The following is a 144179-nucleotide window of genomic DNA, read 5'->3' on the forward strand; positions in this document are numbered from 1 at the left end:
TTCAGTGAAGTAGTTAAAAAGATGTACGTAAGCATTAAGTCATTAAAATGACTTAAGCATCTTAATCTTCTCAAAGGCAGATTAGGCTAAATTTAAACAAAACATGACATGAAGTCCAGTTTTGGTTTTACACACTATGTATTCTTGGTACAGAGTTCAGTATGCACAGTTCTGAACACTGATTTTCATAGGATAGCATATGTTCCTACAGTATCAAAATACACTTGCTGTGGAGTTCTAACAGCTATCTGCAAAAACCACTAATACCCATCCTAATAACACAAGTATTACTTCTACACTTTCAGTAAAAAGGAAAACTCTTTGAAACCAGTTAAATGTTTGTGCTCATACCAACTGCCAGTGTGTGATTTCATTATTCCCTTTAAATTTTGAGCTTTTCTGAGGTAAGTTCCAATGGCAAATGGAAGTCCATGTAATATCAGTTTTCTTATACAATATGGGCATGCTATTACTTATTCCTTTGCAAAACTTGTGACTAAACAAAAAGCCTTTCAAAATAATTCCTTAGCTCTCTTGAATATGAAGGACAAAAAAAATAGTTGTCAATCATGCACCTTTAAAAAATATCTGTAACATTTTGCATGGTGTTTTCATAACAATGTAACATTTGCTTTTAAACCCTGCAGAACTAAAAACTCTTTAGAAATGTAAGAGTTAAAATATAATTTTTGGTACTCTTGATTACTGCACCACAAGTTGACAAAAAGCTGAGGTTGAAGTCCTCATGCTTGGCATCCTATTAAATGAGTTTTGAAGTAAATAGCCAAAAGAGCTATTACTAGGGGGAGGGGAAAAGGAATCTAATTCTATTAAGAAGTTTAGTTATAAAGATTCAGTCCCTTTTAAAATACTGTTGAAAAAGTTTAACATGGTACTTAGAACTGTAGAAGCTTATTCTAAAAATTAGGTTAGCACTGCACTCCAGCACATATTGTCCAAGATCTTTAATTACTTTTTGCTCAATGGATTTATTCTTTTTCCAATTACAGCAGATGGATCAGGTACAGTTCTAGTATTCATTTCCCTATGGTTGTAACTCCCTTCATTTGCAGTAGAAATGATGAACCACCAAATTCATATTCCAGGAACAGAGGAGATCTTTAATGATGGTCAGAGGACTCTGAAACAAAGACACAATTTAGGCTGTTCAAACAGTAAAGCAAATCAATTCAGGAATGTAGTGCAGGTCCTAGAACTGACAAGTGTACTTACATCTGAGCACAAGAATTGGCTATTCAAATAAAACACTACCCTCAGAATATGTACATAAGTAAATATAGCAAATACTAAAATTTCTCTTTTGCAAGTTTTAAAGCCCCATTACAGTCAACACCCATTCTTCTTTGGTTTTGTTATGGTTCTTCCAGAACTGAAGTTTATTTACACTATTATTCTAAGTCTAGTACTAGGCAGTATTTTCTTTTATTGCACATTTCAAAATGTAAATAATGTTTGCATGTACAGATTCAACTGTGAGCAAATGGGTTCTCTCTCATGGTGCAGAAAGTGAACTGAGATACAGCAGGTCATGAAAAAATAAACTCCAGTGTGATTTCAGAACAAACTGTCCATAAATATCTAAACACTACTTTATAAAGATACAAATCCAAATCACAAGTTCATACTTTCTAGTTTCTTGATAGCTAAATAGCAGGTACTCTTGATATCATGCTGATTTAAGTAATTCCATTAAATGGCTGTTACTATTATTTGAAAAAATTCCTTGCCCACACAGTCAAGGTATAGAATTTCCATTTTACTCCTAAAACCTACGCAAAAGATTATTTATGTGCAGATCCACAGTTGTTTCTAGGATATAAAATTATCAACACAACCAAAATTACTTATTTTGAAGTAGTCTTTAAACATTTGCTAAACCTGTAACTTAAGCCCCAAATTTATCTAATGTAGAATATTTGGAACTAATTTTTACTGTACTTATTTAGAAATTATATCAAGGTATTAGATAGCTAATACTTACTATTTCCTGATGATTTTTTGCCTGGGAAAAAAAAGAAAAAAAATAAGCTGAACAATGACAGTTAAAATTATATTTCCTATTTACTTTTCAAAGGTAAATTTTAATTAGCTTATTATTAGGTTAAACAAAAATTGAAAGTGCACAATATGTACTTTCCATGGTACATTTCTGCAAACTTTATACTGATTTTTACAAGTTGTTTGTTTTTAATTAACCAACACTCCGTGCATTTAGAAATTATAGTTATCAAGATTTCTATTATAATTCAAAATAAACTTTTATAGAATTTTACTATTTCACATAATATATGGGTATATACACACACAAGATATGGATGTAAACTGAAGTGAAATGTTGGCTTTAAAATTTTCCTTTGTATTTTACATTACCGTTGGAATTGTTCTCCTAAACTCCTAAAACACTGGGTCACAATGATGAAAAAAAATTCTTTATAAGGAAGACTGTTATAAAAGATTGTACAATCTCCATCCTTGGAAATACTTAAATTATGAGTAAGGTAATAAGCAACCTGATCTAACTGCTTCAAGCACTGGTTTGGACCAGGTGAGCTCAAGAGGTCCCTTCCAATCTGATTTATCCTACAACACACTCTCCTGCAATTCCATATATTATTTGCAAAATTATCCCCCAACGTGCAGAAAGGGCTACAGCTATCAAAAACTATTTTCCCTTTCAAATAAAGCTTAGCATACAGTTGCCATTTATACAGGTTTCTTGGCCCTCAAAAATCTACACTAGGTCATGAATTAACATAGCATGACATGAAGACAAGTTTGAAACAGTCTGTCCATTTTGAACTCTCCTTGAAATAAAAGGTTGAAGCTAAACTTTTTTTCCTTCCTGTCCACCTCAACTACTCATATTTACTTAATAGTCATTAAGTAGCCATTAAGATCAACCACTTATATTTACTTAAACTTTTAAGTGCAGTGTATCAGTTTTGGAATGCTACACATTATTTGGACAAAGCTAGAGAAATACTGAGGTAGTATCTCTGCTGCTCCCACAGCAAGGGGCTCCTTTATCCTATAACTTACAACACTTCATTGTTTACAACACCCAGTAAAGGGTTTGGGATTTATCAAGCATAGCCTAAATTGACAAACAGGCCCTTTAAGACACCATAATCTCTTGTACCCTTCTTGTTTAAGGGACCTGGCCCATTCACATTTATTATTTTTACATTAGATTTTCTGTTTCTTTCTCTGAGAAAGTCATCCAGTGTCACCAAGTAACACACATTCTCATGTTCAGTGATGTAGCTCTCATTTTGAGATGCCATCAGCCCAAAATACACTTTCACATTCGTGTGAGAGAACCATTTTAAAACAACTTTTTTTTCAAATCACAAATAAGTTAGATCTGCATTTTAAAAACCAATACCTACATTACCTAATCTTCATAATGTAAGCACAGTTACACTGACATTTGAGTATTTTTGTGCAACCATCTACAATCAGCATTTAAAACACCTAAATTATTATAGCAAAGACCTGACCCTAAGGAAGAATGTTAATTTCCTACTTGCTGGCTATTTTCAATGACTTGATTCCAGCTGTGGATATTCTCTTGTATAAAAAAAGATTATTATGTGTGACTTACCCCCATAGGAAATCTTGTAGTAGGCATAAGTTGTTAATGCTACACCAACCCATATTTCTTGATACACAGTAGAAAAGTAGAATGTCATGGGTTTCAATGCCTTTGGAATCATGGCCTGCACCATCTGAAATTTATAAAAAGTGTTGTCATTTTAACTTTTGCAATGTATTCTTACCTGCTGGATTTTTAACATACATACAGACATACATATATATATTCATCTATCTTTACATGTACACACACACTCCTGATGCATATCAGCAGCAGTTTACAGGTTAGAAAAATCCCCAAGCATGCCGAATTACTTATTCCAAAGCAAAGAAATGAAAATTCAAAGTTAAGGTTACAATTTACGGGCTAACACAAAAAAAAAAAAGATGAAAGGGTTAAAAGATGAGTCAACAGAAGATTTACAGAGCAGCAACAGATAGATTTGTCTCTGCCTATCAGTGACAGTTTTTTCCTAAAGTTTCCAGATTCCCTTAGGAGGAAATCTCATTCCAGACAAGCCAGAGAGGCTCCATCCTTGCACTACCAATTTACCTTCCCTCCCTCGCAGCTGTCTCTTCCAGCATGTTAATTTCTACTCAAAATAGCAACATAAATGATGTTAAGCTAATGAATTCATGCTTTATCATGACTATTTGACTTTCAAAATATGCCCCAAGAGCAAGAAGCCTGTCAGTGTTGGCAGTTTTTTCCTTTCCATGCAGCTTTGTTAGACAAAGAGAAAACTGTAGGAGGTTTTAAAAGAAAGCTTACCCTAACTCCCATAAATGTTATTTCACATCTGCACCACACTGCACTGAGATACCCCATGTTTTATGCACACTCAATAGTCACTATTGACGCTTATTACAACCCAATAAAGTCAGCTATACACAGCATATGGTAAACCAGAGAGCCAGGAAAGAAAAGCAGAGTTAACTTCTCTGAGGTAATGCTCACTTATCTGCCATTATTAAATGTAAAGCATTGTCTGGTAAAGCATTGCCTCTCTAAGAAGAGAGGGTGGAAGGGCAGCCCCTGTCAAGACAACTGGAAAAATCCACGTGTTTCTAAAGAATTAAAGCAACTTTGAGGCGATTCGTATATAATTACAGATAAACCCACATTTACATTTGTTTATGGACGATCATTTCAATAATTTATGATTGTGGCAAAAGTTCCTGAAACACCTTTGTGCTTTCACCAACACTATTAATGACACTGCGCTAAGGACACTGCTCACCTAAATTTCCAGCGTGTGTAGTTTCTGATGAACAGTGGAACACAGACAGTTATTCTGTTATAGCAGAATATCAAGATATACTAACAAACAAGGAGACTGAAGAGATCAGGCAGGAAAGATTTCCCCACCGCTACAGAACACAGGGAACAAGCAGCGCTGTTTCCACTTAACACCGCGCCAAGGCCCGGCAGAGACCTTTCCCTAGGGCCTGTGCGGCCGCGACATCGTTCTGAGTAATTTTTTTCCCTGCTATCTACCCGGAACAACGGTGTGTTTGCCGTCTCCTTGGCCTCCCCGCCACAACCCGCCGCAGCCCGGGGCACCTGCCCGAGCCCCGAGGGCTGCACGGAGGCGGGAGGGTAACGGCAAAGACCCAGCGCCACGGGCCGCGCTCCCTTTCTCCCTTCTTCCCTTCCCTTCCCAGGCTGAACCAGCGCTGCGCCTACCCGAGACACCCCCGAGCGGTGCCCGCCAGGACCCAGCCGGGGCTCGGCAGGCCCAGACCTACCGTGCCAGGGGAGCGGCGAAGGTCACACTCGGGAACGAGGATGGGTCCGCTGCCGCCGCAGGGTGCGCCGGGAAGGGACGCGCGGCGGGCGGCGACAGCAGCGCCCCCTATGGCCGCGGAGGACCGGAGCGCCCTCACACCGCGGCTGTGCCAGCCCCGCTGCCCTCGGAATCACGGAATAGGTCAGGCGGGAAGGGACCGCAGTGAGGCACCTGGAACAACCTCCCTGCCCGAGCGGGGTCATCACAGAGCACGTGGCACAGGATTGCATCCAGATAGTTCTCTAATATCTCCAGTGAGGGAGAGTCCACACCTTCTCCGGGCAACCTGTTCCAGTGCATGGTCATGCACAGTGAAGTTCTTCCTCATGTTCATGTGGAACTTCCTGTGCATCAGTTTCTGCCCTCTGCCTCTTGTTCTATCGCTCGGTTCCACCGAGAAGAGCCTGGCTCCATCCTCTTGCCACACTTCCTTTAGATATTTATATACACTGACGAAGTCTCCTCTCAGTCGTCTCTTCTCGAGGCTGGACAGGGCCAGTTCTTTCAGCCTTTTCTCATAAAGGAGATGCTCCAGGCTCCCAGTCATTGTCTGTTGTCCTCTACTGGACCTGCTCCAGGAGCTCCACGTCCCTTGTATTGAGGAGCACAGAACTGGACACAAAACTCCACATTCCCCTCCCCTAGGCTGAACAGAGGGGCTGGACCACCTCCATCGATCTGCTGGCAATGCTCTTCCAGTGCAGATCTTCACCTCAGTCCTGCTGCCCAAGAGCAAGCGCAGCAGGTGCCATGCCAGGACAATGCCGGGAAGAGCCTGTCACAGTCTATGCAGTTCCCTATGTCCCTCAGGGAACAGCTTGTTCTGGAGGAGTAGGAGGCACCCGCTGGGCCATAAGGATGAAGTCTGAAGCACTCATGTGCTTTGCACGTTTCCTCCAGGTGCGGGAAGGACGGGGCGACTGGAATTCCAGAGTTGTGCTCAGGCATTGTTCTGTGGGGTGAGGGGGGAATGATCGCCCAGGCTTCCTGAGGCTGTGAAAGGAAAGTAGAGCTCCGACCTTTATCGTGTGCGTTAAAATGCTTTAGTGGGATCACAGACTGTATTTACTTTCCCTATGAGTGATTTACATAATCTGCAGGTGTATAGATTTGCTACATATGAGCTTTGTCACACAGGGCAAACAAGACTGCTCGGATCTTACATGGTGTTTTTTGCGTTTAATATAGGAGCATAACTTATGTCAAAATACTGCGTATATTTTCATTTAAAACTTTAAAAACCTCTTGAAAATTTAGTGAGGAAAATCCCCTTTTTTCTTTAATTTAGGATTTTGAGGCTGATACATTAAGCAGCCAGAGGCTGTGGTATACATATGTCTCTACATATACCCTAGATTTGTGTTTACTTGAGAGGAACAGTTCTAAAGCAGCCAAATGCCTGCACTGGATCAGGTACTCAGTGTGGAGACGATAAATCCTATTAGAGAAAGTAAGGGTCTACCCTGTGTTCAGATTGGTTTTCATTATTTATCTGACTTAACAAATTACACGCAGATGTTTTAGTTATTTCAGAAGAGAGGATGACAGGACGAAAGGGAAGTTCAACAGACACGTTTATCTTAATTCCTATTCTTCTTTGAAATTTATCCAGTAGGGATGGCAGGCCTTAGTGTTCGACCCTGCTGTATACTTCTGGTCTGCGTCTGTATGTCCTGCCTTTCCAAGGAAGGCTTTAATAAATGTTGGGGGTCCGTTTAGGTGAATTCGGCGCGCAGCTCTAGGTGAATCACGTGCGAAGGGAAGGCAGCCCGCGGCCGGGAGCGCTCCCGCCGGGCCGGGGCGGTGCCGGTCCCAGCAGGGTGTGCCCGGGCTGGGCTGGGAAGGGCGGCGGCGGGGACCTCGTGCCTGGGCCGCCATCCTCGCCATGCTGCGGAACGTCTCCGAAGGCCGGAGCCGGGACTGGTTCACCGTCGGCGGGGCCGTCACCGCCGTCGAGCTCCTGGGCGAGGAGGCGCGGGTCGGCCGCCTTGGCGCTTCTCCCCGCCATCCCGCACAGGAACCACTGGCGGCTGCGGGGTGAGTGCGGGGCGCTCGGCCGCTGCTCCTGATGGCCTCCCTCGCTCCTCTGTGCTGGGTGTCCCGGGCATTCCCCAGAGCCAGGGCAGCTGCCTCTGGCTCCCCTGCTCTGGTGGGCCCAGGCTGTGAAGCTGTTGGATTCCAGCCTAACACCCCCGGTAGCGTTTGTGGCGGATGAGTTTTTGTGCGCTTAGTATTTAATGTTGTTTTCTGATTTGCTGCTTAGGTCTGTTGTCTCCGTTATCACTAGATGGGTTGCGTGTAGGGTTTGCTTTCTCTGAAGTGCATTAGCACTGGTGCACAGCTATACCTAGTCCTGTTGAAAAAAAACGTAGAACTGTACTAGAAGGGACTCTGTTTATTCTGATTCAGGTGCATTAGCTTAAAATTTTATCAGTGGGAAGTGATAAATGAGATTCACGAGTTCATTGCTGTCGTCACCTAAGGAAGCATTTAAGTTACTAGAGTAAAGCAAATCAGAGGTATATTGACATATTGTTCCTTATGGGTTATTCTCAGATGGCAGAGTTTACAGGCAACAAGAAGTCTATGTGTGTTTGCACAGCAGCCAGGTACATTTGCTTTTCACTGGAGTCTGGATATTGAAATCCTAAAACTACTTTGCCCTGGCTGTTACCTGGACTGTAGCAGCACATACTAACCTTGGCATTCAGAGCAGGTGTGGTAGTGTATCTGTGGTTGCTGTAGAGAAGTGTTTTGTATGCACTTCCATATAGTATTTCCAAGATGAGCTGTGCATATACTCCAGAGCGAGCGTTTCGGGTTTTATTTTTCTGTGTGCGTTGCACAGCAGTAGAGGTACATTGGCAGCTGAGAAAGAACAAACTTTTTGCATAACATCTTGCTATCAGGTAGTCTGATATTTCAGCAGAGGCTGTTCAGGCTAGCAGTGTTCCTGTCTTTGCTTCAAGTAAAGGACAAAATTGGCACCTCAAAATATCTATTATTCCTTTTTAACTCTCAGTGTAAAGGTGCTGCCATTACCAAGCTCTGAATCACTGAATAAGAGCTACTGGGCTTTGTGCAAGTAGTTAAAATTTTCCAGAAGTGGCCAGACAAAATTTTACAGTTATTTTATGTTACTTCTGTGAATGTGATGCTTCAAGTCAGTACAAACAAGATGTTTGTGACTTTTCGGTCTTTATTTAGGTGATAGTAACGTTTCTGTGGTATTTATTAAGTGTTTGACTCTTTAACCCAACTGAGTACTAAGCTACAAGATCTATTTTGTGTATTTTCTGTACACAGGAGGAATAAGCACGATTGATCAAGCCTTGTGTGACTAGGCAGAGGCATATCTTTATTTTTGGTTGAACAGAAAGCTCTTTCCACTCACAAGTCTTAGCAGATAACCTGATTGTGAGTTTGACAGCTGTGTTAGTATGGAAAAAATTATTTTTACAGGTTTGCTTGTGTAATTTTTTTTCCCCATATCTGAGTGGGACAGAAGCGATATGCATCTTAAATGACCATTTATGTAAGTGTGGACAGAATTTCTTAACAATAGCCATAAAACCTTTGAGCATAGATGATAGGTGTGTGTCTGTCCCGCCACAAAATGGAAGGAATCTCTATGAGAAGCTGTGTTTGCTTAGGTGTGTTTTGTTTTCATGCATACTTTGGTTTCACAGCTCTGGGAATGTGCTAACATTTGGAGTGTTTTTGCAAAACCTGAAGTCTCTATAGGAGGTTTAGATTTGAGTGGTTTAGATTCAAGCATTTCAAAGGAAATGCTTGTATTTTATTCACTGACTTCGTCAGAAAGAGTTTGAGGAGCTGAAAACAAAAGAACTTTTCTTCATTTGTTGAGGCTGCTTGTAGCATAATTGTCCATTTCCTTCAAAACTCTTTTTTTGTTTCTTGGGAAAGTCAAAACTAAAGTTATTCAGATTTTTGAAATGCTTATTTGTGTTTATTTGAAGCTGGATATACAATTACTGGTGGACACTTGTCTACCTACCACTTTTGTCCAAATTTATGTGTAAGAATGTGTGGGTTTGATACCAGATTGGTAATAACAGTTGTGTTATTGCACAAGAGTGTGTGTAATAATACTTTACAAAAACGTTATTAGGATTGTTTAATCGTGTCTCCCCGAAAAAGACTGTGGAATGTCTATACCGATGATGCCTCATTCTCCAAGGTTTTAAGATTGTTTTGCTTCCTGAACTACCTCTAGAATAGTAGTATTAGTAATTGAGGTTGTTGGGGAAAGGTAGCAGAAATAGAAACTGCATAAAATCTCACTGGAATTTCTGTACTTAAACAGATCATTGATTAACTTTTAAATTCGTTTTATTGTGTTTTACTGAAAGAAAAGAAATTCAGACCTTTAAATCCTTCCTTGGTATCAGCACAATTGTGTTCACATTAAGACTTAAGTTAAAGGCTTAGGTGTGTGAAAGGTGCTTATTATCTCTTTTATTTCTTACATCTCATAGGTGTCGATTTCACCAAGTTAGCATCTTTTTGAAGCTGAATTACTGGCTGGAAATACTACATGCTGTTTGCTTTGCTTGATGTTTGTGCAGGTGGGAGACACTGCTGTCCTTTGGAATTGCTGCCACTCACCTTCCTGTCACCAGGGTGGTTTGTGTTGGCTGCCTGCCTATTGCAGAAATACCTGCTGGCTCCGTGTAAGGGGCAGTGTAGTTTTAGAACACCTTATGCAAACTGTGTAGGGCATAAATATAAAATACTTAAAGAAGCAGTTGCTTGGACAGTGATCTCCCACAGGGTAGTGGTGACTGGTCTTCCAGCAATGTTACTCCTCTCTGAGGTAGCTGAATTCTAAGGGTAAGCATAATTCTAGCAAATGCCTTGTGTCAGCTGGTGAGCTGAAGAACAGATTTTCTTGGCAGCATGTTGTGGTAAATCTAACAAATTTCTTTAAAATATATTTAACATTTTTAGTTTGGCTTCTTGCCCTTACCCCATTGCTTTTTCTATGCTTTTCTTTGCTTTTTAACTAGAGAGAGTATATAACAATTTGGTCAGGAGGAAGTGCTTGTACTCCACAAAGTTCCCCACATTTCAATATTTGAAAAAATAGCCAAAGTGAGTCCTTAGATGATGGCAATTTCTCAGCCTTTGGATATTTTTTTCCTGTACCTTCTACAGTTCTCCTTTACTTTCTCCTTCTCCCTTTCCCCCCAAATATGGACACTAGAACTGGATGCAGTAATCTGATTAAAACATGCATATAAAAGTAGGTGAGCCTTTCTGTGCATTTCCCTGGCACCATATAGGGATTTAACACTGAATTGGCTATGATGCCTACCTATATTTTTAAGCTTTTGTGCAGCAACTGCCTTTTAGAATATGGCATAGTTGATGGTCCCTCTTTCTGAACTTGGAAAAATGCATTTGCTCATGTTAAAATGAAATTGAAATTTGCAGGGCGTGGGTAATGGGTAAGTTGTATCTGGGGTTATCTTCTTGTGTTTATTTATTTTCCCTGCTCATTTTCGGTGATTGTTAAGGTAAGTGGATCTTCCATATTACTGGCCTTCCAATTTCCATAAGTGAAAACTTGGAAACTACATTTTGAGAGTTTTTTTACCTATTTTTCAGATAGACAGCTGTGAGGATACCATTTTAAGAAATAAACTTACATGAATTGCCATTGCAGGAATTTTGCACATTTGACCACTTCAAAGCTATCTGAAACCAGCATTATGAATGTTAATTCTCAAAGTAATCCTGCCAATACCTTTTAAATACTCAGTACCTCTTACCCCCCTTCCTTGACATTTAATACTTGTGAGAATTTTATCACTGTGGAAAAATCTTTTTTTGAATCTCTTGCTGCCCTCATGCAGGGATTAGATTAGAACTGCAGGAGAAGCATCTCCAACTCCTTGTGCTGCATCAGTAGGGCAGAGTAAGTTTAGCACAGTGTTTGTTATTAATCCTCAAACTGACAAGAAGAGGGCAAAGAGTTTATAGCAGCTCTGAGTGCAGATATAAGAAGTTTGCATGTCCTTGTGAAGCTTTGTGTATTTAGTTCATGCAAGGTGGAGGGGCTAGTTACTTTTGGAATTGAGCTGCAGCTTTTATTGTTTTAGACCTGTTGGAAATTTTTTGCTCTAGTCCTCTGGTGCTTTTTCCTTTATGTGGATTAGGAGTTCTGATTGTTTTATCTTCTATGAATATTATGTTTTATTTTTCTACATGAAATGTTCTCTATATCATAAGCTTTTCAAAGACTTTTTAAAACCATTTCAAAAAGATTTAAAAGTGTTTAGTAAATGATTATGCCATTTGTTCATCCAATTTATGTTGCATTATTAGTACATTTTTTTCTGGAATGAGGAATACAGCTGTGGAGCTTAAGATGCCTTAAAGTTGTGTTACCAACTTGATGAAATCTGATTGGCTTCTTCAGTATGTTTGAAGATAATACCAGAGAAAGCAGTTTTGTTTATGGAATAGTGTATTCTGTGAATTGGGCCATGTGAGTCTTGCCCATTTTTTCTGATCCAGCAGACAGATCAAGAGCAAATACAGATAAAAAGACATTATATGAAACGTGTAAAAACTTGTTACAGTGATGGGAGCGCAATTGGAAATGTAGCCAACTGAGTTCTGGCATATGTTTTCATTGATTTTCTGCTCTAATTGCCTGCTGTGACCGTGACTGTTGTATATGTGATTAATCTTGTAAAACTTGGTGAACCCACAGTGATAGATTATGGTGGCTGAGAAACATTAGATTTTGTTATGTGTAAATTTAGAAGGAACACCTTGTGTGTTGGAAATGATCTGTTGACTCCTTGGCTATTCTAGAGGTACCATCTGATTTGATCAAAATATTAAGGGTTTAACGCAGAATTTGGGTTTCAGAACAAGTAAGTCAAATGGAAAATGGCTATTAGAAATTAAATAATTCATTAATTTTTTTAAAGAATAGAGAGCTAGTTGTTAAATGCTGTTAAATATCTAGTGGTTTTGTTTGGCTGTCCTCCACATACTTCAGCACGTGCAGAGTATAGCTTAGAAAAAAACCATAGAAATAGTACATGTAGTTGAGTTCTGTCAGTCTTTACATGCAATTATGCTTGAAGTTAAGAAATAATTATTCAGCTCCAAAAAGTATTTGCCAGTTTATTTAACTGATGTTATATTAAACCATTTCTTTTACACGGTATAAAGTTCCCATACAGCCTAAAAGCTATGTGACAAACACAGAAGTTTTTGTCTAGCACTTTGTGCATTGATGCTGTTTCAAAATATGCAAAGCAATCTTTTTTCGTTGTTGTTTAAGTACTTCTAGCTCTATATGGCTGATAATTAAACTGCCTCAGATTTTTTTTCAGAAACCTCTACATTTATTTTAAAAGGTGGCTTCAAACACAACAGCTCTAAGAAACTATAAAGGTAAAAGGTGAGTTGATACCTAAGTCACTGCATACCAGCTATTACAAAGGATTTTAATTTCTAAACTTGGAATAAAAAGGGGAGGATGTCACATTTCTTACTCCTGTGTGTCTTGATGGCAATTACAACAAAGGAATGTGGATGGCTACATAACTTTTTGAAAGTAACACTAACTAACTTAACTTGATGGGTAGTAATAGGGTAGATTCCAGATTCTGTGAGAGAAGGTGGGAAACATGCTTTGTGTGTTTTTGTCGACATAACTTGAAACCGTGGGGATTTCATCCTTGTCCGACTTGTTGGAGCTGTCACCACGCAGACTAAAATGTTCAGGGCAATTTGTATTCCATGCATCTACCAGCTGCTCTGCTTGGTTTTCTCTCTCAATAGTAGTAAGAAAATCTTTTAAAACTTGCTTGAATATGTAGACTATTTCCCACGGCAAAACATCATTTTCTGCCAAAACTTCCCGAAATCTAGAAAAAAACAAAAATTGAAATCTAATCATCGGCACTGAAAACTTTTCTCTTTCCTCTCTGGTCATTTGGGGGTGGGGAAGGAGGAAATTATTTGAGCTCTAGTGTCATTTTTTCCTTGCTGCCACATTTCCCCACTTACCTCCCCCAGAAGATTGTAAGAGGAAAAGAGCTCTAACAATGCACTGGATGTGTTCCAGCTATTGTGGATTGAAAGCAGTTGTAATTGGTTAGGCTTTTTTTTTAATTTTTTTTTTTCTTCTTTGGCCCATCTGAGTAACTTGATTTAAACTGACTTTGCCCTTAGGTGTATTCTGGGCTTTAAAAGGCAAATGGACTTGTTCTGTCGTTTCTGAGTCCCTAGAAAATGTACTTAAAATGCAGGCGTAGGAGAATTTTTCTTCATAAAATGCATGGAGGGATTTTTTAATTTTTTTTTTTAATTTACATTGATTTTCAAGTTTTTAGAAGCTTTCTGGTATTGTAGACAGTAAGGCTGGATTTCTGCATAATGGTGCATTTCATTAGTCCTTTTTTTTGATTTTTAGTTACTGGATTGCTATTTAATAAGTAGTAGGGATAAGTAACAGGAAAAATGGGAAGTATTGAAAGGTCATACGAGATTTCCTTTGTTTGCATTAGACCAGGAAAATCTAGATTTAAAACTTCCTTCAAGTGCAGCATATTAAAGTGAAGATGTAATTTCTAAAACAACTGTAAAAATTCTCTCCAGTTGCTGGTCATTGCTATTTAGGAAGAGCAGAGCCAAATACAAACTTTGATTAGGTAGAGAAACATCTTAACTTGTGATAGAGAACTTGGAGTCAGGGAAATACGAAACAATTACCTGCTGAGAACAGTTCCTGTTTGGCAGGGCTGGATTTGAGAGCACAGAACTTCAAGCTGCCGTTGCTCAGTAGCTGGAATTGTTGCTTGAGGGTTTTGGTAGTTCTTGAGCCAGTTGTAATCCATGCCAGGTTTCTGGACTTTTTGTTCATTTTCAATCTCTTGCACTAATCTTTCACGCTCTTTCAGGTGCCATTTCAACTCCCTCAGCAGGGTTTTTGTAACTACTTCTGATCCAGGACATCTTGTGGATTTGAAGGAATCAGTTTTTGACCATTTCATCCAGCCAAAAAGTGGCATTTTTAAGCTGGGGAGAGGAAAAAAAATAATTTTGCTTGTCTGTCTAACTGATTAGTTCTTTTTACCTGTAGACTTCTTTCTTAGGAACTGAATGGTTGAATGAAACTTAATTAATGATTAGAATAGGTTGCTGCACAAAATCACCAGGCCATAATGAAATACTACAAGTCTTGCACCTTACAATATTTTCTGACTCTTTTCTGGGTTAACATACTCTGTGGGATTTACAGCATTTGAAAGTACATATCTGTCACCTTGGAAATATTTCATATTTTATCTGTAGTGTACATGATTTAAAAAACAAGCAGGGAGGAAACCCCTAAACCCCATCACACAAGATAACAAAAAACCCCTCAAACCTCACAAAAAGCCAACTAAATAAGAGCACTCCATCTCAACAAAACACAAACCCCAAAAATTTGAACTTTTCAATACATGTGTATATGTTTAAAAATGAAATTAATTTTTAATTAACTACTAATTAATTATAATTAGTAGTTAAGTGCTAGAAGTCTGCTTGATCTGGTTTTACAACTTATGTATCAATTTTTATTTTAAATCTTTAAATTATTGTTCACATAATCTGGAGGCAGAGATCTGGTAGAATAGACTTCTGATTTGCACTTTGTCACAAATCATGCACACACAAGCATGCAAATTAGAATAAAATAACATAAATTACCTTTGCAGTTGTCTGTGAACAGTGTTGTTTCAGGTGAGTTTGCTTGAAGGTCTCTTATTCTAGCATATCCCGTTTGCAGGTTCTTAGTACTGCTGGAAGAAAACAAGGGTTTTTTTCTCTTTTTCTTATTTTCTCTTTTTTTTTTTCATTTACTCAAACTGTGCCCAGAAAAAATGACTTTCTGTACTGAATATGACAGTTTAAGTTTTTCTGCTTTTAAGGTTCTTTTTCATCCTCTGTACTGGAGAGAAGCAGTAATCCATTTAACCTAACATGGTCTCTCAAATACTTTCTCCCAAGTCCATTAAGATCTCCTACCTTTGAATTGAGTTCTGCCGATGGCAGCAATTTGAAAAAAGATGGTAACAATTTCAAATGCTTGTTGCTAAATCCATCCAAATGTATTGTTGGTAGTGAGATGAATAATGATAGTCTGAAGCAACTACAGACGTGCTTGTAGCTAAAGTTAAGGCTGTCGTATGATGTGATGCTTGGCTGTGCATAGCTGTAGGTCACAGTTTAGAGCTGTATTTTTATGCCCGTAGAGTGCTAAAAATAACTATGTTGCTTTTATCATCAAACTAAACTTTCAGGCCATTGAGATGCTGGAAGACTTATCTCCCATTAGAGGGGATCAGGCTGTTCTGCTGTCATTTTTAAACAGCTAAGAATAGTTTTTCTCTAGTAAAGATCATCTAAAGCTTTTGTTAAGTGAGTGTTGACAGAAAAGAGGTATTTGACAGTTGCTCAGGATTTTGTCGCTACATTAAATGTTTCTTCCAGCTGAATTTCATCAGTCTCATGGTTCTATACATTTTCATTACTGTGCATAGCTGTTAGCATTTTTAATTAACATTTCAAATGTGTTTAAAGAAGCCAGACTGTAACACCTACAGTTTGCCATGAAAGACACTGTAATCTAATTAAAGGAATAGAATGATAAGGAGATGCAAATTGAGGTCAAACTGATCTAAAAAGCCCAGAATTGTAAGTCTTACCATAGACATTGCTTCTCTCTCAAGTGGCTGTCAGCTGCCTGCTCTTTGTTTCCTTGATGAATGTTTTGATCATATCCATTTTTAAGGTTCATTCTCGGGGATGGCGCTGTGCACACTAAAGGTCGCTGAAGGAGCCATTTTCCGTTCCAGTTATCCGGTCTCTTCCTATTAATCTAAGCAGTAGCCATGGTATAAGAAACACTGCCTTTCTTCTTGCCCTTGTTCTAACCACTGTCTGTACCCCTCTTAAGTATTTTTCATCTCCTACTTTTCTCCCTCCATGGGTGTGTTGAGCAGTTGGGAGAACAAAGGTTCTCTAAATTTGTTCTAGATGTCATACAACATAAAGGATGACGTGTATGGCTGTTATTAAAGCTGATACTACCTATACATTGGAAAAATTCAAATGTCAGTATTAATCCTCTTCAGCTGGAAGGTTTTCACATTGCATTGAATGTGGTACTATGAAAAAGGAAGAGAGCTAGGTTTATGATGACAGAACTGTCCTGACAGATTTTCAGATAAAATTAAAATGCTCCTTGCCACCTCCTTTACAGCACAGTTAACATGTCACCACTTTTTTCCACTGTATCAATCTGCAAGTAAACTGCTGTACAGTGTAAAACCATTATCATGTCTTTGCAGATTAGAGATGCATACTGGAAGGTGTGCAAAGCAATTAAATGAGAAACCTACAACTTTTATTTTTCAATCTAATCTTTGGTTGCATCATTGAAGATTCAAGGCAGGGTCCTGAGGATCATGTGTCTCTTGCCATTGGTAGGAGAGCATTGAAGCTAAAAATTTCTGTTGCTTCTACTTTTGTATGCCCTTCAGGTGTGTGAAGAGATGACTGCTTATGTGGGGCCGGCTGTGGAAACTGGACCTCAAAGTCGAGCAATAGTTTATGCAGTTTCTAGCCCATGGTTAATCCAGGAAACTTTAAGAGTCAAAATTCTACCCTGTTGTCTCTAAATGTACTCCTGGACCTAAAGTGGTGTGTCAGGGTGAAAATTTTGGCTTGACTTTGGCTGATAGTGGGTCTGTTCCCTGAAGGCAAGGTGAAGTTTGTCTTTATTAGTAACTTAATTATGTCTCAGTGGTCAACTCTGTGCATCCCCAGTCAGAACAAGGAGTGTTCCCCCTGGTGTGTGTGGCAGAACAGCTCCTGTAGTAATGTGCTGGCTTTATTCTGTTGCTTTCTTTTACCCTGAATATAAATTAGACGCAGTTCTATTTGCTTCTTAATTTTCCAAGGTGTATTTAGGGAGTCTGGTATTCGTTCTTATTTGAGGTGAAAGGATTTTCAGTGTGAGGTTAGTACCTGTCATGTTAAAAGAATTCCTCCTAAGGTAACATTTGCACCCACAGTGATTGGTGTGTTCTGGGTATGGTTTGTATTGAAAAGCTGCAACCAAACCCAGCATTCCTGGAAGAGCCCTCATTTTTGGAGTGGTTTTGTTCTGCCATGTGGGTGGCTTGGTGTGAAGGAGTGGAAGTATGGTTCATGGCTCTAATTATTAATCTGAAAATATCTGATACTCTGATCTCATCTGTTTGGGGAATTCCTTGTTGCTTTCCTCCTGTTTGACATCACGAATGTGAGGGAGAAGTTGAAAATGAAGATGTACCTTAGAAGTATTGCTTTTAAATTTGGTGGGTTTTTTTTGACAAAGCCAGTTTGAGTAGATGTTGGTGCTGAAGAGCATTTTGTTCAAAACCAGCTCCATTTAACTGAATATTACACTGACGTGAACATCCAGGCATGATAAATGGTGAGAATGGTTGGAGGAGAAGCTTATTCTTTCTCTTGGAAAATTTTATGCCATCTGTACCATGTGGGATGCTGTTGACTATAGTAGTTAAAAGAAGCAAGAAGTACAGCTCTCTTTATGAATGAGACTCAATGTGACATTGAGAAATTCTTACTTGACTAAAAGTGCTAGTAGCAGATCATAAGCATTGCTACCTAGCTAACCTTTCAACATGTTGGAGTAATGTTGCATGTTCCATAATTCTTCCCGAGATCTGTTGATGATAATCATATACTGTGGTTTGCTGCCACAGATTTTTGTGAAGGGCTGGTGATTGCTGGAGGTTAAGCCCAGTAGACACCTAAGCACCACACAGGCCCTTGCTTACCTGCTGTTCCTCCTCAGGGAAATAGGGAGTGAGGAGTGGGACATAAAAGAAAAAAAACTTGGGTTCAAAATAAAAGCTTAAAAAGTGGAACAAGAGAGAAAGAAAACAAAAAAAAAAAAAGTGATGCAGAGGCAGCCCCACATCTCCTCTCATAGGCAGACCAATGCCCAACCAAGTTCTGAACAACAGATGGCAAGCTGAACTGAAACCCCACTCTTCTCCCTTTTTGTTGCTGAGCACGACACTAAATGGCATCTCTCTGGTCTGTGTTGCCTTCCTGGTTGTGCCCCCTCCCAAACCCTTGTGCACCCACCAGCCTATTTATGGGGAGCAGGGGAGGATGTAGTGTGAGAAACAGAAAGGTCCTGGATGCTGTGCAAATGCTGTTTAGGAGTAACTAAAACATTTATCTTCAAAAGTACTGATCTGGTCACAATTGTAAAACAGCATCATAGTGCTGCTATGAAGAAAAAAACCCTATCCCAGCCAGGTCCAGAACAGTCACAAAGAAAAGTTGCAAATGCTCCCATCATCTGGGCAGAGAGAGATTTTAAAAATAATTTATCCACAGTTAGCAGGTTGGACGGTTTCCTTTCATTTATAATGCAGTGCTACTCTATGGGTTTAATCAACTTGGTAGTGTATTTTTCTTTTGACTTGACAGAACAACTCACTCCGGCTGTTTTGGGCAGCAGACAGATGGTGAGTCTACCTCTTCTGACCACTTGACCCAGCATTTGACTGCTCCTTTTGTTTTTTTAACAGTTATGAGCAAAATTTGCCATGAGCCTACACAAGAGGCCTCTTGGTAAGACTCCTTGTTTGGTCTTTAGCTGTGACAGTGAACAGCAGAATAATTTTCTTTCAGCAGTGTTAGCTGACAGAAGTTTCTGTAAGCTATCATTGCATCCTGGTGCTGAGATGAATAAAAACAGGAAATATTTGAAGCTGATTTCTTTCACTTGGGCTATCTGTAGCATTAATGTCTCTGATGCTGATGACACATCACTAACAGGCAGGGGAGTTACAGGCATCAATTTGAAATTGAGGCAGTCCTGCTTTTAATACTAATCTTCAAGAGCATTCTTCTAAATTCAGAGCAGTCTCTTACTTGCATTTTATTTTTCTCAGAGATTCGTTTAATATGGATTTTACCAAGTTGGTAACCAAATGCAGGAAGAGAAGCTCATCAGCAGCTCATCTCCTAGAAGAGTCCAGTTCTTTGAAGCCCAGCAGTTCATCCCACTGACATAAGATCCCAGGGTAGAAGACAGTAAATTGGAGGATTTGGGCTGTTTTATCCGGGCATTTATGCTTTTTATGTTTCTTGGATTTTAACTGTGGATAAGGGGCAGAGCTATTAGTTTGACATATGTGAAATATTTCTGAGTTACTGAGTTTCCACAGTCTATCCAAATCCAAATATTAGCATTTGAGTTTTTTAGAATTTTACAAAGTTGTTTTAATGTTCTCCCTCCCTCTTTCCCCCACTCTCCAGCTAGTTAAGGTTTTAAAACAGGCAATCTGAATTACACCTGAGGAAGAGCTGTGCAAGCCTTTTAAAAGGCTTAAATATGAAGACTTTATCACTAATTCTAGCAAATTATATTTTAGAGAAGTTCTCTTACTGGGGGAAAAAAGCATGCACTTAACTGATTCTTAAATTCTTGAAATAATACGTAGTGACTTTGTGAAATCTGTATTTTAGTTTTTAATATGTTACATTTATTCTGAATTCTATTAATAGTCTCTTTTTGCAGCTGAAACATGGTTTTTGAATGACAGTACATGATTTCATTGAAGTTAGTGTATTTCTGCAGGTAGAACCAACCTTTTGTATAGAAAGCCAGCTTCCAGCTGAAAGGAAGGTAATTTTTAGTATGTCCTGCAGTAAACCCAGTGGAAGGTTATTTACTGTCATGGCAAATGTTCAGTTATGTAAAGTGTCACATTACTTTAGTTTCAGAAGAGGAGCTTTGAAACAGTCTACTGTATATATCTTACTAAAATTGTACAGCAAAATATTGCTCTGTACGTTATGAGGCTAAGTGTTTTTTCAACTGATTTCCTCCCCCCCCCCAAAGATCTGTAAATAGGTGAATAGTTTGTGTGCGTGACAGAAGCCATGACTTGGGGCAGTCCTTCTCTTGTGATCTGTGAAATGGGTGACACTAGCTTTATGTTCAACTTCTAGTCCCATGTGCGCAGGATTTTTTGTGTTAAATGAGGCAGAACATAAATAAGCGGAGAGTACATCTGTAAGAATTTTTTAAAACTCAGTCCCAAGATACTTTCATTTTTGTCTCTAAGATGGACATGTTCTAGAAATTACGTGGCCTTGAGAAGAACCTTCTACCTCAAAATTAATAGAATTTTTTTTGAAGTTAGATAAGCATCTTAACCCTTAGAGTTTCATTGCATGCTTGGGTGTTTCCTTTATGCAGTAAGGTGTGCTGCATAAGCAATTTTAATTTTTTTTTTAAATAAGACTGTATGTGTCTGTTTGTTTAATAAAACCTTTTTTAAGCATTTCTTCTAGAAGTGTTAACTATGTTCATTGTAGGCATTGGCATTGCAGTTCATGTGTGTCATTGGAAAGTGCCAAACAAATTACCTGTCAGAGTTAAGGTGAGATTGGGCAATTGATTCTATTTTTGGCAGCTAAGTGTATGCAAAAATGCTTTAGTTATTATTTCAAGTGCTCAAATACAAATATTTACTCAGTATACTCTGTTATGATGCCTTGCTGACTTACTAGAAGTCATTTTGTAGCTTGAAGAAAGACCTTTCTCTAACTCAATTTGTGTAAAGAAAGGCACCCTTGGTGTATTTGAAAGCATTTACAATTGAATGTGTCAACAATTTTTGGTGTTAAACTGTGGTTGTTTCCCTTCTATTCATTCCCATGAAGTGACAGCTGTATTTAATTTTGTGTTTAAAAATACCTTGTTTCAATCAATTGCTCAAAATTAGTTTGGCTGGGCTTGTGTACCAAGACCACTCACATTTCAGAAAAATGTTATAGTAGTTAGAATGAAGAAAGAATAAAGAATGAATCCTGCTACCTCATAAGGCAGTGTTAATTCTTTTCCAAGAAGAGGCATGTACCTTTTGTCTTGATGGAAGGGATGCTGCTGGCCACTGCTTGTCAGGCTTCAAGTCCTGTCTGCTGCTTCTAAGAGTGTTTCTGAAAATAGGTAGGTCTTGAAATGTACACACCTACATGGGTAAATCTGAGGATGTAGCAGGAGTTACTTGTTGAGTGAAGTCAGTGATTGATTGTGTTCTCAGTGCTTTATAATTCTGTCTGCCTTCTTCCACTTGGGGTGAACAGAATGTCACACATTTGCAGGTTCTGCCAGCAGAAATCTGGCTGCTTTTGAGGATGAAATACGCCCTTGGTATGAAAAAGATCAAAGATTCACCTACTTTTTAAAATGAGGGACAAGGAAGAAAACCCAGAATATTTAAAATCTCCTACATTTCCTTCAGACTTCAAATTTCTGTGATTGTGTTAGTCACAAAAATGCCTTTTACTGCTTCTTAATTTGGTGGAGTTTTGACTGGTTTGGATGTGCAGTTGAAAAGGCTGGACTCTGGAAATCCTGAGGAAAATGTATTATAACATGGCAGGTGTACTGAAGGTGGGTTTTGGCTGTCAGAAGGAATAGAAATGGGGAAGAAATAACTGGTGTATGGGACAGACAGGTGGTTCATAAATAGAATCCAGAAAATTCCCTTCGTTTCCATTGCTGTTTTCTAGCCTGGAATGGATTTGAATTTCTGGATCTTGTTGTTCTTCTGCTGTCAGCAAATTTTGCTGAAAATCATTAGAATTCCACCTAAGGGAAATTTCTTTCTGTTTATCCAGGTATATAGGATGATGCCTCCCACTAATGGTGTATTAATGATTACTTGGAAGGACTGTATCATTCTGGTGATTTAGGAGAGCTCCAGGGGGCTTTATAATAATTTTTTTTCCATTTTGCCTAAAACCCCCTATTATTCTGTAAGCTTTTAATTTTATTAATGCAGAAAAGTACATCATTAAAACATCAATAAATGGTATAGAGAAGCTTATTTGTTCATTTCATCTTCCCATATGTAATTTTCCAGTTGCATATGATTTTCCTCAAGACTGGAGCCTGATTTGGTACATGAAGTGCACAATGTTTATTCCTAATGACTGGCTATTAAATATCTTGTTTATTCATTGTGTAGCCTGAGGTTCATTTACTGCATGCTGTTTTCTGAAGACAGAAAACCCAGTTCTTGAAATAAAATATTCAGCTGTCCAAACAAAAAAAATTAATCTTTTCTTGCAAATTACTGAGGTCATGCTGTACTCATTTTCCTCAAGCTGTACAGGCAAAGGTTGAAGGCTCACACACATGTATATATACATAAACATTTCTGGGAGCCTGTCTTGAAATGCTTAAGACTCTTAAAATTCCAAGAGATATAATTAATAAGTTTTTTTGTTTATTTATGTAGTTATTACTGTTCCTTATCTGTTCCTTAACTGATTTCAGCTCCTGCTTAGATGCTGAATGCATCTGCAGGGTTTAACTGCAAGCAAGGAGCACAGTCCTGCCTTTCCCAGCCTTAGCTCCTCAGTGGGAGTTTGCTGTTGGTGATTTGCTTGTTGTTGCTCCAGGCTCTGACGGTCAAGCAGTACCTGCTCCTCTGTGACAGCACTGCCTGCTTGCTCTGGATGGCTTTTCTCCTCGTGGAGAACCTAAGGACAAGTTGCATTTACTGCATAACCAGGTTTTATTTTCAGAATTTGTGAGGCTGCAGGTTTATGGAAGTGAAAAAATAATTGGTTATATCAGTAAAAATCTGTGTAGTATGTGCATACAATGCTGCCCAAGTGAGATTGTGCAGCCAGGCTTCATTATGGTATTTTCAGCTACTGCATGCTCGACTTTGTTAACATCATTGAATTTTTTGGTTTTATTTGTGTTTAATATACACTCGGTGGAATAACCTACATCGCAAACAGTCAGACATCCTGTGTATGAATATTTCTGCATATTTTCACAGATTCATACCTTTTGAGGAGTGTTTTAGAAGGGTTTGAGTGATAAAGTTGGATATAGGCAGCTGTTGCTCATGTAGGCATTGTACAGATGGATACAGTTCTGCTGAACCTTGCATTAAGAAATACTTGAGGTCTGGGGGAAATTGCTGTAGCTCTATGCCTAAAATATTGTTAAAATTGGATCAGAAGCTATATCTCCTAGTTTGTTGGCAACAGTAGGTGATAAATACTTGGTGTTCTGTTCTGAACTGGGCTGAGTGAATTGTCTGTAGCAGAGCCAAGCTGACAGAGTTTGCCTTGGCAGGGAAGGTGAGTGCTCAGTGGCATCAAAATCTTGGGAGTTTGCCTCTGTTGAGGGCTGTGTGATGTAGTGCCATGTTAAAAATCTCATGTAGTTTTCAGTGTCACTGTTTCTGAGGACATTGCCTATTTTTTGGGTCAAGAAATAAACACTTCCACAACACTATTCTTTCATAAAACTTAGATCTGCTGTGCCTTCAGGAATCGCTGCATAGGTAAGACTTGCACAGGGCCCAGAGTTGAAGTTAATGTGCAAAACTGTAGTTTCTGCTTTATTTTGAAAAAATCACTTTTGATGTTTTCAAAGCTTTTCTATGTTTAAGTTCACCTGTGATTTAATAACAGTGCAATCATTGTTTACATGTTACTTTATTCACTAGTGAATTTCATGTGAATTTCTTCAAACTGTTTATGTAAAAGAGACTTCTAAAAATTTCATTTCATTACATTTATATAGTGATTAACGTTTCTTGTGTGTAACAGATTTCTATAAAATTCAGTGATTATTCAACGAATGTTAATTTTTTTCACTGACCACCATCATTTCTAGGCTTACTGTCAAAACTTTTTTCTTAAAAGCAGTGAGATGTTTGTGTTTCCTCCTGTCCACTTCCCCTATCTCAAGGGAATCATGCAAGAATTACATGCATTTTCCTAATTGTATGTGTCAATAATTGAAGAAACAGAGCTATTTCATCTTTGTTCAGAGGAAATTGTAGTGTTTCTTTAGAAGAGAAATTGGTAGGTATTGAAGCCTTACAGGATGATATTTTGGGAGCTCAGTCTTTTTGGGTCTAAACAAAAAGATGCAACGTGGCATTTTCCTCAGGCTAGTATCTAAATGCATAGACTGATTTTTTTCCTGAAGTTTGTTCATTGAGGTAGTTCCTGCATGGCATGGAGAACTTCCTGTATAATGCTGTTATTTCCAGAAATCCCAAAGACTTGTATTAGGAAGCACTTACTGATTTATCATTTCTTTCCTCTTCAGACTGCCTATCTCAGAGAACATTGGAAATGAATATGCTAAAAAATACAGACAAGCAGAGGAACAAGAGCTGAATGTAGATGGAAATTATCAACTTGTCTATAAACCAGGTAAAAAAAAGAAATAAAAGTATTTCATTCCTATTATAAACTCAGATATACCTGTCCTTTTTCTCCCTGTTGTCTTTATGCTATCTCCCTCTCTAAATTGAATGTACTTGTTTGTTTATTGATGTATGTGCATTAGTTTGTTACAGATAAAGCATGGTATTAAAAAGTCAACTTATTTTCTGTAAACTACAATGTGTAATGCTGTTGCATAGGTAAGTGTTCATACATCTGGCTTGTTGTATTGATAAATGCAGATATAGGATTAAAATGAATCTGCAAGGACAAGATACCATTCATTAGATTCAAGCCCTTGTTCTGTTTTCTCATTTTCTATTCGTATTTCTCTGTGTACTTGATTGTTGCTTTGAGCTGCCTTTACAGAGAATTTCAATTGCACTTCTTTCCTAGGAGCTCTGGTAAAAGCACTGTGAGGCTGACTCACTTGTCAGGGCAACTCAGCTTCAAACTCTTATGTGCCTCCTAATTTCCAGATTTGTTAATGTAGCTGATTTCCTGAGAAAAGGACATTTATGTTTTATTTGTTTTGTATGTCATTCTCTTAATACTTTCTGTATACCTTTGCTGGCATACCAAAATATGACAAATGGAGAAATTTTCTAGAAATTACTGTCTTTCAGTGCATCTGCAAATTCTCTGGCCTCTGGAACTCAGGCTGATGGAGCCACTTGTGGGATTTGTCATCAGCTCAGATGCAGCAGGGACACTTGGCTAGTTCACCATGTGCAGTGCACCTTGTTTTCCATCCTAACGACAAAATACTCTCTTGTTCCCTTGATGTTACTTAAAGTTTGTGAGAGAGGAAGTATTAAAAGGTGGAAATGGGGGAATAAAGAGACTGGAAGGAGCTTCCGGTGTTGTCATTCAGGAATGACATTTCCCTAGTTCTTCGTGTGCTTTACGAGCAAAAGAGACAGCAACAAGTTGAGTAAGATTAAGTTCTGTAGATGTTTCTTTAATAATACAGTGATATTGATTAATGCAGGGAAATACCATAGCTCATTCAGTGTCTTTTGCCTACTGAATCAGAATTGTGTGTAAAATAGACTAGCAGCTTTAGCAGCACTGGTGGCCTGCATGACTTTGAATGGGACTGATGCTAGCAGTGTTCCCTCTGTAAAAGAAACAGGATTATAACTTAGGCTTTTCAGGAAATTTTTCTGTGTAGTCATTCTGATACTTTATTTTATAAATACCTATTTTCTCTTGGTCTACCCTAAAATATTTGTCCTTGAAATTTTGCCTTCTAGTATTTACTCTTGCCTTTCAGTTGTAACTTACTGAAACAGCATCTAGTTAGCAAACAACCATAAACATTACTAAACTATTGACATATTACATAATCTCTAATTATTAATGCATTAGATATTTTCCTCAGTTTCTTGCCCCCCCCGCCCCTTCCTTCCCCCTGTTCTGTTCTTTGTCTGTCTCATTGTCTGGACTCTCAGTTGCTTCAGGAGCTGTTCTGTGCAGTGTTGATGGCTGCCTGCTCTCATCAGTGCTCTGCTGCCAGCAGTGTGTGATCCCATGGCAGACTCCAAGCAAACTGGATAGTGACAGGACTGGAACATTCCTAAGGCATTCTGAGGCTGAGCTGCCAAATCCCACCTAGATGTAGAATCACATAAAAGCTTCAGAAAATCCTGCTTTTTACTGCCCTTAACTTTGACTTACAAGCAGACTCAGAAATACTGTTAGTATAGTAGAATAAAAGAGCTCAGTAAGTGAGCATAAGAATTGTACTGTTAATTTTATAGCTTATAAATGTGTATGTTGTTCTACATTTGAGACTGCTTTAATGTAGTATGCTTGTCATTCAGATTTTGAGAGCTTTGAGATGTATTTGTAACTATCAGCTATATTGATCTGAGAGTTTGTTTTCCTCAAGAACAGGGGAACTGTCATAAATGATCAAGGACTTATCTAGACCAGGACCTGTGAGTTGAGCTGTGTTGAATACAAATTTAGTCAAGAAACAACCTTCACAACATGGAAATGAGAAACTGATTTTTTCTGAAGGTTCTGAATTGGTACCCCTTTTGTAGCTTCTTTCTCTGAGTTGCTGTTCTGACTGTAGGCAATATTTTCTGTGCAAATTGATAGCCTGTTTTAAATCTTGCAGTTATTGAAACTGCTTGTGTTTGTACTGCTTGTGCCTTGCTATTTGATGAAGTTCTATTGAGTTTAAATCCTGTGCTTTCCAATTTCTTTCAAAGAGCATATGCTTTCATACTGAGATGACAAACAGAAATGCCTGATCTGCTTCTGTGTTGGGGAAACAGATCATCAGGGAACTGCATTTAGAGTTCTGGCTTCTGCAGAGCATGGTAGAAATGATACTGCTGTGCAAAGGAAGTTAAGTGATTAAATAAAAGCAGAAGAAAATTATTTTTCCTAACTGTTAGCCAAAACAAGTAGAGCATTAGCAGTTCTTCCCTGTCCCACCAGGCTTTTTTCACATTTGGTACTGGCTCTTCCAGCCTTCACACACTTTTGATTCAGTGAGGTCATGGAGTGTTGTGCAGAGGGAAACCTGCCAGAGCTGGGTGTATAGGATGCTTACCACTTTACTCATCTTGTAGAAAATACCTTTTTCCAAATTTAGGAATTCTGAACTGTACAGACTAGAGCTTGGCACTTCAGAAAACTGCTAAAATCCTTATTTTCATGAAGCTTTGTGGATGGCAGCATTTTTTTTCTCCCTCTGTCTTCATGATTTTCATGCCTATAAATGGATATCTTTTGGAGGTCTTCCAGGTCCCACCTGAAGTAATTTCTTTCAGAGAAGAATAAATTTAAACACTCTTTCTGATATATAAGAAACTGAATTTTTAAGTACGTTATAGATTTTAAATTCAGAACAGATGCATGCTAGGAAAGTGAATCATAGCACAGATCCTCACCCCAAAACCTTTTTTATATAAGATATGTGCAAGTTGAAGAGGATTGCAGTAAAGAAATCTCACCAGACAAGTATTTTCTTAGGAATTCTCTGAATTAAGGTCAATCAGCAGCATCTTTGTGTACTTGGTATTTGACTGAGTTAGCACCATGTTCTGGGAAGTCCTTTTGCTTTTTGGCTCAGTGCAGGAGGCAGTTGTTACCTGTGGCTTTCCTTTCCTATGAGCTTCCTTGCAAACTGTAATAACTGTGTCTTTGTGGCTCAGCAGAAGAATGATCAGTGATTTAATAAGCATCTCATTTGATCCATCTAACCAGTACTTTCAGTTATATTTTATTTTAACCATCTCATTTTAATTGCTTAGTGGCAGAGATAGCAAGATACACCTGTACAAACTCTTCCCCCAGAACTGGTCAATATAAAAATCTAATCTTATGTTAAAGGATCTCTTCAAATTCAGTTCAGGAAACTGGTACCAGAGGGAGTACATCTGCTGTATGGGCTGTAATACTAAGATACTGAAAAATTGCTCTTTCCATGGGCACTGGACTGTTTTAGTCATTGTCATCTCTACAGGACTTTCATAATAATTGAAAGGGAAGTGAGCAGGCCAATTAATCTTTCCCATAACTGAGTTTTCTGTTTCTTTTTTGTACCAACTCTGAATAGAGAAATTAATTGTTCTGGACTGGCATTAATGCTTCTTATACACTGAAATATTTTGTTTGTCCTAAGCCAGCATGGGTGGCAGTTCCCTGCTTCCTCAATTTACTGTTTTCAGGTTGGAAGCATCTTGCATTCTATGTCAGAATCCAAGGTGCAGGTTAGAGCATGATGCCTGACACATAGGCACTGGTTGGGTCAGTTTTCCCAGTCCTAATAATGTTTTTAGAAAGTAAAAGCAAAAAAATTGAAAAAGCCTCCCTTGCTGATAGTTCTGTAGACCTGTGGCTGAATTTTTAGGTGTGTCTGTATTGGCAGGAATGACCAGCTTTTCTGAAGACTAGTTATCGTTGGGGGATTTATTACATATTGGATATGAAAAATAACAAAGAAAAAACCCCAAGCAAAGTCAAACATTTAAAGGTAATTACACTGTATGGTATGGAGTCTCCAGCTGAATGGTTATTTAAATCAGTAGAACAGCCTTTCATTGGAGTGTACATTGTAATGTTCTCTTCTGCAGCTGGTCTTCATGGTTCAGAACAACTTTCATGTTTAAAAAATAAAGATGAAATTGTTAAGGTCTTTTAGAATAGTTGTTCCCCATCTCAATTTTGTTTTGTTTTTTACTAAGGATCATAATAGATTTTAGATGGAGTTTATCCTCAGTTTGTTAGGGTGAGACATTTTCATTGCTGCTTGGGTCATGTCAGTGTTCATCTCAAGCTGCCATTTTGCTGAGGCCCAAAATTGTTCCGTCTCTGCAGACAGAAGTCTCACAGCTATTGTAGTTCCCCAAACAAACTAATGTTTCTTTCTCTTTGAGGGATGTCTTGAAGAGTAAAAAACCAAACCATAGAGTGTTCAGTACTTGCAGCATCTGCTAGATGCTTGTATGGCTGTCAGTTCATAAATTCTGTGTGGTGATTGTGGCCAATATTGGATCACCATTTACTTCTGTTATCTTTTTTTTTCAAGATGGTTGTTCTTAGGAGAGATTAAGATGTTGCTGTTCTAGAAATGTTATATAAAAAGCAATATTAAAAAAATGTATGTTTTATCAGTGAAAAAAAAATATACATACCAAATTAATTAAATTGTTTTTCAGCAGGTACGTGAATACTGGTAGCTGTTTCTTTGCTCCTGGTTTGTTTCTTTGTGTTTTTAAAATAAAATTATTAATTTAATGATTTCTTACTAATACACTGGAGTTTGTACTGCATTACAGAGGATTATTACATGAATTCTACCTTTTGAATTGTTTGTACCTCCCTCCTTACTTATAAGCACTATTAAAAATTGCTTTCATCTTTTAACGTTTTAACATTTCAAAATTGCAGTTGTTTCTTTGAAAACCTGATAGAGGTGGGAAGGTGATACTGCTTTAGCAGGAATCTGCTGCTGCTGGGATCTGTTCCCTGGCAGCTTGAGGTTTCTTCCAGCATTGGTCAAATCACACACAGCTGTGGATGTCTCAGTTGTGACATGTTTGTGCCAGAGGGAAGCCAGGCAGCCTTTGTGCAGTGCTGCTGTGGCAGAATGCTATATATATGCATTTTTCTGGGGAATATATTTAGAACCTTGACCAAAAGTATTTTAGAAAGGACAGTTAATATTTCAAAGGGGTGCTGCTATCAAGTTCTGGTTTTGTTTGTGTTTAGTGGTGCTAAGTAGATCCCTGAGCAGTGATCACCTTTCACTGTTGCATTACAGAGTCCAGGTAAAAGAATTTTTCCTGTTGCAGAATGTGGCTTTAGGAGAACTGTGTTATTTAGTGCCTTATGAAACTGTCATAGTGAGCTGTCCAGCTTTTGGGCTTTTTTTAGTGGTAGAATAACTTAATTTGTATTCCTTGACACTTGGATACAATTTGGGAACACATCGAGGTATGGCACAGAGCTAAGATGCTGTTCTGCCTGCTTCTGCTTCACTGCTGTGTGAGATTGTTACTTTTCCAGAGAAAGATAGCTGTAACTGCAGTCAAGTATTTAGGCTGTAGCCTTTATTTTAAAGTAATTACTGCCTTTGTAGAAAGAATAATAGAATTCTGTCTCACTACTCTATTTCTTAGAGAAAAAAATGACATAAAAAGAAGTATAGGGTTTTATTACCTGTATGTAAATATCCATTTCACTGTAATACCTGGTGAAACCCATTGGAAAAGGAAAGCATTCCTATTTTTGATTTCGTTATGCTATGAATATTTAAACTGTTTGTTTAATTGTAACTTGCAAAATTGCTGTTTACCACGGTCTTGTCTGGGTTTTCTCCTTCTGCACCTCCAGACCTGTTCTTTTGTTCTGCATGGTCAAACTGACTGTAGACCTCTGAGCAGAAACTCAGGCTGGCACTGTAAGATTTTTGTTCTGTATTACCCAGTGCTAATGGGGACTTCTGCCAAGAGACTGCAGAGCGTAGTATCACACTGACAGGTCATTATGGTGCTTAGCATATTTTAGTGGCCAAGTGGTAGAAATATAATGGTATTCATGTCAAATTATTACAGGTTATTTTGTACTGTGAATCCAGTAGACTTTAGGGAATCAACATGGGTACATGAATAAGGCATATTTTTTTCAGTATTGTAAAAAATTCTTGGGTATTCAGATAGAATTGGCAGTTGTAATGCAAACTGCAAAAATCCAGTTTTTTAAATTAAGAGACAAACTTATAGAGTTGTATACATCCTTTCCACTGGTGGTGGTTTCAACATAGAAGCCATGTTTTTCAGAGTTGCTTCCAGTAAAGCAGCAGTTGCATAAATACAGAAAATCTCTTCAGTCTACTAATACAAAAAAAATTATTTTATTAATACTTCAAGTATGTCGTTCACATTTTAGAGAAGTTAGGCTTCCAAATACTGTCATCATAATCTCCTGCTGGTCTTTTCCTTTCTCTATTGAAATGTTACTCTTGTTTATTTTTATGCCCAGGTACTTCATTGTCTCAATGTGAATCAAGTGATTCAATTTCTGTACCAATAAGTAAGTGTAAATATTTGGATATGCCTACAGCCAAACACAGGGAAAAGGTAATGTCAGTTTACTTTCTCTCATGGAATAAAGCTGAAAATAATGTTCTGTTGTTGCTTTGGGGTGGTTTTTTTTGTTAGTTTGTTTCTGTTGTTTTTTGAAAGGTAATTTCCGTTCCTGTTTTAAACACTGTACAAAACTTCCGGGTTTTTTACAAAACCATTGCATCCAGTTTCTTAGAGGAAGAAATGTTGCTGTTACACTTTATAGGTATTCATGTAAAATATGTACATGGGTGTGTGCCCATGTTCTTTTCTGTCATCTTCTCATGCACTGTAGGATTCCCGTTATCTCTGATAGAAAAGATGGCACAGTGTTCTAAAGAAACTTGCTTTGTGGCTTGGAAGCTGTTGATATTTCAAATCTGTTTGAGATCTGTTTTGAGTTCTTTTATATGTTTATATATTTGAGTTCTTTATGTCTTTCAAAACCATATACTTACGAGTTTTCTTGAAAAATTGTTTCAGATAGTGTCTCTCATACAAAACAATTCAGTTGTGGTTGTGGAAGGAGCAACTGGCAGTGGAAAGAGCACCCAGATTCCACAGTATGTTTTGGATTATTGCATGACCCGGTCTATGCCCTGCAACATTGCTGTTACCCAGCCTCGGAAAATCAGCGCCAGCAGCCTTGCCAGGTGGATTAGCAAGGAAAGATCATGGACACTTGGTGGATTTGTAGGATACCAGGTATGAAGAAATCCAAACTGTATTTAAAAATGCATTGAAAAGTACTGTATATTATTCCTTGATTACTTTTAAACATATCTAGCATACTGAAGAAATGTTAGTGAATCTGCTTTTAAAGTGGAATTGCTGTTTTTTATCTGTCTCCTGCTAAATGCTTGTAATTAAATCAACTTGTACATTTGAACAACTGTAAATTCTGATGGGACTTGAACAGAAAATATGTGTCTGCATCAGACATGTCTACATTATTAATCACTGAAGTTGTTGCAGGAGAACTATGTTATGTCATTTTTCCTTTTAGCTCCTTAAGTAATATACTGTCTCTGACTTTACCACATTTACTTGTCAGCTCTGTCAGCACTTTAATGCATTTATGACCAGGTTTTTTTGTAAACAATCTGTTGTTCTTTTTTAGCATGTGAAAAACTCAAACTAGTTTTTCCTCTTAAATCTGTCTCTTCCTTCTACTTTGTTCAACTCAGTTTCAAGCCTAGTTCTGTCCCTCTGTTTAAATTTCATGCCACATTCCTCTTTTGACACAGGTCCTGGTGCTTTGATCAGCTGCTTGTCAGTAGCCCCACTAAGCTGCTGTGATGGTGGTTTCATTGTTGGGTTGACCACAGCTGTCTCTGGATGAGCTGCTCTGGTTCCTCAGGCCAGTGGGTTCACACTGCTGTTGACAGTGGGAGAGTTCATGGAGAATTCTCTGCTTCTGGAGTCCTTTGTTCAGAGCAGTGTTTGCTGGGCTCTTCTTCCACTCTGCTTAATTCTATTTCTTGTTTCTTCCTTCCTTTCTTCTACTTAGGGTAATATGTATATGTTTGCTAGCATGCGTTTAGAGGTTTCTTCTGTTCTTCATAGATCTGCAGCTTTAGGTTACTTCCTAATATGCTGCAAATGGTGACTTTTAGGTTTGGTAGGTGTTCTTTGTTATCCCTAAATCTAATTTTGGATAGTTTTCAGCTCTGGAGGGGTTTTATTTTTAACTGAGTGACAGAGCTGTTCATAACATGAACTCTTACATGTCAGGCTTCTGCTTCATCTCTTATCCCATATCTGTTTTCTTCTGTGCCACATCATAAACATGACAGCAGTAACCAAAACACCACAGTGTTATCAACATTATTCTCATACTAAATCCCAAAACCACAGCACTGTACTAGCTACTAAGAAATGACCTCTATCCCAGCAAAAACCAAGACAGTTATGTATGTTGTTTGTTTCAAAGTAATTTATATGTAAAGCCTTTGTGATTTTTGATACCTTAAATTAATTTGTTATTAAATTGCTAAATTGATTCATTAGGCTATTAAGTCTCAAAGACTTAAAATGATACTGTGCTTCCAGACTGTCTTCAGGACAGAATGTGTGGATGTGCTGTGCTTGTCTCACCAGCACTTGTGTGAGCTGAGCAGAAACAGAGGGAAATGGTGGAGTGCCCTTGTGTCTGCTCTGGGCTGATCCAAAGCTGCACATGGTGCTCACAGCTCTGCCTGCCTTGGCAGGTTACACTTGAGATAGCTAAAGGTACACAAGTACATTAGAAATCAAAAATCTCTTCCATACTGGGTTGTAGAACCTTTCTCTCAGGAAAAGTTGCCTGATCTTGGTGATAATTTAAAACTCTTTCCTTTCCTGTCCTACATTTTGGCAAAATGTTTTTCTTGCTGTTTATATCAATGGAAAGGATGGTGTATGCATGTACCTTTAGAAGTTTTTGAAGAATTCTCAGTCTAAAGTTCCCAGCAAGGAATTTTGTTCATAAAACTTCAGAGTTTAAATTTTTTTTGAAATTTCTCCCAAAGAAAAAGCAGTTAATTGGTTCTGGTAAGAACACTTTTGTATGGAGACTTCTGCAAGTGGGAGTAAATAATTTTGATGGCTTACAGTGTGTTTGATTTTGGAGTTCTTTCATGTGCATGCTTCTGTAACTACAATAAATAAATTTCCAGCTAGTATGTATTTTTCTTACTGCTGTTAGTTAAGTTTAGAGAACGTTTCGACCAAGGAGACGAGGTTGCTGTATATGACAACTGGAGTTCTTCTTCAGAAAATCGTTTCTGCCAGGAGTCTAACTCAGTTCACACACATTTTCATTGATGAAGTAAGTTTCTGGAAGTAAGTTTAATTTTCATAATAATAAAACCTCTTTTTTCTCTTACCACGCAAGAAAAGAGAAATGCAGACATCTACTTTTAAAGATATTTTATATAAGTTGTCTAATGTAACACTTGCTGAAATAGGCTTGTCAATGTTCCTTTGAGCACCACGTTTGGAATTGAGGGTGTGGGGAGGATTTTTGGGAGTCCTTAATTTTTAATGTAGGCGCCTTGAAATGTTTTTTGAAATCAGTCTTGTGGAATTCAAGAACATGTCCAGCTAGGCCTGTCAGGAGGAGGCAGCTACTCTTTACTCACTTGGATATTAAAAAGTCTTTGTTCTTCAGGGGTGTCCTGAAAAATATCTCTCTGAAAGTTCTGTCTCCTGGTTGTGGGTACAGCTCACTCATGAGGATTCATTATTTTTGCTGTCACTTCACTAAGAAGCTAAAGAAAATACACTTGTAATTTGTCTATTTTTACATGTGTATATGCTTCTTTTATATGGAAAGCAGTATTGACTTTTAATCATAGTCAGATGGAAATTGTGCTGTCACAAATCATGAATGTAAATCTCATGTAGGATGTACAGCATCTTGGGATGTAGGGATGCAGAAGAAGATTTAGGGGTTTGGATTTTTTTTTTGCTGGAGGGTTTTTGGTTTGTTGGTTTTTGCGTGTGTTTTTTGGGTTGGTTTTTTTTTTTTTTTGGTTGGTTGGTTTTTGGTGTGTTTTGTTTTAGCTTGTATTTTTTATAAATGCCATTTTAAATTTTTATCCTGTGACTGGCAACATAGCTGAGAGCGACTTTAGTTCTCGAGTATTTGAGGATCAGGGAGGCAGCAGTTAGTGTACCATTAGACTGTTACAGTAACAAGGCTGTCGTGACTGCACTTGAGATGGTACACTGGAAACCTGGAAAAGATTGAGCAAGTAGTTACATTTTTGTATAAGGAAAATTTAATACTTCATTCAAACAGAAAAAGAACAAAAAACCCCCAAAGCCTGAGGAATTGTATCATGGAAAAGATTTGAGCCCTCCAGTGTATTAGCAGAGTGTTGGAAACCATAACATTTCCTTTAGTAAGGAAATTCAGGTTAAATGTAGATTCAAGAGCTGAACCATAGAAAGTGTACACATAAAGTGTTACTGTTCCTTCAGTTTTAAGATTTATTCATTACATATGAAAATGAATGAATAGAGTTTTCTGGCCCCTTACACAGGAGAATGGGTTTATGCAGAGGTTTTTCAGACTTTGCTTTCTTAGGTGCTGTAATTTGAACTGATGTTATTGACTTGTACCACTTCTTTCAGCACCATCCCTCTGTCAAGACTGTGTCTGGTTTCTTCTTCCCCAGCCAGGGTTCTGGTCCCTCCTGTTGCCCATATGTCACCTTTCCCCCCATACCTACTACAGAGAATGTGATCTTGAGTCCACAGTCACTGTTTATAACAACTGAATGTTCTCCACAATATTTTAAATTGCAGGCCTTGTCCCTCTCAGTGTACTGCAGACATTTAGGACCATACTTTAACTAGGACCAAAAGTCTTGACTTCTCACAGGAAGACCTTACTGTCAGCCTAAAAACTACCTTAGCTAAATTAGTTTTTGTAATGGGACAGCATTGAATATAAGTCTTATCTTTACATTATACTAGAATATGCTAATTAGCTTCCAGAACATGAGTGTTGACTTGTGAAGGCTGAACTCCTAAAAAAGCTCCTGCATTTAGAATATTTAAACTGTAATTCAAGAAAGGGATATGGTCATCATGGGTAATTTGGGAAGAAGCATTTGCTGAACTGTAAGGAGCAAGCAGAAGGCTTGGGTGCTAGGATATATAAAGAATTGTGTGTAAATGAATGTTTTAGAAAGCAGTTGTATATTGGATCATAGCTGGAAGCCATTGGGAATCAGGCACATCTATTTGATTTGCTTAGGTTTCAGACAAACCAAAACAACCCCTAGATCATTTGGGATCTTAAGAGTATAGTTTATTTACCCAGCATCAGTATCATAGATTTCATCTATTACTGTCAACTCTAGTACAACCAGTGGTTAGAGCTCAAGGTTGATTTTCTAGTCATTATTCCAGATTTTCTTAACTTCAGAGTGACATGATTTGCACAAAGTGATCTGTAGTCATCTGAAGACTCTTGTTGGGATTTTAAAGTGTTCTTAGCATGCCTTGCTCAAAAGGTGTGTGCTTTCTTCTATGAAAATGTATTGTTATTCCAAGTTACAAAAATAAAGCATAAAATTGAGTAGGAAAGTAAGAGATTGTCAAAAGGAAGAGGATGAATTAATGAAAATTAAATTGTGGATAATGTCTTCCAGGTGCATGAGCGTACAGAAGAAATTGATTTCTTGCTCTTGGTGACCCGTAAACTGTTGTATACAAATTCACAGTCTGTGAAGGTGGGTTCAAACTGAATTCTTCTTTTTCTTGCCGGAAAATTTTTGCATGTCTTTTATCTATGAAGGCCCTATTTTAAAGAATTTACTACAAATTGCTATGTTATTATTTTTTACCAAAATATTTTTTAGTTTGCCACTCCTCATAAGTAAGTGAGCTAAGAGGCATTCTTTTCCTGGCTGCTGTAATGTGTTCTGAGAGACTTCTCTTTTTTATCCCCCTCATGTTAAAATGCATTAGTTTCTAAAGCCTGCTTAAGGCTAAAAATGCACGAAGGATATTTGACTAGAATTACATATTGGGTATTGAGGGCAGTGCTTATTCTTGGTTAAAATGGTAGCATTAACTCCTGGAAATACTGAACCTTTTTGTTTAAGTGGGACAACATATCTGAAGAAATAGCAAAAGACCAGAAATGCTGTACTGTAATTTCAGGGCAGAGCTGATAGTAAAATTTGGCTGAGATTTTTCAACATGCATTGCATGTTGGGCAATTCTTCTTTGTGCTAAAGCAGAGTTCACAGATATTCAGCATGACACATTTAGTCTTTGGGGGTCTCAAAGCAATGAACTCTTGAAATGTTAGAAATTAAGAAATAAAGTGATGGGAGTTAAGATAACTCAGTGTCTTTCTGTGCAGCTGTTTGGGACTGCAGATACTTTGTGAGACTGCATGTCTCTTAAGTGCTTCAATGTGATTTTTTCCTGTTCAAAATAAAGTCTAGGTTGGCTGATTTTGTTGCCATTGGAAGGAATGATGTGTTCTTTTGTGCAGTCCATCACATTGATTCAAACTGGGTCTTTAGGTCTTCCAAACATGCTGTCACTGAAAGTGCTCTTTTATTTGGCATAGGACATGACTGTGCACTTTACATCTTTCACTTTTTATCCCTTTTCATGCTGATTTAGATTTTAGAGAAAATTCTTGTGTTTAGATGTAGAGACAGTTATGTGAAACTATTCAGCCTTTTTTAGCACTTGGCTCTGCCTACTGAGAAGAGCAATAATTTGATCAAACTGAGTTTGTGAGAAGTTTGCCCTTTATTCTGATTATTGGATTGGTTTCAATGGCAGTAATCCCTACAGGCCCTGTCATCTTTTCTGTTAGACAACATTTTTCTTTAAGAGGTTCCTGACAAATTTTTCATTTTTCTCTATAGTTCCATTTCAGTCTCTTGAAATTGTCACTGGAAAATTTTATCCCCTTTATATTGTTCTCTGCAGTTGTTTCTGCAGATGACATTTTTTTAATATTGTACAAATCTGAGAGAGACCTATATTTGAGAGAGTGGAGGGCTGTCCCTTTGAATTTTTTTATGTTGAAGAAGGGGGAACTCTTGATCTCACTTGCTGGCCTTGAGCCGAGTGGAATGGGCTATTCAGTTTGAATTTATATACTAAGCCCAGTGTCTCCTACTTCATTCCTTTTCATCCCCTTCTGAAAAAACTGTAAAGCAAGGGAGCTTTCATGTGAAAAATTCATTTGGAAAATGTGAGGTTCTCTTCCCGTTGTCCCTGGATTCACGAAACAAAAGGGTGCAAGGAGCCCTATTTAAGAGAGGACATGAAACATTTTTAACTCAGAGTGGTATGAAATGCATATGAGCTGTTTATTCCCTGGTTTGGAAGTTGCAGACCTCAGAAGCAGCAGATAATTCAACATTGCATCAACTAACAGGAGTTAGCTGAGTGATTCTGATGTACTGAGGACAAGATCTACGTGCTGAACTAACCGGTTTAAATTATGTGGATTTTCTGGCAGGTGGCTGCTGCAGATTATTATTTTGAGATCACAGAGCAGAAGCTGGATTGTTCTGAGGTTGATCTTGCTGGGATAGGCTTTTGAAAGAAAACCTGAGACTAAGAGTGGCTCTATTGGGTCAAACTAAACAGTGCAGTTTCCATAGTGACTAGTAACAGTTCTTGGTATCATCTAGTGGGTCTTTGGACATATCTGTGTTGTACAAGTGATTTTGGACTCCTTGATCTTGAGCTGTCTTCTTTGATTACCATCTATTCTGATGTGTTCATCTGCCACGTTGGTGATTCGTGCATGTTGAATTTTTGCTTCAGGAGCGCATCAGCTCTTGGTTTAGTTATGTGACCCTTCAGGCACTCTGTAAAGAATCTGTCACTTCTTTCCACTTTGGAAGAATTCCACACAGATTAGAGTCCAGATACAAAGATTGTCTAGAAGAAGGGGTAGTTTAATATTCCTTGCCTGTAACTGCACATTTAGATTGGATTTTATTTCTGTACCTTCAGAAAAGGTTACATTTAGCCTATTGCCCTGGCATAGGTGAGTCACTATCTGTTGAGCCATGAGGCAGTCCATGCTGTAGTGGGGCAGATTTCATATATTTGCAGAATTATGTCCTTTCAAATTTCTCCTTTGAGGATCATGTTGGAAAACTTCGTGGTTTAGCCTGCCCTTTCCCTGTGTTCCTTGTGCCTGAGCACAGTGGTACAATGCCCTCTTCATTAGTTTGTCTTCCTGTCATTTTGTAAGGGGGATGCTTTTGTGTTTTACAGCATTTCTGGTTTGGGTGGTGGTGAGATCTTTATCAAGAGTAACTGTGTGGTTTGGGTTGAATTTTCACCATGTTGTCTGCCCTAGGCATTTTAGTTTGAGCCATTCTCTTACAGGTGCTTGCCTCTCTCCACGTGCTGATTAGGGTATCTTAAGCATTTAATGTGATTGTCTTAAATGTACTTAGGTTACATATCTGTAGTAACCAGAATTAGATCATTTACATGAGGAGGAAATGGAGAGTCCCATGTAACAGGACAATTTGTGTTAAATTTACTGCTTTACATCTGCTGTACATTTTTTTTAACAGCTTATATTGATGTCTGCTTCCATCAACTCTAAAGAATTAGCTGATTACTTTGCACTTCCAGTTCATAATGGTTTGAATCCAGTCTGCATATTTAAGGTGGAAGGCAGACCTTTTGCAGTTGAAGAATATTATCTTGATGATTTGAAGGACATTTTTGATTTACAGGTATTGTAAATATAATTTCATTTCTTTCAACATAGTAAGAAATTGGAATAGTCAATTGAAAACTGTGTGATAAAATGACATATGGCCGCTTTTATACTGCAATTCTAGGTAAGAATTAATAGATGATGGTAAAACAGGAGTCTTCTTATGAGCAGACTAGTTTCTTCCATGAAACAGAAATGTTTCAGTAGGATGAGGCATTTTGTTCGATAGTTGCATTCAAAATGAACAGTGTAAAAGAGTGTGTGGAAAGTAACATAAATAGATTTACAGACCTGTTTGACTATAGCTGAAAAAATCAGGGAATATTTCCTGGGTTGGTTCATGTTGTTGTTATGTATCAAAGGCAGAAAGTGCTATGAAATGAAGAGAAAACAATTTTTGATTACAACTTTGATGTTATCAAATTGACTTCTCTATCAACTGAGACTTTCCTATTTTTCTGTCCTGGTTCTTTTCTTTTTTTTTTTAATAGTGCCAGAGATGTTATGCAGTAGTTTTGAACCTTTTTCTGTTGTAACCATGTAAGCCACCATGGCAGATGGGTAATTTTGAGTAATGAAAACATGTTAAAATAACTGATACCTCTCAGATTCCTGGAGGGCTGTGCTGGAGAACTGCTTCTTTGATGCCTGAGGAGAGTAGGTGCTGGTTGAAGATATGTTTGTTTTATCAATCTAGCTTATAAACTGCACAGAATGTATTTTGTATATTTTGTTTTTAGAGTTTCTGACATTATAGCAGGTATCTCTGTAGACATCAGATAATGAAGGAATGAATGTAAATGTGTGATCTGGTTTCTGTGGTTTTATAATAGGAGTTTGTTTTGCATTTGAAAAACAGCTGTGTAGGAATTCACTTGAGTGAGCTCTTTCAATATTATGGTTCAAGGCAAAATAAACAGGTTAAAGCAGAGTACAACAAATGCACTCAGGCTGTATTATGATACCCAGTCTAAAAATAACTGGGATGTGGGTGTAATTATTGGTCAGTTTTGATAATGCAGAACACTATTCCAGTGTTATTACAATGAAGGGGATGGGGCATGCACTTAAAAAGTACCAGTGGGGGGGAACACTCTGTTATTATTTAGCTTTCATCCATCAGTTCTACAGAAAATAAAATAGTGAAATAAAACAGGAAGCCCCGAAGAAAATAATTGCTTATGCTGTACACATAAGCAATATGTGTACATATTGGCATTGGTTATGCTTTAACACAGGCAAGGTAAAATAAAAGGCTGTCAACCATTGAAGTTCTAAGGCAAACAAAGAAACAAACTCAGCAGCTTATATGCAGTTGGCCCATCAGCATTTATGCATTAGTATCACAGTCAGACAGATAATAGGGAGGAGATTATGTAATACATGGGGCTTTGTAAAAGATTTTTGATGATGACAACAAAAAGATAGCCAGGAAATTGAGTAATAAGTTTCCTTCAGTCAAATTTGATTTGTCATATCTGCACTCGGAGCTGAATGTCAACTTGCACACCTTTCACCTCAGAGATCACGAACAAAGGAACTGCTTTCAGTGCTTAGTCCTTTTTATTTTTTCTGTGTTTTTATTTAAAGTTTTCATCTGATTCTTTATCTTGTGTTGTTCTGTCTGTAGCCATTCTGTTTTACAGCAAGAAGAGGAGAGTATGTTTGTCCAGGATGTTTCTTGTGACTTAGGGCAACAATAGAAGCACATAAGTGCTCTTGATTTTCTTTTTTTTTTTAATATCTATATTAAAAAAGGATGAAATTGAATTTTAAAGCACTGATTCTTGGTCTGGATCTTGTTCCTTATGGTGTTGTGTGTGAAGATTTTCTCCGAATACTAGTTACAATTAAAAAATTAAAATGTGGAAGGTCTAAGATGGTTTGTGGAACATCCTAATAAAATGAAAGTAAAATGTGAGTATTAAGACAGTTAACGAGTTAATGCTGCCATATGGAGGCTGAGGCACATCTTTCATAATGCTAAAATCTAAATCAATTACATCACTGCCTGAGGTACAGGCTTCAGGCTTTCATTCCTGATGTTTTATTTTCACCTATAAAAGCCTGTAAAATTTACATAAAGGAACACAGCAGTTAAAAACAAATGCAGTCATTGCTCTTTAGATAAACAGAATTTTTCTAAGTTTACTTTTGATTTTAAAATTACAACTGTAAAACTACATAAATCTTCAATAATTTCTTAAAGCATCTCAGTCAAAATCAGTTTAGTTGTTTGTAATTGTCTCTTGGCTGTGAGGTGTGAATCTTCATCCCTTCTCAAAAAATATTAAAATAATTGGATGTTACTGTAGAGATGTAGAATTCTTCCATGAATCCTGCAGACCTCTTGGCTTTAATACATAACTAATTTCTGCATGTGATAATGTTTTAAAACCGTGCTTGAAAATAAAGTTTTTTAGGGGTAGTTTTGACTTGAATAATTTGTCAGTTCATTGATGCTGTTGTGATTTGGAAGATGAACAAAAATGCCAGTCATTGTTTTTTCTTTTGTATGCATGTTTGCAGTCAACCCTCTGCTGAGGCTAGACAGACATCTAGCTGAATCAGAGATAAAGCTTTCTACTTGAATTACTTCATTTGTAGAAAAGAATAAAAGGGAGAAACATTTTTCAGTGTAGCCCTGGCTTACCATTGCCCAGATACTGGGTCATTTATAGGTGTGCTGCTTAATTTGTGAGCATAGGCTTACAGAAAACTAGTTTATTTTTCTTGTGGCATAATGAGCTTGGTAAACACGTTGTTCTGGATGTTTAACAGAATAATGATTTTGTCATACCAGTGACCTCTAAGCCCCAAGGAATCATTGAAACACAGGTTTCATGAAAAATGCATGAAGGCTCTATCTATAGGCAATTTTAAAGCTGGATGTATAAATATTTGCCTTTCCTTCTGGATAGTGGTAGAGATATGAAATTCAAATTTAAGAAATGAAGCAAAACGCAAAAATGCAACCCATTTTTGGCTTGCAAAGGTAAAAACTCCTTCATGTCCGTGGAACTAGAGTCAGAGTCCTGGTGGAAGGTAGTGAACTGCTGTCAAAAGCTGTTCTCATGATATTGTATTATTTCAGTCAGGTCTGACTGGGGTTTGGATTTGCTGTTTGTCACATTGTTACCTTTTATTAGGAGTGATGTGGAAGCCTTGTCCTGTTAGAGAGTACTAAAGGTACAGTCCGTAACAAAATTGAAAAGACAAATTTGACAGTTATTTTTTGGTTTTTATTATCCTTGCTTAAATCTTATGTTGGAGCAGCCCAGAAGAGATAACTTGCTTAGATTTTTCACATATATTAGGGCAAAAATCACTTTGAAGAGAACAGTCAAGCATTTTTATGGTTTCTCCTGCGTTAATCAAGTTGAGGACTGAGGTTGGAGTAGCAAATACTGATGTCAGTCAGTGTTTCCAGATTGGTGCTTGGAGCTGTGATTTGTGATTGTTATGAGCTCCCTTACAATGGGCAACTGGTAGAAAAATTACTAATTCCATTTTAATAGCTTAGATAGCTAAGTGGGCTGTGATTTTAGTTCTCTGAAACACTTGGTTCAGTAAAGAGTTTGCACTAGAGTGAGAAGAAACTCTGAGAATGAAAGGTGAGCAATGATCAAAAGCCGTTTTCCCTACAAGAGAAAAACATATAATGCTATAGACCTTTTTATAGCAGATCTAGTTCATTAAGCATAAAACTGAAGAGTGATTAAGTTACTGTCTGCTCTGAAGACTTGATGGTTTGTGTTCTTGAATACTAAAGCCTTGAGTTTGTACAGAATGCTGGAAAACAATGTAGACAGAATCACCATGGTTCTGTTGAGTACAACAAAACAGTAATTCTTTGATAGAATGTGACCAAAACCACAAAACCCATTAAATACAAAAACAATTTAAAGGAGAAAGAGGTACATGGTTTATGTGTAGGCAGGTAGAGAGATCTGTGTAATAGCAGCTGTGAGAAGCACTCTGCCTTCCCTACATAAATTCTTCCCTGTCATCCTGTTCCCAAGAGTTCTGGTCAGTTCCCATGTGCTTGACACTTCAGGATAAGGAGCATGTTTTGCAAATGAATGGAGAATGGGCTGGTGCTTAATCAGAAGTATTTCTTCCACATTAAAATTGTAGGATGCTTGAAGAAAAATGTCTGTTTGGAAGGTAATGAGTGCATCAGATGAAGTTCTGTGCTGGATCAGTTTGAATTGCAAGCGTTTGAGAAATAGAAATACATGTGTGAACTACAGTCTTGTCGCCAGTTATACTGTGTTAACCTCATTACCTCCTTCTCCAAACAGTTTCATCGTCAGAGCCTTGGTGAGCCAGTGATAGAACAGAAAATGTATCAAGTGGCAGTGTCTCTGATTCAGTCATTTGATGAGCTGGAAAAGAGGAGCAGTGGGTAAGATGCAGTTCAAGATCTGGAATCAGTGGCTCTTGGGGAAATGAGAAGCTAATTAAGCAACAGCAGAGTCCATAGTTATTAGTGGAAACTTAATTTTTATTTGCCTCTCTGCCTTTATTTTACATACTTGTTTGATTTGTACCCAGTGTTCCTAAAGTGCACTTCATGCCCTGAAGCGTGAGTGACTATTCAGGGCAGCCATGTCGTATGGAAAATATATTCTTTACTGTAGACCAGAGCTGAGGAGTACTTAGATCAAGAATTATATAAATATAAATGATACTATTTTATAATGGAACATAAACCATACATTACTTCATGGGAAAAAAAGGCTAAAAGCTAGGCATTAATTTTCACTGGCTGTTTAATGCCTTAATGTCATGTGAAATAAGTAAATAATGGATTTTACTGCTCTGTGTTTTGTAAATTGATGTTTAGTATCTGAAGATGTAATATTACATCTGAAAATGTAATAAAGTTACTTCTACCATTTTTGTCTAACACTGTGTGTTAAGTGACCTAATTCTGATTATTTTCATTGTGGAATGAGAAAGTTTCTGTCTTGTCATAGTTTTGAAGAAAAACACTAAATTTATTGCTCTGGTTCTAGTGTTTATATCTTGCATTTTTCAGAAAGGATAGTTGCAAATAATGGTTGAAATTTCATTTCTTCAGGAAGTTTAAATAATGCATGTTACAAAAAGTGTGCAATTCTGCTTGTTCTTCCAGAATAAAATAACCTGGGGTAATGAGGTAGATTGAGACTGTAAAACTAATGAGGCTGTGTTTTCTTGTTAGGGAGAAAAAGAATTTCAGTGGTACATTGGAACGTGGCAGTGTGCTCGTGTTTTTACCAGGTGAATATATGTCTTAATATCTTTCTTTTTTGTTATTTGTCATCTAATGAGCTTCCTGCTGGCACTTCTTTCAGGGATTTATTAAACATATACTTAAATTAGGTCTCTTTGGGCATTTTTTCTTGGAAACTGGTTTAATTGTGGCAATAATTGGAAAAGCTGTCAGTCAAAAATTAAGATGTTATGTATTTTAAAAATAATAAAATCAAGTCTGTAGTTAAACTACAGAAGTGCAGTTGCTAAATTTTTTAGTGCAATTATTATTGTATGAAACTCCTAGGATTCTTTGAGACTTTTCCTTATCTGCAAATTGTTGTAAAAGCTCAAATTCCTGTTTTTCTTCCCATGTACATTGGTTTATGTGGTTGGCATGCTCAAAAGTACACATGATGATGTAGAGGTTATTGATCAGAAAACTGGCTATACATGTAATCTTCTGTAGAGAGCAAAACCTAAGTTGCCTTGCACAGAAATTATTGTAGACTTTTGTTTTGACTACCATTCTTATTTAAACTCACTTGCTCGATTTTAGAGGCAGTGTAACTGACCTGCAGGTAGTTTTCCTGAACATCATAAATCTGTTACCTGGTGGTTTCAAGTATTCTTTTACTTCATAAGCTGAACTAACATTCAACATGTTAGTTGAAAACTTGGAAAAGATTTGGTTATGTTCAAGTGGAGAGTCACATTGAAGTCCAGGGCAGCTGTCCCTTGGACACAGTGAAGTCTGTATTCTGTAAAATGTTGATGAATGTCATCTCCCTGCTGTGTTGAGTTTAGGAATAGGCATGCCAGGGCTGGGGCTGGAGGCCCAGCACACCAGCTGAAAGACACGTTGCACTTGCAGAGCAGCTTTCCTTGGAGTGTTCCCCACTAGCTAAAAGGCATTAGAGCTGTGTTTCTTGGAATTACCTTCACTATAAAATTAATGTGTGGAAGGAATTACTTCATTGTTTCAATGTAATGCCCGTTCCAGTTTGTGATTAATAAAGCAGGGAGACCATATCTGTTGCCTCTGGCCTCTTGATATTGATGTTTGTCTGGTGTTTTCAGGCTTTCTCAGTACATCTGAGGCTTCATGTCAGTCTGGAATTACTCCTCCTTAGCATTTTCAAATCCTAAATCTTTATCTTTCACCTTGAGTTGGTGTTTTTTGGTTTGGTTTTGGTTTTTTGGTTTGGCTTTTGTGTGTTGGTTTTTTTAAAAATACATTTGGTAAATTTGTGAAAACCCATGTGGTAATAAACTGATACACTCAAGTTTGTGTTTTATTTGTTCAGTGTTTGACCTTGTCTGGTTTTAAACTGGATACTCAACACTGATCCAGAACAAAGGATTAGCAAACACCCCTTATAATTTTCCTCACAAATGTTTTATACAGAACTGGAGAAAAGGGGAGGCGAGCCCTCAGTTTACAGCACAGCAGCTGAGGCAGAGCTCTGGGTTATTTTTACACATTTAACATCCACATTTAGGATGTTGATTTGAGATGCTTTGGTTTTTTGTGAGTGCTAATGATTGCATAGCATTTTGAACCTTAAAAATAACACTCCCACTGACTTGTGAAGTTGAGTGTTCAGCAGCAGCCAGAAAGAGCAGTGCTGTGCTGAGGATGCTGTTAAGTGATTTTTGCCCACTGTCTTTGTGGAGCTCAATGATGGGGTAGAATCTGATTCCAAAAGGAGCTGCAGCTGTCTCAAGTAGGATGCCATGTTTTCCCTTGTAATTGCCTGTCTTGTTCACTGCTTAATTTCTTTTGGTAATGCTACCAAGTCTGATTCTTTTTAGGTAAGTATTCTTTAGTACTCACCTCTCCTTTGGTTCCAGAACTCACCTCTCTGTAGGTTAGAGGTGATACAAAGTGCCATGTTAAACTGTAATTCTCTTAACATACATGCATGAATATGTTCCAAAAGATCTAATTTTATCTGTTCTGCTGGTGTTGATCTCATTTTTTGTCTGTTCCATATTTTCTTCTGCACTTCACCATGCCCAGCTCTCCCTACTTTTCTTGTATGTTTGCCAGACTGGTTTGTGTTACTAGTTCCCCTTTCATTCTGAGACCTTTGTCTCCTGGTGGGATCCTTGTGTTCTGTAGGTGTCGTGGTCAATCAGCTTTTGTCACTTCTGAAACTGGTCAGCAGATACTGCCTGCTGTGTCTAGTCAGTAATTATTAGACTGATTAATAATTACTGTTAACAGTGATGATGCAGAGTATGCTCTGCCAAACATGAATCAAGCTTCTTTCAGTTGTTTTTAATTTTAAAAACAATCTCCATGGAAGTCCACTGTGGGACAGGTTTTTGAAAATGAGGCATTTGGAATTGAAGTCTCAATAAGAATAAACTAAGTTTCTCAGAAAGGTTTATGTCTGTGGAGGTATTCAGGGAAATAGAAAAAATCCCTTGGTCATAAGATTTCCCCTGGCTGATGTGAAATGCATGCCTCAGAAAGTGGGCACTGGAATGGCCAAAGGTGAGATGGCTAGGACAGAAATAGATTGTTTTGGTTTTTTTTACTTTGGCTCTGCTCTTCGAAAGAACTTGTTTTGGCTGAAATACCCAATTCTAGCCTAGACCAGACAGATACTCAGCATGTGTTGTCAGTTGTAAGAAACTGAAACAAGGACTAATAATGGAATGTTGTCAAATGGCCTTTATATCTTTATTAAGTGTAAAATTAATGCCAAATGGTTCTTCAAAAATTAACTCACTGGTTTTCAGAGATTTATTATTATATTTGCTGTTTAATTCTTCTGCCATTTTATTTTATGGTAAAAAAGAGGTAATAATGACAGACAGTTAACAGTTGATATTTTTGAATTGTTCCTAATGACTAAATGAAAAATTAAACTCATGATTACTTTTTCCCTAGGTTTAGGTGAAATAAGATACATGCACTCATGCCTCTCAGATAAATATCAAAGGTGAGTTAGACCACATTTGTTTCAATTCAGTTAAACCTGAATGTGAGTCTTTCAGCTGTATGAGTTTTAAGTGCATAAGCGGGTTTAGCACAGAAATGTAATCAACTTTAATATTCTTGCATCAGTAAATATTTCACGAATATATTTTTTAGGTGGCAAGTGTACCCACTTCATGCACGTGCAACATTGGAGGAGCAAAGTAAAGTATTTTCAGCTACAGTTCCTGGCTACAGAAAAGTAAATATTTTTAAATCATTACTTTTTTAAAGCATATGAAATGTTTTGCTAGAGTAGTAATAGCAAATAATAATGTATTTAAGTAATATTAGCTGTTCTAACTCAAACCATTTTATGAGGACAAAGTACTTCAGTTTTTCAGTGTGTAACGTGATGGCCTTTCTTACCAAGCTGGTTTTAGAACTGTTATGCAGTCCTCAAGAGAGGTGCATTAACTTGAGGAAGTTACCCTTAAACTATTGCCTGCTGCTGTTTTTATCCTTCAGAATGGTTTGTGCATGTTGATTCTTGCACCTACACAACAGGAAACAGGAGGGGGCTGCTGGTGGCCCTGAATAGCAAAGCAGTGCCCCAGTATGGGAGAGTGTCCCACCTTGTGCCTCACATTGTCACTGCTGCCTTGGTTTTCTCCATCTGCTGTTACTAAGAGAGTATTGCTGCCAATAGTGTGATCTTTCCTTATGGCAAAGGCACGAGGAAATATTTCCATTCCTCCTCTACACTGTCCTAATGCTACACTATATTATGCTTTTTTGAGCTCAGAACAAAAAAATACAACGGGTTTTGTATTGTCCTTGCATGGTACTGCTTTTTTTACTGTGCAGAGCAGAAATGCTGTGTTGCCATTACATTTATATTTCTTCATAGCAAGTTGGGTTTTTCATGTAGAAACATTAAAGTAAGTAATTTTTTGTTTATGCATTCCTTGCTCATTTTTTGCTTCAAAACTCAGGTTATTCTAGCTACCAATGTAGCTGAGAGCTCTGTAACAGTTCCTGATGTTAAGTATGGTAAGTTGTCTAAATCCTCTAATTCTCTATACACTGTGTTTGTAATATTTTCAATACTTGTGCTGGGTTTGGTCTCCAGAATATGTCACTGTTCAAACACTGCTGTTGGCGTGTTGAATTATTTCTTTCACAACAGAGAAATCTGAATATTTGAACATATAGAGCTGCTGAGTGGGAGGTTGGATTAAGTCTTCATTAAGGGGTAATTTTAAATACAGTAACAAGCAGAGCCAGACCTCATGTCACAAGTTAAGGTTTTTTAATCACATTCTGACTGTGTTTCGAAATAATTGCATCAGTTTAAGCAAATTTTCATACAAAGTTTCTAAATGCAGAAATGATTGCCTTTTAATGATTGTCATCTACAATGTTTTATTATTGCTATAGTAAGATCTGTTAGCAATTTGTTTAGTATTCAGAATATCTTGGGTCTGACTGTTTATAAATCTGATGTTTGTTTTATTGCTATTCAAGTTATTCAGACTTTTCTGATAATACAGATTATTCTTGTGTATTTCTTTCTACTGCCATGAGGAATTTTTTTCTTACTTGCAGTGATAGATTTCTGCTTGACTAAAATTCTGTTTTGCGATAAGGAAACTAATTACCAAAATTTGAGGCTTTGCTGGGCATCTAAGACAAACTGTAATCAAAGAAAAGGTGAGATGACAATAGGTAATGCAAAGGAATTTTAGAAGCTGACCTTAATGAACAATTCTTTGTTGGTTTTTCTTGTATTAATAGTAAAAAGAACAGATTATTTTGGCCATTAATACTTGATAAGTCTTTACCATGTCAGGGTATAAAAATGGGATTAAACAACTCTGTATGAATGATTTTTTTTCTTTTCCTCAAGTATATTTGCAGAGAAGTGTTTTGTATCTTACTGAAAAGTATTAAAATTCATAGACCATGGATTCTTTGGTATTTAATAGCAATTTCTTTATCACAGACCATTTTTGAAAAGGGGGGATATGTACTGCTAGGTATTTATGAACTGCTTGTGAGCTGCAGCAGTAAAAGGAGCTTTCATGTGTATATGTCACTATTAATGAGTTGAAATATCCACAGCTGTGTTTCTAGTTTACGCCAATGTTCATAGCACAAGGATAAATAAGATTCTGTATTGTCTCTTCTAGTAAGACAATCCTCTTAAATATCAAAATCTTTTCAGTTTCAGTCAAAAATAATACTAAATAAATTAATAGATATCTTCAGGTCTAAAAATACTGTAATTTTTAAGTATTACAAGGTCTTTACAATTACAGCTGTGTGCCAAATGCTCACCAAAGCTGTTCTATCACTCCCCTCTCCTCAACTGGACAGGAAGAAAAATGGTGACAGAAGGCTCAGGGGTTGAGATGAAGACAGGGAGATCACTTAACAATTACCATCACAGGCAAAACAGACTCAGCTTGGGGAAATTAGTTTCATTTATTACCAAACAAATCAGTCTTGGATAATGAGAAATAAAGCCAAATCTTAAACAGCTTCCCTCCACTCATTCCCAGGCTTGGACTCACTCCCAGTTTGTCTGCCTTCTCTGGCCTAGTGGTACCCTGGGGTGGAAATTGGGGATTGTGTTGGTTCATCTCGCATTCTCTCTGCTGCTGCTTCTTCCTCCCACTCTTGCAGTGTCAGATATGGGGGAAGTTTCCAGCAGCTTCTTACAGAAGCCACCACAATAGCCACACCCTTTCAGGACCTCACTGTGAACCTGTGAACCCCAATATACAGATTTATTTCCATTTGGTTCCAGGTCAGCAAAGGTCACAGCAACCAGCCAATGTACAACCAGTAGAAGTAGCATTCTGTGTAGAAGACTTGGGCTTGTTGTGCATGTGGCTTAAAAATGTGGTCTGATTCTGTAGTGGAGTATCCCACAGAGAGGAGTAGCATTTAGCTGGTTAAATGGAATGGTGTTTGGATTTGTGAAGATAGACTTCTGAGTCATTGTGTTTTCTGTGAATAGTAGATCATAAAGACATTTTGCTGTTTATCATTGTAGTTTAAAAGTTGTTTATATTGAAGATGATTTTCTAGCTATAGAGTCAAATAGGAAATGCCTGTTCACCTGAGAAAAATGGCTGTTGATTTGAGGGCAGTTATGTGAAAGAGATATTTGAGTGTAATAGTTATGTAATTCTTTTGTTAGTTACTGCTCCTATGAAGGCAAAATTTTTTTGTCCTACCCTTCTGTGTCCTCTGGGCCTGTCTGCTGCAAGAGAGCAGAACACTGCTCAGCCTGCAGCATCAGCTGTCGTGTGCTGCTCAGCTACCCACAGGGTTTGTAGATGGATGGGTTTGGAAAAAACTTGTGCAATTTACAAATTGGTGATTTGTTCTTTTGTGTGAAGGTCGTGCTGGACGTGTTTCCAAAGGCTACTGTTACAGGCTCATACGCAAGGACTTCTGGGCAGACTGTATTCCAGAGAAGTCAGAACCTGAGATGCTGGTAAGGCTGTTGGGTTGATGATTCAGTTTTCTTTAATTCCTGTAGTCATAGCAGAGAAGCTTTGCTTTACTTTCTCTGAAGATGATTGGAATAGTTACTAATAACTAATAGCAGTGACTAGAATTCAACTTGTTAACTATTTGACAAAGATCATTCCACATAGTTTCCTTATAGAAGGAGATAAATTATAGCAGTAAAATCGATGTGGATTAGAAATAAGTAATCCACTCAAAAGAAAACAAACGCTTGTTTACACAATTAACTGCAGATTTTGCTAAATTGTAAACTTACTTTTTCATGTAAAACACTTTGTCACACTTCCCATGAGGGGAGAGTAACAATAATCTTGTCTTCGCTTCAGCATTGCCCATTAGGATCTACAGTCTTAAAATTAAAGAAGCTTGATATGGGGGAACCAAAAGCCTTGCTGGCAACAGCTCTTTCTCCACCCAGTGTGGGTGACATTGAACGTACAATAGTTCAGCTGAAAGAGGTAGGCTTCCTTTTAATGTTATTAAAATCAGGGTAATAGGAATGTGCTGCAGAAGTTTTCTTTGTATTTAAGGTAGTAGTAGTCTTAACTGGAGCCTCAGATATGAACTGTGTCTGGAGAGTCTCTCATGCCTTGGTCTGTTGTTGGATTTCCATCCTTTTAAGCATAATTTCTGTAGTTATATCTTTAAAGCACAATTGTAATTTCGCCAGAGAGTAATGCTACTCTTTGAGGACTGGCATCTGTGGTGAGAAAGAACAGAGAAATAGACCAAAAAAAAACTTTGTAAGCAACACTGTTTATGAATAAGTAAAAAATCAGACTCTTAAAATGTATGATTTATAGAGGTCAGCCTCAACATATCTCTCTCACCTGTACAAGGAGGATAGTGATTCGGATTTTCAATTAAAACAATAAGGGAGAATCCTCATCGCATTAAACTTTTTTCTTTTCCAAAGTGCATAAGAAATAAATATTTGCATCATTTGTAGCTTGCCTTTATATCCAGTATATGTAGCAGCTTTGTTTTCAAAAGTGCCAGGCTTTAAAAATTGTCTTAGATGTACTTAGTCAGCTTTTATAAGTGAATACATTTTAATTTCTCTAGCTGGGAGCACTTACAACCTCTCCGCAAACAGAAGAAGATCTGCATGATGGTGAGCTAACTTTCTTAGGAACGGTATTGACACAGTTGCCACTGGACCTGCATCTTGGAAAATTGATAGTCCTTGGGCATGTCTTTGGTTGCTTAGAGGAATGCCTTATTATAGGTAACTGAAAGAAAACATGTGAGACATTTCTCTAGAAGCAGATGATTTGCAGGTTTTAATTTTGGTTTGTTTTTGTTGTAGCTGCAGCACTGTCTTCACGGAATTTTTTTGCAGTACCTTTCAAAAAGCATGTTGATGCATACAGGTAGTGCCCCAGATGTTTCATAACTTTCTAACTACATTTGAGAGCAGAAGGCAGAGTTGATGGCTTAATATGTTTCCATCTCATATGTCTGATTTTCTGTTAAAATGCCAAACAGTGCAAAAAGAAGGTTTTCCAAGTAGCTGACACTGGAATCTATTTATTTGGGAACATAAACCACAGAGCCTAACTCACCATCTGCTGAGCACAGGGCCTGGTTCTTCAGCTTTGCCTTTCTCATGTGGCAGTGTCTATTAAAATGGTTCTTTAAATAGCAAGGACAATTACTTATTATTATCCTGCTCATACAGAGCATCTCCTTCAGCAAGGAGACATGCATTAGAACAAGTAATTACAATAAGTGTATTGATCATGTTTATTAGAGACATGGAGGGTGTTTCTGAGCTGTGTAATACATGTAATATTTGAAAGACATATTGTTGCTAATAGTTTTTGTTCATATTGACAGGAAAAAAATGTTTTTTGCTGGGAATAGTAGGAGTGACTGTATTGCAATTCTGAATGCATTTAGGGTAAGTCTTTTGTTCCAGCTTAGATTACAGTGAAATCTGATAGACCAGCATGAAGGTTCTCACTTTTGTAGGATCAGTGCAGCATTTTTACTTAGCAGTTGTTAAAACTTCACATTACTGATAGCTACATATTGATGTTTTTTGCAGTCCTGGTCCAACTGTGTAAAGTTTCAATCGTCTCTACTCAATAGCCAGAAATGAAATGCCAGAGATGTGGTGATGTTTGTAGATTGTTTTTAACCAAGGACAGTTTAGACTGGTAAATTCTACATCAGAATGAGTTTGGTGACCTTTCTCCAAACTTCTTAGCTTTGGCTTTGGGATGGTTTTGTGCAAATGTTATTTTTTGGTACTCTTGGCTGCTTGGTGGCTCAGTACCGTGGACAGGGGTCAGTTCCTCCACTTAGAGGCAGAGCTGGTACAGCACAGCAAAGCTTCTGCTTGAAGAACCTGCTATTTCTGTAATGCATGCTCTGATGTGTTTTTTAATCTTCTGGAGAGTCCAAAATCTTCAGCTGCTGATTTAATTTATTCTCCTTTTTTTGAGCATGTTGCCCTTCGGTCAAAACTGACTTGTTTTCTTTTCTACTCTGCTGTTAGAATTTTTTGAAGTACACATGGGCATGTATGGCACATGTATCCACTAATCCTGAGGCTCAAAATCAATGTTTTCTGAATTCCCTAAATCCTGTTATGTATTTCCCTTGTGTCACCTGGTAATTATCACCTGTTCATCTGAAGATGCTGTTTCTGTAAAACAGTTTGTTATCCTGGAGAATAAACAGGAACATTCAGACAAAGCTTCCAGTGAAATGTCTCTGTGTGTGAGTGATGTGAAAGCTTTGTTTTGAATGGCTGAGTATCAGAAAAGAATGGATAAATTCAGGAAAGTTTGTTTCCAGACTCCTTGGTTCAGATTAGATTCCTTCTTTTCTATCAGGGTAGGGAAATGCAGTCTGGCTGTTCAACCTTGCATGTATTCAGTGTCCCCAGTAAGCTGGATTATTGTATTATGAGGTGACTTGCTGTCAAACTAGAAATGAATTCTGCAGGCATCTGTCATAAGCTGCCTAATAATGAAGTAATTTTCATTAATATGCTGGGTATTTAAATTTTTCTTCCAGCCCTGTTTTCTGGGAGGCATTTGCATCAGAACTTACCTGAATCAGTAATTTCATTGCTTTTGTCCCAAAGCAAGGAGAAAAAAAAATGGTTTTGAAAGTAACCTGCTTTTTTAGTGTCCAATTACAGCATACAGTTGTTGTAATAATTTGTGGATGTTTGCATGTACTTTAACACTCCATCCATTTCCTCTCATAAAAAATGTTGTTAAAAATCACCTTCAGTGTTGATATGAAAAAAAAAGTTTATAGTTTTAAATGTCACATTAGTATTTGTAATAATTATTACTGAAGCATTACATTTTGTATCTGAATGCTACACCACTTTTTCCTTAGGCATGGCAGGCCTGCAAAGAAAAAGGAAAGCTGAGAAATCCCAAGGTTAGTTAAACTTTTTCTTCTTCTCTATTCAAGGTTGGTGACTTAAGTGCTGGAGTATTTTTTTTTCCATAGTAAATATGAAAAAGGAGAAGGTTTTGCTAGCAATGTTTATTTATAATAATTATGATTTTTCATGCATAAATAGGCTAGGCTTTGAGAGAAAATGAGCATTTGAATCTAGTGCAGAGTTACTTGAAGACAATCCCCTATGTTACCTCCTTCCACAGATGAATCAACAGTGCCCAGAGGGTTTGAAATCCAGCCTAAAAAGGGAAATTGAGCTGTAGTTGAAAGAAATACTTTTATTGTGCATAAGTATCTCTCTTTTTTTACATACACAGATTTCTGTGCCCTCAGAAAACCCTGAAAGATGGAAGATGTTTAAGTGCATCAGTCACAAAAACCAGTAGCATGCCCTCAGTAACTGCCTCCGGTCCTCCTTTTGTGTGTACGAGATGAAACCTTTTTTATTTCCCTTGTTCTTTTAGAGTGTAGTATCTTTTATGATCACCAGTGCATAACATACACTGAGTTACAAGTAGCCAGGATGTTTGATAAAGATGTGCATGCAAAGAAAGAAGTTCTGAGCTTTTTGTAAGTGTTCCCAGATTGCCAAGAAGTCCAGTGGCATCCTGGCTTGTATCAGCAGTCATGTGGCCAGCAGGACCAGGGCAATGATTTTTTTTCCCCCCTGTGCTTGGCACTGGTGAAGGCCGCACTTTGAGTCCTGTGTAGAAAATACTGGAGGACACCGAGGTGCTGGAGCATGTCCAGAGAAGGGCAGTGGAGCTGGGAAGGGTCTGGAGCACAAACTTCCAGAGAGAGGAGCTGTTGAGGGAACTGGGAGTTTTTAGTCTGGAGAAAGAGGGCTCAGGGGAGACTTTATTGTTCTACAACTGCCTGAAAAGAGGCAGTAGAGGCAGTATTGTACAGCAATAAAACTTTATCACTCTACAGTTGCCTGTTATGTTGAGTTGGGGGTTGGCCTCTTCTCCCAGGTGATAGAAGCAGAGAAAATGGCCTCAAGTTGTACCAAGGAGAGGTTTAGGTTGGAATTAGGAAAATGTTTTTCACTGAAAACATTGCAGCAGGCTGCCCGGAGATGTAGTGGAGTCACTGTCCATGGATTTCTTCAAATGCCATGTGGGTGTGGCACTTGGGGACATGGTTTTGTTGTGGACAAAGCAGTGCTGGGTTAAGGGTTGGACTTGAGAATCTTGCAGGTTTTCCTAAACAGTAGCATTCCTGTGATTCTCTAGGTGTGAATGTTAAAGTAGATTCTTTAGTAGCAGCACAGAGCAGTTGGACTTGTGGGTTGATAATGGGAAGGTTGGATGACCCACAGCTGCATTGGTGATAAACAAAATATAGTTTTAGTCAAACACATAACTGTCTTACATTTTCATGCATGTCACAATACTCAGTATGAATGCAAGGCTGTGAAATGTGATTAAATTCTTCTCTTGCTATATGTAACTATTATTTGTGTCCATGCAGAAGAACGTGAGGTAAAGTTTACTAGCAGTAGAAGAAAAAAGTTCTAACTTTCTTTTTCAGGAAGAGCTTGAGTGGGGTCGATCTAATTGTGTTCATATAAACAAGATCAAAGAGGTAAGATTTAAATAGGTAGCAGTTTTTATAAGCAGAAGGACTTTCCTCATTCTCTGTAAATGTTAAAATCTTGGTTAAACTTCTGTGTTACATATCTTTCCATACATATAGATGTGTATTTTCTTAAAATGAACTATGAATTTAGTTGAAAGGAATTCTGGTAGGATAAACAGAGTGGTTAAATTATTAACTGCTTAACATATTTTTAAGAAACCTGCAGTATTATTTGCTAATTTTAGAGGTTCCTCAGATCACTGGTTGTGGTGTGACTGCTGTCTGTTGTTAAATATCTTCTGTTTTCTGGTTGGGAAGACTCTAAGCAAATACAGTTACATAGTGAGGCCTGAACTTGAGAACCTGTGGGGCTTTGTTGCTTAGATTACTGCAGCAATTAATGAAAACTCTGCCTCACAGTGGGCTTCAAGCTTAATTTGATATATTGAGGGGAAAATAAATAAGATTTCTGACTAATTGATCAGCAGAATGGCCTTGGCCATTATTTCACCAGTTCATACCTTTGGCATGAGCAATGCAGGGCCTGTGCTCAAAAAGCACAGGAAATAAAAATAGAATTTGATAGTGAACAACCATCTGGATAAGAAATGACAATAGTTTTATGACTTGGAAATGTGATAACAACAAAAAAGAGAGAAGAGCAAATTTTGTGAAGCTGGACAGTGGAATGATCAGTCTCACATGGCAGCCTCTCAGTTTCAGATAATGCTGGAAGAGGTTGTGCATGGCATAATACACGAGTTTAGAATGGTCACCTTTACTTAACACTTAGTAATATCTGGGGGCTTTTATTTGCTGCACCTAAAGATCCTAATTTCATAATCCCTTGTGTGGAAGTGGCTTTGCAGAACTGAGTCAGTCCCAGGGGTTCCTTTCTGGCAATGGTTGTTCTGGTAGTGTGCTAGAATAGCCAGCAGCTGAAAGGAAAGGGAAATGTAGCTACAGAAAAGCTGTGTGGACAGTGCTTTGTACATCTGCTCCAGAATGGTTTGGGAGAGTGAAGGCATTCACTCTGTGTGGTTGGAGGACCAGTGGTTGCTTGTGGGAGTTTATTGGAAATGCTGAAGATAGGAAAAGCTGAAATATGTTCTGCTGGGGGGCATAAGTTTGATCTCTCTCACAGTAATCAGAGTTGTCTGCTAAAGTGAGGGTGCAGCATGGTCACTGCTGCAGTTGGGTGCAGAATTCCAGGTTGCTAGCAAGATTTTTACCCCCTAAGTTACAAACCTAAAATGTTTTAAATAGAGAATATAATCTTGTAAATGGTTAATTCAGTTCTTTTCCTGATTTTGTTCTGTATAATATATGCATGATATGATTTGTGAGTACAGAGTTGTTCTTTATAAGGAGATTTTGGGAAAACAATTTGAGTCACAGTACTGAAATTATTTTCCAACATAAAGGTGCTGAGCAGTATATTGGTGAAATGCTTACCAGTCACCTGAAAAGGGAAGGGAGTTGGCCCAGTTATTTCAGACTTTAACTAACAGATTTTATTTCAGTTTGTGGCTGGGTTTGATCCATTTTAAGTGTAACTTAGAGATCAAATTTCAGGTGGCAGAGTTATTTCACAACTTGAAAAAGAGAGTCAGTGCATTTAACATGCATGTTAAAGCTCAGCCATCTCCGATGGACGAGGAATATGTGTGCAAACAACGCTTCATCTTGCAGGTAATGCTTTACTGTCATAAAGAGGTGCTATTTACAAAAATTGCAGTTCAGTCTTCATACCAATTTTCACTATTTTCAATTCATAATATTGATGAAGTAGTATTACACTAGTTTTCCAAAATTCTATGTGGATGTAGCAATTTTGGGTAGAAAAAAAAGTAACTATTTTGGCAGTGTATTGGCAATGCAGAAGGACAGGTAATGTTAGTTAATTGAACATTATATTATCCCTTGTTTGAGGTGTTTTATTTGAACACTGGCTTGGTTAGTTAGTGGGGAGGGGGTGCAGGGAATTTTATATCTAGCTATTTTAACTTTGTCTAATTTCCAGTTAAATTACTTGTCTTATTTGGACTGATGAGCAGTGCTTTTATTTTCACAGACGTATTTATCATTTCAGTGGCAGTTGGTTTAACTGTGTAAGCAGTGAGCTTCTTGGAGCTCAATTGTTGAACATTTTAAGATACAGCTTGAAAACTGAGCAATTTACCTGTAGCTGTTTTGTGTGAATTTGTTTAAATTTGGGCTCTTGAAATCAGAACTAACAACCAACAGAATAGAGCAAGTCTGCATACAAAAGCATTAATGTTGTAGAATTGTTCCAGAAATTGAACTCTTTTCACAAAAATCTGTTTTTAAGAATTTGTGTTTCGTCTCCAGTTCTGGTGATTCCTGAACAGAGATGGGAAAAAATACTAATATGAAGATCTGTTGTCTCTCTATATGTTGCCAGTGTATCTCATTTCAAGAAACTGAATACAATCTGCTGTGTATCACAAAGTATTTTCTTCATTTCAGGTGGTAATAGCTGGTGCTTTCTATCCAAACTACTGTACTTTTGGAAAATGTAATGGAGAAATTGCCATGAAAGATCTTGCTGGCAAGGATCCAAAAACAACTGTGATGGTATGTTAAGAAGTTGAATGACTTAATTAAGAATCAAGTAACAGAAATATTAAGTGTTTGGGTGCTTTTTTCAAGTTCTGTTCTGACTTGGGCAAGGAGAGAAATAATTACCTACTCTGATCCTTCCTTGGTGGGTCCCACCTTCCTTTCTTTCAATACAATAAACAATGGTGTAGGTGGGCAATTTTCAAAGAATTCCTGAGAACTGCCTCTATGAATTTGATTGCTAGTCTTGCAGAGGCAAACAACTTTCATCAAACTAAAAAAAATATTGGAAAAATAGAACAAAACTATCAAGGGTACTTTTTACTGAGTACTTAAGTTAATGTAGGGTTGCAACTTCAGTGTTACTTTTTGTAATCTCCTGCTTGTTAGTGCATGGCATATGTGCTTGTTGCTTTAAGGTTACTCAGGTGTTACACTGGCTTTTGTTATCTTCTAAAATTGCTTTTCAGCTGATTGCATATGTGCAAGTTTAAAATGGCTGTGTTGATTTTGCAAAATTGTGCAGTCTAAACTAAGAAAATGTTTGATGTATCTGAAGTAGGTATTACGCTGTAAAACAGCCATGACCTGTGCTTAAAGAAACCAAATCTACCAGGAAGCCTCAAAGAATAGACTTTACTGTCACAAGAGACAATAGATAAAAAAAGGAGAGAGTCAGAAAATCTTGTTGACAAGAGATTTTTTGTGCTCCATACAGTTTAAGGATATTGAAGCAAAATAGCACAATAGACTCAGTCTTGTGGAATAAATACTAGTCTTGCCAGAGCAGCATTGATTAACGTTAAATTGATAGATTAAAAGAGCTACTTTCTTTTAATGTATTTAACTCTTGATGAGCTCTTACATCAGCTGCTTGTTACTTTGGAAGAAGTAGCTGCTGTGTCTTCATCGGTGTAAATGATCATCTTGGGCACAAATGCTGCAAGTTCCTCAGGCTCTCACTTGGAGAGGTTCTTACAGCCATATACTGCTCCTAATGGTGTGCTGAAGATACAAAAGACAATGAAATCTCCCACTCCCTGGTCTCTCTAAATTATCTTCCCTTGAGGCAGTTTCTGCAGTCTGACCTAGACCGTGGTTTTGACCAGCAGCTGATCTTAGTGCTATAACTGCAAGTCATAGGAACATTGTGAAAAAATAATCTGTTTTTTCCTGTCTAAAGTTGTAAGAGCCGAAGAAAAGAATAGACAGTTGCATAAGTTCTGACAAAATAGTTCAAAGTCTCAAAGTACTTAGGAGTTCATGATTCTGTATTAAATCAAGACATCTCATGAGATACTATTAAGAAAAAGTTAGTGAAATGGACGCATGACTGTAATTTCATGTTAATAGTCATGAAAACTTACACTGGAGTTACACCTCTGCAAGAGGAAGATGAGGAGATTGCTCTTTGCCATCCCTAAGAGGTTTATATCCATGTGAGAGAGCTTTCCAGCTGTGCAAGCTGTCCCAGCATAGCTCAAATTCAGTATGTGGTAGGACTGTTAGGATATGCAGGAGCTGTAGGTCCTTCAGCTTCCCAGGCAGTGCATACTGTACAAGGTATGGTTCCCCACTGTGGAAAAAGAATCATAGCATTCTGGTCTTTTCTGTTACAAGCAAAATCAAGAGACACTAGACAGCTTTTTGTAACAAGCATCAGATTAATATATATAATTACAAATTAATTTGCTTCATTTATAGTTTGTCTACTGGTTTGAAGTAGTAGGGCATTATTAGCAGCAAAACAGTGCTTTTTATTGTCTTTTGAGATTCTTAAATGTACTGTAGTATCTGGCACTTGGGAATTTGTTGGAGTTCAGATTGTATGTAATTATTGCAGCTCAGGTGAAGGAGAAAGCTAACTATTTGGGTGAGCTTGAAAATTAAAGCAATTGAAGGTATCCAAATTTAACATCTTTTTCTTTACAGCTGAAGAACATTCCTCCCTATGGATATATATACCATAAACAGTTGCAGTCACTGCTTAGACAGTGTGGGCAGGTAAAATCTATTTCCTACAATGGATCAAGGTGAGTGTAAAATAAAATATCCTGCCTTGTGTTCTCAGTTACAAATCCAGTAATCAATTTCTTTTGCAGTGCTGTACTGACAAATTTAGTTAATTTATTCTTTCTTTGGAATCAGTAACTTACCTTTAATATATCAGTAAAAGTTGAAAAGGTGGTTTTGAATTCTGATGGTCTTTGGTTGGAATAACAGTAGATAAGCTAGCTGAGGTAGAGCCTTCTGGTTTGTCTCTTCTGTTCTCTAACAGTGGGCCTTAATTGCAACTCATCTGTCTGTATTTATTTCTGTCTGTTATGCTGAATTTAGCTCATTTGTACAGTCTGATGGCTTTTTTGAGCTGATAATGTGACTAATTTCAGCCTGTGACTGCCTAAAGTTGAATTCATGTAACCCTTCTTACTCCTTTTCCAACCTTTAATGCCTTCCTTATTCACATATATTTTCATATCCTATTGCATTAAATTTGGCATGTGCTGGTGATAATGTTAGAAAGTTTTCTTATCACCATCATGATAATTAAAGTTTTAAGGTACATAAAAGCAGAGCCTGTGAGGAACCTACCTTTTACTGTTTGCTGGTCTGCTAAGATAAAGACAGGGAGAAAAAAAATATTTTATTTTTTTTTTTTTTTTTTTGGTAAGCAGGGCTTTTGTGGAGTTCTCCCGTAATCCAAAGGAGGTTTTTAAAGTTCTCCCTGAAGTGTACCTGGCAGTCAAGATGTCACAGCTGAAGATTCCTTTTGAGCTGTGTGTTCATCATCCCGAGGATATCAAAAGACAAGTGCAAGGTGCAGGAGCTGTAGGTTTGGAATTTATAAGGTAATTGTATTGCATATGTAAAATGTGTTTCTTTGCAGCAAAATAAGGTTTGCTGGATTCAGTGGGAATTTCCTTGGAATTGTCATCAAGGAAGAAATGTTAGGTTCAAAAAACAGATGTAAACCTTGTCTAAGCAGAATGATTTTGCAGGGCTAGGAATAAGGTGATTGTTTTAAATATTTCTTTATAGATAAAGAGAATTCCAAATATGCAGTCATCTTCCCCCCCCAAAGTTCTAGTCCTTTGACATCTGAAAATAGGGATGTACACAGTTACTTCTGTTCTGACAGAGACAATGTGGGGATTGCAATAACCCAAGTAAATGAGGAGTAACATTTAGGGACAAAAAAGAAAGGCAGAGAGACAGAGCTTAACAAAAGTGGGGGAACATAAGGGCATGAGGTGTTACAATGTAATAGGAAATAACGCTGAGAAATGCAATGTTTTGAGTCTCTTTGGTCCACACATGCTTTTGCTCAGAAAATCTGTCATGTTTGTTCTGGTGTTATTCTCTGCTGTGCTTCTGAGCTTCAGGTCATATAAGTAACCTGATAAAATGGCATTCTGCCTAGCTCCTGATTAGTCTGCAGCCATTTCAGTGTTTAAAAGTAAGAAATCTAGAATAGGAAGGCAGGAATGAATTGAGAAGATTAAAGTACAGGTGAGTATTTTACTTCCAGTTGATTGTACTTAGCTTTTAATACAATATTTTAGCACCTTCACTCTGCCCAAAACAGCATTTGAAATCTTTGTGAAAATTGGTTCTTGAGGAGCTAAAGTCTTGTAGGCTGAAAGACTTAAAAGTTCTAATCTTTTGTCAAGTAAAAGGAATGTTTTATTTTTCATATATATATATAAAATTTGCTGAATTTATGTTTGTGGTTTTTCTACTGTGTTTTTAAAAAATAAGCTTAGAAGAAAATGCCATCACGAAAAGCCTCACTACTTAACCCTAATTTTTTTCAATTTCTAATAAAGTGATGGCAGAGTTGTGCCCTGGTATGTATCTTTCTGTGTTTGGTTATATTGCAGTTGAAAAGTTACTCTGCAGTAATTTGGTTCTTTGTGGTCATTTTGCATTCTAATTGAATTAATGTATTTCTAAATAAAAGTCATTAAGAACATAAATGTGCCCTGGGGATACCTTGGGAAGCAGATGAAAGCAAAAAAATTCATCCTCTTGAGTTTTCCCTTGTGAGTGAAGTATTTAGCATCTTCATTCCATTTTAGAGTAAATGTGGATTGTCAGAAGCAGACAGTGGAGCCTGTGAAAATCTTATTTGGTGATTTACAAATGTCAAAGATGATCCCAAGTCGTTTTCTGTCCATCAGGGTAACAGAGGTAGGAATGTTATATATAAGTAGGTAATATCTAATAATTAGTACCTAGATAGCTTAGCAGAGATTAATATCTGACAAGCTTATGTTAAAGAATTGGGTACTGATAATATTTTTAATGCAGAGGTGTCTGTAAGAAGCGTGGGGAATATTCTTGGTCTTATTTTTAGTAGTTCTTTGTTAAACAGTACTCACATGTTTGCACTTCACAAAATTTGTGGGATTTGCTGGCAGTAAATATTAGCTGAAAGTAGACATAAATATAAAGATGATTAATGGAAGAGGTAAAATACTTCTGTAAACTATAAAAATGAAAATCAGAAAGTATTTGGGCCATTTACTTGGTTATTAACTGCCAGTTTTCTTCTGAAAATGTGCATATGATAAATGAGATTAAGTAGTGGTAGTATATGCTCATTCAGAAGAAATCATACATTGAAGTGTATTAGGGGAAATCCTATGTATATACAAATATATCTGAAATCTGAAGCTAAGATTTTTAAATCTTGTGTTAGCTATCATCTTCATTAGTTTTGCTAATCATCTTCATTAGTATTGCTAGAGCAATAGCAATGTATATGCTGCTGAAATAGAAATAATAAAAATCAAACCAATAGAAATAATAAACCAATAGAAATAATAAAAATCTGAGCTAGGGGAAATGATAAGATAAAGTATTTAAACAGCTCTTGTTAGTAGTGGCATGTTTTGCCAGTGGAGAAAAGAATATTTTCCTCCTTTTAGTCAGCTAAATCTCTTGGATTAAAAATGTTTATGAATTTGATCAGACCCATTGCAGTCACTTGGCTGGCTGTGCTACTTCTGTTTTAGTATGTGAGCTTTAGTTATTGTAAATAAGGATTGTTTTTTATCACAAGCATTCAATATAAAGTCTGAATAGACATTTCAAAAGATGACTTGCTTTATTTAATTAGCTTTAAATAGGTGTATGTTCTCACCAGTTCCCTAAGGTGTGGCTCATCGGAACAGTGACCCGTGTACAACACTGGCACATGTAGCTGACTGGTATTCTGTCACTAGACAGGTGCAGAGATTTTTATTAGTCAACTGTCTGTCTTGTATTTTCTGTATGTTAACTTGGTTTAGGAAAATGAAACCAGTCCCTGTATTTTAGTAATGCTTGTCTCAGAATCTGTTTAAATGAAAAGTGTGTTGCAGTAGCGCAGGAAAAAACCCATTTTCAATAAAACCCAAATTACGAGACAGAAATGCTTCACTACATTGTTGCAGTGTGTGTGAACTGTTGTGTCAGGAGTAGGAGTGTTTTCATGTATTTTGCACATATGTGGTTTGTATTTGATGTAGAAGAATAATATGAAATTCGTTACTGTGTAATTTTTATTCTTGCAGGTAGTAGAAGTTGGACACTTCTGGGGTTACAGAACAGATGAAAAAAACACAGCTGTACTCCGAGCTCTAAGTGCTGAAATTGACTATCAGAACCTGATGGATTTAGCAGTGCCTCCATGTGTCGATGTGCTTTGTCTGGCGCCATTCACATATCTGGGAAAAAGAGGATACTACAGAGCTCATGTTCTGTATATTCATGGGGATCTTGCTGAGGTAACGTGCTGTGTCACATTGAGTTGGTAGCATGTAATTGGGTTAACAGTCTTGGAGCTTTGCTGCCTGTTTTTTATTGATTTTTTTCTACAAATCACTCTGGCCAGAATACATGAATTCGTTTCTTTTCCAGAACATAGGAATTTTTAGTATTAAATGGAGAAGCTATTGCAGAATGAAGTAAAATAAAGAGTAAAACCTCCGGTGCATCTGAAAAGGTGGCTTTTTTTGGAATGGTGTTAATGCTGCTGAGTTCTATATCATCAACAAATTAATCTGAATATTTTGGCTCTTTGTGCTGATGTGAGTAATGGAAATTAGTGCCACAGTCCAAGATTGGTATTGATTTTTCAGACCAGTATTTTTCAGCAGTTTTAAGACAGATTTAATTTTTTTTCTAAGATTGGCCTTTGAATTCCATTTATTTCTTAACCTGTCTGGGTGTCACCACTATAGAGTTAGTACTGAATATTGTCATGATTTAAAGTCATGAAAAACGAGTGAATAGTAGTGCTAATCTCATCACTTTCTCATTTGAATTTATAAACAGTTACTGAATACACGTTCACATTAGCTTAGCTAAAAGCAGTTTTTGGTAGTACCTCTCACTGAAGGAGTAAGGTTACACAGATCTGAATGAGGGGAAGGAATTTGGAGTCTTTCAGAGAACCTTGCCTTTTCTAGATTTAGTGAATTGTTTGTGTTACAAGCAGATATTTACACCAAGGGATCAAATAAGAGATGTGATAGAATTTGACATGTTCTTTTTGACATGGCTTCATTTGCATGCTTTCTAGACTTTGAATTTGCTTCCATGTGACTTGATAACATTTGTGTTGTACTGTAATTTTTAAACTCAAGTCATGCCTTTTCTTGCCACCGAAGGTAGCACTTTTAGTGTTGTGGAATCTTTGCAAATACTCTTGATTCTTTTTCCAGGTTTTTTTTGTGGATTATGGCAATAGATCAGAAGTGCCTTTAAATAAGCTGAAAGAGATTCCAAGGTGTCTTCAAGGGCTTCCTTTCCAGGTAGGGGTGATGTGTTGGCTGTGGCTTGCTGGATGTTTTTGTGTCTGGCCTGGCAAACAGGAGTGAACTTCAAGTCAGGATGCTTTTCAGAATAATATTTAAATAATACATACTTTGCTGATGGAAGTACCTTCAAATCACCTTCACTAATAAAATTCCAGAGGTGTATTTATTTACAGAGCAGAAATTCTTGTGTGTAATTGAACTATGTTGTATTTAATTGTAGAGACATTCTAATTTTGTAAGGCTGTGGGTTTTTTTCCTGCTGCTTTGCTGCTCTCTGAACTGCTGGCTTTCCTGGGATCTTTTCACACAGAATTCTCCTGATTATTCCATATGAGTGTTATGGATCTAGTGATCTTCTGATACACATTAGAGGGATTCTGTAGCTGTTTTTTCAGAGAAATAATTCTCTTGAGCTATGTTTACAAATAAAGAAACTATACTTTAATTGTCATTCAGTTTTTCAGTGCTCACTCAGATAGTTTTAAGCTAATAGTAACAGTTGTGTCATACTAATTGTATTTTCAGAAGCATTTAATGATGAAAATGAGAAACAGACCAGCAGAAATAAGATTAGATCTTGACAGGGCTAATTTTGTTTGGTTTTCTTTAGTAATTGATATAAAAAAATAATTTTGGTAAGAAGCATCCTTTTTCATATTTTCTGCACACATACTAAATGGAAATGTATTTCTTCTTCAGGACTGATCTTTTAATGACTAGCTAGAAAAAAACCCAGGGTTTCTGCTTTAAATTCATTCAAAGACATAATTACAGGGAGTGATGGGAACTTAATTACTCTTTCCTGCCAGGGACAGAGGAGCCATAGTGATCTTACCAAGTTTTCAGTTACTGTAGTTCAAAACAATTGTAGACTAAAGTTTTTTCCAGAGAAGACATTTCTGTTCTCCTAAGATTTCATTGTGAATAGTGAATTGCTACCGAATTATCCTTTATGCACTGTTTACTCTGATTCCTTAGCAACTCTGTACTATATTGAAGAGATACGAGCTGTCAGTGTTGGCAGTGATGGAGCAGGAGTTATGCCAGTAGCTTTACAGCAGCTGTAGGAGGTAACATAAGTTGCTGAGTGAAATATTTCCTTGCTGGTTCTCTGGTCAGGCGAGCGCTGTTTCCCATGTTTCTGCTCTAGGCTTTAGAGTTCAAGATCTGCAAGATGTGTCCCTCTGCCAGATCCTTGGTGTGTGGGGAGCCGTGGAGCTGCAGTGCCAGCCAGAGATTTGCCTCTCTGGTCAGTGGCTGCACTCTGCTGGTGGAGGTTTATTCCCTGGTGCACGGCGTCCTGCACGTGGACGTGTTCCGGCACTCGGGCCGCCGGGGGCTGGTGAACATTCGGGATGTGCTCATCGAGGAGAGCCACGCTGAGCTGGCTGAGGAGTCACACGAGTCACAGGTATGTCCTGACTGAGCTGCTGCTGCTTGGCTTGCTCTGATTCATTTCAGTTCTGGCTGTCCTGAGAAGCTGAGCTGCAGCTGTTGACTAGTGGCAAGGTTAATACTTGAATAGGGCAGTGTATTTTGATATGTGTGCATAATGCATATTGAGCTGTTGGCCAAGAGCATTGCTGCTTTGAGACCTCTTCTTGAAAATATGTTTCCTGGGAAATTATTTCCTCACTTGAACTGCTCCAGTCTTACTTGAAACTCAGAGAAACTGTAACGGCTTCATAGTTTTAACTTGCTTCTGTTTTGGTGTTTCATATAATCTGAAAGGTCATCAGAACATATTTTTTTGTCTTTGTATGTATGTATTTCTTTGTGTAGGACCTTCTTTGTAAAATTTTGAAGAAATAATTGTTCAAGGCTTTTACACTTCCATTATTTTGTAGCAAAACCATGATTTGCTCAAGGAATTATTTTTGGACGGAGCAAAGAAAGAAGAGCAGATGCCCATATCTGCAAGACAGGAAGAAAAGCATCTGATTGAAAGATTGTTGAATTGCTTTTCTGAAAAGAAATCTGATGCACCAACCCACAAGGTAACTTGAGTGGTGGTTTTGGCCTGTCATCACATGACTCTGCTTCTCACATTGTTAGAATGGAGATGAGGACTGAAAGTACCACAAATAATGAAGCTCTATTTGATGCATTTCATAGGGCATTTCATCATTTTGCTTTCTGTTGGTGGAAAGCCATAGTGTGACCACTGTTTCAGACTGGTCTGCTGCAGCTTTGAAGAGAGTTTTGAAGTACAGCCTGAGAGCTAAGTGATCCTGCTCTTCTAATAAGGCAGCCCTTTGAACTCAGGCAGAACAGAGATAAAACTGAACAGCTGAATGCAATGTTTCCCTACATGGTAGTCTTCATTATATAGCAAAAGAGCAAGTTTACAACCCTATCAGTCTTTCAGAAAATCTAAACATGCTTTTTACTGTACACAGTGTTTGATTCTTCATCAGCTAATGATAGGTAAGCAGCTGGGATACGTGCATCAGTGAATGCTCCAGTGACTGATGGTAATGATGCTTTTCCTATGCCAGTGCCAAATTCAGAAATGTGTTTTGAACTATCTAGTCACTACTGAGTTGGAATATAAAACAGGAAGATATGTGTCCTGTTCTGCATTGTGATTACAAGTTAGGCCTCATCTACATTCTGATTATTTTTCCATTTCAGATGTGACAAAATTTCAGGCTTTCAAGCACCTAATCATGCTCCATTTATCCCCAGGAGCAATCCTGTTTAACTGCCCACTTCATAAAGTGAGATATTTTCAAGATTAAAGACCTCATCATGTAAATAAAATTACCTGATTTTCTTCAGTGATCTATGAAGTCTGAACTTGTGTTTTTAAGCAAGAGGACAGTCATGAATCTGCAGCACCTGTGAAAATAGATAATTTTAGTTAAGTGCCTCAGCAAGCAAAGTTTGCTTTAGATGAGTGAAATGGAAGTGTTGTATTACCAGTTTAGCAGCTCAGTGTTGCTCAGTACATGCTGAAATGTGCTTAGCTTTAATTTATAAAGCATTTAGATTTGAAGAGATCCAGGTGCTGGCCAACTAGAATGTCTCTCTCTCCCTTTTTTTGAAGGTAACAGTTTTTGGTCCATTCAGTCCTTACCAGTTGAAATGCTACAGTCTGACCAAAATATCCCAATTCAGGTATGAGAAGGCTTAGGGGGAAGTATAGTCATGTTCTTACCTTTTATTTTCAATAAATAAACTAGGCAAAAACCACCTTGTTACTCCTACAGATTTTTTTCCAAATTGTTATTCGTTGCAAAGACTGAAGGAGTCAAGCTTAAATTGCATTAATACACATGCTATTGTATTTAAAATCTTAGAGTAGTTTTAAGGTTCATTATTGTCTCATAGAGAGATTATTTATTAACTGTCATTTAAATCTAATAGATGCTAATAGTAAGCATCTGCTCTGAGTTTTGTTGTGAATTTAAAACGTGTTTTTACTTACATGTTTTTATGAGTTTTGGAGTTTTTTATTGTCGAAAATATTTCTTCCCCAGAAATGTTTTCATACATAAGGAGAGCATAAACTCCATTGTTGTCCATGATGGTGCAGAAGATCCCTTTCAGCAGCTCTTGGTGGCCACTGATATATCAGTAACTGCAGCTGGTAATGCCTAATAAAAACATTTTGATGATTTCTCTAGACTGCTGGTTTTTATGAGTAGCTCTATGAGTAAATATGTCACTGTAGTTCTGTGTTACATCTTTTTGAGGTTTCATTTTTATTAAATGCTCCTTAGTTATTTGAATTTTTTTTTCTTTTTGTGCCAGGGTCTGTGATTTTAGGGGAAACATCTTTGATGCCTCCTATTCATGGCCTGCTTGCACTCCTCAGTATGCTGTTTGCTCCTGCAATAGAACTCAGGTATTTGTGCATTTCAAAGTGGTGGTTCTTTTATTATTTTCTTTAGGATCCTCACAAATTTTTGACAGATGTTATTTATTTGCTTTTAGCATGTTATGTATTCTCTTCCTGGTATTTTTTTTGAGTTTTAGTAAAGTAGGTAGGTAAAATAACTTGTTCATGTACTTAGGAATTGGTGCTGCAGAGTCTCTTCTCATGATAAGGCATTACAGCTCCTGCCAGTTGTGCTGGAAGCCTGGGAAGATGGAATGGTAAACTGGGAATGTTAAATCTACATGAGGAGAGGAACTTGCATAATTTTTTGTAAAAGCTGAGCTCTGTCAGTTGCATCACTCTTGTGTTTTCTTTAACTTCTGGTATTTGCAAACTTTCATTTCAAAATAGTGTAGCTTGCTTTCCTTTATTTTGCTTATGTATGATTTTTTGGTAAGTTTTATGAGGATATGTTTTTATAACCAGATCTTCAGTTTTGTATCATCACTGTATATTTTAAAAAGCAGTATGACTGAGTGTGAATGCCTCTCAATTGTTTTAACTTCTTTCAAACACATGTCTTGCTTTGCATGGCTTAGACAAATTCATTTAAGTCTGTCTTCATAAGAGTTTCGTTTCTTCATCTCTTGGTGAAACTGTTTTCTTTCTTTTTCATGTAGAGTTGATAAAAGTGGAAAGTATTTTACTGGTGTTCTGTGTGGTTTGGGTTGGAGTCAGACATCTGGGGCTCCACTGTTTCCAGAAAATGATATGGAGTTGATATTTGATGTGCATTTTGGACTGGAAGACATAACAGAGGTAAAACTTGAGTAAGAATTTTCACTACAATGGGAATTCAGTAGAAGTCAGTGCATCTGAGCTTGTTAACTCTTAGTGTTAATAGAAAAGCTTGTTTGGACTGTAGGGTTTGGATTTTTTGTAGTTTTTGTTTGTTTGTTGGGATTTTTTTCAGTTTTGTTTGTCTGGATTTTTCGATGTGCTCCTTTTTTATAATCTTAAATTTTTATCAGGAGAAGCAGTTGCCCCTTCCCTACACTCGGAACTAATAAGATACTCCAGAATGCTACACACTTTTCAAAATATAATCATCAATTTTGCACTAAGTGGAAGTCAGTGCTTACTAGTTTTCTTCTTAGGGTTGTCATGGCTTCTATTGACAAGCAGAGCACTGCTGCTTTGCAGGCTTCAGTTTGATTTTAGAGCTCTGATAAGTCATCTGTATTGAGATGCATCTCAGAGCAGATCAGCCAAACAAATTCCTCATTACTGCCTTCTGGAGCTCAGAGAGTGAGGTGTGTCAGAGGGAGGCATGTACATAACCTGTGCAGTGCAGGACAGTGGCTGTGTGTGACACATGCCTGGGACAGTGAAGGACATGCCCTGGTTAGGTCTGTGTGTGAAGCAGGTCCTTGGGGTGGTTCCTGAAGGCTCTCCAAGGACACAGTGGACATGCTGGTGCACACATCTGTGAGCTGTTGCTTTCTGAAAGCACTGATATGGGTGTGCTGGCTGTATTCATGATGCCTTAGCCAGAGTGGTAACACCAAGCTGCTGTGTATGTGAAAAATTATGGACAGAGAGAGGAAATGCTTAAAACATTCACAGAAGGAATTCTACTTTGGAAAAAGTCCAGGCAAGTGGTGCCTGTATGTTTTATGGCATATCTGAGGAACCTTAAAAATTGTGATAGCAGGTGGCTGAAATATTAACATCACTGACCACCAGAGGTGCAGCTGCAGGAAGAAGCATTTCTGAAACTTCAGATGTTTTTACTTATAGAAGTACTATTCCATTTGAAGTTCAGTGATGTGGATGCCACAACCACCTTCATGTCAGTGTAATATGATACAGACCTTGCTCTGGTTTAAAGTGCTTTATATTCTGTATCTGGTGTTCTACAGATAAACAGTCTGAGGACAGCCATGAATAAGCTGCTCTGTGAGCAAGCATTGCATTCTGGACAGGAGCAAGTGGCACAGCTGCAGGAGGATATTCGTCAGAAGCTTCTCTGGTAATCATTTTGTAGAAATAAGATCTTCTGTTTCACAGTCTCAGCAAAAATGAGTGATTGTTTGAAGCATAGCTCAGGTTAGGCTTTGGAAAAACAGTATATGCTCTTTAATGATGCATTTCATTTATTTTGTTTATTTATAAAGCAGTATACTAAAAAACCTTAGACTTCTTGTGGAAGCACTGATTCTTCAGGGAAGCCAAATCACTTAAGAGTCATAAAACCTAGACTGTAAAACCTGTTCTGCAGGATATCAGCTCTTATGTATGCTTGTTTTTTGCACCCAGGACAAAGCTAATGGAGTCTTATGGCATAACAGTGCAGAAGTATTTAGAATTCTTTCTTCCTGTACATTAAATTTGAATCATGTATGCTGCCTCTCCTCCCTCAGCAGACCTGTGCAGAACAGGTGTTGGCCAAGTGACTTGGAAGTCTCAGGCAAATTTAGGAGCTGAAGCAGGGCCCGCCTGCCTTTCTTCCCCTGCAAGCCTCCCTTCTTCTTGGAAGTGAAGCAGGTTCTGAAAAGACCATTGTGATTCAGTGCAGCCAGGCTGAGAATTTTTCAGCTTGTAGTTTGGGGAGAAGGAGTGCAGTGAAATATCCCAGAACAGCTCCTTCTGTCTGTTGCTGCTGAGCATAATGTGAAAAATCTTCCCTTGTTTGTACACTTAGCAGAATTTTAGTGCTGTGTCTGTATCACAAAGAGAATTTTCTCATCCTGACCTGGCTTTCCAGTAAACTATCTTAAAAAGAGTTCTGGCCCAGAGGCCATAACATAACTTTTACCAGCCTCATCTGTAAGAAGTAAGACCTTTTTTTTGCCAATAGAGCTTTGCTGAAGTAACTGCATGATGTCAAAGTTAGGCAGTTCATCGTGCTGATAAAGATCAGAACCCTGCTCTTACCCAGGGTTATCAGAATGATTATCAGAGCAGCTGTTCATGCTGATTTTTCAGGTCTTCCTTGGTTTTGAAAGTACCTGCTCTCTTATCTGTGGAAAAAACCCTAATAAATTGCCTTAAGTTAAAAGTAAACACCCATACTTCCTATTTCCAAAACTCCAAATAAAATTTGGGTGCATTCCATAATAAATTAACAAGTCAGCCTTACCTTTTGAGGCACTACAAAGGAAATTTAAAGAACACAAGCAATGGAGAAGTCAAGGAATGTGGATAGGCAGAAAGAGGCAAAGCCACAGCCCCTGTCTGGAGGTGACTGTGACAGTAACAGCTCATGCTGGGACATCAACACTTACATGCTAAATTGAAGGCACTAAAATGTCACTGCTGTTTGTTCAGACATGTGAATACTTGCTACACTTTGGGCACCTATTTTGGGCTGATTGTTCAGACATCTCCAGCCAGCTGGGAGGGGAAGGGTCAGACCTTGGCACAGGTCCTGGGCACTGATGTGTTCCCAGCTCAGTCAGCGCCAACTGCCTGACTCGGTCAGTCATCTGCCCCAGGCTTTTTGTCTTCAGGATTTTCTACCTTTCTGTGGTAGCCTTTTCTCTCCTAAAATTTTTGTATATTTATTGGTTGTCTTCCAACCATTCTACATGTATTTTTATTTAATTTTTTTTATATTATTCTTGTGTGTTTTTATTTGAACTAATGAATGGTCTGATTATTGTAATGATTTCTTCTTTTCCCTTGCATAAAATCTTTCTTGGTTTTGATTTTTTTTTCCAATTGTACTTTCTGTGTTTTGGAAAAAACATTTATTAATTCAATTACATAGGTAAAAATTTAGCCTGAACAATCTTTCATAACTGTTTTCCATTTTTCAAAAGCTAATTGTATTTACAACATGTCACCACTACTTAAGACTAAAATCAGTTTTTGAAAAACACATCTAGACAGAATTAATTAATGTCTACTACTGTTGTACTTTGCACAGCTTGAGGAAATAACCGGAGCAGACAGACAATCTATAGTAATTGAGTTGTCATGCAAAACAAAATACCCTAAAAATAGCTGTATTATACATTCTAGTGAGTAAGCATACATAAAATGTAAGGAATAAATTACAGTTGCAAATTCTAGTGCTTTATAAAAAAAGAATCTCATTATCTTCCTTAGAAGAAGATACATTCTGATATGTAATACGTCCCTGTGAAAATTTCTATTTTGACTTACTCCACTGGATGGGCAAAGTACAGAGAAGTGAAAAATCAGACTAGATTAAGAGGGAAATTTAAGATTCCCTTTAGCACAGACACCTTGTAAATACCTGGTTGTATCTCATACAAAAAAATCCTTTGTCTTGGTAATTAACCAAATACAAGTGTATTTCTCAAGGCTGTATTTATGTAATTTCAGTTTAATCTGCAAATCAAAGCCTCGAGACATAATTGATCCTACCTGGTATGACAAGCCGTATGCATGGAATCAGGTAAGGTATAAATTTCAAAGTTGTTGTGGGGTGGGGTGGGTTTTTTTATTTTTTCTTTTGGTTTGGTTTGATTTTTTCATTTATTTGTTTTTGGTTTTATTTTTGGTGTTTTGTTTTTGTGGGTTTTTTGGGTTTTTTTTGTTGGTTGGTTGATTTTTTGGGGTGTTTGAGTACTCCAGTACAGTTAGTTAAGAGTGTTGAGAGGGAGAACTTCTGTGGTTATTAAATTAGAAAATACCAAAAGCACTGTAGGGTTAAATTAAAGCATAAAAACTTTTATTTATGTAATCACTTATGGCTGTTGATACCCTGTTTTTGTAGAGTTTGTTTAGTTGTTGGGTGGCTTGTTTTTTTAATTTTGTGTATATAAACATTTAGTATTTTTAAACAGAACTCTTCATGGTTTTAAGGTGATAGAGATTGTAAAGGTAACTTCACATTTGTTGGAAGTTAAAATTTTCTATTCTTTCTATTAAGCAGCTGTAGCTACATTTTCCTGAATGCAGTGCATTTTAGTTTTGTTTTGGGTTGCTGTGGTTTGAGGTGGCTTTTCCTTTCTAGGCAGACAGAAACGTGGCTTGTTTTGGAACAAATGTGGTGGGGTCAGACAGGAGGGCAGTTTTGACCCAGGAGAGTTTCATGAGAGAACTCTTCTAACTTCCTACTCCATTAGAAATCTTACCTTTCTTTCTGTAAGGGCCTCGGAAGGCCACTGGATTTCCTGAAGAACAAGTAGAGTTTCTTAATTTAAAAGTGGATGAGGAATTAGTGAGTGCAGGAATAAAAGTGCTACACACACCCTCCCTGTGCCTCTCCCACCCTGCAGCCTGTAAAGGAGGGGTTTGGGTCACCCCTGAAGAGAGGGACAACAGAGAACAAACACCAAGGGCACTTATTTCTAAAAGGCATTTTTTTAGAGTGTGTTTGATATACTGCCTTAGGCCAAAGTGTTTCTATTTTCATATTTCAAATCCAGTTATCCTTGGATTTAGGAAGATAAAATCCTTCTGCTGGTGTTTATCTTTTATAACAAGCTAATGTGTAGGCCTTGAATCAGGATTTTCTCCACTGCCTCTGAAGAATCCCAGGACATCTTATATCATAAAATACTGCCTGTAATGCTTTGCAATTGACTGTGAAATAGTGTTCTAAAATCATGGCAAACCATGAGATTTTGTAGCCCTGGCTCTTTTGTTGCAGTGTGTGGCATGGAACTGAAATTCCTGCATGATTTAAAACTCAGAACTCTTCAAGACATTTTCTTAGCTGTGTTATATAGGAAAACATTAAGAATGTATTCTGACTTTCATCTTGCTTCTTTTGGCTAGGTGGAATCTCAGTGTATTATTGACGAGTCTGAAAAGCAGCATGAAAGAGGAAATCTTGTTTATCAGCTCCACAAGCTTGTTTTGTTGAATGATTAAGTATTTCTAGAAGTCTTTCAGAGGATGAGGTATTATTAGTCTAAAAATTAGTTCTGTCTTGTATGCATGTTTTGCAAGACTGTTCCTTAAGATGAGTACAAGTGTCCTGAAATACAGTTTGGAAAATGTTCCTGTGTTTCTGAAAAAACTGAGGTTTGCTAGCCTGGAGCAAAGTTCAATCATACAAGAAACTGATGTAAATCAGAATGCAATTTTCATTTTAATAGTACTTCTGAACAGGTTTATCACAAGGTACATGAAAGATGAAGCAAATCTAGGCTTAGTTGTTCGTTTTCGGTCTAAAAACTCATAAATGAAAGGGCATGACTTTTTTTTGTCTGTAATTGCAAATTGCATTTTCCTGTTTTCTTTTTTATTAGTTCTTAAAAAAAAGCAACAAAGGGAGTTGCGGTTTTCCTTAAACAAGAAATAAGAGGTCAGAAGAAACTGATGATCTAAATTATGTTCCAATCCAAACTTTATCTTCATATACTGGATACAATTTTTTTGTTAATTTTTTTGTGCAGCAGAACATAAAATGATTTGTATTCCTGTATGGCAGAAGAATGCTTTTGTATTACTGATTCATGGCACTTTGTTTCATCCTTTCAACTTACTTATACCTGGGAGATCTTTAGCCCTAAAAGTGAGGTCAGTGGTTTCGGAATAAAATGCAGAAATTAAATAAAATGGTTTTGTCTCTTCCTTTGGGTGTTCATGCTTAATAAAAGCTAAATTTAGTTATTAAAGGTATATGATTGCATTCATGAAATACATCAATACAGAAACAATATATGGAAGGGTATTCATTTTCACTGTTCACTGTGTGATTTGAAGGTCATGTCCTTCAGTCATCCTCTGAAGGACAGAGAATCAGTGGTCACAATAAAGAAGTGACAGATTTTTGGAAAATAAGGGGATGCTTAGAATAAGAAATTATTTTAAGCTATAATTAAACAGAGGGATGACTGTCTAACAGGCAATTTCAGTGGTTTATTAGAGCATTACTTTCTTAGGCCCATTTTAGTGATCCTTGGGAATTAGAATAGTTAGTGAGAGAGTCTAACAGAAAAATTGCATCTCAAGTGGCTTAGACAGGAGTGTTTCTCAGCCAAGTGTGGTACATCAATTAAGTGTTCCTGTTAAACACCTTCAGGGGCAAGTGAATCAAGCAGGATTTCAAATCTTGCTTTTGTCTATTAACGATGGGACTTTCCGTAGGACGAGGAAACTTGGCAACACACAAAGGCATGAGAAAAATAAAGGAATTAATTCCACATAAGCAACAGGCATTTTTTATTTTTTTTAAATTTTAAAACTCTGTTTCTCCCATGTGTGGGTCTGTGTGTGTGACTGTGCTGCCACCAGGTGGGGGCTGCTGTGATGCAGGACAGAAGAGCCCTGAAGGAAGCTCAGCATCTTTCAAGTCAGCCTTGCTGGGTGATGATGTTTATTTGCAGATGGATATATACAATACTAACATTTAAAAATTATTTATTTTATAGTTTGTATTTTATAGTTTGATTTAGGCTTCAACAGCATTGCAAAGTCACTTGAACAAGTTTAAGGTAAGTAGCTTCAGGATTTCCCTCTCAAAGGGTAATAGTATGTCACACTGGAGAAAGAAGGATTGTGAGGTAGCAGCATCTTTGTGGCTATGAACCTGATCCCACTCAGCTTTGTGGCTTTTGGGGGCTACTTCATAAGAAAAAAGGCCATGACTACTTGTCAAGATTTGCTTTATCTCCAGGTGCTCACCAACACTGAGCAGAATGAGACTTCAGTTACCACAATTTACTGTATTTCTACAATACAGTATTGGTGGAAATACTTAAATCTCTAAATGATCAGATTAATGCTCTTAAATTCCTCCAGTAATAATGATAAAGTGACAAAATGGACTGACAGGTGCTTCTAGAATCTGAAACAATGTGCATTGACTATTGTTCATAATTTCCTCCACAGGTGCAATGATACCTGGTAGCAGTTTTAAATCAAAAGGAGCTTTTTTGCCATTCCACGTAATTAATTTTGGAATTTACTGCTGTGGGCTCTGGTGGATATCAAATATTTAAACAAATAGAAAAATTAACTAGAACTCCAGGGAAGATAGATCCTTTAATAACTGTTTAAATTGAAGAACTTGAACTCCCTGTCTTACTGAATTCCAGAATCTCAAAAAATATACTGAAAGAATGTCTATTTTTATCCTTGCCAAAGTGTTTCCTTATGACAGGTACGCTAAGTGGAAAATACTGTTCATGAATCCTTTTACCAAGAAGTCACCTGTGGTTCCTTAACTGATTCTTGGCAGTGCTGCAGAGCACTTGCTCTGTTCTTCCAGGAGAATCACATTGTCAGGATGAACAGCAAAAGGGAAAAGGATATAACACAGTTGGAAATTTCACCATTCCTTCCCCAAAAAGGGTGTGTGTAGGGATTAGGGTGCTTTGAATGAACCCAGCTGAGTGCTGCTGAGCCTGTGCCCACTTGCACTGTGGCAGCTGTGCTCTCTGCAGGGAGTGCAAGTGGGGAAATCAAGGTGAGCGTGCATGTCAGTGTGAAGTGATCCATTTCCACAGAAAACAGGACTGTCCTCCTTTAGCTGGGTGGAATTTTAGGAGGTACAGATGAGTGCATGTAGATCCTGTAGAAGCTTTGACCTTTCCTAGCAGTGTTGTGTTGTGCCGTTGTTGAACTACCTATTCTGAAAACTTGCACCGTGCATTTTACAGTGCAAAGAGGAAACTGAGTTACCAGGGAAAGGAAGTCCAGAGATGGAACTTGAGTAATGAAGGGATGATGACCTTATAGGCCACAGTAAGTACAGTCTCAACAGGTTAAATTCAATGCCAGTCTAAATGGAAGTGTTAGAAAAACAGCCATATGAATTAGGATAAATTATGGATCATGTTTTAAAGCAGGATACTGGTGTTGGCATAGACTCTGCAGGAGTTACACTGGCCTTGCAAAGTTGTTGGCATGTTTTTCAAGGACCAGAGTAACACAGAGCAGGGTTTATCTACCTCATAGAAAGGGATAGAGCTGAACAGAAAAATAAAAATCCACCATCAGTGTATAGTTTGACTTGGAGTTTTTTTTTTTCTGTAGAAGAACCTTGAGAAAAGCAGATGAAACTCCAAAGAGGTAAATAAAGAAACCTGAGGCAAAGACTGTATGTCTGAGATATACATCAATCCTCCAAAGGAGTGTTGAGGGAAGAGGCAAGCTCTGAGCTGATCTGGTGAATCTGTAGAAGATAAATTGCTCTTTTCTTACTCACTGAGCTACATGGGTAGGTGTATTTGTCATCCCTGTCTGATGCTCCTATATTTAGCTTTCACTCAAGCACAAGGACTGTCAGTCTAATCTCCCAGATCTGTGACTTAAATGCCTTGGGGAAACAGAGGTGGCTGTTCCCTCTGCTGAGAGAGCTGCAGGACAAGGACAGGACCTTCCTAGTGATCCCCCCTTCAAGAGAGGGGAGTCGCCCCCTTAACATGGCTGTGAGTGATGGGGAAATCCTGGCAGATGTTTCTTGGCACATGGATGAACTTGTGGATGTTTCTCTCTCTCAGGGCAAGGGCTCAGAGGGCTGAGCTTGGGTGCTGCTGCTCAGTGAGGGGTACTGGTGCTCTCTGCTGCTTCTGCCATCAGACTGGTCAGAGGGCAGTGGGCTGAGGTGAGCTGGCCAGGAGTGAGCTGCACACACCATGAGCTGTCCTGAGGGCTCATGGCCTTCACTCCTTCACCCCAGCAATTCCCTCCCTCACAGGGAGGCACCCTGGGGAAACAGAGAAGTGGGGCTGCCACTTGGTTCGGGGAAGGAAGGAGGTGAAGTGTGTGGTTGAAATGCTGGAATTCATTTCCTTCTGTGCTACAAAAACTGCAGAGGCTGGTTTTTGCTCTGAAAAACTGCAATCAAAACTTCCTCACTCATGGTGAGATGAGTTCATGACTTTCATGTCATGCTTATGAAACTTGTCTTCTCTCTGGGCCAGTCAGAGGGATGAGCCCCAGGGGCTCCACAAACTCCTGTGTTTGTTCTTCATGCCATGTGGGGAACCATGGGGGAGTTTTAAGTATTTCACTTCTCTCATTTTGTTTTCTTCCTAAACACAGCATACAGCACCCAGGGGTACCTTTCTCTGTGTGCTTGAAGAAGGAAGGGTACAGCTGTTGGCAGTATTTCAACATTTACAAAGCTTACTCTTCTCTTTTTGGTCTCTTAATAGCAAAAATATAGAGTGAATAATCAGGATCAGCACAGAGGATACGTATGTACCTGGGGTTTTCTTCATCTATCTTTAATCAGGGCAGAAAGGCCACTTTTAAAAGACAGGAAAGTAGATAAGATTTTATTAAAATTCTTGATGCAGACAGTATCTTCCACAGCACATATTTCAAGAGATCACAGAACATAGCTGCAGGGAGTTCCTCTCTAGTTGAAGATGTTAGCTCTGTCTTGAACGACTTTCACTTGGTCTTGACAGCAGTTGTGCAAACACCCTCCTCCTGCCCACCTGAAAGGTAAGATGGGGACTGAACAGGAACACTTTACATCTGATTATTTTACATGTTCTCTAAGGAATAGGTATTGCTTGCATTTTATTTATAAAAGAAAAGCAGGTAGAAAATACACTGGGAAAAACACAAAGTGATTGCTGCTGCTGGCAATCCCTAAAATGAGGGTAGTTTCTGAAGCTAATACATTTATGGTGATGGTGACATTTCTGAAGCTAATACATTTATGGTGACATAGGATGTCAGTGCTGCAGGATGAGGAAGGGAAGCACAGTCCTTGGTACCTTAGGAGCTTCCAGAGGGTGTGTGAGTGCTTCTGGAAGGAACATTTCACATTTCAAATGGATGCTTTCAGCTGAAGGACAGGAACAATAGCAGAACAATCCATCTAGAGCTGAGTGTACAGCAACAGTGTTGAAAAGCATCATACCCCAGACTGGAATCAGAAGAGAAAGGACTTTCTTGTATCCTTCCTCTGTGCTTATGTGTGAGAAAATATTCCCTGATGTTATTATCTTTATTTTCATATTAAAACGCAAATATTTGTATTAATTTTACTGCAGCCAGTTTTCAAGTTACTCTTTTTCAATTTATTTGAACTGAGGCAGTTCTTAATTTTTTTCTTCTGTTTCTCTGCTATAACAATATAGTCTCATGTGATTGTTTGACAACTATAAATCTAGTTACATTTAATTTAGCTCTTCTAGGGCAGTTTCACCCAGCTCCTGTATTTATTTCATGCTAAGTATTGACCTGCAGTCAACTTGAGTTGGCTCCCTTTTGATAAAAGCTTTCCCAGGTCAGGATCATTTCAATAACTAGTTTTAAAATAATCTGAACTAGTTTTTGTCTGAAGTAAATAAAAAGCTGCGACAATTTTTTTTTGAAACATAGGGAGATAATTATTTAGGGCCACATTATCTGCTCCAAGAAGCAGTTAAGTGTATATAGTTTGCAATAAAGTATTTTTGTTATATAAATTTTTATTTACAGTCTCTCTAAACACAGGAAGGATTGTCTGTGCAGTTCCATCATATGCATTACTGTTTGATGCGTGTAATGTGATCTGATAGTAGAAGACTTGGCCAGAATAGCAAAGTATTCGAGATACTGGACATGGTCTTCAGTGCTTTTGTTCTTTTTTATTTAGTGCTGGAGATTAAAAGGAGATATATTGTGTATTTTAGCTTTTTGTGGATTAGTGGTTTATAGGATTGGAATAAAAAGGAACCTTTGGGCTGGAGAACTTTTGGCACTAGCAGGCATTTACAGAAAAATAACCTTTGACTTGTTTGGTTTTCTCATAGATATTGAAAGAATGTTAGAGGCTGAGGGAAATTTGTCTAGGACTAAACTACAAAGGTGGCTGCCGTGTGGTTTTCTGTCATTTAGTGTCAGGAAAAATTGATGTGAGGTAGGAGAGAACTTGAAATTAGCAATTCTGCTTTTATTGCAGTTCATAGGAAGGTTCTTATCATTCCCTTGGATATAGCAAAGAAGCCACATTTGACAGTGCAGCCCTTCTGTTTCACAGAATTTGTGAGATACAAGACAGTTGAAAAATTACTTGCTAAACAAGCGAGGAGATCTTAGAGCAGCAAAGCAACTTTCTGGCTCCCTGCTTACTCCCAGTTCTTAACAGCTTGGTGTGATGGCTGTCATATTGTTCTAATAATTGTTATTGTAACTTAAGCTCAGCCAGTACACTGAGTTATTTAGGTTGGTATTTTGACTGAGTTTGAACAGTGTGCAGAATTGCTGAGCTAAGAAACTCATGAACCAGCATAATGAACACCACACAGGGAAAAATAAAAAGTGTGATTAAGACAGCTATGAATAGAAGAAAAGGAACACTGCCTCCCAGTCTGTTCCTTGGGTGTGATTTCCCCAGAGCAGGGAGGAAGAACATCAGCAAGGTGAGATCACTGTGCCCAAGGGCACAGCAGCCAGGTTTTTGGAGTTGATGAGTGAGGAGTGAGCTAAGCAGGCTGCAGAACCAAGGAAACAGGCCAGAGGCTACAGCATTCTTATTGTTTTGGGGGAGTGGTGTTGAATAAAAGACAATCCCAAAAATCCCAGTGGAGTCAGCGGAATTGGACCAGTGATGTAGACCTCAGTGGATGAAAACTCTCTCCTGTGGAGAGCAGTGTCTTCTCCAAACCACCTCAGTGCAGGTTTGCTAGTGCAGCCTGGCCATCATACTGCTAGGAAAACTCTAAGGAAGACATTTCTGACCTGCTGTTCAAAACCTATTACAAGCTTCACACATCCAGAACTTCCTCTTGGGCCAGAAGTGCTGCAGGTGGACTGTTTTGACCTCATCAGTCTGCAGGTTTCTGTCCTCAACCCTCGCTTCCTGCTGATAAGCTGCTGTGTGGGTCACACCACAATCTCGTGTCCTCCCTGAGGCTGATCACAGCACGTGCTTTATTAACTCAAACTCCTGGCACTTGTTGCTGTTTTCTACTTGTATGTCAGAATGGGTTTTATAAGTTTTGTTTCATTTCCTAAAGCTTTAAACAGCATTCCAAGTTTATCTTGCCTGCAGTCTCTGTGTGGCCTGAGGCTCATGCTGCACTTCAGTGCTCAGGTACACTGCCTTCTTCCAGTGGTGTTTTCCCTCTTGATGCCAGATCACTTCTCTTACTTTGCCTCAGGCCATTCTCAGCCTGCCCTTGCCAGTGCCTACAGCCTGGTGCCAGGCTGTGCTCCCGAGTACCAGCTGCAGCATCTGTTGCCAGCTCACAGCCCAGAGGTGAAAGAGAGGTAACAGGAAATTTCTCCTTGCTGAGTCACTTCACTGCTTCTCCTGGCTTGCCTGGTGTGGAGTGGCACGTTCTGTGTCATCTCAGTGGCATGTTTTGTGTCACGGGTGGTTTCTCTAGAGCTACAATTCCAAGGCTGAGACAGGAAATTTTTTTGGTCACATGGTCACAAGGCCTTCCCAGTGCCTCCCCAGCCAACACAGCCAGCTTTGAGATGTGATTTCCCTGTTCCCAGAATGGTCACCAGGGCTGCACAGAGCCCAGCCCTCCGTTTTCTGGCAGAACTAAAAAATGGCAAGGATTAACAATCTGAAGCCTGAAGAAAAAAGCAGGGGTGGCCAGCCTCTCTTGCAAAGTGGTGCATCTTGTAATTCTGCTACCACTTAATGTCCTGTTAGGATTTGTCTCAGCATTTGCACTGATGTTTCAGCAACTGAGTGTTTCTATGAGACTTGACACCTGTGTCAGAAATGCAATTCCAGTGGATTCACTGCCTTTTAGCACAGAAATAAGTCCATGCCATTGCCATCTCAGTGGGCCCTTGAGGCTGGGCAGAAATGTTTTGGTCCCATCCACCCCTCAAAGAAAGGGGAGTTAAGCTTGTGCAGCCCAGTGTAAAAGTTTAACAGCATCTGCTTCCCATCCTTGTATCCCTTATCACTGTAATCCATGACTTGTGGGGCTGCAGGCTGAGAACTTATGGCACAGCATGAACTCTGACCTGGGTATTCTCTGTCAGCAGATCAAACCAGAAGAACTAAAAAAAACCCTAAAATCAAACAAAAAGTCTTTTTTTAGCTCATGGTGAACAATTGTGAATGCTGGATGTGCACCATGCCTCTCAGGAAACTCTGATTGTTACTATATTATTATTAACCACTAAGTACTAAACTATTCTTTTGCAACTAGATGTCTGTCTTCTAGGTAACTGAATTCAGTTAAAAAGATTAATCTTTCCTCTCAGGTATATTAATTGACATGTGAGTGCCAAAAAAAAAAACCTACAAATTAGCCATTTAGTTGAGTATATAAAGTAGAATGTTGCTTGGGTATTTTTCCAGTACAAAGACCCAATATCTTGATTAGATATTAACACTGCTCTCTCTTCACCACTGAGCCAGTTGCATAGTCAGAGAAGGCTGCCAGGTTGATCAAGTGTGATAAATCTGTGGAAATTTGTGGTGACTACTCCTGACTGCCTGTTTGACCTTCATGTGTCTGGAAATAGCTTCCAGATCTATTTGCTCCACCACTTCCAGGGACTCAGGTGAGGCTGACCAGCCTCTAGTTTTCTATCTCCTCATCTGTCTTCCCATTCTTGAAGTTAGAAGTGACATTTGCTTTCTTCCTCTCCTCAAGAACCTTCCTATTCATTGCCACAACCTTTCAAAGGTTATCAAGTGTCCTCAAATTCCATCAACCAGTTCCCTCAGCTCATGTGAGTGCCACCCATCAGGTTCCAGGGACCTGTCAGGGTCTGGTTTATTTAAATATTCCCTAACCTGAACCTTTTCCAGTGTCAGGAAGTCTTCCTTGCCCTGCATTTTACAATGACCTCAAGTGCCTGGGGTTCCTAAAGGCAAATACAGCCAGTGAAAACTGAGACCAAGGTGGCATTGTCAGCTTTCCCATGTCCTTTGTGACCAAGTGTCCTGCCTTGGCCCCACCTTTTCCCCTAGTCACCCTTTGGCTGCTTAGTTACCTTTGAAACCTTTCTTGTTGAACCTTCACGTCCCTCTGTAAATTCAATTTCAGGTGGGCCTTGCCTTTCATAACAACATACCTGTGTATTCTGACAGTATCTGTCAATTCCTCCTGGGGCACCTGTCTCTTCTTCCACTCTTGAACACTTTTTATGCTTCATTCTTACCTGGACTTCCTTGTTCATCCATGCAGGCCTCCTACCTCTGCTTGATCTCTTCCTTGTTGGAAGGGACAGTTGTTGAGATCAGAGAAGGTGATCCTCAAAAATGGGTCAAAAAATATAGGGAGGTTTCTTAAGAGGTTCATTATTTTTGATGGATGATCTAGCTAGGCAGTCACCTCAGTTGTTGTGAAACAACATAAATAAAGGCTCACCAGAGCTTCCAGAATGCCTGCAGGAAGACTGTGTGTTGGATCTCACAACTGGTCACACACAACAATGTTTTCTGTTCTCAAGATCTAACAAACTCCACAAATCCTGGGTTCAGAGAAGAGGGTCTCACCTCTGGTTAGCAAGCTGCAGCTTTGCTGTAGTTTCTCCAAGACAATTCTGTTCGCTCAGGCTGTGTGACTCTTTAACAGCCCTGTGTCTCACCCAGGTCTCACTCTGGGCATGTCAGAGTTCTGCAGCAGGAGGTGGTCACTGTAAATGAGCCTGGGACACCTGACCACGGGTCAAGCAAGGCAGAGCCTGTTGGGACTGCACTCACTGTGGCCCATCAAGTCCCCATCCCTTCATGACTCAAGTTCCATCTCTGGCCTTCCTTTTCCTGGTAATTCAGTTCTCTCTTTGCACTGTAAACAAAAGCTCTTGTAAAATCTACGGGCAAGATTTTGGAATAGATGCCAACAGCAACACAACACTGCTAGGAAAGGTCAAAGCAGGATCTACATGCACTCATCTGTACCTTCTAAGACTCCACCCAGCTAAAGAAGGACAGTCCTGTCTTTTCTGGAAATGGATCACTTCACACTGACATGCACTCTCACCTTGATTTCCCCACTTGCACTCCCTGCAGAGAGCACAGCTGCCACAGTGCAAGTGGGCACAGGCTCAGCAGCACTCAGCTGGGTTCATTCAAAGCACCCTAATCCCTACACACACCCTTTTTGGGGAAGGAATGGTGAAATTCCCAACTGTGTTATATCCTTTTCCCTTTTGCTGTTCATCCTGACAATGTGATTCTCCTGGAAGAACAGAGCAAGTGCTCTGCAGCACTGCCAAAAATCAGTTGAGGAACCAGGGGTGATATTCCCCTCATCTTTTGGTAACCTCTGTGCCCAGGGGGTATCAGCTGGTGCAGCTGACAGACGCTGGGTGTAGGTTGCTGGCACTTTGAAAAGAAGGAAAGACAGAGGCTGAAGCTCTGAAAGAGTCTGGGCACTCCAGGCACCACCTGCCTTGGAAGACTCTCCCTCTCCTGAGACCCTCAGCAGTTTCATTTCTGTTCCCCAGCTCCTCTTCCAGCCTCTTCCAGGGTGCTTTATGGGTGGCCCTTAATGATGAAGGCCCTAAGCAGAACTTTGAAGCTTTGCTACAGGGTCAATCTCTGTCCAATCCTGACCTTCCTTCCCCCTTCACCTGTTTCAAGTATCAGCTCAGGAACAAAGTGATACTTTCTTGCAGCTTTCTTTGTTTTTCATCATCTTCCTGGTCTTCAACACTCCTCTGTATTCAAACATTATCTCTGCCACCATCTACCCACAGCACAACCAAAAACCATTCCAGCTCCCAAATGCCCTCCCAGGTAGATGATATTTCCTCCCATCTTGATGTATGTGCATGACTTACCTTGCTTAACGCAGAATTATTCTACCTGCAGCAGGCAGAGGAAAAGAGGGAACAGGTTTTCTTCTGGCTTGCTCCTTTCCTTCTTGCTGCTGTTTCCACTGGTGTAGAAATTGACACTGAATTCTTAAAAGGAGGTCTGAGCTCATTCAGCAGATACAGAGAGTCCATTGCCTTCATGAACACCAGTTAAATATATCAGAAAGGTCATCCTGACAGACTTTAGGGCTGCTATCCAGCTGTTGGAGACCTCAACAAATGGGCTGTGAGGGCAGAAACTCTTTCCAGCAAGTGCCATCAATGTTCCTTCTCATGTATGGGATGCTGTGAGGTACAGAACATTAAATACCACCTTCCTCTGTAAAATGCCACTTTGCTATTCAGGTTCCAAAACTCCCTGCTTTAAAATTGCTGCAAGCCCAGAACTCATGGCCAGTAAGTCATCCAAGGCCATCATTTTTCTCTGCTTGCAAGGAAATCACTTTTTGGATGTAGCCTTGCCAGTTATGTTTTCAGAGGTACTTTTGTTGATTCCAAGCTTATGTTCTGGGATGCACAGCCTGGGTCTGTTGTTGAGCTATTAGAAATGCTGCAATCAGTTCTTCCCTGGAAATGAATTCTAAGCTTGAGTTCTTTGCCCTCAGGCAATCTGCTGCCTGTTGCATCATTCCAGGGATGTGCATGTGCTGCAGCTCTCTGAGCATCTCCATTGGGTTTCTTTTTCTATTGTCAATATCTCTTATTCGGGTGTTATTCCCATGAATTCTGTTACTGGTTTCTCTGGAGGTGCTACCACTTGGTCTTTTGTCCTTCACCCTTCTGTTTGTGCAAGGAGTAATTTCTGGACATCATTGCGTAATTTACTTGGGATCACTTCTCTAATCCAAGGATGCCATTCAGAATTCTGTATTCTAACATATAAAGTGATTATCAGGTGTATGCAGTTAATAGCATATAGTTTTGATTTTTTAGAATGAAAAAATATTTTTTATTGAAAAAAACAAAATAAATCAACAGTGTGTAATGTTAAAAAAAAAAAGGAAAATAACTTTTTTTTTGCCAGAAACATTTTCAAAAGCTGATTATTCTGTGAAAGAAAGTGTTAAATTTCTCAACAACTCTAGTAATCCTACTCAAATGGAACTTCAGTTTTGATCTTTCTGGAGGGAGTCCCGCAAAACCTAAAATGACCTTTCTGTAGAGTTTAAAACTCTTCATCACATTCTGTTCATGTGATCTTGATTCCTTTTCTTCCTCTGAGTAGCACAGGGAAAAGAGTACAATGAATGAAGATGCTTTGAGATCTGTGCCAGAAATGTATGAAGGAAGTGGAATGTGTTTCTTTGATATGTAACAGTAATTAGATGTAATTTTTTCATTCTTTTGAAAAAAGTGTTTCCCTGCAGCAGATCCGCAGTGTTTGTCTGTTTACTTAGAAAATTTCGTTGTGGATGTGTCAATACACACAGTGTACTCCAGCAGCTGGAATTACTACACTGTTTGTTTCTGCCTTCAGACACTGCTGGGTTTTGTTCAATAGCCTACAGTATAAATAAAAAAATGTAAGTAGCAGCTCTGCAAAAAGGGTTTGGGGTTCCTATGGACAAGTCATATATGAGACAGCAAAGGGTCCTTGCAGCGATGAAAGCAAAGGCTGAGCTGCACTAGCAGGACAATTAGAGCCAGCAAACAACAGGGGAATGATTACTGCCCTCTACTCTGCACTTGTGGGACCACATTTGGAATTCTGTGCCACGTTTTGGGCCACTCCGACCAAGAGAGAGATTGACAATTTCAGGGGAGAACATAAAATTTATTTCTGTTGGAGTCACAGGAATTGGAAGTAGAAGAAATTGCTTGGACTATCCCACAATCCCTATTTTTACCTTCATTTCATTTAGAAGGTGCAGTGGAGGGTACAAACTAAGTTCATATGACCGGGAGCCAAAACAACTCTACCACGTTCCTACAGGAAGTATGTTCCTCCTCTGACGTACTGAGTAACTCAGGCACTTGAGTGACACGTTTAGCCTCAAGGTACTTGTGCAGCAGCGACTTCTCAGCTCAGGCTGCTGCCCAGCAGCTACTGCTCCCAGTAACTGGCTCACTGGGTTTCATTTGCTGATTTCGCTTTACAGTTATAACAACAGTCATAACAAATCTTATGACAGCAGTAATAACAAATCTTATGACATCAGACCTAAAGATTTATCAGATCTCCTTGAAAACAACTTCAGCCTCCTCACAGCTGATTTCCTACCCGATCCTCAAAGGAATCCATCTGGATGGAAGCTGAGGGTGCGGATTAGAACGCTGGAATGGAGGGGGCAGGGGCGCTGCCCGTGCCACGCTGCCTGTCTTGGGAGACGCTGGGTGGGCAGGAGTCGCCTCTGAGGCCAGGTAAGCCGGAGCAGTTCCCACCTTCTTCCCCATGAAGGAAAAAGAGGAAATGAGGAAAAAGAGGACGACGCAGGTGCTCTCGCCGGGCTGCCCCTGAGCCCTGTGTCCCCTCTCTCCTCCCCGGGCCCAGAACGCGCCACTGCTCTTGGCTTCTCCTTCAAGCATGAAGGGCTTTGCCATCCGCCCGGGTCGGCGCTGCCCGCAGCGCAAAGTGCAGGGGGCGGTGCCGGGGCTGCCCCTCACGGCCGCTGCCCCTCACGGCCGCTCCCCGCGCTCGGGCGGGCCGGCACGGCGGCTCTGCCCGCCCCCGGGGCAGCGGGAAGCGGCGGCCCCGCCCCCGCCCTCCCGCCCTTTAAAACTCCCCGTTGTCCGGGCGGACGGGAGGTAGCGGATCCTGCGACGCGGGATGGAGGTGGCGGCGGGACAGCCGCGCTCCCTGCGCAGAGCCCTGGCCGGGCCCGGGCCCCAGGAGCGCCCCGGCTGCCCCCCGGCCCCCTCCGCCAAGGCCGAGGCGCGGGTGCTGGTCATCAACACGGGCGGCACCATCGGCATGGTGCAGGACGTCAAGGGTGAGAGCCGGCGGCAGGGGTGTCGGGCTGGCCGTGGGGAGCGGGGCTGGCCGTGGGGATGCGGCCGGGGCTGCCTCGGCGCGGCGCGACCGCGGGGACCCGGCGCGGTGTGCAGTGCAGCATCGCTGCTGTGAGCGGCTCCCTCTAATCCCCGGCTCCCATCAGCTGGATCACCCGGTAGCTCAGCTGATGGGCATCCTTGTGAGCGTCACAGCGAGCGGCAGCGGCTTTTGGCAGAGGACAACGTGTTTCCTGCAGCGTGAGTCCTTTCTGCCCTACCTTGCGCGCTGAAAATGAAACCGGCTTCGTCGTACTAGTCATGCAGGCTGTTTTTAGCCCTAAATGAGCCGCTGTCACCGGCCGCCCAGAGAGCGTGCGCCTGGCATTCCTGCTGGGAAGAGCGTGGGCCGCTGGAGCTGGCGGCCGTGACGAGGATTTTCCAGTGGTGACCTGGCAGGCGCAGCGGATGCAAGTGTGCCAGCTGCCAGGTGTCAGGATGGGCGAGATCGGATGCATTGTCAGTCTTGGGAGAGGTTTCTGCTGCTCTCCCACCAGCCCTTGGCTTCTTTCATGAAATCACCGAAGAGTTCTGCCTTGCCTTACCTTACCGAGGGAGGGGGAGACTTGATAGATATGCCAAACTCTCTCCCTGCAGCTGGAAAATGTTTACATCCAAAACTGAACACTGAGATGTATCAGTATAACGCCTGCGTTTTATCTGAAGGCTTCTTAGGTGCCTACAAGTATATGCTGTGTGTTTTTAGGTGCCCCTAAATATCAGCAGATAGGTGCCCAAACTCAGCAGACACTTGCACAGGCCCCCAGTCCAGCAACTGTTTGGAGTGGCACCTAAGCACTCCTTGATCATCACTCAGTAGGCACAGATCCCAAGGGATAAGAGAAACATCAACCCATTGATGTGTCTGGGGAAAAAATGGATTTCAGTCCGGTCGGACTTGCTGTAGATCTGTGTGCTTGCCAGTGTCGGATTAAAGGGAAACAAGGTAACATAAGGAGTGGGAGTGAGAGGGAAACAGTCCCATTTTGGTTAATACCTGTTTAATTTCTTTCCTCATTTTCTTGGAAGGCAGTGGAACATCCCAGGGTTTCCACAGCTTGTGTCTGTCTCGATTCAAAAGCATGGGTACTTGTGATGCCTACAACAGAGTTTTGTGTCCCTGCCTGAAATACTGTCTCTGCTTCTTATTGTAGGATTAAAACACTTGGGGTTTCACCTTGGAGCTTCCTAGACTTGATTTTTTTCCAATACATGTCCTTTCTTCTCAGGAGATGGTGATTGGCTGATCCTTATTATTGTAGTAAAGATGCTATAAGGTGTTCTTTATTTTTTATGGCTGTCATCTTTGTTTTTAATCTGTCAAAGTTGTAAAAAAAAAGTCCATATTTCAAAGCCATGTGCTGACTTGCCTTTCTCCGTTTGCATTGTTTATACTAAAACAATTTCCTACTTTTATTGCCTCAGCTTTCTAAATGCCTCTTTTAAATGAATAAATTATAATCACGTGTCTCATTCTTTTATGAATGAGCTTTATAACCTCTTCTCATCTTGTTTTTTTTCCTTTTGCTTAACAAGTGTCAATCATTACAGCATGTGCAAACAATCTAACAGTTGTGATCCAATGATGCTGACTTGCTGCATCCTGTGGGGGGTTTTGACCTGCTTTTCATACCCGCATCTAGCTGCAGAGCAGCCAGAGTACCTCTTTCAGAATATTTGGCAGTCTTTAGTGTTCAGACAGAAGCTAGTGAAAGGGCATGGGAAAGGCAGCATGCTTCAAGGGAAGATACAATAGATGCTCACTTCTTTTATTTATCAGTGGATGGAAAGTGCCTGTTTACACCCCTTCCTAGAACTACAAGTGCTTTACTTCAAGCATGGTGAAGAGAAGTAGCTCATCTGGCAACTCCAGCACGTCTTGGAAGTTCCTGTTGGAATTTCTGCACACCTACGTTACCTGTGCAGGAGTCATTTTCAGAGGATGAATAGTTGTTTCAGTTTATGTGACTTGGATGACAACGAGGCTCAGGTGCAGACTCTCTCAGTATTCATGTTTTTGCTCTCAAGCCACTTCAGTGCATTTTTAAAGTTTCTTACTCCTACTTATTTCCTCCTACATTAGTTTCTTTTGGCTTATCAGTAGCTCATTTCAGAAAGAGAACCTTACTGCACTCCAGAGTGAGGTTGCTGTGATAGTGATCTTTCCATCAAGCTGCCTTCAGGAAGATCTTTTCCTTGGGCATGTGGGCTAGGTCTCTTTCCTAGCTTTTACCTGTAATAAGGAAAAAAAACCCCAAAATCCAAAAATCCAAGTAGAGCTAAGCTAAATACCCTTAAAAAGATTACCTATCTTGGAATAGTCTACTTTAGTTACTTAGTTATTTATATGTCTTTTTTAGACATACTAGATTGCCAAAGAACTGGCTGCTGTAGTCCAAACCTTTTCCTGTTTGAAATCTTTGTACCTCACTTGTGAAAGCTCCAAGTAACGTAGCTGCTGCAATTAATATTTTTGCTCCCTGTTCTCTGCAGCAGCACAGGTTGCAGGATATCTTGTTTGGCAGGTAGCTATAACTGTGTTATCTATAGCACCAGAGTGAAAAGCAGAGTCCTGGACTGTAGGTGAGACAAAACCTTGATTGTACTCCTTGGCCGCAGGTGCCTGTTTGCCATTGTGCCTTTGTCCACCTGCTCTGTGATGCCAGGGCTGGCCAGCTGACAAGGGACAGGACAGAAGGTGATGAAAGCTATTTGGACAAGTCACACAGCCTGCCTCTTCTCTGCAGGGGTGAAGTTGTTTCAAATACTTTGTCAACAAGCTTGGCTCACAAAAGCTGTTTTCCATGTGTAGTAAAGTAGAAGTGTTCTTAAAACCATTGCACTTGAGTTCCCCCGTGTTTGCTTATTGAAGCTGTAAAGCAGAAACCACTGCTAGACGTGGATGCATGTGAGGGGCTGTCTGGGTGGTAAGTGGGTCATCTTGGATACATCTGCAGAATGCCTTAAAAAAAAGTTTACATTCAGTGCAAGCAATTACAGAAAAATCCTGACAGATTTGTGATTAAGAGATGAGGAACTGCTGTTTATAGAGAAGGGATTAAAGAACATTAACTTACATCAGCTCTCCAGTTCCTGTGGCAAATACAAAAAATAAACAGTCTAATCCGCTGTCAATATTCAGAGCAAGATGAACACTGGGCAAAGAGAAGAATAATCAGAAAACACCCAGGAAACGCTTGAAACTGGGCTGCATTTTCGAGCCAAAATGACTCAATGCCCAGGCACAGCAGAAGTGGCCATTTGTGACTAAGCTAGGAACATCCTTAACAGGAAAAGCAGGGATTATAGCTGAATGAATGAAACATCCAAGGCTTGAAAGTGTTTTAAGTATATTTTGTAAAACAAAGTATTCTGGCAGTAATCCAAAGAAATCCACTCAAATGCTGTTGCTGTCCTGTGAGGAAGTTGGCTATGAAGAGGCCCGCTTCTTAATTTAAGGCAAGCCAGGAGGGAGATCAGGGAGTTCTTAAGGATTTTTCCATCAGCTTGGAAAGGAAATGGAAAAAGCTAGAAATACTATTGAAAATATTCTCTGGCTTTTGAGTATTTGAAATAAACCATGCTGTTTGAAGGTGAACCAAAAAGAATTAGAAGTGCTAACTTGGATGACAATCATGTTTAAATAAACAGAAGTAGAAAATAGGAGAGAATTCCCTGGCCTCAAATTAGAAATAACTAGAACTAACAGAAGTAGAATAATGAGGTTTAATGGTTTGTTTGCCATATAAACTGGTGATATAAAACTGAGATTAAACTGAACTTGACACTAAAATCTTGAAGTCCAGAAGGAAGTACCTCTGTTGGAATTTCCTTGTAAGAAAACTGTCTCAAGAAGTCAGACTTCAGAAAACCAGGGTGGCTTCTGATTCTGGATGCCAGGACTGTCGCTGTCATTCCTGAAACGGGGTATTGGAAGATGAGTTGCAGGTTGGGTTCACAGGAGAACTCAGTTCTGTGATGCTGAGGACTGTAACATCACAACATTATGTGCCTTTCTGGCTAACAAAGAACAACATGCGGATTCCCTTTGAAATACCTGCTTGCAACCAGGACACCTGCAGGTGCACCAAACACTAAATGTGTTCTTAGGCTAGTTTAAACAGCAGCTGTTTTAGGGTCCCTGCCACAGACAGACCTCATCACAGGCAGGGAGAGGGAGAGCAGAGTTTGAGATGCATCCATGCTTTCAATGTTTTCTATTCAGAGGTTTAGGCACCTTTTTACCTTTTGTCAGTTCAGATGTTCAGTCTTAAACCTGCTAGTGGAAAGTACCTAGTATATATCACAACTGGGTGCTTTAAAGCCTTTTACTACTATTACTAAGTAGTAATAGTAGTAATAGCTCTGGCAAATGTGACAGAATGGTAGCTTTCTGTTACAGTTGCAAATTGGCTTCCTGTCCCTGCTTCTGATAAGTATTTGCAGACAAGCAACAATGAAAAATAGGTAAAAGCACAAATGTTTGATGTGGAGGAGATTTGAAACGCTATTTCTCTTAAATAAAGGATTTATCTATTTCAAGTCAAGAAAAGAATAGCTGCATGAATATTTATTAGTTATGTTCATTTTTCACAGTTTTAAACTGGCAATAGACTGTATAATTTGGAAGGATGGGCAATCTGCTGTGTAACTTGTCTTCTTCTCTCCTTACTGTGCCACTTGTTTCCTTCCATCCCTGCTCCTTTATTCACTTCCTTCATTCTTTGTTTTTAAGGGCTTGCTCCTGAGGCCAATAAATTAGTAAGCAGTTTGAAAACGATGCCGATGCTGCACGATGAGGCGTACGCCCGGGAAACAAAGCTGAACAACTGCCATGGATTCCCAGAGAACACACTGGTGCTCCCGTAAGTACAGAAGGGTCAGCAAGTATCTGCTTCTTTTTCAGGTAATTGCATCTCTAGACATTTGACATGAAGAATCTATAATGAGATTAGCAAAAATGCTTATATTAGTTTAAAAGAAAAAAGTCCACCACATGTTTGATGTGATAGAAAATGTGTGTTTGGATATATTTGCAATGAAGTTCCTTAGAACTGCTTGAGAAATAACTTTTAAAATAGGCAACAACTAACCATTCTGGACAGTCTATTCCTGGATTTATTTTTTTTAATATTAATTTGCTGCTGTGCAAACATACAAGTATTCTACATAAACTATGAAAACTATATACAGCTCCATGTGAATCATCTTCAGCATATGTCTGAAAAATGTAATTAATGCATCTGTGAATAGGCCTCATGCTCTTAGTTCTGCAGGCCTTCTGTTTTTAAAAGCCCTAAAAGCTGATTGTTTTTCCCAAATTTATGCAACATTATGATGATAAGCAAGGGGCTTATAATTAATCTGCACTGCTTCTTAACTGTTGGGCAATGGTTAATAAGCTTATAGGTTTTATTTAGAGGGCAGTATGATAATATGAAATATTCCCTAGCTGTGATGAATGACTGTACCCCTGTAAACATGCTAACTTTGCACAAAGGATGATTTTACACAGTTGTTAAAAAATAAATGGGACCATAGCTAGTTTTCTGTATGAGTAAAAATGGATACTCATTAATCTTTGTGGAGAAAACCAGGATATTCAAAGAAAATTAAAGGTTTATGAATTTTTTTCTACTTTGTATTGAGGTCTCTATAAAACTTTTAAAAGTAACCCCTTAAAAGGCAGATAGCAGGAAAAGGAGTAAAGGAAAAAACTAATGGACACCTGGGTGCAGTAGTACTTATATGAATATACATTTTGTGTTAAATATGATGCTTACCCTAAGAAAAATGGAGCTGTATTATGACATGGTGCTTGAATAACTTTTAAATACTTAAGGGATTAGAAACATAACAAAACTAGACTAATATACCTGTATGAGTCCTGAATATACTTCTCTTGGCACATCTTTCCATGAAAACCAGAAAAGCTTAAAACAATCATTCACATAAAAAAACCCTGAGGTTTAAAAACTAAATTTGTCTTGTTTTTGTGGCACAGCTGAGTGTTGTTTCTGGAGGTTAGTTTTGGCAGTTTGCCATCTTGTCTTTTGTGCTAGCCAAGTGATATTTTAACTAGGTGGTTGAGAAATATTGTGACTTCCTGAGGGGAGAAATTTGTGTGAACTTTGTGTATCGGTGTGTAACGTCAATGGAAGAGGAATGACATGATCTCTTTTTAGAGAGAGGCATCAGAAGTTGAAGACAGGGCTGGTTTCTGGTATCAGGATGTCATGTTTTATTCAAACAGCACATTCTCAGGAGAGCTTTCGTGTCACAGATTTTCAGCTGACTTCCACAGTTACTCTTAGCATGTGTAAGTGTGATATCCAGCAAGGCAGTTTTTCATGTGAAGTCTGACTTCATAGGTACAGGATGTCAGTTTAAACACATTGTTTAAATGCTCTCTCTGCTGTATGCAGCAGTCTTAGGCTTCATAGGGGGAATGAGTCTACAGATTTTATTAGAAGTCTCAGGTGACTTGAAAAAGGGAAATACTGCACCCAACTTCAAAAATGATAGAAAATAAGATCATGGAACCCACTGATCTGTCAACCTCCCCTCTGGGAAGGGGAGAGAAAGTCACAAAACAGATCTTTCTAGAAGCTGTGCTAAAGATCATGGAGGACAGGAAGATGATTTCAACTAGCACAGCTTACTGGGACTTCCTGTGAAACTTTTGATGTGGTCCCCTACAACATCCTTCTCTCTAAATTGTAGAGAGATGGGTTTGATGGGTGGACTGTTCAGTGGATGAGGAATTGATTGGATGGTTACAGGCAGAAGGTGGTGGTCAATGGCTCAGAGTCATGATGGACATCAGACACAAGTGGTATTTCTCAGGGGTCTGTATTGGGACCAGTGTTATTTAATATCTCCATTAGTGACAGGGATGGAGGGATCGGGGGCAGCCTCAGCAAACCTGTAGATGACACCAAGCTGAGTGGTGCTGTTGACACACCTGAAGAGTGGGATTCCATGCAGAGGGACCTGGGCAAGCTCAAGAACTGGGCCCATGTGAATCTCATGAGGTTTAACAAGACCAAGTGCTGGTGCTGCACCTGGGTCAGGGCACCCTGGTATCCATCCAGGCTGGGATGAACAGATGGAGAGCGGCCCTGCCCAGAAGGACTTGGAGTTGCTGGTGGATGAGAGGCTGGACATGACCCAGCAATGTGCACTCACAGCCCAGAAACCACCCATGTCTGCCTCCCAGGTTGTATTTATTATTAAGGTAAATTTAGGTATTTATGCTTTAAACTACATCAAGCCATGGGCTTCTAAACTTGGAATTTAATTTCCAGATTTTTCACCTAGATTTGGGGGATGGGAAGGAAAAGTGTGAAAACTACTGATATAAAGTAAAAATCAGAAACGGATGAGTTGATATTAACACTAAGATTCTTTTTTCAATTCTCTTTCTTCATAGTCTCTCCAAGCAAAACAAGAGAATTTTTTACACAATCCTTGAGCTCTCACCACTGCTTGATTCTTCCAACATGACACCAGATGACTGGGCCAAAATTGCAAAAAACTTGAGGTTTGGGATATAAATTCATTTTTCACTTAAACAAAACCAGCAGTATATCTAGTATACTTAGGAAGATAAAACAATTCAGTAGCATTTTACATATGTATTTGTTTCTTTAAATGTAAAGTACCTTAATTAGTGACTTGCAAAGTAAGAAGTACTGTGCTTGCAATGTTTGCAGAATTTTTATTTCATTTGAAAATGTTGTCAAATCCTTAAAGTTATGTCGTTCTTCCAAGGATGAGCCATGCCATAATTCCATACAATAAAATAAATTTGCAGCTGTGATTGAATAAGGTATGTCATATGTAGGTTGATGTGTCCTAAAACATTGACTTAAATTCACTGTCCAAAAATGTTGAATAAAATCCTTAGGTGTGGGTACTTAGCTGAAGGTTGCTTAGTTACACATCATTTGAGTGTTCAAATAGCTTAATAGTTGGCTATTGACATAGAAAATGATTTAATATCTTTATGCATTTCTTACTCTGGGCACATATGGACTGGACTAGCTTTAGCTTTGCAACCAGTAGAAAAAATTGCTACCATGGGTAGGTTTTCCACAGGGGAAAATGTTTAAAGCCTTAGATATTTCTGCATAAATAGATAAACTCATTACATCCTTCTCTAGAATTAAAAAAAAAAAAATCAGCATTTCTATGCTCCTGTCCCCTGTCTGAACTTAGCTGTGTGCTTTTAAAAAAAGCAAAACTGCAAAACACTTCAAATGCTTCACACCAGGAATTCATCCATAGCTGACAGAAATAAATAACTGTGGGGCTAGGAAGATACTGCTTTCCCACTCTGTGATAGTGAGCTTTATAGTGTAAATCCCCTTCTTCCACCATGCTTAGCAATGGCTGTGAACAGTTCAATAATGCAGGGAATGCTGCTGAAGGTTCAGCATCCTGGAGCCACCAAACTTGGGAGATTACGTGTCCTATCAAATGCATCTTGCCCAGGAAAAGAAGAGATGGAGCTGGTGTGTACATGGAAAGTCTCTAGGATGAAGCAGGAGTGCAGTTGGGAAAAGCCCAGGGCCAAGAGAAGGCAGCAATCCCATGCTGAACAGGAGAGCATTTACCTTTTTCCCTTGCTGGCATATTAGTTTTTATTACAAAAAAAGTATGTTTTTTCCTTGTACACAGGTTCTTTGTATGCCCAGTTTGTGTAATCCAAATGAAGATTGCTGAGAAGGCAGAAAAAGAAACCCTTTTCAACTGTCCAGGTTGTGTACAGACACTGCCACTTGGTGTTCATCTTGGACACTTGCCTGCCACAGCTCTAACATGATGATGATTTTCCAGGCTAAACATTCCAAGATGTTTCTGTGGGATATCTCCTTAATTGGCAACCTGATCTTTTCCATTATCAGTGTACTGATTTAGAGAGGACAGGTGGCTATTTCTTGGCCATTCTTGAAGCCTCCTTACCTTGTTGCTGCCTTGGTGAATGGCTGCAGCATGGTTTTTGCATCACATTGTAGTTTGGCCCACAGAAAGACCTTGCAGCACTGGCAGTTGTGTTGGCTCAGTTGTTAGAGATAAGCAGAAACCCCCTGAAACTTCCACTAGGTAGCAACAGGTAGACAGACATGTATCAGTGAAGAAATAGCAAAAGGACAAGTAGGAACCTACAAATGAATTTGGACATGACCTTATTATCAGGAGGTACCAAGTGTGTGTGCCTAGTGTAACATAAGGAGTGTAATTAAAAAGAATTCTTGTTTAAACCTCTTTTTTCCTCCCCATGTACATCATATATCTGCTTAGAGTTCTGTGTAATCCTTTCCATGTTACCAAGTTACATCAGAGACATCAGCATCTCTCTCTGCAGTGTTTGCTATGTGCATCATTCTTCAAGTAACTGAACCAATTCCTTTTTCTTCCAAAAGCCAGCAGATAACTATTGTCACAGGATGAATAATGTGATTCATGGCTTTGCATAAAAAAAAAAACAACAACAAACCCACCCCTTGTGTGGAATTGCATGTAGATTAAAATTTTTATAAAATTGATTTTGATAGTGCATGTGCCTAATAGTGTAAGAGCATTCTCAAAAACCAGCAGGTGATGGTCCATTAATGAACAAGAAGCCTCTTCTCCAGGTTCTGCTGTGGAAAGCATGGCTTTCCATCAGAAGAGGGCACTCTGACACTGGTAGTTTGCCTGTCTGCCATGGATTAAACGGATTGGTTTTTCCCCTATATTATGATAGCCCTGGTTTGCCTAATCTGTTCCTGTAAATGGTGTAATCCCTGAAGTAAAAGCGGCAACAAGACATCAGACTATACGACTAATTTGCATATGTTAACATTCCTGTTTAAAGCCATTGCTAAGCTTTTCTTAATTAGGAGTCTTCTGGTTTAAAAACGCTGCATTAATATGTATACACAGAAGAATCTCTTTGACTGTTCCATAATCAGAATTACTGGCTCTAGTGCTCAGTGTCCGATTAACCCTTAATTGTATTTAGACTGGAAACAGGGTAAGTTTAGGAGGAGTTATGTGCAGTACCCTATAAGGCATTGTGCTGTTGCCTGCATCAGTGAAAGTAGTGCCCTGTGTACCTCACCTGCTGGTGCCAGGGCATTTCTTTAACAGTGTGAAAACTCTCTCCACCTGCAGGAGCACTATGAGAAGTACGATGGCTTTGTGATCCTGCATGGTACTGACACCATGGCGTACACAGCTTCAGCCCTGTCCTTCATGTGTGAGAACTTGGGCAAAACTATTGTTCTGACAGGATCTCAGGTAATGGAATTAATTTGAACTTGAAGCAGGAATCCTCATTTTTGGTTTTTATATGCAGAACTTGGCTGTATGCTGATTATCACTGTACAGCTTAGCAGTTCAGGCCAGGCCCCTGGCCAGGGTGGATGGTCACAATGCTGACAGAAATGAGTGAGAAATGATTGCTCACCAGCTGAGGATCTGCCCCATAATTTTATCATTAATGACTTCACAACTCTTTACCAAATCAGACCAGGAGTTCATTATGGCTGGGGCCAGATGCTTCAGAGAAAAACCTAAGAGCCTGTCATTGGCCATTGTGTATTAATCGGTTTATATGAGAAGCACTTTTCCAGCCTCAGGTGGCCACTGGTTGTCAGCTGTCTTCTTTTCTTTAAAAGCCCTGAAGCTTAGTATTTTTTACTTCATCAGTTGTTATCTCAACTTACATTACTCATTGTTGCATTCTTTATAATTAAAAAAATAAACTTAGATCATTAGATGCATTTTTGATCATTTCTGTTCCACAAAGCATCTAATATGGTCTGTTTCCTTTTCTCTAAAGACTACATTTTCATTCTCTTAGCTGGAGATCAGCCCTTTGCATATTGTCTGAGGGGGAGGGGTTGTCTTACTAGAATAGCTTGCTTGAGTGTAAAATACTGCTCTAATCACAAAGGAAAGATGAAACATCACATTGTAAAATTCCCCTCCCCAGTCTCATAACTTCCCTTTCACATGTGGTCTATTTGAAATCAAAATACAAAAGTCTAGGAAGGAGTAGGCTCCCACTTGCTGTCTTGACGTGGAGCAGCCTAGTCGTGATACATCAGTCAAGGTTTTGCTTTCTTTTTGATTTTATTGCTTGGAGATCTATCTGACATATGATCCAGCAAGGGAGCACGTGATTTTCTTTTTTAATAATTGCTGAAAGAAGCAATAATAAGGAGGCAGTCTGAAAAGGCATGGAAATCATCACTCAGCAGACTAAACTTCTGTTTTTTATCTTGCCCTCTTCTGTCAGTAATAACCTGCTGGCTCAGTTTTACTATACTATGAGGGAAGATGGTGCAAGAGAGCTGTTGTGAAGCCCATAGTGACAGTTCTGTATGTTCTGGGGGTGTTGCTTTTTCTCTCTATCATCACTTCTCCTATGCTCAGTCACTTTCAACTATGCCTACTTGCTAGTTTGTTTTTTTTTTTTTTGAACCAGTGTTAATATTCTTAATCACATTAGAAAAATCTCTGTATTAATTTTTAAGCACTTAAATTACAAAATTCTGTTAAGCAGAGAGAGAAGTCTCGCCATCTGCTGCAGTCTAAAATAGTTTGGGTGAAGAAGGAAAACTTTTTTTGTCATAAATCATTGTTACATAAATTATTCATGTATTTGTATTGCATAAGTTGGACTCATTTTTTCTGCTGTGTAGGCTTTACATAAGGGCCAGGGTGTAATTCCAGTCTCTGCTCTTCAGGTGCCCATTTATGAGCTGCAGAATGACGGCCGAGACAACCTTCTGGGGGCGCTGCTGATGGCTGGGCAGTTCGTGATTCCTGAGGTCTGTTTGCTGGGAAGACCATCTAAGAAGCTGCATTTCTCCCTCTAGCCAGGACACAAACACTCACTAAATATCTAGTAGGCAGTAAGGAATTGCACTTAATCAGGAAGATGAATGGATTTCAACTGAGGTAACAGTGCTTGCATGGCAAACCACGTGCTGTTCTCACATTGGTCATATTCCATTTGCCCATACACAACCCAGAAAGACTCTCAAGTCTGAAATGTACCTGTTAGTCTGTTTTTTAACTGAATGTTACTTTGAACTTCTCCAGTCACTATGGAACTGGTAGGAGTGTCTTCTAGCTGTGTTCCTGAAGACTGAAGTGTCTAGAGTGATCCACCTGGTGAACATGGAGGTACCTCCATAGTCTCAGGGCCATGCTATTTGTGCTGTGCAGCTCAAACCTCAGAGAGAAAATGGGTCAGGTTACACCTTATTTTACTTCTGCCATGCTTCCAAAGCCAGTTCTTGTAAGACAACAGCAACAGCTGACTGGCCAAGATCTTCATAACCGATAACAGCTTTGAGGTATCTCTTTTCCTTCAAATTGACAAACTTCAGTAGACTTGAGAAGGAACATAATTATTTATGTGTGGTAACTCTTGGAAGTTATCCTCATTTTCACCAGGCCTTTTGTTATGTTTTGGACACTGGATTTATACATAACTGATGAATTTATTAAAAAGCTCACACTGTTTTTTTCTTCCATCTCTGAAGCGGACTCAGGCAAATTTGCTGTCTCCTAGAGTAAGCCTCATGAGAGGATTATGAAACTAGTTAGCTCTTAACTTGAACTTAATTTTATTCTTAAATTCTTAAACCAATGTGTGACACAAGTGCCAACACTTTTTGAAAGGGTTAGACTTGTAAACATCTACTAGCCTCCGAGTTGCTTTAAAGATTTAGAAAACACTTTATAAAGACGGATTACAGTATTTATCTACTGCATCTTTTAATTACTGGCTTATTCATGGACCTGTTTCTTTACTTGTCTTGCAGGTGTGCCTGTATTTTTATAATAAACTGTACAGGGGAAATAGGGTGACTAAGGTGGATGCTGGGAGTTTCAATGCCTTTTCCTCACCTAACCTGCCTCCACTTGCAAATGCTGAGGTTGATATTACAAGTAAGCAACATCATCTCTTAAGCCGTGTAATTTATGCCGCATGCAATAGAACTGTAGCTGAAAGGAACCTGTGCTTGTGTAGTTGAAACGTCTTTTTTAAAGTCAAATATCTTTGAAAGTCCTCTAGCTTGACTTCACTTCATCTGCTCTGAATCTGTTTAAATATTAGTAAGGCTGAGACTTTGTGACTCAACTGCATTTATCTCTTGAATATAGATGTGAGCCAGGCTGACTTTGACTAAAGATCCAGATTAACCAGAGGGAAGTTTGCCCCTGTGTCAGAAAAAAGCTTGCTCCAAAGATAAAATGAGGGAGTTTGGACTGAAAGAACAAAGAGTTTCATCTCGTTAATGACCATGCTGTGCTCTGAAATAGGGAAAAAAAGTCATTGCAGAGTACTTCCAGCTTCAACAGATTCTCTGTTGCATGTCATTGTGCAAGATGTTTTACTGGATATTTAGGACCTGCCTGAACTGCAAACACACTGATAGCAGCAGACCTAAAAAGTGTTTTTTCCCCCAAATTACAGGCTCCCTGTAATTTTTATGTCTGTTTCTTAAGAAGGGGAAAAACTGCCTGAAGGTTTCAGTACCCATTTGCAAAGTTCTTAAATGTTCTTGGATAAATGACACCCTTTCTTTGGAGAAGAGTGACACATTTGGAATCTAGCCAAATGAGGAGCTGCCAGAAAATATACTAAAAAACATGTGAGCTGCTTTTGTATAGAATAGGTATTAAAAAGGAGTAGACTGGGTGACAGTCTCCATTATTAGAAAAAAAATGGGAACAGTTCCTGAATTCTTCAGCCAAGTGCCGTTAGTGGCAGTAGGAGACCTAGCCCTGTGCCATGTAATGTGCCATTCTGAATGGATTCTACTTCTAGAGAAAGGCACTCTGCAATCTGGAAAAATAAACTTCTCCCTTCCACCTAATGACTGGGAGTCACTTAACAAAGTTGCAGGATCGAAGTTTGCCACAGCCAGATACAAACTGAGGAAACCTGTGAAATACTGTAGTTGCCTGTAAGACATCTCTCAGGCAGAGAGTCTGCCACTGTTGTGCTGTGTCAAATAGGATGTCTCTGAAATCAGCAAAAGTGCTGTCAGTTGATTGTTGCAGTAAATTGGGGAGAATCTTCTTTCTTGGGTTTTTATGAACTGCATCAAACAGGTTATGAATCAATTCCGTTTACTGACTGATCAATAATGAAATCAAGCTGCAAATTGCATGCTATTCCTCTCTTGGATTTGAATGAATTGTTTTGTGATTCCTTGTCTAGAGTAGAAAAATGAGAACGTTATTAAGCACTTCCCTTGGCCCATATTGGGACCCATTATCTTTTCAGTAAATGCCTCATTGGGATCAGTGGGGATTTCTGATTTAAAAACTGATGGTGTGATAGGCTCTATTTTTATTTGCCTCAGTTGATTACCCAGTTAGAGTAGCGTCATTTATCCAAGATGACGGTGTCACTATTGAAGGATTGTTTCATTTTGAAAGAACATAGTTTATAGTAAGGGCAATCTACTGGTGCTGCTTTATTCTGTCCAAAGTAATTGTTTGAAACATCTCTGTCTCCCTCGAGTTTGCTTGTACAGTCCTTGTATGAAGCTTTCTTGGAGACAAGGAACCACTTGGGCTTTTAAAAACAAACCAAACAAATCTAGCATCTTTTAACTTTTTTTTTTTTCCAAATGACTTTATATAATATGTCTTAATCCTCCTGTAGACAGGGCTGACTCTGACTGATTCAGCATTATAGAGAGCAGCATGAGGATGCCAGGAGGAGTAGGCCATGTGCAGAAACTCTTCCTCAGGCTCCCTGGTTCTAACAAAGCTGGGAATGAAAATTCCAGGGAAGCAGAAGGGGAGAGATGGCAGGATGGAGGAAATGGGGAGCAAAGTGGGATAATGGGTTGGTGTACAGGAATAAGACATTCTGTTCATGGCTCAGCAAAGCATATAAAGGTAACAGTCTACCTCAGAGCTAGAGAGGAGAGAGAGAAGCTTCTTCCTCTTCCCTTCCTTACCCTTCTAGTTCTCTGCTACATTTCTGATATCCATTTCTTATCCTGTTCCCTTTTTAGATTATGCTCCCAGTGGATTTTTAATCCTGTAACTGGCTGTGTTCTCAGCCAGATCCTTAGCCGTGTTAGCAATGCCTAGGAGTTTTGTTACCCAGTTCTAGATGAGCAAGTGTATCAACTTCCTTAGGCCTTTCAACTTAGCACAGGAAAATCCTGTAAGAAATGAAAAAATTCTAGCCCACTCCTGAGTAAGAAACCTAGTGCTGATGGGAAATACTTTTGCAGCAGAATCAGAAATCTCTGTATGAAATGGACAGTATGGAAACAATAAGAAATATTTCTAAAATCTCAAAGCTTATCAGTTAAAATACATTACCTGATTTCTCCCCATGTTTTGAAAACAGGAGAGACAAGTAAGACTATTTCTCTTGAGATCTGTAAAGATTCTCAGTATATTTTGTAATTGATTGCTTTATTCTTGATTATTCTAATGAAGCACACATGAAACTTGCTTTGTTTCTGTGGCTGGAATTATTTCATCCCACATGCATGTAACTTCTGGAGTGGTGCACATGTGTGGGACCATACAATGAAAGACAACCTGTGCAGGGGACAGAGCCTGTGGGATTGTGTGAGCAGATGTGGCACAGCAGCAGACAGCCAGAAGGCCCTTTTGGGCTCATCTACCCACAAATCTCATTAGAGAGAAGCTATTAGTCACTGGCACAGTGTGCATCTTGGTTGGTTACTTATATAGAAAGCCCAGGTCATTTATGTATGAAGGCATATCCCAGCTCTCTTCACTGGAGTGCTTTTGGTCCCCATCCCTGCTCCCTTCTAAGCAGGCATCTTGGTTGTTGCAATGACACCAGTCAGTTGAAATACTAATTCCCAAAGATGTATGTTGACTGTTTTATAACAAACTGCCAAGAATGGGGGTCTGTGCTCGTTTGCCTCCTGCAGCAGTTTGCAGCCATGACTTGGCCTGTGCTCCCCACTGCTCAGCTGCTGCTGCTGATCACAGTGAACTCTGGGGCAGTTTATATAATGGTAGGGCTCACCCATAGCCCTGCAGAGAGAGATGAGAAGAGAGCACTGCTGTTTGTCTGCAGCTCTGCAATCAAGAAAAGCTGTATTTCTTGTTTGATTTCATAACTTGGAATTCAGTCACCACTCCTAAGGGAGGTGTCACTCTGAGTTGCTGCTCTCCTGTTATAAGTTGAAACCTGCGCTGTGTTAACAGCAGGGGGATTTTCTGCTTTCTGATCTGTGTAGAGTTACTTTTATTTTAAGTCAGGTTGAGGGTTTTTTGCACTAACCGAATCATCATATTTTGTGTATGTGTGTGAATAAAGCTGCATAAGATAGGAATGTAATTTTTTGGCAGTAATTTGGCAGTATGATACAAACATCATAAAGTCACCCTAGGATAAGAGGCTTTAGTGTTTGGTATGGAGGGGGAGATTGGAAATATCAGACTATTGTTTATGTGATGGTTTGGTTTGGAAGAGTAAACAGAAGTCCTTAATATCTTGAATGCATTCTCCCTGAATAGAGCAATCTATCCCAAACCATTGTGAATATAGTCTGTAAATAGCCATTACTTCTTTATTTTATGTATACTGCTTCAGGAACGTTCTTTCTGCTGTGCCACACCAGTAGCTAGCTTGTGTTTGTTCCTCACTTTTGCTTCCACATTTACATGAGGCATTGTGCTGTATCAGTTAAACTCTTCACAAGCAAAGGCCACCCAAGTCAGAGCAGGTTACTGTTTTCCGTGCTGTGCCAAAACTGAGTATCCCTAATTAATCACTCTTATCCATAAGATAAAAAAGAGTTGTGAACACCAAGAGATGCAGCTTTTTGCACTTCACTTGCTTGTATATGAGTTTCTTACTTAAGAACTGTTAGTTATTCTTATGTTCTTGGGCTCTTGACTTAACAAAAAAATAAGACTGCTGTGTGACATGACACAGCAAGACAGCTGGTTTATTCAGTACAATGAAGATGCTTGAACTTACCTATGTGACATAAATAATGTTTCTTTTTGGAGATGTAGACTTTGAGATGGAGGATGCAAAGGATGTGTTCTAATTTCTTTTTTCCCCTGCATGGTGTCCTGCCTCACTTACAGCAGTTCTGAGTAAATCTGAGATGAAGTTGGTCTTCTATGTATATTTGTTTGTCTTTGGCTCTTGCATACATTTGCCTTTTGTTCTGCCTTTTAGACTTGTTTGGCAAATGGAAAACTGACATCTGTGGAGTCTGCAGCACCAAACACGTTATGTAGGCTGATGAGGTTCATGACCAAGCGAATGTTAACTCAGGGGAAGGGCAATCTTTATCTTCTTTTTAATATAATTTGGAATTACATCACTATACTATGTCTGCATGCATTAAATTTATCTTGGAGATGTTATTTGGTAGAGCGTACTCCAAGAGTACAGGTATAGGCCTGGTGTAGGTCTGACTTCTGAACCTGTCCTCTGATCTCTTTCTTTGGTCTTCTGTTTTTGGCAGTGTGTTAGTGCTCCATGCCAAGGCAGGTTTCCTCAGTTCATTCTTCAAGTTGGTTGCAGGCATCAGGGATGCTCACAGTTGCCAAACGTAGTAGAATGCATTTGTGAAGTTTTGGCAGGGACTCCTACCTTATGGAGGATAAAAGAAAAGCAAGCTGTGATACAATTTTATTGCCATCCCTTCTTATAGAGGAGGCTGATTTTAAAGAGTTAACCTATTTTTAGAAGGCTTAAGGAATGGATTTATTGCTAAACAGTACTGCTTCTTAAAGCACAGTGCTCATGTTGAAAGTGGTTAGCCAGGCCCATGAACCTCATACAGAACAAATGCACAGGATCTGCACTTCCCTGGATTCCTCCTAAAGTCTCTAAATGGCTCTGGAAAGCTCTTGGACGCCTTTGAGAGCTACTTGGATAGCTACCAAGTCCAGCCAGGTGATTTCAGAATCATGCTGGACAGCTTATCAGAAAGAAAGAAGCTGTGGAAATGGTTTATATTTCTATTCTCCAACTTCCAGGGCAGTAGGAATCCATATGCTGAAGTGTGACTGGATGGATATAAAAATGCCAAGCCACCTGCTTGTGACCTGGTTAATGGCTTATGGCAGTTTTTAGAAAGAAGAGACTCTAGTTGCTGACAGGGAAGAAAAGTTCATAGAGTCTTATAGAAGAATGCTATTTTTTGTCCTGACTTAATGGATTGTGTAGTTTTTAGTATCTCTGATAGTGTGGCAATAGACCAGGCTTCAGTTGAGGCTTTTACATTTATTCTTGGTTTTTATATTTTTTTTTGGAAGTGGCTGTCTGCTGATTGCAAGAAATTGCAACCGTAATTGGTGTGAGTAACTCTGCATGGCTGAGAGCAAGTCAGTATTATGCACGCAGATCTTTTATTTGTCTTGCTGCTTGGGAGTTTCTCCAAAATCTCAAAAGCTTAGCTCATGAAGGGAAAGCAGGCAGTTTTACAGCATGATCTATCTTCATGGAAGCACAATGCTCTGAGCTGTTGGCTGCTGTTTGTTAAACCTCTTCCACTGCCTTGTAGGAGCCGTCAGCGTTACCAATGCTGCACTCCTACATTGAAGTAGTAAAATTTTGAAATCAATAATGCATGACTTGGCTTCTAATAATGCAACACCAACAAACTATTAGTTAAACAGCTGGCTTCTGGCTCTAAATGTATAATCAGAGTTAATTGAATCCTTGCTATTTTATTTAACCATTAATAACTACCTAATAAACTCTGGAGGCGATTAGCAGCAACAGTAACTGCTTTTGTCATCTCTTACATCTGAGAAGATCAAGGTCTGTTTTTCAAACATGAATCCAGGCTTGTATCAGGCCAACTACATAACAGTGAAGTTCAGGTCAGTGTATGACAAGTAAATATCTCACCTATGTCAGACCAGCTGCTAATTCTTATTTCTTAAATGGGCTTTCATTTCCTCTTTAAAAAGTGTGTTGTCTTTCATGAATTCCCTGCCTAAGAACAATTTTAAAAACAGAGTTGTAAGAATCAAGTGCTACAAGTACTTAATAGCATGTCTTAATATTAAATTAAAAAGGCCACTTCTCTTAACAGTAAACTGGGAAACGGTTTGGAGAGCCAATACCAAAAAGAAATTCCGAGTTCACACCAATATGAACAGGAATGTTGGACTTCTGAGGATCTTCCCAGGAATCACAGCTGCTGCTGTAAGTGTCCCCACTTCACTTTGGAAATAGCTGAAGTGATGTTCAAATACTTGTAGGAAAGTTGCATTGTTGGGAGCAGTGGTTGGGGTTTGGAGGGAATAAAAGAATCTGTCGTCTTCTGATAAGCATTTTTTTTAAATATCAGGGCATTCAAAGACTATTTTCATATGCCATAAATGATAAAAGCTTTTCAAATATCTTTTGTATAAACTGCCTGGGCTCTGGAACTTAAAATTAATTTCTTATCAGGACTCATAAATAGGTCAAGTGTGGTTTTCTAGACAGGTGCAAGCTACAGTGACTAGGAAAATATTATCCTGGTGCATATTGAGGCCTATTAATAGATATCTTGTCAAAGAATAGACATCTTGTCAAAGAATAGACAATGTAGTGGGTGGAGTGTGATTATTTCTACAACTCTTTTTTTTTTCAAGGTTCATTTTGTCTCACAGTGATGGTTCACATGACCCTCAGCATTCATACAGAGCTGAAAATGAAAAGGGGGATTTTGCTGCTGAAAATGAGAAGTGCAATTTTTTCGCCTTTAGAAATTATTTTGCAGGCTGTGATTTTAGGTAAATTAGTCTTTAAGTTTTTGTCTAATATTAGTTCCATTAAATTGACAGGTCTTTTGTGGCTCTTGCCTTCTTAAATTGAATCCAGTAGTTTAAGCAGCACTCCCCAATTATATCACTATTCTTTTTAGGTGAATATGAACAGATGGAAAGACAGAGGGGTGGTATATTTGCAATAAAACACCAACTGCATAGTTAGCCTCATGGGGGTTTACAGTGTATTGCATTTAGCATATGTGATCAGCAAGGAAATATCTAGGTTGTTGAAAATACATCTTTCTAGGAAGAGGACTTTGCTAGGCATTCTCTGACAGCATTCTCTTACAGTGAGGCACAATATCTACTTCAGTGTCAACTGGCCCAGAATATAAGAGTGTCTCTGAGTTAAATCAGTTTGGTTTGGGGTTAAAAAACTTTATGCTTTATTAGAATGTTCTTTCCTCAAAGATGAAACACTCTGTCTCTTAGGCAGACGTTAGTTAACTAAACGTTGCTAAAGCAAAAAAATCTGGGCAGGGTTGTGGAGTTCTAATCTCAGTTAACAATTCAACATTTATTTCATAAGTGTAACTGTACCTTTTTGTTGCACCAAACAGTGGTGCAACAGTACAGCCTGTTAATGGCACTTGATCAATAGCATCTTTTTTTCACATCAGCTAATGACTGTACAAGATGGTTTATTTTAAAATCTAACCCTCCAGAAATTTTAAAGGAAGCCAGAGAGGAAAAGTCTCATTTTTAAAAAGCTTATTGCACAGTCTCAGTTATTGCAAAAGGGAAGCACAGAAGGGTGTAAGAAGACTGTAAGGCATGAGAGTCTGTAAGACTATAGCAGGAATAGACCACTTTTAAAAATGCTGTGCCATACGTGCAAATTTTAAGGATGACCTAAACATCCCTTTTGTCTCTGTTCCCTGTCTTGTTTTTAACCAGGTAAGAGCATTTCTTCAGCCTCCCATTGAGGGCATAGTACTCGAAACTTATGGCAGTGGCAATGCTCCAGACAAGAGAGAAGATTTGCTGGAAGAGCTGAGGAAAGCAGCTGAACGCAAAGTGGTGATTCTGAACTGCACACAGTGCTTGCGTGGGGCTGTTAAAACAGTCTATGCTACAGGGCAGGTGAGAGGTGTGCAACCACTTCATTCCCCACTGCTGTGGGAAACAAACATCCCGCTGATACTGGCTTTAAACTTCCACTAGTTCCAGCATATAAAACCAGGTTTATTAACTATAAAGTTGTTGCTCATAAAATAACTACATCTGAAAAATTTTAAGCCGGAAGCATTTAAACACATATCTACAAACAATATCCTGTTACTCCTGGTCTGAATAGTCAAAACAGGCAGCTCAAATCCCAAATTAGTGATTGCTCACTCCTGTCATGTGCAGCACTCCAGGATACTTTGCATTAGATCTGTAGTATCTCTCTCAGAGGCATTCCATTGAGCTAAAAGCTAGCTTAGGGGTCAGATGATCAAATAGAGTAGTATTTGATAGGGTAACAGTTGCTTAGCTACAATGTAGGAGCATGAAGAAAGCCTGTAGATGCAAGCAATATTCCAAATCCCAGTTCTTTATTTGACTGGAAGTACAACTGTACTGTGAGATTGGAGAACAGTATCTAAGGAATTGTCTGTATTGAAGAATGGAAATCAGTTTAGTTTAACCCACGAGGGTTGGCTTAAAGTAGGTTTTGTGTCCATACTGTTAATATTCAGGGAATTTTGTAGTGTGTTTCTACCACAGGTTGTGTACCAAAACACGACATCACTGGGACTAATAAGAGCACAAAGCTGTATAAGAATATGTGCTGCATGTATTAGTGTGAGAGAAGCTGGTTTAACTGGCCTTTAGAAAAGGACCAGATATTAAAGAGCCAAGAAGCACTACCAGAGAGTGACTCATCCCTCTGCCTTGGACACCTGGTTTTGTTGGGAGCAACCACCTGTCTGGCAGAGCCAGCCCTCTCCTTTGACTGCCTGGCAAACCTAAATACCCTGGTCTGGTGCTGAAACCTGCCTGTTTTAGCTTTGGTTTTGACACAGCTTTAGATAATATTTGCACAAGGACTGTTTTGAGTATCCAATATAAATGGATATTGTAAGACTTTCTTTATACCTCCTTAGTATCCAAACTTGCTATTTTCTGATATGGGCAATTATTTGGATGTTGGTAAAACTTTTGCATAACTTTATGGAGATGTTTTGAGAATTAATGACTTTTGCAAAGATCTCATGCTTTGTAGCAAATACTGTAGGAATATGCAGATTATATAGAACAGCTCACTCAGAAGGGAAAAAGCAGTTAAGCCAATAAAAGACATCAAATTTATATTTGAAAAACAACATGAAAATGAACCCTAGGTTTTATGTGCTCTTCTGCTTGAAATGAACTGCTAACATTTATGGAAAGAAGAGGAAAACCCCTTTCCTATGCTTTGGTTAAAAGATTCTCCAAGTAGACACTTAAAATGGTTTTTTGCACTCTGATCCAGACTGTTGATATACTGAATTAGAAGATTCTGCACATGTATTATTGAACCACTTTAAGACTGTGTAGAAATGTGTTCCCTTCTGGCTTCCATTTTTTGTATGGAGTTTGTACTATGTTGCTTCAGCATCAGTTGTTGGAGGCTGCCCTGTTTTCTTGGCATCTTGTGAGGAGAACACTGACCAAGGCAAGTCCTACAAAATTACTTCACACTTGTTCTTTCCATGCCTTCTCCTTTTCATGAGGAACTGTTAAGTGAAGGAAGTATCATAAGTGAATTCTGTAAAGTTGCTGTAAGGTTAATTTTACTTTGATTTTTCTTTAAATGAAATGTTTCAAAAGTCTTTGCATATGGCTGTGCCAGTTTTTACTCATTTGAGCTAGTCAGGTAGGTCAGCTGAGTCCCTGGCCTCCCTTGAAGCGTTTGTTTTAATTAACTGAATGTCTGGCCTCTGATCCATCTACACAGTAGAAACTTGTAACTGAGGGGACTTTAGGTATAGGAAAGAAGCTGGGAAATCCCTTCCTCCTCCTCTTTCACAAAGCCACTGAAAAAGCCCTAACTGTTCTTAGGCTAGCTCTGCAGGATAGAAAGTATTTCTCACCTTCTCTGTATATGGTTTCCCATGGGACTTTAAAAAAATGTTACTCTGGATCTCCTGGAGGTGGTTAATGAGCTAATTAGGCTCTGAATCTTGCTGAAAATATTAGTTAAGCCACAACAAGTTTTGAAGCTGAAGCTTGTATACAAGGTATTTAAAAGGAAAATGCAGTGCAAAGAACCTAGTTCAAGATGCTTTACTGTGAGGCATTACATTATGGCAAAGAAGGTGATCTGTGATTTGCCCAGGTACAGTTTAATGACAAGAGATCTGAAATCTCCTTTGTCTTTGCTGTCTTGTATACTTACAAGGCTTGCTGATCATAGCAAAGATCCTTCTTCTTTTTGCTTTTGTTCACACATTTTATTTTTTAACTACCAGAAAGATAAGTTAAAAGGTCATCTTTTCAGTTGTTCTTGTCAGAGCTGTGTAAATTACATATTTTAGTTTTATCTTCTAAATCATACACTGCTAGCACAGCCTGCAAGAATCTGAAAGCACTCCTGCTGTGAGCACGCTGTAGTGCTGGAATTCATCCAAAGTAATGCCCCATGAAAGAATGGTAAATATGTCTGTGTGAGAACAGCCTACTTGGCAGTGTTCAAAATGCCACTGGGTTAAAACAGAGTAACTGCAGCTTTTCAATAAAGGCAATCTGACAACTCTGCAGATAGCTGATACGGACCTGTAACCTTTCCCTTTTAGCATGGTAAGCGACCGTGGCAAGCATTTGGTGGAATTCTTCAGTGCTATTGCAGGAAAAGGAATTTAAAGTAAAAGTCATCTTTATTCAGGTTGCTCTAGTATTTGCTTGGTATTTGATAACTAAAAGTACAAAAATTACAGTGGCAGTAGGAGGAGCAAGAGAGTGGAGGCTTGGCTGCACACTGCATTCTGTGTAGCTACTCATCTTCCAAACACCTTTTCTGTATGTGCAGGCATTTCTGAATGCTATGCTAATTAGAATCATTGTTCCCTTTTATTCAGACTCTTGCTGATGCTGGAGTAATTCCTGGAGGTGATATGACACCAGAGGCAGCCCTAACTAAACTGTCATACACGCTCAGCAAGGGAAACCTTAGCTGGGAGGAGAAGAGGCAGGTAAATATTTCAGTGTGACCTTGAAAGACTCTAAATTTCACATCTACTGTGCTAACTTCTGCTTAGCTTCATGCCTTGAGCTTCTCTTGCATTTAAAAGCAGTTGGTTCCAGAACTGTAATGTGAACAGCCCATGTTTTGTTTTGGTGTTTTTTTGTGTTTTTTTTTTTTTTGGTTGTTTTTGGTTTTTTTTGGTTTTTTTTTTGTTTGTTTGTTTTTTGTTTTGTTTTGGTTTTTTTTTTTTTATTTTTCTTATGGAAAGTACTATTAAGCAAACAAGTGTATGAAGATAGGGAGAGAAAAGAATTCTCTGCCTAAGTCAGGTGAAGACCATAACTGAGCCATAAAAATGCCATCTTTAAATGTTAGTAGCCTAGCTTGGACACTTCTGTACTGAAAACTCTTTGTGGAAGATCTTATGGGAGACAGAATCCCAACCCTACTGAAGTCAGCAAAGATCTTGTCACTGATCTTAGTGTGGTGAAGATTTCATCCCAGACTCAATCACACAAAGCTTATTCTGAAAATAAATATTGCCTACAGCCTCTTCCTTTACAGCATTACTCATAACAGTATTAGATTTTATTTCTCTAAGAGGAGATACACTTTATAATACATAAAAGTAGAGGATTATTCTAGAACCAGTTGTAACTCTTTTTAAAATCAGAGTCCCTTTAAAAATGTTCTTACTGTTCATTGGTTGCTTAATCAAGGTTTTTTTTTCCTGCAGGTTACATAGCTGTTTATTGTGTTCCTTTTTTACAGGGAGCATATAGCTCTGAATTAGATAAGGGAGCAGCATTCTGCAGGAATGCATGAATATCTGTGCTTGTATTGTAGTGAAATCTTAATCCTGACACTTTGGGAGATGACATCATGATGAGTCACTCTCCAGACTTAACACTGCAGGGACATGTGTATCTCATGATGGTGCTTTGTTTTTATTAAAACCATAACAAACCTGATCATTATTTCATGCTCCACATCTTCCAACCAGTAGCAACACTTGAGACAAACATATTTGGATACCTGTGATGCTAAGTGCAGTGGCTGAAAGTACCACTTGCTGTGCTTAGACACAGTTTCAGCCTCTGAGCTTGCAGTTGTTTGCTAAAGCTGAGAAATGAGAGGAGGAGGAGGAACTGTGTGTGTATTTGGTGAGGATGCCCAGAACATGCTCTGTACAAGGACATGCCTGGCAGGTGACACAGTGCTGTGAGGAGCCCGGGTATTGGATGTGTTTGTACATTTGTGGTGGAGCTGAGAGGGCCATAACACACAAAGTATCACCATACAATTTCAGAAAGCTTAAAGCAGCCATCCTTCTTGTTCTTTAGCCCAGCCTTTTATCCCCCCCATGGTTCATGCACTGCATCTGTGTGCCCTCTGTTCCCTTTGTGGTTGGTCAGTGCCCCTGGGCACTCCCATGCTCATTGCTGTCAATGCTGCTCACCTGCTTTCTTCATCCTCATTGGGAATGAGGCTTGGCCCAGCCCCACTCCCAATTACCACAAACTGTGTACCTACACATTTGCACTTCAGAAACCCCAGCTCTTCACTGAGACCCCTTTGGCATACTCACTGACCCTGGAACACACATGCACTACCTTGGTTTTTTTTTAATGCTCGCTTTAATCTTCTTGCACAGCAGATTATTTGACCTGGGACAGGAGAAACCTTCCCAGTCTTGCCTGGGTGTGTGAGTTAAAACTTAATTTGACATCCAGTTTGCTGAAGTGAGATAGCTGACTTACTCAGGTGAGGATTTGATGATAAGGTGTTTTAGGTACCATGTCACAAGATAATTCTGTATTTTCATGTGCTGCCCTTTGGTTGTGCTACGCAGTTTTTGTGTGGTGGTGTGCTGGACCTCCTTTATATGGTATGAAAAACAAAATAACTATAGCAATTTCTTTGAGTTATGCAGGATTGGTTTCCTCATTTGAATCATTGTACAGACCCACAAACAATTGTGCTGGCACAACTAAGGGAACAGCATGCTGCATTGCCTGGGCAGGAATGAGTTATAGAGACCAGGAGAAGAAGAAAGCCTGGAAATATGTTGTCTGTGGCAATATCTTCAGCTAAACATATCACCAAACAATAGTCTCCCAAGAGACAGAAGCTCTCCTGAAGCTGGCGTGGTTATTTTAGGATTCTTTTTCAACATGAAGAGCAAGGAATGTGCCCCCAGACACATACAAATGTCTGAAGAGCTGGTAGGACTGAATAAGCACACAGGGTTTTGCACTGGGTGCATTTAGCACAGGTGCCAATTGCTAAGGTTACCTGTGTAAAGCAATGATCTCAACCTGTCAAATTCTAAAAGTGTGCCAAAGCACTTGGTATTCTCTGACTTACATGTATATGGGACTCTTCCAGCAGACAGCTATAGTGTTGTCAGCTCTTGGAGGGTTTTTTTTAATAAAGGGCATGCCTAGACATAAGTAAACCTGGGGCATTCCTCCTGCCAACATCACATCTGTTTCTTGCAAACTTTCACAATCCTGCTTTTTAAAATTCTAATTGAAATAACTATGTGCTTTATAGCTGCATCAGCAACCTTTCCTGAAAGAGTGCCAGTGTGTAAAATGGTCAGAATTGAGGAAACTAGTTGCTTTTTCTTGATGGCTGGCTTCTATCTGTGTTCTCCAAGTTTCCCAAAGTCTGTCATTTAGAGTATTTTCATTTCTTTATTGCCCTATTCAAGTGCTTTCTACACATGACTTGGCTGACCTTTTTACATTTTGATCTGGGGTTTTTTCCCAGTTATATTGGAGGCACCCATCCTGCAAACTGTTACATGCCTGTTTGGATACTGAATGACTACTACTACTGTAGATTTTCTGCATTCAAAGCTGGATCTATGTCCAAATTGTAACAAAATCAGGGCTAATGGAGCTGTTTGAAAACCCATGGAAATACATGACTGTCTACAGGCAGCACTGGGCTTTGTTTTGAGGTCTATGTACACAGTCTGTGTAGGAGTCCTGAGGTTTGTGAATGCTGGCAAGAGGCAGCAGCATTTCAGAATATTCTGGTCTGAAGCCTCACTCTGCTCATTACTCATTATCTTTGTGTTTTTAAGCAGGCTGCAGCTTACCCCACTAGGGAACTTTTGTCCGCATATTCTAAAATTTGGGGTGTTTTGTTATGTGCTTATTTTGGTTTTCTTTGCTTTGGAAGAAAGTTTTGTTTGCCTGTCTCTCTCCCTCCTTTGTCTTTTTAAATGTGCAGTCTGCATGGGACAGTAACTATTTCTTTAATCTTTTGTCTGCATTCAATTAGTTTCCATAATTCCTCCAAACAGTTTTCTAACTTGATTATAAGGATTTTTTTATTAGACTACCACCATTTTTTTCCTCTGCTAACAAAGGGTTTGATTGCTTGCTTTTTAGATGCTGAGTGAGAATCTAAGAGGAGAAATGACTGTTGTACCCACAGGAGCCAAGATCTCTTTGAGAGATAGCAAGTTTATTCAAGTGATTGCCAAATCTCTAAGTATCAGCAGCAAGGAGGTATATACTTAAATATTTAAAATTAGTATCATGTAAAGCTGTAAATTGAGTTAAATAAGCCTAGATTAAAGATGAACAGCAAAGCTGAAAGAAAATTGGAATATGGAGTTAGGGAGAAAGGACACAATGACAATTCTATAACTAAAATGTTTTTAATTAAAAACATATTAATGTTTCCCCCCCCTACTTTGTAGCCCCTTCTTGGGATTACTTTCTTGGCTGACTGGTTGCAATAACAAGGCTCAGACAGATGCTCTAATTCAGGGTATCAATGATATGAAGAATTACTTTATATTTTTGTGGTCAAATGTATTGACAGTTTGGAGCAATCCAAATAATAATGGGTAAAACAGCTTAATTGTACATGCAGTCATAGAAAGCTGATACTAAGGAAGCATTACACCAGTGTAATTTGTGATGTGTAGTCCTGCCCAATTAGAAAATATAATATAAATATAAATTAGATAATAAAGTACTGGTTATACAAATACCCACTTTTCTCTTGACTTAGGTACAGGGAGGATGGGATTTTTATTAACTAATGAATACTGAATTCTTCTTTAGTAAGCATGAGAAATGGGAGAATATTCAGGGGGCCTAGGAGGCTTGTCAGTGTAGGTTTGAAAGTACAGGTTACACAAATATCTGAGGGATAACATTAATAAAATTGATCCAGTCTTGAGGATATGGTCTTTTCCAACTCCCCCCAGCACTGTTTCTCCTACTGTACTGATGTGTAGCTATGGCAGTACAGAGATGGCAATTAGTTTGTGCACCTTAAATGGTTTATAAAGATATCAGGTACATTGTAGTTTTGCCAGAGAGGAGTATAAATCTTATGGATGTGAGACTGACAAAATGTAAGATAAACACAAGACTTCTTTCCTTCCAAGAAATAAATGCTACCATTTCTAAATATACAAATAACTAATTTGGAAACTTTACATGAAAGCAAGGGCAGTGTTTTTACAACTTGGGTGTCAATTGCATTAGAAGCGAGGCTGATATTAAATGTTTAATTTTATTTGTTTCTCAGGAGTTAGAAGCTGTACGAGATGCATTAATCCCACCTTTGGCTTGTGCTGCAGCTAAACTGGGTGACATAGATGCACTAAGAGCCATAGCAGAAATGGTAATGTAGAATGAACAATGTGTACAAAACATTAATTTTAAAATAAAACTGTAATTGATGATAGGAAGCCATACTCATGGAAAGTGACAACCTAAGTTTTAGAGTCAAGGTGCTATGACAGTTACAAATGGTTTTTAGACTTCTTGGTCTTTGCCTTTCAGAACTGGTATGTTCTTGTCCTTCTCTGGTTTTCAGCTGTTTACATTTTCTTTTGAACTGTGAAAATACCGGTAGATTAAAATGCAAGTTCTTATCTGCTAACTTTGGAACACTTTAAAATTATTTGTGCTGCTTTCTTTTTGCTTAACTTTGTTTATGCATATTCATAGTATCCACCTTTTGGATGTAAATCTGTCAGGAATAAAAAAAGAACTTGAAAATTATATTTAAGCAAAACATAGTGCAGTGCTAATTCAGAATTTCTGTCTCTCCCCAGACCTCTGACTTGGGTTATACCCAAAGAAGAAACAGGCATTTCCCTGTCATCTCTTTTCTTTTTTTCCCCCCTCTTTGCCTTGGTTTACCCTACTATTGAGATTTTGATAATGGGCCTCAAGAAACGATAAATATATCTTGAAAGTAGGAATTAACTAAGACAAGAACAATTAGCAGTCTACAGGCACAAAGCTGCTGTATGGTGTGCAGTAATAAAGAATATATTTCAGTGGGAAACATGCGGGAGGTGGAATAAATATCTTTATTGGCACTAAAACAATGCTGCAAGATAAACTTTATGTTTGACAGGCTTAACTATTTGGTGGCAGAATTAAAATGTGATGCATACATGCTACTGTGTGATGTTTACAACAGTTTGATGTGCAGCCATTATCTTTTTGGCATGTGAAGGATGTGTCCTTTTGTAGGGTGGAAATCTGAGCTGTGGAGACTACGACGGCCGAACTCCCCTGCACATTGCAGCCTCAGAAGGGCACCTGCCCTTAGTTGAGTATTTGTTGATGTCTGGTGCAACTGTTTATGCCAGAGACAGATATGGATCTACCCCACTGATGAATGCCATCAAGTTCAGGTAACAATTCATGTGCTCCTCCATATAAGGTTTATAAACCTTCTGCCATTTTTGATTTCAACTCCATCCATCCTGTGTTCTGGTCTTGTCTGGTCTCAGCAGTCATGTGTAAATGACAGCAGTTAAAATAACACATATCTGCTTATTTCAAAGGATGTGACTAGCCCAAATGAAAAGATTTTTTGAATAATGTAGAATGAAAGCAAACAACTTGGTATGCATGCAGAATTTTAGCATAAGGTAATTATTGCTGTCCTCCTGCCAAGACTTTGTCCATAATTTCAGGGCTCCACTCTTTATTGTGAAGCTTTCTTATAAAACAGAGCCAAACTGATCAGTCCTTTTGATTGTCAGAAGTGAGAGTGCAGGACCATGGGCTGTCTGTTCTCTTTCTGCCCTTCCCTTTCTCATCAAGACCAGACTGTTTCAGTTGGCACAAAATATACCAGTAGGTTGACATGTTTTAATCTTCTCCTTCCACCAGTGCTTTCCTGAGTCTCTTGCTGGATGACTGGTTTTTTGATTTTCCTCTTCCACCCACTCATAATTATATGGGATGGTTGCATGGTTCTGCCTGCTTTGTGGATTTCCTCTTCCTGCTCTTATGAATGTCAGCAGTTCTTGAATGGTAGTCATGGACTTGCTCTTTACTGGTCTCTTCCATGTTGTGTAGTCCTAAGGAATGGCCATATCACAGAATATAAAAGTTATCAGTAATCAGAATTTAATTTTCTAAGATTTAGTTTGTATAGCCTGGGGATTCATAGAGCCATTGGTCTTCCAGCATGTTAGAAGCTGCGCACCATGATCTCTCCTTGTCTTTGATCCACTTTCAGCTCCTTATCTCACATTCAGTCTGTATCATGGCAGGAGAAGAGTCATTTTTTTCTGTAAAAGAGCTCAGATGGATTGAATTTTCATGGTATTTCTGGGTGAATGTCCCCAGATATTCCTACAGCTTTCTAATGTTGACAGGTTCACCTGGTCTGTCAAGCTGCAGTTAGCTCCCTGGGAGGTCTGGCAGTCCTGGATTACCATGGGCTTCAGGAATAACTTGAAGGCTTCTTCTGTTTCCAAGAGCAGCTGCAGAAGCTCAGCAGCTCTCTGGTTATGAGCTGGACTGCGGTGTGGCTGCGCTGTGCTATTGCCATTCCTCCTGCATGGTCCCAAACTGCTCTGTGCCTGCTGCTTTACCTCATGAATATATAAGCTCTGCAGTCTTAAAGCAAAAACAAGCCCAACAGCAAATCAAACAAATAACCTTGGAGTTGAATAGAGGTGGCTCTGGTCCAATGTGAGAAAATGCTAAAGCATTAGATACTATTAGATGTTCCTGCAAATCAGGCACCTACTTTTTTTACCGCACCCATCTACCGCCTGAGGAATTTCACATGAGCTTGTTGTTTGGATTCCTTAGAATTGCCACTCCTATATTAGACTCCTGCTATGACTCTTAAGCTCTCTAAAACTGCACACCCAGTTTGATGCAGGGAATTGTAAAAGGAAACTGCACCATAACTGTTTTCAGTTTCTCTTTTTGTTTCTACTGTTGGAATGAGAGGAAGAGTTGACTTAGAACTAATCTCATAAATGTGTATTTATGATTTGCTGTGTACTCACACTGCATTTCACACTGGTAAGCATACAAAGGAGAATGCTAAAGAGCAGACAGCTGTATATGTGTGTAATTAGATACCCACTAAAAAGATTTCTGCTACAGAAGTATTTAAATTCTATTTATTAAACACTTGCAAGCTGAAAGTGAAGAGATTATTCTGATAGAAAGTGGCAGAGAGGGAAGGGGGGGAAAACTGATGATAATGAGTAGTCAATGCTTTAAACTGTTTTAATATTGTAACTTTCTCAATTTTACTGAACATTGCATCAGCTTAATCCCATTTTCTGAGAATTAATATTTGTTTAATTGGCATTTAACTGCAATACAGTATCCACTCATCTTAAAAATAGCTTTCTTCCAGTCTTTTATGTAACATTTCTCAGTGGCTTGCCTTTTAACCAGCATGCAAACCTGTATAATGATGACTGATTTCTCTCTTCCATTTATTAATTTGTAAAGATGACCAGGAGTTATGTCTCCTCTTAAAAGCTTCTTAACATAGTACTGTCAGCTGATAGTCCACTGACTTGATATATGTCAATGATAGGCTCTTACATTTTTTGACTTTAAGTGACTCTTTCTTTGTTTCATTCTAAATAAGAAATAAACTACTGCATTTCTGCTTTTTCATTTGTAACTCTGCAATATGCCTGTAGTCACTCTGACTTTATGCATGAAGCTAAACAGACCACTGTTAATCTAGGCCAGTTGTTTGACATATCAAAATAAGTAGCATTCCTTTAATTTCTTACAGCACCCTCAAGGGATAATTAATTTTCAAAACAATAGAATAATATTTTTTTAATAACAGAAACTCTCTCAGCAGGAAAATGTCTTGAATAAAAATTGTGTATATTTTAAGTAGTAAAAGTGCTTCCATTTACTTGTAGAGCAGTGGTAAAAGGTTGAAAATGGGGAGTTGCTCATATAGTGCTGTGAGAACATCAGATTAGAGGTAGTAAAATTACCTCCCACGTAAATATGAATTTAAATACTTGATATTTTGAAAGGTTACATTTACATCAGGAAATCTAAGGCAGAGAGAAAATCTATGTATCCTTGACTCCAAGAAGCACACTGTAGTCTGTCCTTACAGTGTTTGAGCACAAAATTCCCACTGATACCATGCAGAAAACCAAATAAGTGAAACTAAACTGATCCTGCCATAACCATTCTGGTTGCTAGGGGAGCAAACATGAAAAAGAATGAAGCCAGTCAAGTTTGGATATACATTACACCTGCATTTCTTTAACGAGAGTTGGTGGAAGGTGTGCAGCCTAAGGCCCCAGTCCTGCAAACTCTTACATGTGTGTTAATTTCACATGTATGATTCATCCCTTTTGAAGTTGATTCACTTTTAATAAGTGTCTGCCAGGTGAGGGCCTGGGATGACAGGTACTGTACAGAACCTGGATTCCTGTGAATCCAGAGCCCTCAAGAACTGGTAAGAGTGTGGATGTCTTTACCTGGAACTCAAACTTTGCTCATACTGCTGAATGTTGAAGACTGCACCAAATCAGATATTCTGCTACAAATATATTAAAAATAGTAGTATACACTCGAGTTTTAATGTCCAGTGTCATCAACAATGGAACCTAGCAGGTAGGAGACACTAGAAACACCTTTTGCCTTCTTGTTTTTTCTTTCAGAGAGGGATGAATAACTGATACTACTAAAAAGCTATCTCAAGTAACATGCAGAATAACATTGTTTCTACAGCCTGTGTCTGACCAAGAGCCGTGGTTTGGTGACAGAACACAGTAAGAAAAGGGAGGGTCAGGAACAGCTCACAGGTGACAATGTTATGCATTTATTTTTTGCTAAGCATTATCAGGTGGGGCTGAAGTGAGCATGGAGCTGTGCAAGCCAGGGCTGACATGGGGAGGTTGCCATCCCTCTGCACCCTGAGCTTTGACTGTCCAGCAGTTCTTCTGTTTTTGGTTTTGTGCTGTCACCTTAGAACAGGAATTGCACTTGATCCGTTCCCAAGAAGTTCATGGCTCATGACATCACCTGAACTTCAGATCAGCTCAACTGTGACCCTTGTGAGGCTTTTGTAAAGCCACAGGAGAGCAGCACTTAAGGAAACAATTTCTAAAGACAAATACCTCTCCTGTGCCTAAGACATAACAGTATCAGAAAATTCACAGCCAGCCTCTTGAGATATGAGCAGTGCCCTAGTGGTGGGTACAAGGCAGCAGAAGTGGTGCTCAGGAGAGGCTGAGGTTTGCTCAGAATGTCGATGGCGCTCGGCTGCAGGCAGGAACACGCTGCAGAGCCTTGCCTCCCACATAGTTTCCATGTTGAGTGGTGGGAATGTCACAGGTGGTCTGTTTGCTTTCTTGGACTTCACAGCCACACTACTAAATCTGACACTTTTAAACTTTGCATTACTATTTGTCCCTAGTCTTCCTCTCCCTTGCCCTGTCTTTAACAAGCAGTAGAGCACAGCACTTCTTCCCATTTTTCCAAGAAAAAAGAAATGTGACTTTGAATGATTCATCAGGACATTTTACTTCTGTTTAGAAATGCTTTATTGTAAGCATTTATTGTAAACACTATCAGTTACAATGCTTACAAACTTAATTTATTTCAAACTACTTTTATTTTTTCCTTGTTTAAATTTGCTGTATTAAATGAGCAGGGTAAATGATCCCAAATCTGTCTGTACCAGATATTTACAGAGCCCCACTCAGAGCAGGAATGGCTGTGTGGTGTGACGGGTGTGAAGGGCTGTCTGGAGAGATTCTTCCCACCTGTAAGGAGTAAATAGTTACAACAGGAAGAGAAAAATCTGTCTTTTTTTGCTGGTATCTAGAGATACAGACCTCACAGGTGGAGCACACTGAGGCTGCACATTGCATGCTTTGCAGCCTTTTATCTTTTAGTGCTGTCCCGTAGCAAAGCTTTTGTTTTAAAAAATGCTCATTTCATGCTGAGATTTCCTGTATAAGGTGGGAAATGAAGAACACTCCAGGGCAGTCCTTGGAGAGTAAACAGACACTCCCCATGTTCTGTTCAGTACCCAATGAGAGCCTGAGTGAACAGACATGTTCTACTTTAATCTATTTCAGGTCAAATTTCATTTCAGCTAATTACTGTTTGGATTAAGACTAAAAACTAAAATATTCATCCATGTAGAATTCATGCCTTACCATGGATTGAGGAGTAGGAGAGCATGCCATTATTTGCTGGCTCAAGGAGATGCTTGTGGATGACGAGCCATGTCGTAAGGAACCCACCTGAGGAAATATTTTAGATAACTGAGCAAACTTGAGGCATGTGCTGTCCCAGCAATGCTTTGCTATGAAGCAAAGGAAGATAATTTTTTTTGGCTGTCAACTGGAACAAAGTATAATTAAAAAAAAATAAACTCTCCTAGGGTCAATAACCTGTGTTTGGAAAAGTGAGATGATTCCTAGAGCACATGTACAGTTCTTTGGTTAGTTTAGAAGCTAAAGCTCTTATATGGAACATATAAGCTTACATAGGCTTTATATGGATAACTGTAAAGTAACTTCTGATTGAAGATGGAGTTTCCTAAAAACAGGCAGAGGGATTAGATAAGTAGTTTAGTCCAATTCAAAAATGGAAAGGCCCATGGCTACCACCAAGTGATTAAGCAAAAAGTGTATGTGAGCTTATTTTTTATTTTTAATTACTACAGATGATCTTTTAGGTTATTGGCTGGAAAAACTCATGTATTTCCTATTAAATGATAAGCCTACCTCTTTATTTTGAAGTGTTATATTATAGCAATTTACTTAAAAGAGGAACTATGAAACTATTCCTGATCTACTGGATTATCATGCTCTTTCTGGAGGAAAAAAAACTGTGTTTTGATTTGGAAACTAGATCAATTGTTTAACAAAGGAGCATTCTCTCATCTCCTTTTCAAACCTAGTTCTAAATCTTCCACTAGGTTAATTATGAAAAATGTATTTTGCAGATGTTTTACTTGTCATGTTATTTTCTACCCACAATAGTACCTTTAGAGAGCAGCCTTTGCACAGAGTTTCTTAAGCATCTGACTAAGGTGTAGGTGTTGGCTGGCAGTGCCATTTGTCCCTTTATCTCAAAGGAAAGGACAAGGTAGACCTCCTAAAATCTCCAAGTAGAAATCAATAATAAATGTATTGGGGGGAGGAAGTTAGGAAAAAATGTGCTTTTCACAGAGGTTTTTAAGAATACTTACCATCATTTTGAAGCCCTAAAAATCTGATTAGCTTCTCCATTAACATAAAGATTCATTGCTTATCTGCAAGACACGATGTTTTATTTAAGACTAATATGTACGGGCATTGTATTCTTTAAAATACAGGAATGATGCTATGTAATAAATATTCTCCCTATTTGCATGTATTTCAGTTACTAATATTTCTACTGTTAAATTAAACTAGCACTAAGGTTAAGACACTAAGAACTCTTGGAAGAGCAGGGTATGCATCCCTTTCCTTTATAGAGCTGAACTTAACACTTCCTTGAGCTTAGTGTGCGAATGAGTTTTTGAGAGGGAGGGAAGCTCTGTCTACTGCATCTGTCATCTTGAAAAAGATTCATTGGTTCTGTGATTGTGGAAGGGAGAATGTGAGAACTTTCCCTGACTGTGTGTGTATATGACAATGTTGGATTCAGGGGGAAAATGTCACTTTCAAGGTCAAGTCACTTTCTCATTTTCTTCTATTCCTCTCATAAAGGCACATACCAGTGATTAACTTGTTACGAGAAACAGGAGCACACCTGTCAAGCCATGACTTGGAGGATGTTGGAACAATTCTCTGCAGGTAAATGTGATCTATGAGGTGGCCCTAAAATGGGTGTGGAGTGGGATGGTTTTTCAGATGAGACTCAAAAATGGAGAACTTTCAATAAACAGTTGGGTCCCTGGCACATGAGGGAGTTCTTTCTGTGACAGATGAATAATAAGGCAACAAGTGAAGTGATGGAATGAAGAATCAACTCTGTTTCAAAGCACCAATAACTCAAGACAGTTCCAAGGGAGAGAGGACTGTGGGGATAAGTGAGCTGGAAGCAAATAAATACCCCATTTCCCCCCAAATTCTCTTATTGAGGAAAGGTGAAAAAAAGCTGTTCAAGGTGGGATTTTCTAACATCTCTCTTTAAAAATAAAGCTGCACAAATCACCATTCTTAAAGTCCACTTTTCACTTGCTTTGGAATGGCTTCTATTCTAATTAGTACATAGTATTGTTCTTAAAAATAACTAAATCAAATAGACAAATAGGTTTAACCTCAAAACTTGTGAACTGCTGCTCACCATCAGTATAGTTAATTTTAAGAGGATAAAATTCTCTTAGAGCTGGCTTTCCATACAGCTACTTTCAGTATATAGCAATGTGGATGTGTGTTACAAAAAGAAATTGATGTTAGATTCCATTTTTTCAAGTACTGGTCCTGAATTACAAATTACTCTGAAAATTGTGAGAAGGTTCCATGTATTTCCAAAAATTACTTGTAATTTTTACTTAATTTCCTCTTCTCTCTTCTTTTGAAAAACAAACAAAAAACCTCTGAGCACTGGCCTTTATATCAGGACTTGGCAGGAAATCATGAGACTTGCAGGGACTGGTCAGTGCTGTACAATGTCCACCAAACAAGGTCAAGGTGAAGCTTATGTGTGTTCTGTGTGGAGACTGGAGTCTGTCCTTTGAGTAATTCTGGAATTAAGGAACACTGTCTGGAGTGTTTCCATTGTCATAACATGCTCAGAGGAGACTGGCTAATAAGACTTTCACCATAGAGTCAAAATATGCACTTCACAGGGCACTGCAAGTGATAGGACAGAATTAAACCTTTGGTTTGTGCAGTTTGCCTCTGCCAAAAAAGGTTTAGGGAATGACATTCCTCTGCAAATAAGCTGGCCTCTTTCAGGTGGCACGTGCAGAACCAGTTTGGCTAGCTGACCTGGCAGTAATATGTCCAAAACAAACAAAAAAAGCACAAACCAAGAAGAGGAAAAGGGTTCTTCACACAAAATAACAAAACGGGATTCTCATGCAGTTTGTTACAGCTTTTTAGGGATCCATTGTACACCTGGATCTGCATGGCCTGCACCAGCAGCAGAGCCAGGCAGTGGTCTGGGTTCAAGACAGTGCTGAAGTGGCTGCTCATACCCTGCTCCTGCAGAGCTGAAGCTCTTCATTTGCTCTGCTGTTTAGAGGGTCTGGCATACCCATTTCTAACAAAGTGGACTTTTTCCACAGTGTTACTCAGCTACCTATAAGTTACTAAATCTGAGGTGCTAGTGTTTGTCTCTGATATTTCCACAGTGTCCTCAGATGACCTTAGTGATACACTCATTTTTCTAGAATGCTCTGGCTCACTTCTCTGTCCTCTCTCTTGTTTTAAGCCCCTCTTTGCAGGCACTGGCACCTTCATGGCAGACAACATGGCTACATGGTCAAGCTGTTTATAGAACCAGCTGTTTATAACATCTCCCTTTATAACAACTCCCTTCTATCTAATTTGAACTATTTTCCTATGTTTCTTCTATCTTGTAATGTGCCTTAAGCTGCAATTTCTACAAGTCTGAATTTGTCACCAAGGCAATATGTCAAGTTCTTAGGGTTTAGAAGGATAAAGCTGCTTGCTTTCTGATAAGCTCTGTGTTTCTGCACTTAGCTAACTTTCTCCCCCATGCAGTTCTGTCTGAATTAAACTATAAGCATGCTTTCCCTCTGCTCCTACCAGTCCTCAAACAGACTGTTATGAAAGACCATGAATAGTCTCCTCAGCCTCCCTCTGTTTAGATTCGTGATTTTAGAATAGAATAGAATAGTTCACTTGGAAGGTTATAGAGATAAAATGAAAATAAATGTGTTCCTTTGGCACTGGTGATATTTGAGAGAGAATGGAGTACCAGCCAAAACTGAGGGTTGAGAGTATCAGTGGGAACTCTTGTGTAGGAAGTAGAGATGCACATAGTTATTAAATCTTTCATGGTTTCATTTGCTGGTGTCTTTTTTAAAGTGAGAGGTGTTAGTCTGGTTTTAAAATCACTTTGTTGATGTTTGGTATCTGGTTCAAGGCTTTGTTTGGAAATGAGATCTCAGTGTTAGTAATCTGTTAAAAATGTCAGAATATCTTCTCATATTGCAGTAGTATTGTCATCTGTCTGAAAAACCAAACCATGATAAGATAAATTGGGACACTCTTATTCTGAAAGCTTCTGGACTTCTGGAGTTGGTAAACAGTTGATGTGTGTTTGTTTTTTACAGTGAAAAAGCTTGTATAGAATTGAGGTACTTCAAGTCTGTACTTCACAAAATTAAACAATGGCACAAAGCCAAACCAGCTTTCTCATATTCTGAGATTTCATAAAATGATATGTGAATAGGATATATACAAAGATACAGCCTTTCAAAATCACCACCTTTCAGAATAAGATGCCTCTTCAATTTAACATAAAGAGGGGGTAAGGCTGGGGAAGGAAGGGTAAATATCCCTCTGCAGGAATAAGAACCAAGCTTCTACTGCTTGCTGTCTCTCAAAGAAGTCTGTCTGAGCTGAGAGAGATGTGGAGACACAAGCTAAGAACAGCACTCCCAAAGCTGTTCAGGACAGAGCAATCCATGCCTTGTGCTGGACTTTCCCCCCCCCCCCTTTGGATCTTCATCTTAAAAGGAAAAAAAAGAAGAAAAAGATTTTTCTCTTCTGTCAGGTTGCTGACATACCTGAAAAAAGAAAGTCTGTCCTGATTACTTTATATAGACATGGGGAAAGGAGAATTGCTGATAAAGCACAGCTTTGTGTCCCAAGGAAGGATGAAATCCCAGTACATGAAGAGGCAGCAAGGAACCCCAAGGTGTCATTTCACTGTACTTTTTAATTCCCAAATGTACAACTGCATTGGTCCTTGTCCTTACAAACCCTCTGAGCCCTGACAAGCTTTGCTCCTGGCAGTAACAGAGCACCCCTTAAATTGCAGCTTGATGTTGGTGTGATTGTAGGCACAGACAGCACTGTCACTATTCTTGATCTTAGCTCTGTCATCATCATGGTACATTAGCCCTGCTGAAACTGTGAACTGGATACATAATCATTTTTCTGAATGCAAGAGTACTGATAGGCAGGATGCCTGGGATTATCAGCTGTCAAAGGTATCAGAGTTTAGTAAACTGTGGTAGATAGTTCTTTATCAACAAAGCAGGTTTTAAACATCATGGTGAGTGTATATTGAAGATATCTTTGTTCCATTCCATTATATAACAGTGATGGACTTGCTGCTTGGAGGTTGCACTTGTAGTTGGAATTGCTGGCATAAATATCTGTGAGATAAATACTGAGTCAGGGTTCCTGTAGTGCAAATTGAGAAGTCCTCTGTATATATTTTAACACTTACTGTGTATAAAGGTAATCCAGATGTCTGTGGCTTGACTATGGAAATCTGGATTTGGAGAAAATGTTTTGTGGTGCTCATGATGCTAACCAATCTACTAAATAGTAGGTATCTTCTGTTTAGACTGGTATCTACATTTTCTCACAAGCTGCATCACCCTTTGTACTCTGGTCACAGTCCCCATAGAATAAAGTTCTCACTGATCAGTAAATGGCTGCTGCAAAATTGAAGATACTTCTGTGTATTTGGATTGCTCCAATGTCACGAAAGGAGACCACAGTTTTGCCCTCTGCAGCGAGGGTTAAGTTGCTCTTCCTGAATGGGTGCTGTTAATAGGCAGTTAATTTTCGAGTTAGCACAGCTGTCCTTGTTTGTTGCTTACAGAGATGTAGCTGAGGTGCCCTGGGTGTGTGGGTTGGTAATATTTCTGAAAGTCTTTGACCAAAGTGGTTTCCACTTCACACATGACTGAATGATGTGATTCTGTTTAGCAAATACAGTGTGCTGTCCTGTCCAGTGTTGGTGATGCTCATAACTCTCTAGGTAGGCTTTTTGTTTCTTCCTCTAACCTGTGACCTTACAGTGTTAACAGCGAGAGACTAGGCTTTGTAAATAAAGATAATTCATGTGTTTCAGAAGTGGCTGCTAAGCAATTTCTTTGCTTTACTAATGCTTACACTTTTTCTTTACTAATGCCCACCTCTTTCCTGCAGTTTCCTTACCAACCTCCCCCTGAACTTCCTGTTGGACCTCCTTTGCTTTCCTCTGTTTCCTTATTGCTTCTGAGGGGCCTTTTCTTTTGTGAGGGCAGTTTTCATTAATGATTTATTGATCCTTTCCTTCATGATGCCAGACTGAAGCACTGTTAAACCTCTTAGTACCCCACTACCACTTCATTGTCCCCCCCATCAGCTGTCCCCCCAGCCCCCGTGGGTCACCTGGGGCTTGCATGGAGGAACACAGAGACCATTTGCTTTCCCTTTTCATGCCCAGCCTCTGGGATTGCTGCAGTTAGAGGTGTCCACTCCCCTGAAAACATATTTTCAGGTACTTAAGTGATTTAATCAACAACAGAATTGATTTCAACCTAGCAGAGAGGTGAATGTTGCAGCCCTGCTTTCATGGTTTCTTCCATGACTGCCCCTTGCATCTTGAGCCTTCTCCACTTTTCACCAGGTCTGTCTGGCTTGGCCATCACCCCCAGGAGTTCATCACCATCTCCATCCCTGCTGCCAGCTCAGTGTTTGTCACCCACAGCAAGCTCTCGTTAAGGCAGAATACTCTGAACTTAACAATGTTGGGGAAGCTTCCCCTCTCTTAATGAGATTCAACCTCACTTGATGATTATCAGCAGGGTTCTGCTGAAACAATCTGCAGGCTCACGGGCAAGCTTAGGTCTGAAGCCTCAGAAATGCTGGTATCCTGGAAAGTCTGAAGGTCATACTCCCAACCTTCCCCTCTGTTCAGCCTGTCTTCAGGCTTGGTACAGACTGGCATGATTTTGCATATGCTCTTAGCCCTTTTACCAAAATGAGAGTTCAAAATCAACTTTAAGTATTGTGGATGCGACTACCAGCAGGTGTGCAAAGAAATAATCTGGTGTGCATTCCTCTGAAAACTTTAACTAACTTATTTGTATAGGATTCATTCTGATCCTTTCTATTGCTTGTTATATGTGGCAGGCAGAGGTCATAATTTTTTTTTTCTGTTCGCTGCCCATTTAAATCCGACAAAGTGTTTTGTGAAACTCAAATATAGCTGTGTTACTGTCCAGATAAGATGACATAAATGAACTTAATGTCTAACTACTAATAGCAAGCACAGTTATGCAAACTCTGTGAAGGGGGTTTCTCAGGGGTTTTAAATAAGTCCTGTGGATTGCTGGCACATCTGCTTGTGCTCTCACTCAGCTGCATCTTGATTTAGCCATTGCCCTCTCCCCAACTCATTTCATGAGATAAATATTGTGTTGTGAAATATGAAACTGCGTGACTTTTTTTTCCCCTTTGGTCATAGTCACACCCACTATGTGAAACTAGCCTGTTGTAAGTACTTATAGCACAGCCCTAATAATTTAAGGAACTGATTCATCAAGCTGTGTTGCTTGCTCAGCTATTCAAAGCTGTTGTAATACTGTTCCTCACCTCTCTACCCAGGCAACCATGTTGAGCCTGGTTCAGCCTTCACCTGCTGAGCTCATTGATGGGTCCCAGGAGCTCACTGAAATTAACTGGAAGATTTCGAACCAATATTAATTATTCTTTTTCCAGCCTTACAGCTAAAGGTGATTTGGATGGGCTGTATGCCTGGTACCTGGCTGGTGCAGACCTGGAGCAGACTGGTTATGATGGCAGGAATCCCCTACAAGTAGTAAGTGTCCATACAGCTGTGCTCCCTTGGTGTGCTAGCTGAGTAATAACACGTGCTCTTGGAAAATATTTATTTGGGAAAAATATATGTTGACTATAAACTGGATTAGAATTTGTTACAAATTCAAATCTGGTGCTGTTGTGAAGTAGTAAATAGTTGGAGTGAGAATTTTCTCATCTATGTTGGAGGAATTAAAATTTAAATTGGATTTTAATGATCTTGTGTTAACATAGTTTTAATTCCCACAAGTGAGTATTTGCATGTCCTGGTGCACAGGATGACAGAATTTATTCATGTTTCTACTTACAGGCAGAGGCTACAGGACAGAAGGAGGTTCTTGACTTCCTTAGACAAAAGCAGTAAGAAAGGTAAGATTTTGTTCTCAGGAGCTGGAGTTCTGAAATGTATCATCAGCACAAGCATGAAGAGGGATCTTGTATTTAAGCCCAAGTACACCCTGGGACAACTGGGTTCATCTGCTGTCCCTGTCTTGGTTCCTGATGTGACTCTGACTACTTAAATCCTTCTTTGTAGAGTGGGGCTAATGTTTATTATTCTTTCTGCCTGAACCTGGAAATGCTTTTTTGTGCATTCCACAGTGAAGTTCTGAACTTGGTTGGGAATATAAAAGCTACTAAAATAAAACCACTGAAAGCAACAATGTGATGTTTCATCAGCCTGTTGCAATAAAAGGCTCCTCTGTCTTGTCTGCTTTGGAGAGGAAATGCCTTTTATCAGGCACGTTGGCCAGGCCTGGCTCTCAGGGTGCTGTGTCCCAGCACAGAAGTGTTCCCTTCCCCAGGACAGCTGCACAGCCACCACAGCCATGCAGGAGGGGCCACTGTGCCACCTGCAGCACCTCCACCTGCCCTCTCCTTCTGGCTTTCAATGGAGCACCCTAAACTGGACAATCTCCTGGTGTAACATCGTCAACCACACGGGAAATTCACCTTTGTCACAGAGCAGAGTTAGCTGTACTGCACAGGAGGACTGCAGACAGCTCTGTCACAGAGAGCTGTGCCCAGGGCTGCTCCTGCTCTGGGCCCAGCACAGGGCAGTGCCACAGCCTCCCTCTTCCTCAGGCCAGGGGGCAGCTGCCTGGTTGTGCCTGACATGAATCCCTTCTGTGCTGCCATCATCCCCAGTGTGTGTCCCTGGCCCTGGGTGTGTGTGCCTCATGCTCAGAGCATCAGATCTGGCAAGTCCCTCTAAAGGGAACTAGTTGGGGCATTTGACCTTCTCCAGTGCTGTGCCGTAACTGGAAACATTTAAAACACTTGCCTTTCATTTCTCAGAGCTCCTTTCTGATGCAATACATTGTTGATTTAGATATCTCCAATATATTGACAAGTCTAATCCAAATTTAAATATTGGGAGGAGATGATCTCCTTTATTTCTTAAAATTAGCACAAAATGTAGTTAAAGGTTTTGCTGCATCAATGGGTATCTGACCACTTGTATATCCCATTTGAGAGATGTTAGAGGGGACTGCAACTGCAATTTTTTATTTTCTCTATACTTGTATAAATTAATGAAGGATGCAATCAGGCAGATTTCTTTGTATAAATTAATGAAGGATGCAATCAGGCAGATTTCTTTGCTTTCCATGGAAGTTTTGGGGTTTTCTTTGGTTTTACCTGATATAGAAGGATTAGATGCAATCACAATCTTGAGCATTGAAATGGAAGTTTTCCAGCAGTCAGGATGGCAATGCTAAAATACCTTTAGAATATGACTTATGCTACAAAGGGATTTCCATTTTCATTGAAATAGTTTTGCAAAAATCACTTTTCTTTTGTAAGTGAGGAGTGAATGTGTTAAATCCTCAACTCCTCCATGGATCATCTCATAATTCCTTTGGACTGAACCACCAGCAGTGTAGGCGGTCTGAAGGAAGTCTTCAGCACTGCATGAGAACTGGCTTGGCAGGCTACAGGGGGATCTGTTCTCAGGAAGGCTTTGGATACTGCCTGGGTCTAAACATCCATTCTCTCTTTCTCCAGGGGCTGTAGAAGATGGTCACTCCTCATCAAGAATACCAGCTTGAAGCATTCATGGTGTTAAGCCATTATGGGAGGAAGAGAGGAAAGAAACAATGGTGGTGCTGCTTGGGGCATACAGGAAGGCTGCAGCTTAGAAAGATTCTTTATTTAGGATCGCACTGATTGTCTAAAAATCATTTGCTGCCTTTATTTTTTAATCACTTTACTGGAAATAAATTATTTTAAGTGAGTGAGGCTGGAATGCATGGCTGTTCCTGCTACAAGTTCTGATTTTAAAGAGGCCTTTTGAATGTTCTTACATTAAACCACGGAGGACAGTATTGCAGGCAGAGCAAATGGAAATGCTGTGGTGAATTCATACCAAGCAAAAACAGTGGATTGTGCATTTCTGGGTTTCAGCTAATAAAATCTCTGAGGAACAATGTTGATTTCACTTTGTCTGTTTTTTTGCAATGACTTTTATCACTCCAGCTGCAATTACAGCAATTGTGAGTGTCAGTGCAAACAATTGAATCAGTCATGGGCATCTGCCTGCAGTTGTGTACTAATCTTCACCAATGTGTCACTATAAACCCTCACTTGAAATGAGTAGGAGGCAGATGCCATAAAGCATGTTTGTGGGACTGCCTGAGTGAATTGATTGTTTTGTTTCTAATAGCATCTTTCCCACATCCTGACCGGAATATAATCAAGATTGCTACATGCTGGACACATAATTCTTTGGACTGTAAATGGGATCTCACTGTTAGCAGACCCCAAGTTTAAAGTCCCAACTCTTGCCGACTAAATAAAGAAGGGCAATATGTACGTTTACAGCTGTGTCTGCCCTAGTATATGCAAACATAGGGAATACTTCAGGCAAATGCATATATTGGAGATGGCAACTTTTAATTTCACCTACAGCTTCTGCAGTAATCTGTGTGGATTTTCTATCTGTTGCATCTGAAGGGAATCTTTGAAGTGCAGATAGTTTTTTCTTTCTCCTTTTTATACTACTCAACCTTCCCACAGCTATTCTTATCATGGAGAAACGATTACTTGCTGAGCCTGCTGGTATTAAAAGATTCCCAAGGTATACTGCATGTCAGATCACACCAAAACAAGGGAGCTGTGCATGCAGTCTGAGAAAATGCTGTATACACTCCAGTTAAAAACAAAATGGTAAAAATACTTGATTAATGTGAAGAATAGTGCACATCTTCACTGTGGTCACAAAAATCACAACTAAGCTGTCTCATTATTAAATAATTGATATTACATAGCAATGAACATGCTTTAGATTGAATAAAATGAATACAGAATTAAATAAATGAGATCTAACATCAAAATCAGGCATCAAATTTGTAGTATTTTTGGCATCTTATTTGTAAATACATAAAGTTGATGATGTATGTAGCAAAGTATTGTTTGTGAAAATTTTTACAATCAGGAGTAAAATCATGCACAGACTCTTCTTCCTATGGTGTTCAGAACTATTATCTTGCCTCTCCAATAGTCTAAGTGTTGATGCACCAAACCAGGAAATCCCTTAATAAACTTCTCCACAACTGACTTTCCTGGCATTAGAATATTTTCTATTTTTTAATTTTTCTCAGATGCCATCATTTGTTCACAACAGCACCCATTCTTTATTGCTGTACCAAAATGACTATGGCACAGACAAAAGCATCAATATTTTCTTCATACTTTTCAATAAAGGCTCATCTGATCTACAGAAAAATTTCTAAATAAAACATCTTATATTTCTAAAATATCCGTCTGCAGTACAAAAAATACTTTTTCTTTTGAACAAAAAATTATATTCTGATGTGAACTACTGAAATAATAGGTCTCAACAGTAAAACTGAAGGAGAGGGAAGAAAATAGCCAACCATTTTGGTCCTGCATATAAGCCAGTTAAAGACACTAAGTACAACATTTTGAGATGTGATCCAGTAAGAACTCTTTTAGTTAGAAGCTCATAAAGCTAAAATGAAATGGTTTGGGTCATGTTTAAATTAAGAACAAAGCAGTATTAGCTACTTTCTGACAAATCTTTACAGAAATATATGTATCCTGTTAATATATCATCTTATCTAAGAGCGTTCCTGCAACTTTCTAGAAAATTTGTGATTTGCCTCATAAATAAACCAGTGTGTTTTAATGGCAGACATATGAATACAAATTTAATGTTTATGTGAGAAAGAACTGGATCTCTTTTATATATATCAGAATTTCATTCAGGAAATGATGTTAACATTAACAAATGACTATAAGAGAAACTTGACATAACTTAAATGTGTAAGGTACTGTGGCAAGAATCACCCAACCAAGGCCAGAAACTTCAGCTCTTGACTCAATGTTGGAGATGAACTTCAGTAACACTTTGGAGATCCTGTGTTGTCTTGTTCTTCTACTACACCCTTTGCTTCATGCTGGATTTAATAATCATAATTATACTCTCTGTGATAACTCCCAGTCTTATGATGAATCTATTTGTGTGTAGTAACTCTTAAGTTTTGCATAGTTATTGCTCAAAAGTAAAATCTAAATATTAGTAAGGAATAAAATCGATCCTATTTGTTTCCACCTATTTGTTTCAGTTACTGTAAGCAGAAGACAGTGTCTTTCATTAGTTGAATTATGCTAGACATCCCAGAGGCAGCTTAGTTTTTTGAAACATCCTAATTTTTCTCCTTCAGACCATTCCTTAAAAGATCCCATACACTCTTCTTTTTCTCCAGCAAGCTTCTGCTCAGCAAAAGGTTGCAGATTAAGCAGCCATACAGGGCTATCTATGGGTATTGCAAACACACTCATTCCATTGCCAGCACTAACTGTGGGTACATCTCATAACTCCTCAAGCAGCTCCAGACATCCATAATGTGCATGTACCCTTCCACAGCTACCTCCAGCTGCAGTTTGGGAGATCTGGCACTGTTGAGGATCAGCTGCAGATCTCTGCTTGGTATTTTATACACAGTACACATTGAAATAGCATGGTGGAAGCTGGATAAAGCTACTTTTGGGTTTTGAGTTGGACTTTTTTTTGGGCAGAAAAGCTTGAGGTATTATTTACTATCAGTTTTTAATTGGAATATAAAGTGGCATTTTATTTTGTGCTAGGAAATGGCAGTGGCTCCCATTCTTTTCCAGCCTCAGAGTAATAATGCAAGTGGTCAGGCTGTAGTTTTCCTTGCCCTGTAGAATCACCACTGGGTCAAATGCCACAGTAGGAAGTGCACAAGCTCCCAGCCTGCACCTGTGTGAGTGTCAGAGAGGCTCCTGAGGGTCTGGACCATCCTGTTGTACAAAGTTCCAGCAGTGACCATCGAACAGCATAAAGGCACAATCAATAATGTGACACTTGTAACTGCTGCACAAATGTTGGATTTATTTCCAGTGTTGAATGTTTTAAGTTGCAGTGACGTTCTGGGAATGAATGCTGGTGTTGGAAGCTCTGCTCCTCTCCATGGAGGAGACATTGAATGCCTCCTCTAAAAGTCAAACATTACATCAATTCTACAGCTTTCCTCACTTGAAAGACAACACCCAGCTTCCACTTTGTTTCTTTTTCCTAATGATCCAGCTAATACTGCCAAGGGATAGGGACTACTTGGCCTATGTCAGCACTTCTCTTAACACTGCAGAAAGCAGAGATTTGCACAACTAACATGTCCAAGTTCCTGTCTGATTTGAGCTACAGCTTTTCTTTCCTGAATGCAATGACTTTCTTTTCTACTGATGGCTGAAAATATGAAGTTTCTGTTTGGGGAGTCTCTTATAAAACTTTTGTCATGGAAGGGCACTGTTAATTATTTGAAAAATCAGCATGTGCTTGCTCTCCTACTGAATGTTGACATAATAAACTGTTGACATCTGACAAGTTTGCCTGACCCCCGGACAGACTGACTCTCTCTGATCAGTACTTGCTGAATTAATCATGTCCAACAAGCCTTCAGTATCTGTTCCTTCTACTTAAAAAGCTAAATATCTCCAGTTTTGCACATCTTAGAATTACTATACTGTAGCATGTCTCAGTTGCCTCATACAGGGATTTTGCTGTTCAGCAGTGAGTGAGAATGAAATCTCTCATCTGGAATTAAACCCCTCCTTCAATCAGAGTTCCTTTATTTGCAGTCTTCTGAACAGTGTGATCAACTGGAATTCTTCCAAAAGGATTGTGATCTAGTTAGAAGATTCCTCCATTTTTAAGGCTTGTTCAAGTAGTGAGATAAGTAGGGAGGGAAATGCATCCCTGGTGCACAGAAGACAAAGGTGAGCCCAATTCCACTTACACAAAGCACTAAGGGACCCAAAGAGTGATCAAATGCATCCACAGGGGTAATCACCTTCTCCAGGCACCAATGCTCATCCCTCCATAGGACCTATTACAGCTGTTAAGAAACAAAATCCTTTCAGTTCCCAGCAACGCAATTTGTTAGATCACTGAGATAAACCTGAAGTAATTGCATGGTGGGTGAAAACAAGAAATTTATAAAGAACTGATCAAATGTGTGCAGCATATATTATCAGAAGCACAGCTGATATGTTTGTGTCTTCCAAGTGGACTCTATCAGCAGTATAATCATCTTCTAGACTAGTAAGACTAGTCTTCCATGATTCTTTAACAGTGTTTTATGACACACTGGTGTTTGATTGCATGCTTCTAGCAGCACTTTAATTTTAGTGGCTCTTTTGGAAAAGCTACAAATGTAGAACGCTTATAAGATATGTAAAGTCCCATACAAATGAATCTGTGGGACTCAAATGTTGCCATCTTAGATAGTCCATGAGTCAGAATAAAATCTCGTACTACCAGATTTATTATTTTGCAAAGTGTCTATCTGGAAATTACTTTAGAGACTTCATTATACATACATTTGTTTACCTGTGATCAGCTGAATGGGAAGAGGCAGAAGCCTGTGTCTCAAAATTGTAGCTGAGACAAGAATCCTGAACCATGGCAGCAAAATGTCTAGTGTGAACCACACTAACAGCACTGCTTAATGTGGCTCCATTTGGGAAGAGTTGATTCAAATCTCAGGGGCAAATGATTTGGTCCTTGATGTCCAAATCTGCCACTGATATACCAGGAGGTTGTAACAAGGGGGGCCCAGCTCCTCACAGGCTGGCAGGGCAGAGGCTGTGCCCCCTTCCCCCTCAGCCTGCCCTGCCAGGGCTCTCCTGTTGGGACACGCTCAGCCCATGCATATCTTGTGCACTCCCACCGGCGTTCTGAGCTTCACACCAGCACCTCCCTCCCACTCCAGGATGCTGCACATCACAGGGAATCCATGGGAAGGTGCCAACCAACAACATCCTGCAGCTCTGCTCCGCAGCCTCCTCCGTAGGCAGGCCCTGCCCGGCCTCGGCATTGCGCGACCTGATGCGTGGCACGTTGCACAACGAGGCAGGAAAAGGCTGAGATATCATTCCCTGTCTTGCAGCAGCAGTAAATACCGCAGCAATAAATAACCACTCTCTCAAGCCACAGTATTCCTTCACATCTCCTCAGCTTCCACATGGGATCAGAAGAATGGTGGCCAGGGGAGATATTGCCTGGCCAAAGCTGCCTGCTAAGTATCCTCAGTGGTACTTCTGAGTACAGATAAGCCTCATTATTACATGTTTATGTGCATAATTAATGTGCTTCTCCTCCAGTGCCACTGTTGCAGATCCCATTAGGCTCTTGTGCTTGGTGTTCAACAGTCCCAAATCCTGGTTTTAAGCGCTTAAAAGTGAAATTAGATGAGACTCCATGCAGTAAAAGGTGTTGAGAAAGCGGCAAGAGAATGCCAATTATGTTTGTTTACACCAGCTGATTATTTCTACATGAAATGATTAATTATTAGCATAGAAGGGAAATGACAATCCTGGCAATTCAGTAGAAAGAAAAGAATTTCAGGGTGAGAAAAAAGGAATCTTAACAGCAATCGTTTGCTGAGAGATATGAAGTTATCACAATTAGAACAGACACTTGTCAATTAATCCTGTCATGCAAGAAGCTGCTGTGCTGGGGACATTCTCTGATGAGGATTGTCTGTGCATGAATAATTACACTTGCATCTTCCAGGGGGTGTGGCTTCCTTCCTGGGTCTGTTTTGGAATGGATCTTTGTGACCAGGGCCCAGTAAAGTTGGGATTTCAATGCATTCAATTCTTTCTGTGGCACATGTGAATTTCTTATTGCCACTGAAGGGTCAGATTGGGATGACAGGATTCCAGCACCCTTGAGGCATCCAGCAAAGATCTTTGTTGAATCCTGTAGAGCTCCAGGGCTTCAGGGCACAGACAATTGGCCTGTTATCTCTCTGTCTGACAAGAGTGTGATGTGAAATAAGTCAGTTTATTTACTTGGACCACTTTGACCAAGCTCTCTGCCCACAGCTATGTCACCATTCACCACTGTTGTTTGGAAACTTCTATATTCCAAGGACAGAAAACCAGAAATGCAAGATGTTGCTAAAAATTATCATGCTACGTCAGTGCAAAGTCACACTCTGACTCTGTATGTTCAACAGCCTGAACCAGCAAAAGCCTAGGAAATCTTGATAGATGGTCAAATAATTAGTAATCACTTCCTTTCTCATGGTTTTATGGGACAGGACACGTAATCCTGCCAACTCTGAAAAACAGCTGGTTGGTGAACAAGAAAAATCAAGCTGCTACAAGGTTTGTGATGGCTATCACAATTAAGCTTTGCAATCAATTATAAAGTTATTGAAGCAGACTCAATGCATAGCAGCTAATCTTAAATAGGAATTGCTTGGCTGAAATGTTCAGAAAAAGTGAGGGATTTCAAGTGTTAGCTCCCAGGGTTTAGCCTGAAACTTCATGGTAGAGTAAAAGGTGGCTGGCATTTAATGAAAGTCAGCTAAAAAGAGGGAGAGAGAGAGAGAGAGAAAGGAGAATTGATTGTGAGGAGATAAAAAAGTAACCATGAGACCACTGAAGTTTGAAATGCTACAGAGAGAGCTGATTGCAAAAGAGGACTCAGTGGACTCATTTCTCATCTCTGTGTCCAGTTCTGGACTCCACAGAAGGAGACAGACAAGGAGCTACTGCAGAGGGTCCATCAGAACACTGGAGCATCTCTGTCATGAGCTGACTGAGGAAGCTGGGCCTGTTTACTTTAGAGAAAATTCAGAGGAGATCTCATTAATCCATACCAATGTCTCAAAGGTGTCAGAGGATGGTGCCAGACTCTCTTTAGTGGTACCCAGCAACAGGAGCAAAGGCCATAAAATAAAACACAAAAAGTTTCACCTCAACATGGGGAAGAACTTCTTTACATTGAAGATGGCAGAGCTGTGGAACAGCTGCCCAGAGAGGTTTCCCTGTCTGGAGACATTCAAAACCCACCTGGGTATGTTCCTGTGTCACCTGCTCCAGGTGACCCTGCCTAGGCAGAGGGTTGGACTGGATGATCTCCAGATGTCCCTTCCAACCCTGACTATTCTGTGATCATGTGACCTTCAGCTGTCATCTCAACACGCTGCTGGGACTCCTGAACTGGCAGTGGAAAGTCAAGGCAAAGTATAATCTGCACCAGGGCTGCAGAAGTACCTCCTTGTTTTTGCAATGTGCTTTTCCTGATGTTTTTTAGGGCCAGAGTTGAAGCTTCTCCTTCCTGCCGGGGTCTCCATGCAGGGATGGATGGATCTCCCAGGACACATCTGCCTGACAGCTCACACACCATCTCTGCAGCACAACCATTGCTCTTCACATATTTTTCTTTTTGCAGCTGCTGAAGCACAGGAAATTGTATCCACAGAACCAGCCTGGAACTGTGCAAAGCCTTGAGGTCTCCTTATTCTAGACTTGTTATTAGAAGAACTGATGTGTTTAACAGTTAAACTGAAAATTTGAAATAGAAACCAGAAAATTTGTAATCTGCTGCTTGCTATTGTGCTACTTGACTTGAAAAAATTTCCCAAAAAGGGAAAAACTACATTTATTTGTATAATGTAATTTACACAGTTAGCTTCTGGAATGAACAAGATGTTAAGTCTGAATAAGGAAAATGGTGAAAAGCAGTATTACACATTAAATTGGTATGTAACCTCTGGAGTGCTCAGGGACATTGAAATGCATGCTTAGATAAAGCATTTGAGATAGAAATCTCTCTCCTGCTAAACTGGTAACTTTGGATTTAATCAAAATTTTGTGCACACAATAGTGGCATTTCCAATAAAATGTGAATTCTTGGCCTTGTAAGAAGCTGCTAGCCATATTTTTATTTCTAACACTTCTTTATTAATCTACCCACTGAATGGCAAACCCACAATCTTTATAAAAGTTCTTGGTTGGAAAAACATCCCACCTCATCCATTTATCTATAAATCACTTGATGTTATTTAGGCAGTAATCTCAAAAGGCTTCCTATTTATATGAGGAGGCATTAGGCCATCTCTCAGGGTGTTTATTACTGCAAATCAAGTTAGTATCAAGCTATTATTATGCTCACATGTGACACACAGTGGGCTGCTGTATTGACAAATGAGTTTAAACCAAATAAAGTAAACATGAAGTTGCCCCATCACTGTTTGCTATGAACATATGGAATGCTGATTTCCTAAGGTGGGAGAAAATCCACTAGCAGTGATTTATTTTTTTTCCCCTGTTTACCAGACCCAAAAATATTAAAAGTACTTTCCAGGACATGTCAGATTCTGGGTTTTTCTTTAAGAAACTTCCAGCCTAATTTTAGGTGAGCATTAATGAGTAAGAGTAGAAAATTGGTGAGGAAATAATGAGGAACATAGAAACAATAAGCAGAGACAAGCTCCATGTCCATGCTTAGTTTTAGTGCTGGATTTAAGTCCAGAATTGTCAGATAAAACATACAAGGAATAATACTTTGGGTTGTCCTATGCCCTTCCATAATGTTACCTGTGGAATAAGGAACTCACAGGAAAGTATTGGGAGCTTTTGCCAAAGAAGAGTGGGGATACTGACTGGTAATAATGATAGCACCTTCCAGTCATTTTTCGTAACTCCATTTTTTCAAAGTAGAACCTCCCTGAAATATAATCCTCCTCTCATTACCAAGCGTTCATGATCTTCCATATTCTGCCATGCAAACAGCACAGCCTTTTATGTCCTCCCACAAGCTTGCCCTTCATCTTCACTTCCTCCCAGACCAGCTCTTTGTCTCCTGCAATCACCCCTGGCGTTGTCTCCTTTTGTGCTGCCCTCTCTCTTTGACACCATAAGGTGACTGGTATTTGCTTTCCCCATCCAAGAAAACCCTGCCTGCTGCCCAAGGGGCTCAAGCCATCATGTTCCACGTTACAGTGTGCTGCTCCTCCAGGTTTCAGGAGTGTTGGTGCAGTCAGAGAGCTTTCAGCACCCAGTGTGGGAGGCCTTGCTGGGGGGTACCACAGTCCTTTCCATTTGGGTCCCACTGATATAAACCATACTTAGTTTAACCATCAGTAGAAACAATGAACTAATTACAATTCCTTCTAATACTCCTTATTTCCCTCCCTATCTAATTTCAGAACCAATTCCTTTATTTTAATGCTTCAATCACCTTTCACAGAGGAAGGACACCACATTGCTCATGCCTTGGCTAGTGCACCCCGTCCATTTCCACTTTTGGGCACCTCTACTCTTCTACCTTTCAAAGCCTTCAGCCTGTTCTCTGAGATTCTACCTAGTGAAAGGAGGAAGCAGGATGTTAACTTTCTTACTTCCATAGTTGAGAGTATGGGTGAGAAACAGAACCTACTAAATGCTTATATAATTAAATTAAAGGTATGTTTACCCATTCACTGTAAAACCACTGACATTTATTGAAAAGAAGTTGAAAGCAGGAGGTGGTTCATCCTGCCTAAAGACCATACAGGTTCTGGTACCTCAGAGAAGCCTGGTTGCCTCAGACAGGTCCCCCCTTATTGCTCAGAGTCCTTCAGGGGCCATCTGCCATGTGTGTCTGACCCAGGACCAGAACAGCAATGAGATCCCTGGGGATTATATATCTCACCAGTGCAGGAGCAGGTTCTGACTGGTTTGGCTGAAAAGGACTCTTGAACCAAGCCAGTATGGACAGTCAGGTTATTATTTAGCTGGGTGGTATTGTGGAGCTGTGGGTGTGGGTGTGAGCTTGTGTTTGTCAGAGGGAGGTGAGAGTTGCCAGTGCAGTCCATGAAGGATTATATATAAAATACAGCCCATGCAGTCATGTTGCACATGCTGTACACATCACTGGCAGGAGTGGATGACCTAGAACACTGTGCCATAGCACAAATGCCTCTTCTTACAGGGTGTAAAGAGCAGTCTCGCTTCCACAGATCTCCACGGATGCCAAGGACAGAGGTGTCCTGTGAGTGAACACACAAATAGTGCACTCTTCTCTATCCAAGGCAAGCAAATATCCTTTTGGGAGAAAGAGAAGGTCCAGAAACCCCCTATGGCTTGGGCTATCTGGAAGGAGGCACAAAATTAAGCTCTGGGTTTGAGTGTGAGAGGGCAGAGAAGAAAAGCAGGAGCTGGCTTTACCAAAGCAGACTGAAACACCTCCAGCCTGAATCCAGGGAGCTTCCTCAGCATGAGGTTTGCATAGGCTCTAGAGCAACCTGTTCTGGTTCCAGCACTCCAGCTTCTGGTGCAGCACCACGTTCACATGAGCTGTGCACAGCCACAAGGCCTTCTCCCTGCTCTGCTGCTCTGGGATGTCTCCTGTAAGGACATTTCCTCTGGGACCGCTTGAGTCTCCTATGTATTTTTAAAGGGCCAAAGATCATAGGATCTGGAACACCAAAATGCATAAACAGCACTCAGTTCTTTAAACATTCAAAGCACTATATAAACATTAGTGAAGCCTCATAAGATGAGGTAGGTAAGCATTATCTCCCTCTCAAGGTGTGGTAAAGTGACTTGGCTGAGGCCGGAGGCTGAGTCACTGGCAGAGCAAGGTTTACCATCCCCATCTTTCTGAAATGGTGTCTCCTGGCTGGCTGGAGAGAGTAGCATGTGGTCAGGCAGTGCAGGCAGCCTGGCACCACCAGCAACCAGCATCCCCACTGCCACCATGGGGAAGCCAACTGTGGGGTTACACTGTGGGGTTATTAA

The 144179-nt window shown here is 39.2% G+C and overlaps 4 protein-coding genes across 4 annotated transcripts; 2 read left to right on the forward strand and 2 right to left on the reverse strand.

Annotated features, from left to right (window-relative positions):
- Positions 1 to 950: 950 nt before the first annotated feature.
- Positions 951 to 5449, reverse strand: ATP5MPL (ATP synthase membrane subunit 6.8PL). The gene is made up of 4 exons (XM_030950502.1): positions 5365 to 5449; positions 3626 to 3749; positions 2003 to 2023; positions 951 to 1141 (listed from the first exon to the last, which is right to left on the reverse strand). Exons 2-4 carry the CDS (start codon positions 3747 to 3749, stop codon positions 1122 to 1124), a joined length of 165 nt encoding a protein of 54 aa, XP_030806362.1. The 5' UTR covers positions 5365 to 5449; the 3' UTR covers positions 951 to 1121.
- Positions 5450 to 7290: 1841 nt separating this feature from the next.
- Positions 7291 to 75324, forward strand: TDRD9 (tudor domain containing 9). The gene is made up of 36 exons (XM_030949725.1): positions 7291 to 7442; positions 24622 to 24728; positions 31245 to 31342; positions 31811 to 32032; positions 34014 to 34136; positions 36472 to 36552; positions 39391 to 39555; positions 43844 to 43947; positions 44749 to 44807; positions 47683 to 47734; positions 47887 to 47971; positions 48705 to 48762; positions 49318 to 49422; positions 51120 to 51217; positions 51579 to 51710; positions 52318 to 52480; positions 52562 to 52625; positions 53092 to 53155; positions 54613 to 54657; positions 56215 to 56268; positions 57838 to 57954; positions 58753 to 58860; positions 60778 to 60878; positions 61521 to 61694; positions 62925 to 63036; positions 64404 to 64616; positions 65556 to 65645; positions 66802 to 67062; positions 67499 to 67648; positions 68701 to 68771; positions 69134 to 69243; positions 69408 to 69501; positions 70155 to 70293; positions 71397 to 71506; positions 73828 to 73900; positions 75229 to 75324. The coding sequence occupies exons 1-36, from the start codon at positions 7291 to 7293 to the stop codon at positions 75322 to 75324; spliced, it is 4050 nt and encodes a 1349-aa protein (XP_030805585.1).
- On the reverse strand, positions 13021 to 15210 carry RD3L (retinal degeneration 3 like). Its single transcript, XM_030949726.1, has 3 exons — positions 15147 to 15210; positions 14166 to 14471; positions 13021 to 13318 (listed from the first exon to the last, which is right to left on the reverse strand). The coding sequence occupies exons 2-3, from the start codon at positions 14462 to 14464 to the stop codon at positions 13021 to 13023; spliced, it is 597 nt and encodes a 198-aa protein (XP_030805586.1). The 5' UTR covers positions 14465 to 14471; positions 15147 to 15210.
- A 13588-nt stretch (positions 75325 to 88912) lies between the features above and the next one.
- ASPG (asparaginase) lies at positions 88913 to 133447 on the forward strand. The gene is given in 17 exon segments (XM_030949730.1): positions 88913 to 89075; positions 93869 to 93998; positions 96566 to 96662; positions 96665 to 96676; positions 99295 to 99420; positions 100875 to 100958; positions 101961 to 102087; positions 108216 to 108328; positions 109837 to 110022; positions 112983 to 113096; positions 116494 to 116613; positions 117650 to 117745; positions 118609 to 118772; positions 125088 to 125174; positions 131019 to 131118; positions 131428 to 131486; positions 133122 to 133447. Coding segments are annotated over 16 exon segments (1773 nt in total). The 3' UTR covers positions 131482 to 131486; positions 133122 to 133447.
- The last annotated feature ends 10732 nt before the right edge of the window (positions 133448 to 144179 follow it).

Source organism: Camarhynchus parvulus, chromosome 5 (assembly GCF_901933205.1).
Source record: "Camarhynchus parvulus chromosome 5, STF_HiC, whole genome shotgun sequence".
NCBI classification, from domain to species: domain Eukaryota; kingdom Metazoa; phylum Chordata; class Aves; order Passeriformes; family Thraupidae; genus Camarhynchus; species Camarhynchus parvulus.

Excerpts from the sequence above, each read along its gene's own strand:
- RD3L (XM_030949726.1), bottom strand. The coding sequence starts at position 14,464 with ATGCCACTTTTTGGCTGGATGAAATGGTCAAAAACTGATTCCTTCAAA. Across the intron at positions 13,319-14,165 it reads ACAGGAACTGTTCTCAGCAG|ATTTCGGGAAGTTTTGGCAG; the intron begins GTAATTGTTTCG and ends GTTTTTTTCTAG.
- TDRD9 (XM_030949725.1), top strand. The coding sequence starts at position 7,291 with ATGCTGCGGAACGTCTCCGAAGGCCGGAGCCGGGACTGGTTCACCGTC. Across the intron at positions 43,948-44,748 it reads CTGGAAAAGAGGAGCAGTGG|GGAGAAAAAGAATTTCAGTG; the intron begins GTAAGATGCAGT and ends TTTTCTTGTTAG. Across the intron at positions 52,626-53,091 it reads AAGCATGTTGATGCATACAG|GAAAAAAATGTTTTTTGCTG; the intron begins GTAGTGCCCCAG and ends TCATATTGACAG.
- ATP5MPL (XM_030950502.1), bottom strand. The coding sequence starts at position 3,749 with ATGGTGCAGGCCATGATTCCAAAGGCATTGAAACCCATGACATTCTAC. Across the intron at positions 2,024-3,625 it reads CTACAAGATTTCCTATGGGG|GCAAAAAATCATCAGGAAAT; the intron begins GTAAGTCACACA and ends TTTTTTTCCCAG. Across the intron at positions 1,142-2,002 it reads CAAAAAATCATCAGGAAATA|AGTCCTCTGACCATCATTAA; the intron begins GTAAGTATTAGC and ends TCTTTGTTTCAG.